The 144,179-nt window shown below is 41.7% G+C and overlaps 2 protein-coding genes across 2 annotated transcripts; one reads left to right on the forward strand and one right to left on the reverse strand.

Moving 5' to 3' along the window:
* The first annotated feature begins 20,199 nt into the window (after positions 1-20,199).
* Positions 20,200-89,659, forward strand: LOC145342646 (actin-binding protein WASF3-like). Its single transcript, XM_080188192.1, has 11 exons — positions 20,200-20,284; positions 24,634-24,708; positions 55,724-55,852; positions 56,195-56,353; positions 57,810-57,944; positions 64,468-64,621; positions 69,252-69,369; positions 79,337-79,512; positions 83,616-83,879; positions 87,754-88,136; positions 89,495-89,659. Exons 4-11 carry the CDS (start codon positions 56,221-56,223, stop codon positions 89,650-89,652), a joined length of 1,521 nt encoding a protein of 506 aa, XP_080044318.1. The 5' UTR covers positions 20,200-20,284; positions 24,634-24,708; positions 55,724-55,852; positions 56,195-56,220; the 3' UTR covers positions 89,653-89,659.
* A 40,588-nt stretch (positions 89,660-130,247) lies between these two features.
* Positions 130,248-133,576, reverse strand: LOC145342647 (G-protein coupled receptor 12-like). The gene is made up of 2 exons (XM_080188194.1): positions 133,484-133,576; positions 130,248-132,720 (listed from the first exon to the last, which is right to left on the reverse strand). Exon 2 carries the CDS (start codon positions 132,715-132,717, stop codon positions 131,722-131,724), a length of 996 nt encoding a protein of 331 aa, XP_080044320.1. The 5' UTR covers positions 132,718-132,720; positions 133,484-133,576; the 3' UTR covers positions 130,248-131,721.
* Between the last annotated feature and the right edge of the window lie 10,603 nt (positions 133,577-144,179).

Raw genomic sequence — 144,179 nt, forward strand, 5'->3', positions numbered from 1 at the left:
CCTGCATTGCGTAAAGCTCAATTCTCTCTATTTCAATAAAACATGTTTCCATTTCTCACATCAGCTATCCTGTGGCTTTGAGCAAGACTGCCAATTTATTGCTATGGCTGGGGCCAAACTCATCTCACATAGTACTCTATCAGACTGGCTGATGTTCCAAAGGCAAATGTTCATTGTCCAATCTCTACATCACCTTATCCTCTATTTTTAAGGCACAGCACTAATGTTTCCATTTGATCTCATGTTATTGTTAAGCACTTACCAACATTAAATTTATTAGAACCAAACACTAAATTAGATAAAATGTGACAGATTCTATTTGTAACAATACAAAAACAGTTTTAACTTTTTTGTTTCCCATAACTTAATAGCTGTCTCATTTGCAATACAGGGTGGAATTCCCCCGTCGCCAGGCTAAATGCCAGTGGGAAAACAAGGGTATTCATCGCTGATGCTGGTAGACTCTGTCACGTGGGATTCACCCACTTGAAAGATGCTAATCACATTTTGGGGAGTCCTCCAGCCAGACCTGCTGTTCAGAGATCAAGGCCCAGTTTTTAAAGGGTCCCCCAATTTCAGTTCTTGGGGACATGCTCCATCCCCATACATGAAATGCTGACCCCCAACTGACCAGGGGAGCATTACCAACACTCACCAAAGAGGAACGGCCTCTTTCCCAACCATAAATAGCAGGTAAACAACACCCCCCACAAACCATAGGTATGAGGGTGACCCCACTCCTCCGCCCCGATCCACAACTCAGGTCTCCCTTCCCTCTCAGTTCCCCCACTCAGGCTCCCTTCCCCTTCCAACTTCCCATTGAGCCCCCCCCCCGCGACCCTCAGATCTCTCCCTTCAGGCACATATGTTTTCAGTGCCAGTGGTGCACTGCTCCCAGCATTCTGGCTCTGGCACCCTAGCCTGGCATCCTGAGCTTGAGGGGGGTGGGGATCAAGAAGGTAAATTGAGTATCAACTTCCCCTCTGGTGCTACCAGGATGTAGAACAAGTACCCATTAAGGGTATTGAATGAGCTCAGGCTTGGGATAAGGGTTTGACCTCATCTCTTTCCACTAGGATGGTGGTCTTGTGGCTGAACTGCCCCTTCTAGCCCTGGCAGTCTGGAAGATCACCCCTGGCATTGTGATTTCAGGCAGCCCTGTGATCAACATCGGCATACCTCCCTGTCAGCTATGAAAATTCTTAAGTGGCCAAGTCACTTTAATCTTCATGCCCCCTGGTTATCTGGCAGGCTTTTAAATCATTGCAGTACTCCATTTTTCAGCAGAGATTTTCCTTTCTCCTTATCAGAAGCTCAGGTGTGAGCAGACCCCGTTGAAGTCCTCTGACAGAGAAGAGATGTCAATTTCATGTGGGGGTGGGGGGCGGTGCAGAGCAGGTGGGGAGTTCCTTTCTGGACACATCTGGAGAATAAATAATGTGTGGTTATTGGAGACACAGCTAAAATCTATTTGTAATTATTCAGATTGTTCAATGCAAATTGCCAAAGATCATAATTTTACCACTAAAATGCAACAAGAAAAATCATGGTTTTATTTCACTTGCATTTCTCTATATGAATCGTAAATATGAAACTATATGAAACTGTTTAATTATGAAGCTAAACAGATTTCAATTTTTATTTTGTTTTCCCTACAATTTCTTGACAACCCATTGGTAATATTACAGAATAAAAATATTAAAATCTGGAGAACTAGAACGACCTGCAACTGAAGCATAACCTTTCAAAGTACAATAGAGGAGGTCTTGGTGTGCAGTGGTAGTATTCCTATTTGTGTGCCAGGAGCTCTGGGTTCAAGTCCCATCCCAGGACTTGATAGCCAATGAGGGTGCATTCATAACATGATCAAGCAGGCTTAACAGGAGTGTTTAACCTGCAAATCCTCCCAACACGCCAATGGTTGGTGGTAAGAATGGGAGATACTTCTGGTCAGCCACACTTAATGTGGGGTGGCGCCTCTCAAGTTATAGGGTGGCATGGTGGCACAGTGGTTAGCACTGTTGCCTCACGGCGCCAGGGACATGGGTTTGGTTCCCAACTTGGACCACCGTCTGTGCGGAGTCTGCACGTTTTCCCCATGTCTGTGTGGGTTTGCCCCCGCCATCCGAAAGATCTGCTGGTTAGGTGCATTGGCCATGCTGAATTCAGCCTCAGTGTACCCGAACAGGCACTGGAGTGTGATGACTCGGGGATTTTCACAGTAACTTCATTGCAGTGTTAATGTGAGCCTACTTGTGACAATAATAAATGAACTTAAACATTAATTTTTAAACTTAAAGCCCCTGGTGACAGACTAGTGACCTGTTCCGTGAATTACTAGCTGTGGAAACAGATGAAAGTCTACCTGATTTCACCTCTAGATGTAGGAAGAGAATTGGAATTGGAACAACAATGCCTAAAGATTGACTTAGACACATCTCTTCAGGAATTAAATTATTAATAGAAAAATGTGAAGAAGAAATAACAGTCTAAATTTGTTTGTTGATACATCAGGATTCAACAGAAATATTGCCTCTGATGTGATTGATTTTACTAAAGAGAAAATGGAATTCAGTTTGTTAATTAAAGGTGAATAAAATCTTGAAAAATAAAAACAACCTTAACTGCTTCAATAAATCAACAAACAATTTCAGGGATATTTTGGAAATTACAATAAATAGAAAATTCTGACAAATGAATAAATTACATTAACCTGCGGGCACTTATAATACGTTAATTCACTTTGTATTCTGCAACAGAAGCAAATTAGTTTAAAATGCTCCAGAGACTCAACCGAAGCTACTTGGCTGATTTAAAGTTTTAAAGTTTAATTATTAGTGTCACAAGTAGGCTTAAATTAATACTGTAATGAAGTTACTTTGAAAATCCCCTAGTCACCACATTCTGGCAGCTGTTTGGGTACACTGAGGCAGAATTTACCATGGCCAATGAACCTAACCAGCGCGTCTTTCAGACTGTGGGACAAAACCAGAGCACCCGGAGGAAACCCATGCAGATGCGGGGAGAACATGTAGCCTTCGCACAAATAGTGACCCAAGCTGGGAATCAAACCTGGGTCCCTGGCGCTGTGAGGCAGCAGGGCTAACCACAATGCCACCGTGCCATCCCAGCACATGTGATTTGAAAGACAAGAACGTGAGAACATAAGAAATGGAACAGGAGTAAGCCTTTCTGCCTTTAGAGCCTACTCTGCGATTCAATACAATCACAGTTGACCTTCCATTTCAATTCCAACTTCACATACTGTCCCCATACTGTTTTACTTCCTCAGCACAATGTCCAAAAAATCTTTTTTGTGTTGGATATGTTCAAGAAAAATTCAGGGAAAGGAAATAATAAACACCTTGTGAGACAAATCAAACTCATAGGATGAACTTAGGAATGTAATTAAATACTCTATAGTGAAGGATTGCTGTCTATGGAGTTTGTATTTTGATTAAAACCTTCCGCTGTCTCATTTATTGCTTCTACTTAAACGCAAAGAGCCTAACAGCAGAATTCATCTGCTAAGTTAGTTAATCTGAAATAATGAAGGCATCTATTGTGCTTGCTAAGGCAGTCTCATAGCCAACAGATCAGAGCAGAGCCTCTAACCCTACTTTATCCAGTCATGAAAGATACAGAAGAGATGGCTGCAAGAATCTTTCATCCTTAACTCTGATGGAATTCAGTTCTTCTTGTTGTTACTGGCAGCAGAAGGATTAATTTAAACACCCCTGAATTTCAGCAAGATGTTTTGATTTCTGATTTCCCCCTTTATGAGTGATGGCATATTTTCCCCAACCTTCAGTTTGGAGTGTACCATACCATGATGAATTACTCCCAAAGCAAACTCAAGATAAGATAAAATAAAAAAAGTTGATTTACTTCACTTACAAACAAACTGCAGGAAAGAGATTTCACAACCTCTGTCCCTTCTGTGCACACGCAATGTATGGGGGATAAGGGAAAGAAGAGATACAAGACAAGGCCACAATAAAAATATGAGATCAAATTGAGGTATATAAGATGATAATAGGTATGGATTACGTAGATGTGGAGTGGAAGCTTCTTCTTATTATCTCAGCATTCTGGGATGAAAATAAGTAGCAAATTTCAAGCAGAGTTGAGGAGAAACTATGTCTCCCAAAGGATTGTGAATTTGTGGAATTTGCTACCCCAGAGTGTGGTAGATACTGGGACAGTGAGTAAATTTAAGGAGGAGCTAGACAGATTTTTAACTGTAATGGGTTGAAGGGCAATGGGAAGAAGGCAGGAAAATGGGAATGAGGAGCATATCAGCCATGATCGAATGATGGAGCAGACTTGATGGGCCAAATGACCTAATGCTGCTCCTATATGTAATGAACTTAGGAATTTATGAGTTGTGGTTTTACATGAGTCCAGAGCCCAGAATAAAATATCTAGTGGTGTATTCCTTCAGAGAGTAGTTGGCTGACTGTAGAGGATGAATCATCATTCCAGTAGTGAGAACCTCCACGATGAGAGATAGCACATAGAGTTAATTTTGTCTTGAAGGCACAAGTTCCACTGTTCTAGTAGATCACAGTTAGGTTAGTGTCAGACAAATGCAAACCTGAGCATGGGTTCATTCTGTTGCTGCCTGGAGTTCTGTTTCTCCTCAGAGGTCAAACAGTGACTGAAGATAAGATCCAACAACTTATTAATTAAAGGAATTCTGACAGCTCAAGCCTCAATCACACAATAAGGTGGTTTCAGGTTGATTAACAAGGCTGAAACACATTGGTCAGAATTCTCTGACCTTGCTGGCAGCTAAGATTCTTCGATCCCACTGCTGTGAATGGAGATTTGGCTGAGTACCAAATTCTCCGGTCTCACTGGTAGCAGTGGTGGGTCATACAAGACTGGAGGATTCTACTCATTTCCTTTTGAAGCAAGTAATGGTGGGGGTCATTAACACCACATTGAAGATTTGGAGTCAGAACTAGATGCTTTTTGATTTGATTTATTATTGTCACATGTATTAAAATAAGAACATAAAAACTAGGAACAGGAGTAGGCCATCTAACCCCTCGAGCCTGTTCTGCCATTTAATAAGATCATGGCTGATCTTTTTACGGACTCAGCTCCACTTACCCGCCTGCTCACCATAACCCCTAATTCCTTTACTGTTCACAAATTTATTTATCCTTGCCTTAAAAACACTCGATGAGGTAGCCTCCACTGCTTCACTGGACAAGGAATTCCACAGATTCACAACCCTTTGTGTGAAGAAGTTCCTCCTCAACTCAGTCCTAAATCTGCTTCCCCTTATTTTGAGGCAAGTTCTAATTTTACCTGCCAGTGGAAACAACTCCCCTGCTTCTACTTTACCTATTCTCTTATCATACAGTGAAAAGTATTATCTTTTGTGTGCTACACATAGCATACCATCCATGGAAAAGGAAACGAGAGAGTGCAGAATGTAATGTTAAGAACATAAGAACATAAGAAATAGGAGCAGGAGTAGGCCATCTAGCCCTTCGAGCCTGCCCCGCCATTCAATAAGATCATGGCTGATCTGTTGTGGCTCAGTTCCACATTCCCGCCCTCTCCCCATAACCCTTAATCCCCTCTCTTATCAAGAACCCATCAACCCGCTTCTTAAAAATATTTAGCGAGGCAGCCTCCACCACTTCAACGGGCAGAGAATTCCAGAGATTCACCACCCTTTGAGTGAAGAAGTTCCTCCTCAACTCCGTTCTAAACCGCCCCCCCTTTATCTTGAGGCTGTGCCCCCTAGTCCTACTGTCTTTTTTGAGCGGGAAGAGTCTCTCCACCTCTATCCTATCCATCCCATTCATCATCTTATACGTCTCAATGAGATCTCCCCTCATTCTTCTAAACTCTAACGAGTACAAGCCTAGTTTATTCATCCTCTCCTCGTAGCTCAATCCCCTCAACTCCGGTATCAGCCTAGTAAACCTCCTCTGCACTCCCTCCAGGGCCAAAATATCCTTGCGCAGGTGCGGCGCCCAAAACTGCACACAGTACTCCAGCTGCGGCCTCACCAATGCCCTATACAGCTGCAGCAAGACCTCCCTACTTTTATATGTTAAAGTCATTGCGAGAGAAAGTTCAACTTAATGCAAAGCAGGTCCATTTAAAAGTCTGACAGCAGCAGGGAAGAAGCTGTTCCTTGAGTCGGTTGGTATGTGACCTCAAACTTTTGTATGTTTTTCCGATGGAAGAAGGTGGAAGAGAAAATGTCTGAGATGAGTGGGGTCCTTAATTATGCTGACTGCTTTGCTGAGGCAGCGGGAGTCAACAGATGGGAGGCTGGTTTTCATGATGAATTGGGCTACATTCATGACCTTTTGAAGTTTCAAAGGCCAAAGAACAATACAGCATAGGAAGAGGCCCTTTGGTCCTCCAAGCCTGCACCGATCATGTGTTCCTAACTAGACCATCTGTTTGTATCCCTCTATTCCCAGTCTGTTCATGTGGCTATCTAGGTAAGTCTTAAATGATCTTAGTGTGTCTGCCTCAACCACCTTGCTTGGTAGTGCATTCCAGGCCCCCACCACCTTCTATGTAAAAAACGTCCCCCGCATATCTGTATTGAACCTTGCCCCCCTTACCTTGAATTGTGACCTCTTGTGTTTGTCATTTCTGCCCTGGGAAAAAGCTTCCAACTGTTCACCCTATCTATGCCCTTCATAATTTTATAAACTTCTATTAGGTCGCCCCTCAACCTCCATCTTTCCAGGGAGAACAACCCTAGTTACTCAATCTCATCTCATAGCTAATACCCTCCATACCAGGCAACATCTTGGTAAACCTTTTCTGCACTCTCTCCAAAGTCTCCATGTCCTTCTGGTAATGTGGCGACCAGAATATTCTACATAATTGCAACGCCATATGCCAACTTTTATACTCTGTGCCCCATCCAATAAAGGCAAGCATGCCACATGCCTTCTTCACCACCTTTTCCGCCTGTGCGGCCATCTTTAAGGATCTGTGGACTTGCACGCCCAGATCCCTCTGTATGTCTATACGCAAGTGGGGAGTTGTTGTAAACCTCGCTGGAGTGAAACACTCCCAGCAGGGAGGGGAGACCCCAGCAGGCCCGGAGACTTCAGGGCTGCTAATTACATGGTAATGCTCATTTCCATAAATTATCCAGCTCCGGCCCAGAGCACTGAGCTCTGGCACAGAGCTGATGGCACCAGAAATTCGCCGGGTAGTGGCTGGCAGAGGCCATGGCACCCAATGGGGAGCCGGCTAAATGGCCTCTGCTTGAGTCTCCCGATCCATTGCACTGCTTTAGCAATGGGCTGGGAGATCGCACTCCCCCCCCACCCCCCGCACCGCTGCCCCCCCTGCCCCTGACCCCCGACCCCCACCTTCCATTTGTTCAATTTTAAAAAATAGAGAAAAAGAATTGATTGCAGCCAAGCTGATGGGAATATATATGTATTTTTCCTACCTGTCTCAACTGGAACATGCTTTTTAGACAATTCCTTATGACCAAGGGTGACTTATTTTCATTCTGGTTCGATGGGTTCTGATATGACTGGCAAGACCAATATACGATGCACTTAACTCCAGTTAAGACCAGTACTGGCCTATCCATGGGTGACAGTTAACATAACTCAAGAATTTGAAGGCAAGCACTGAACCAAGTATTTGTATATATTCTGTAAATTCCCTGACATATTTTATGGAATAACCATCTGTCTTTCTAAATTTATCAAAACCTTACTATGCCTTATGTGTACTTAATAGATTACCTTTCTTTCCAATTTTATCTGTAAAGCTTAATAGATTATCCAAACCTTCTTCAGTGTCCAACTGAAGAGCTTCTAGCTACATAAATACTTGGACTTGTTCTTGCCTGTTACAAAGTTATTATTCCAAGGGCATATTTTGATTTCACTTTGGTAAGAATGTAACCAGTGCCCATAAATCTACTTCATTCTTCCATTGGTTGTAAGGTTCAGATTCAGAGAGCATTGGTGGAAAATCATACCCTAACACTTTACACTTGGTTTCAGCCATTCTTCTCAAAAATAATCCAATTACAATCTTCTGACAAGAATCATAGCGTTACAGAATCCATACAGTGCAGAAGGAGGCCATTAAGTCCATCAAGTCTGCACCGGCCATAAATCCCACCCAGACACTATTCCTGTAACCCCACATATTTACCCTGCTAATCCCCCTGACATTAGAGTCAATTTAGCATGGCCAATCAACCTAACATGCGCATCTTTGGATTGTGGGACGAAACCGGAGTGCCCAAAGGAAATTCACGCAGACATGGGGAGAATGTGCAAACTCCACACAGACAATGACCAAGGCCGGAATTGAATCTGGGTCCCTGGCATTGTGAGGCAGCAGTACTAACCACTGTGCCACTAAAAAAAATTCCAATACTTGCCATTAAGCAACCATTTTCAGCTGTAATATTAAATGGATACAAGCCGGATGGTGAAGTATGAAACAGGACACAGATCTTTCCCTTCTTAGTAGATTTATTCACAGGATGTAGCTTTGTGGATCTGTGCCTCCAAATTACTAACTCAGAGGTCTGGTTGGCTCTTGTTAAACTCTCTTGAGAAAACAGATAAACAAGTTGAAAATGTAACCAATTGATAGCCTTTTAAAGGAGCTTGACTCTCATGTTTTTTTAAAAAAAATCAGTAAATTAAGTGCAAATCGGAGATGACAGCCCCCGATGGGGAGCTATAACTGAGAAAGTCGAGTATAGAGAAAGGTTAACTCAGAAAATATGGATTAAAGAGGATAGCGTGAATCATATAGAATGAAGGAATATGAAGAATGGAATGCTCTATGAAGAAAGCTAAAACCACATTATTGATTTAATTATGGGTGTAACTGTACTGTGGTAAAGACCTACTAGGTAAACAAAGTAGGAAATCCATTGTATTGAGGAATGTGATTAGATCCATACAGATTTGAATACGCTCATATGATTAGATCTATATAAAAGATGGCTGTAACAGAACAATGGGGAGCTGATCCTTCTGATCACTCCCAATGGCCATTTTAAGCACAAAATAAAGTAATATTGTACGGATTTGCTGCAGTGTAGGTCGTTGTTAAACTTTAACACAATGAAAACAAAACTTCAATTAAAACCCAAATAATTAAATTTAATTCTCTTTATATTGTGTTCCCATTCCTTAATCAACAATGCCCATCAGTTCTACATCTTTAACAAAATAATTATCCAATAATTAACATTAGTATTATGGCTAAGTCTATTTTGAATGGCAGGCTGAGTTTCAAAAGCTCCAGGACCACTTATATCAGCAGCAGGCTACATTCACATTTTGACTGATAACTTAAAGCTTTTGATGTAGTAAGTGGATAGGTGTTCATTTTCAAAACCAATGAGGGAATCTACATTTTCAGAATGGTTTTTACGAATGAGCATTCCTTTCAGTATGAAATGTCTTTGATAGCTGTGTTAAATGGTTAGAAAGATTTATTTTAATGCACAATTCAAAGACATTCTGTGGACTCCACACAATGGATACTGGATGAGTGGCTATAGAGGATACTTGTGAATTATTGGGGGGGGGGGGGGGGCGTGGCGCATGGCTGACATGAGGGATATGAGGCACATGAAGTGGACATGAAAACTCAAAGTGAACCTGGGTATAGAAGCCACAAAAGTGTCCAAACCACAACTTCCAAAACTGAGACAATAATCCCAGCCTTTGTGTCCATATCTGTACCAGGCCTGTAATGGAGCTAACATTTTCTGACAGGATCTGAATTCAGCGTGCATGGGCAGTTCCTAGTAATTGAGTGTGGCTTAGTGGCATCATTGAATTTTTCTTCCATCACATTAGGTTACTGGAAGAAAGGTATTTGAAAAATTTAATGGGACTAAAAAGTTGACAAGTCTCCTGGATCTGATGGCCAGCCTTCTGGAATCTTAAATTAAACCCCACTCACCTGATGAAGGAGCAGTACTCCGAAAGCTCAAGATACCAAATAAACCTGTTGGACTTTAACCTGGTATTGTGAGACTACTTACTGTGCCCACCCCAGTCCAACACTGGTATTTCCACATCATGGGACCTTAAAGGAAGTGACTGCAGATATAACAGATGCATTGGTTATAATCTTCCAAAATTCCCTTGAATCTGGAAAGGTCCCAATGGATTGGAAAACCACAAATGTAATACTGCTATTCAGGAAAGAAGGAAGACAGAACGCATAAAACTATAGGCCAGTTAGCCTCACATTGGTCATTTGAAAATATTAGAATCCATTATTAAGGAGATAATAACAGAATTAATAGAATATCATAATACAATGAGGCAGAATCAACAGTTTTGTGAAAGGAAAATCATTTTTGACAAATCTGTTAGAATTATTTGATGATATATCAAGGAAGGCTGATAAAGGGATTCCACTCCAACTCGATTTTCACGGTTGCTGATGACACCACCGTAGTGGGTTGGACCTCAATCAATGATGAGACAGAGTACAGGAAAGAGGTAGAGAATCAGGTGAAATAGTGCAATGACAATCCCTCAATGTCAATAAAACGAAGGAAATAGTCATTAACTTCAGGAAGCAATATGACCTTTTTTACATCAACAGGGATGAAGTGGAAATGGTTGAGAGCTTCAAGTTTCTCGATGTCCACATCACCAACAACCTGACCTGATCCCTCCATGCCGACATTATAGTTAAGAAAGCCCACCAATGCCTTTACTTTCTCAGAAGGCCAAGGAAATTTGGCATTTCCGCTATGTCTCTCACCAATCTTTCTCTACACCTTAGTTATGACTGTAATGTTATTTTCTGCACCTTCTCCTTTCCTTCTCCCATGTACTCTATGAATGACATACTTTGTCTGTATGACGCACAAGAAACAATACTTTTCACTGGATACCAATACATGTGACAATATTAAGTTAAGTCAAGTCTTCAAGTCAAATGAAATTGGTTCCACTGGTCGGCGCAACATCGAGGGCCGTAGGGCCTTTACTGCGCAGTAATGTTCTATGTTCTGTCATGTTCTATGTTCTAAATCAAATCAAATCAAATCAGTAGATGAGTGTATTTGGATTCCCAATTCCCTTAAGATGCTACATAAAAAATTTTTGAACAAAATAAGATCTCTTGGTGCTGAGTGATATATTAGCATAGACAGAGAATTGGCTAATTAACGGGAAACACAGAGCTGCATCATTTTCTGATTGGCAAACTATGACTAGTTCAATGTCATAAGGATCAGTGCTGAGGCATCATTCTGTGTTAATGATTTGGATGAAGGGACAGACTATTGTAGCCAAATTAGCTGCTGAAAGAAAGGAAGGCTGGAAAGCAAGTTGTGAGGAGGATATAGGGAGTCTGTAAAGACATATGGATAAGTTAAGTCAATTGGCGAAGAAAGGATAATGGAGTATAATGTGAGAAAATGTGAAGTTGTCCACTTTGGCAAGAAAAACAGAAAAGCAGAATATCATTTAAATGAAAAGAAATTGCAGAATGTTGTGGTACAAAAGGATCAGGGTGTCCGTGTGAGGAACAAAATATTACATGCAGGTACAGCAATGCAAATGAACTGTTTGTTTTATTGAGGGGATGGCATAACGAATAGGAAAGTCTTGGTACAGCTAAATAGGGGTGTGAGATGATACCTGGATTACTGCCTAGAGTTTTGTTCTCCTTCCCTAAGACAGATATATTTACATTAGAAGTAGTTCAGAGAAAGTTCACTAGGCTGATTCTTGGACTGAAGGGATTGTTTTATGAGGAATGATTAAGCAGATTGGTCTACACTCTTTGGAAAAATTTAGAAGAATGAGAGATCATTTTATTGAAACATATAAGATTCTGAGGGGACTTGTCAGTGTAGATTCTGGCAGGATATTTCCTCTCATTAGGGAGTCTAGAATTGAGGGAAAATTTATGAAGGAAATGATGAGTAATATCATTTTCAAAGGATTGTTAGTCTTTGGAATTTTGTTCCATAGTGAGCAGTAAAGGTTGGGTCATTGAATATGTTCAAGGCTGAGTTAGACAGATTTTTGGTCGACAAAGGATTTAAAGATTATAGGGGGACAAACAGGAAAGTGGAATTCAGGCCGAAATCAGGTCAATGGTAATTATATTGAATGCAGAGCAGATTTGATTGGCCCAGCAACCTACTTCTGCTCCTGTCACTTATGATTACAAATGATTTTGATGAGACTGAAAGGACCATAACTCGGCTGAATAGATGTATCCTTGTTTTGTATCTAGAGCATGTCTGGCCAATCCACCATATTTCTGGTAAATATAACTATCACAACTTCTAGGAGAATGGCTAGCACTAATGCAGATATTTTCAACACCTTGGCTGGGAAGTTGTTGGGGCCCAAACACTTTGAGTGCTTATTATTGCATTGAGCTGCTATTAATGTCATGTTGAGAGAATCAAATTGGCTGGATATTGGTGTCTATGATGGTGGAATCTTCAGGAGGAGACCAACTTTAATCTACAATTCAATACCTTTGACTGATGACATTAACAACCACTTCAGTTTTTCCCATTGTACTCACGTTTTGAGACACAAGTCTGAGGTTTACCAAGCAGCTGTAATCGCTGCAGTCTGATATGCTTTGGGACATGCACAACTGGCACCTCAAAGCATTAGAGAATTTCTATCAGTGGTGCCTTTATAGGAATCTCTATATCCAGTGGCAAGAAAGGTAGTCCATCAGCAGTGTCCTCTCCCAACTTACCCAGCAATGAGGTGCTTATCATTCAAAACCGGTTCAGTTGGGAAGGCATGTCATTCATATGCCTGTCACCAGATTCCTGAAGTAATTGCTGTACTCAAAACTCAGTCATGGCAGGGGACAACAGAAATGCTTTAAGGATGTCCTCAAAGTATGTCTGAAGACATCAAACATTTCATCATTGGAGGGTCTGGTTTGTAACCAACCAAAATGGAGAAATTTCATTTGGGAAAGCATCAAACACATTGAGAGACTTCATCAGGAAGGTGAAGTTGAGATAGTGAAGGAGCGCACAAATCTCCAAACAACACATCAATCCAATTCTTCAAGCAGTGTCCACTCTACATGTGGCAAAAACTGACAGAACCTAAAGAATTAGTAGAAGGTGATGAGCCATCCTTTACATCAGGTACTCATATATTTGACAACAGCTGAAAGCTGGTACTAGGGTAATGTAGATACCAGATTTGTCCAGTGAATTGAATGATGGGGTCATTGTAGGAAGAACAGAGAAAGCCACTGGCGAATTCAAACATTGGCTAAATGTCCAAGATGATGGACAAGAAGTTAAGGTCAATGGACTATCAAAGTGAGATAAAGCAGTGGAAATCTAGAACTCAGTATGAGTTCCCATAATTAATCTGGAAGTGGCCCAAGCCCCAGAAAAAGATCACACAGTGGCAATGAAACCTCTGATTATGATAGGGAAAGGTCATGTGGCATAGGAGGGCAAGTAAACCAGAACAGAAGTGTAGAACAAGCTAGAAACTGCAAGTGGTCGGGGAGTTTTGGTGGCTAGCAACAAATTGAAAGATAAAATGATTACCGAGGCAAAAAAACTCTTCATTACCAATGCACTGTGTCAGAAATATGTATTATTGATAAGATTTGATATGCACTATTGACATGTAAGGGCACCTCTCAACCATATGTACTCTACCAGTGACGACTGATAATTTTGTAGGAACACGATCACCTCCAAAACAAAATATTTTGATGTGGGCATGATCATTGTTCCTTGATTATTGTCCACCCCAATATCATAGATGTAAAGAACTGAAATTGTGCCAGTAAATAGAAGACAGCTGCCTTGGAAATCCAGGAGAACAGAGTTTCAGGAGATGAAATTGAAACTGTGGGAGGTGTGCAATTATTGAAGCAGCCTGAATTGGAGTGGTTTTAAGCAAATTCAGAGTCGATCTTCAGAAGTGGAACGTTTGGAGTCCTTGTGACAGAGACAGTTCCAATGAGATTGGCTGACTCATAGTATTTACTGGCATCTGTGTGGGTTGCTGAATAATCCATTGGATTTGTCTTGGTTGCATTTGTTATCATTATATAGTGTTGTGCTCAACCACAGTTGGCCCGTTAATTAAACATGTACCTCATATTAACCATGAATGTTAGAATATAAGATAGATATTGTAAATTGTTTTATCTTTTGACCTTGCATTGTAAAATTTATTTCTGTTTTTTAAAACCAATGGAATCTTGTGGCTTTATTCTCTTAACAAGTGTCTAAAATCTCAACCTGTGTCAAGTATAAACAAAATATTACCAGTTCCTAGGTGATCCACTATCACAAAATTATGGTTTTTAATTTGCTGCACAATGTTCCAATGTTGTTCCCATTCATAAAAATACATCCTGCCTTCACTAAGGTGTTATTTCAGCCAGAATTCTCTCAAAACAATTCTAAGTCCCCAATTCAGTGAAAACAGGAGCGACTCCTGCATTTTTTTTCGCGTGATTTTCAGAATGAATCTCCAATTTTCTGAACACTGCAGAGTGCCCTAGCGGGATTCCACCTGGAAATCTGGGGGCGAGGCCTATTCCCACCCGAGAGGCCGGCAGCATTGTGCTGAGCGGGCCACTGTGCATGTGCTGATCTATCAGAGTGGAGATCGGTGCATGTGTAGTATCCTTGCACTTCCCAACTCTAGATTGCTGACCAATCCGATCACTGCCCTACTGATCCCCCTACTCCCTGTTTGCGGGCCTCCTGGACCTCCGTGGGCAAGTCCTGATGTCTCCTCAGCCTTCAGATTGCTGACCAGTCCAATCACTGGCCAGTCCCTTGACCCCCATCACTGGCCTACTGTTCCCCTCACTCCCTAATTGAATGGCTGAAGGACAAGCCCTGATGGCTCCCCCCACCTTGGCCAGCTCTGAACTCCTGATCCCCCCCTCAATAGCTGCCCTGATTCCCTCTCCCCCTCTGCCCCCAGCAGCCCTGAACTCCCCGGCAGCACTGACTTCCTGACAGTCCTGACACCACCCTCCCCCCCCACCCCACTCAAATGGCCAGCCCTAACCTCTGACCACTCTCCCAATGCAGGGTGGCGGTGCAATCCCCCCACTGAGCCGCCCCTCCCAGCAGGCCCTGTTCCCTTGGGCATTGCCAGTTTGCCCCTTGGACAATGCTGGTACTGCCAGGCTGACACTGTATAGGGGCACCCCTCCCTCTTACCCCCAACCTCCTGGAGAGACTTCAATGACCTGTCTTTATGCCAGTGGGGTTGGACCCCTTGTTCTCCATTAGTGGGAAGCAGAAGTAAACCCCATTCGATTGAACCATTCCTGGTGCGGCAGGCACTAAAGCAGCGCAGTGGGCTGGGAGAATTGCCCCCATCTCCATGCTAGTTTCTCAGAATGAGATTGACAATTTAATTCTAATTCTAAACAATTCTGCATTATAAAGTCTGGCTCATTGGAAGTTTTACTGATGCTGCTGCATTTACTTTACTTAGAACCTTCACAAACATTAGAGAGCACTTTCATTTGTCACCACCAACCCACAATCATAAATCCAAATTTCTGTTCCATATTCTCAGAGGACATTACTGGCAAAGTTACTGTGGTAATCTCTGCAAAGATCCTCTGGATAAGTACAAATTTTCCATCACCGGTTAACATGTGCTATAGTGAAGATCTCCGAACGTGATTTTGTGTAAAAATTTATTATCGATCTACGAATTAGAAATAGGTAAGAAACAGTAAAATCTTAGACATAGGTACAAGTCATGAAAAGGACAAGGGTGACATGTTCTCACAATGTATGATCATAAGACTGTCCCCCCATCATATGCTCAGAAGTGGGGATACTTGCTGAGGGCTACTTGGAGATGGTTGTGTAGTGATAATGTCCCTGGACTAATAATCTAGAGGCCCAGGCCAATGTTCTGGGGCCAAAAGAGAAAATGCTGGAGAATCTCAGCAGGTCTGGCAGCATGTGTAAGGAGAGAAAAGAGCTGTGATTTCGAGTCCAGACAACCTTTTCAAAGCAATTTGTCTAATGTTCTGGGGACAAGGATTCAAGTCCCACCATGAAACTTAAATTAAATTAATGAAAAAAAATCTGGAACTAAAAACTAATCTCAGTAATAGTAGCCATGAAATTATTGTTAACTTTTGGAAAAACCCATCTCATTCACTAATGTCTTTTAGAGAAGGGAAACCTGCCATTCTTATCTAGGTTGGCCTACATGTGACTCCAGACTTACAGCAATGTGGTTGTCTCTAGCAAGCAGTTTTGATCAATTGCAGTTAGGGATGGACAACAAATTCTGGTCATTCCAATGATGCCTACACCTCATGAATGAATGCACTTCTTTAAATGATTGCAGCGGTCAATACCATTTGTGACTCCTCAAGTATTGAAGCAGTCTGTGTCTGTGCTCAACAAAATCTGGACAGCATTCAGGTTTAGACGGATAAGTAACAAGTAACATTCATGCCATACAGATGCCAAGCAATTAATCTAACCATCTCCCCCTGACATTCAATAGCATTACAATCGTTGAACCCTCACTATCAACATCCTGGTATTGTAACTGGGTCAACTATACAAATATATTGGCTACAAGAGCAGGTCAGAAGCTGGAAATTCTGCAGAATAATTCACCTCCTGATTCCCTAAAGTACATCCATCATTTACAAGGCACAAGTTAGGTGTATGATGGGATGCTCTCCATTTGTTTGGATGTGTACAACTTCAGCAACTTTCAAGAAGCTCCACTCAATTCAGCTGTTTGATTGACGCCCCATCCAGTATCTTAAGCATTCACTTCCATCATCATTGGTGCACGTTGACAGCAGTATGTAACGGCTACAAGATGTAGCATAGTAACTCGCCAAGCTTCCTTCATCAGTATCTTCCAAACCCATGACCCCCACCACTTAGAAGGACTGGGGCAACAGATGCAGGGGAACACCACTAGGTACAATTTCCTCTCTATGTCACACACCATCCTGACTTGGAACTATATCATTCTTTATTCACTGTCTGTGATACAAGCATTGAACTCCCTTCCTAACAGCATTATGGACGTACCAACAAAATATGAACTGCAGTGGTTGAATAAGCAGCTGACCAACATTTTCTCAGAGGCAATTGGAATGGGCAACAAATGCTGGCTTCACCAGTGATGTTCACATCTTGTGAATGAATAAGAACACTTGGTTTCCATGTATGTAACATATTTTCTTCTGGTTAAAGGAAATGATATCAAATTCTGTGTTATAAATGCATGTTGAAAAATTATGGTAAGGAAAGAATAAAGGCAAATGGTGCATGTATTCAAAAATGCAATGAAGGAAACACGAGGGGTGTTGGGGTAGCATTAATCCTATTGAGAATTTTAGTGAAAACATTAATGTTAGTACAATGTGAACTTTTTTTTGCACTCATTAACACTGTAGGAGAATTAACAACAAAATAATATTTTGTTGCAATTGTTTATTGAATACTGCAATACATAATTAGCCTGCAGAATATGTTTCTTTGTTTTACCTACAGAATGGAATTTTTTATTCATTCATGGATTGTGAGCTTCATTGGCTAGGGCAGCATTTATTGCCCATCTCTAATTGCCCTCGAGAAAATGGTGGTGAGCTGCCTTTCTGAATTGCTGCAGGCCATATTATGTAGGTGAACCCTGTTAGAGAAAGATTTCCGGGATTTTGATCCTCTGACAATGGAAGTACAGTGATATATTTTCAAATTAGGATGGTTTGTGACAGGTGGTGATGATCCCATGTACAGGCAGTCCTTGGACATATAGCACAATTGATTCCCGGGAACTGTGTCTTAGATCAAAACATTGTAAGCCAGAACCTATTTCCCTGCAGGAACAATGTTAAGAATGGGGGATTGGTTCAGTCAGCAAGACATGTCATCAATTTTATGGGCAGACTGCAACCTTATTTCCTGCAGGTTTTAGATATTAGTTCTGATGCATTCAGATATCTGCTGGTGGACCACAGTGACCACTCTCCATGGTCGAGCAAAAGCCTTTGGACTGCAGGTGTGAAAGCTCCCATTATAATCAATGGGGAAACAGCCACTGGGGCAAGGCAAGATTTTTACTGGCAAATTACAACTTTGTTTCCTGGTTTTCAAAATCAGTTTCCCAGGTGTGCTGCTGGCTGACCACAGAATCCATTCTCTGTAACGACCTTCCAGTCTGGAGTTACAGTCTGGTGAATGAAGGGGGCAGGGGGGCCTAATGTTTCTGTGGAAGGTCTTACAACTTCCCAGGGCTCATTCAAAATAACAAATAACAAATCACATGTATACAAATATAAAAAGTGGGCTGGTGTGGCATTATTAATTTGAAACAAAGGGCGGGATATTACAGCCTCGCCCGTCCCAAAACTGTAAGATCCTGCCCATCGTCAATGGACATTTCCATTGTCCGCCCCTCGCCCACTCCAATTCTGGGGCAGTAAAATTCTGGCCAGGGTGTCAATTTTTAGATGTTGTAAGTGCTGATTGTCATAAATCCAACATTGCAAAGTCCAAGGCTGCTTGTACATGTGGCCCTTGCCCTTCTAGGTAACAGTGGTTATGAGTTTGAAAGATGCTGTCAAAGGAGCTGTGGTAGATTCTAGCAGCATATCTTGTAAGTGGCACACATTGCTGCTGCTGTGCATCACTAGTGGAGGGACTGAATGTTTAAGGTGAGTGGTGGGGTACCAATCTAGCAGGCAGCCTTATCCTGGATAGTATTGAACTTGTTTTATCTAACTCTTTTAAAAAGTATCTGGATTTGCATCCTAAGTGATGTAAGCTACAGGTCTATGGGCCGGGTGCGGGAAGGTGGGTTTAGAAAGGGCACCTGGATATCTTTGGGCTGGCATGGACAAGAGGGGCTAAATGGCCTTCTTCTGTGCTGTAACTTTGCTGTGGTGCTACTTTTCTTGAGTGTTGTTGGAGTTGCACTGATCCCGGGAAGTGGAGAGCATTCTATCACATGCCTGACATGTGCCTTGTAGATTGTGGACAGCTCTGGGGGATCAAGAAGCGAGTTATTTGTGGCAGCATTTTCAGCGTCTCACCTGCTCTTGTAGCCACAGTATTTATATGGCAAGTTTCAGTTCTAGTCTGTTCAGTTCAGTTTCTGATCAATGGTGAAGTGTTGAAAGGGCCACAAACAAGTGTTGTCAAATAAAATAGTTAAGATGAAAATTCAAAGATTACACCATAGTTCAAAACATCGATGGAGTAAACTAAACATTGCAATACTGTTATATTTTAATCTGAATGTGAAACTGTCACTTGAATCTTTGAAATATGAATACTTGGCTAGCAGCTGATAAATTACTGATGTGGCATAGTGGTTAGTGCTGCTGCCTCACAGTGCCGCAGACTTGAGTTTGATTCCTGGTTTGGGTCACTGAGCAGAGTCTCATGTTGTCTGTATGGGTTTTCTCCGGGGGCTCTGGTTTCCACAGTCCAAAAGATGTGCTGGTTAGGTGCGTTGGCCATGCTAAATTCTCCCTCAGTGTACCTGAACAGGTACTGGAATGTGGTAGCTAGGGGATTTTCACAGTAACTCTATTGCGGTGTTAATGTAAGCTACTTATGACACTAATGAAAAAAAGTTCATTTATTAGTGTCACAAGTAGGCTTACGTTAACACTGCAATGAAGTTACTATGAAAATCCCCGAGTCGCCACATTCCGGTCCCTGTTCGGGTAAACTGAGAGAGAATTTAGCATGGCCAATGCACCTAACCAGCACGTTTCGGACTGTGGAAAGAAACTGGAGTACCCGGAGGAAACCCATTCAGACACGGGGAGATTGTGCAGACTCCGCCCCTGGGTAGCACAGTAAGATAATATATGGTGACATGTAACTGAACAACATGGCAGGGTGAAAGGGCAAAGTATCTGTTGAGCTGAACGTGATTGCAGGCATGCATCCAAATAATTACGTCTGTGCTCGAATCACTGGTGGAACTAATCGTTATTGATCCTATTTCATTTATCCTTCCACCTCCAACGAACAACAACCCTGCAAATTGAAGATGCGATTGTTTGCCACCGCCAAGGTTTTGCTGGAGGGGAGTTGCATTGCCCTTTTAAGCTGGTGTGTGGGTGTGTGGGTGGTGGTCTCCAGGCTGTGAGCCGCATGCGCGCTGCCCATTGCGGGCAGCGAGCTGGTTCTCGCCGGGAGCCAGATGCGGCAGCGGCAAGTTCGCTTCCCGGGCCGGCTCCTTCAGAAAGGATGAAGCTGCCAGGAGGAAAAAACATCCTCGTCGGCCAGGTACTGGTGACTTTAACCCATCCCCCCACATATCTCCCATCAGGTCAATGGGGCAGTGAGCGCATCAGGTAAAAGAGAGAGAAAAAAACCCCCGATGTTGGCTGTTTAAACACTGATCACAATGGCTGCAACCATCTGCGCCAAGGCTGGGAGAATTAATATAAAAAAAATCAAACCCCACCATTGCGACTCTTTCCGAATTAAGGCATTGGAAAGGTAGCAATTAGAGAGCAAGGGAGAAGCGGTTTGATGCAGAGAAGCTGAGCAGAGCTTCATCCCTCAGGCAACTGATGATCAAAACTGGCTTCAGAGGTTGGTACTTCATATTTATTTGATTCCAGCATGAGTGGTGTCCGAATTTGCACTGCACAGCTCAAGGTGCAGGTTAGCATCAGAACACCTCAGCTACAGATGTAATTTCGGTGATTTTTGTTTAAGCTTCTGCACTTTACCAACTTTGAAGCATTTTTTTTAACCATTGGTTTGCAATACTGGCCAAAGCTGTGACAGCTCATATGAGGTTGTTCAGCAATTTTTTTTGTTTGTCACAATTTAAGGCGTGCCTAATTTCTAAATTTAACTTTAAGGTTGGAGTAGGAATGAGGGTGTAGAATAGATTTATGATTAAAAGTCGATATTCTCAAAACCCTATGATCTGTTCATATTTTCCTGATGGTAATTAGGGACCTGGTGAATGCTGTAAGGTTGTGTTAAGCTTCATTGTTAGACTAAACCAATTTAGGGAATGTCAGGGGTGACTCAATATGATGTACTACAAGGATTGCCATGGGTTTGTGGTTTTCACCCAGCCTTGTCTTCTTTTATGTGCTACTTCTGGGGATTACTAAGATGAACACTGAACACCAAAAATCTTAAAATTTTGCATTGACAAGTTAATTCTTGTTTACTATTGTATCTCCTGCTGTAGAAGCATGAGTTATTAAGATTTTCATTTGTCTTCTGTTGGCAGAAAACAAAAATGTCAGCTGGAGTTGTGATCCCATTCTTTGCACATACTCTATTTTATTCCATTGCTCATTTTGGACTTGGCAAAGCCTTGTGCTATTTAGCACCTGTGATACACAGAGGAACAGAACATATCAAACATCCCCCTGGTCCTGAATGAAAGTAACAGTACAAACTTTTTCAGTTTGATTACTGAAATGCAGGAGTGCACTGAATGATTATCCAACATTTATAATGTAAAATAGTGCAGTTTATTAAACACAATTAAATATTTTCACCAGAAGATTCGCTGCACTATAAATTACATTGGTTTCAATCACGTTTATTTTTAGTGTTCCAAAGGCATACTTTACGGAAGCTATTATTCTAAAGTTTCCTTAATTTTTGCGTTACATACATCTTCACATTAATATCACTGTCTTTCAGCATCACACTGGAAGAGGTGCAGTGGCTAACGGTAGTGGGATTGTTGGTGCAATCTCTGTACATGTTGTCAAATTGCAAAGCAATAATCTAGTAAAATGGCTCAGAAGTTACAAGTTGAAGAGTGTAGCAACTCAAGTGGTTTTGGTTCATCAGCAGAAATCACCCCGTTGCTCAGCATTTCTGCAGTTGAATTCTGTTCCTTAGTTCATTGGCACTTTCATTTAATAATATTAAGTAACTAATTCGTTTTTGCCAGTTTAAATGGATGCTGTCGACAGTAGTCAGCTTTACTTTTGCAAATGGAATGCCTGGTGTCACAAGATGTGACTTTGATACTGTGGAAACTCACCACTCATTCATGTCTTGGTTATTTCCAGCTTAACTATTCTATTGTACTCCTGGCTAGTCTTCTGCATTCTATCCATTGTAAATTTTATAACATCCAAAACTCTGCAGCAAGCCCCTATCACCTCCATATTTGCTTACCTGCATTAGCTCCCAGTGAAGCAACACCTTGATTTAAAAATTTTAATCCTTGTTTTCAAATTCCTCAATGGCCTTGACCCTCCCTACCTCTGTAATCTCCAGATATCTGCACCCCTCTACTTTTGACCTTGTGCATTCTCAATTTTAATTGCTCCGCCATTGGAGGCTGTGCCCGGAATTCTCTGACCTCGCCTGCAGCTGGGATTCTCCAGTCCCGCAGCAGTGAATGGAAATTTGACTGAGCGTGAAATTCTGTGTAGTTGTTGGTAGTGGCATTGATGCAGGCAAGACTGAAAAATTTCAGCCTGTGTCTTTGGTTGCCTAACCTGAAGCTCTGGAATATCTACCTGCACAATTCAACATCTCTACCTTCTTAGAACACTCCATAAAATCTATCTCAATGACTAAGTTTTTGATCATTTGACCTTATGTATCCTTATGTGTTTAGGTGTTGTACTTTGTTTATTACGCTTCTGTGAAGTTCGTTGGGACATTTCATTATATTAAAGGTGCAATATAAAAGAATTGTTGTTGATAGGTACAGAGTCATGCCTAGTGGAAAACAGGAAGAAATTAATTATCTCTGAATTGTACTACCCCTCTGTCCTCATGAAGAAAAGTATATGATATCTGTAAACAGTATCTATATTTAATGTCCTTTCTGTAGTTTAATTGTGTAAGTAGTGTTTCCTTGTGGGGGAAAGGTAGTCAGTAGTACTTTATATGATGATTTGCTTTTTCTCATCTTTGACTTTTCCTTTGTCAAGCATAGTATGTTAAAATGCAATTCTATGGTTCTGTAGGCTATTTGGAACCAAATCATTCAGTATAATTTACTAGGTCTATTGACAGTTGTTGCATTAGTTATTTTACTGATTAGTGAGATAGAGAATGAAATATTTGAATACATTCAATCAACATAAAGTACAAAACTGTCTAACAAAAGTTGCATATGCTATTTTTAATGCATCTAAGCTTTATCATATTATTTTTCTGCTGATATGCATGCCAGTTACTCTGTTACTAAATATTGAAACACATTACCACATACTTCCAACAGCACTTTTCATGTACAGATCTCAGAGCAGGTTATAGAATGAAGAAAAAAATAGGACATTGAGCAGGAGAGAAAGAAGGGGATGATGGAAAGATATTTTGAGTGTCAGTGGTACAGAAGCAGAGAAGGGATTTGTGAAACGTTAGAACACTTCATCAATGCTTTATCACAACCTGTAATGTATCTTAGCAACAAGATCAGATTGACTAACTGAAGCATGTTTCAGTGGCAAGCCATTTAATTTCTGTTGATCTGATAGTTTTTGATTATTGATTTGAACCCTGATCAATTAACCTGGTTGATTAATTATTTCAGCACATCAGTGAATATTGTACAAGGTAGAGCCTCCAGCTGAGGGCAATAGTCACATTCCTTTCAGTATATAAATTTTATTGAATCTTTGGCCTTGTCTATAACATAAAAGTTCACAGCACAGAAGGAGGTCTTTCAGCCTATTGTGTGCAACTTCTTTGGCATATAAATATAAAACTAATCCCACTGCCCTGCTGGTTTCTCATTAACTTGCATCTGTCTCTCCTGCACCTAATCTTGGAGCGTTTGATAGTAAGACTGGGCGTCAAAAATGGTCCATTATTTTATCTTGATGGCAAACATAACGAGCTGGTTAATGTCGCTGAAAGAAATATTATTGAAGCCTTTACCTTGTATAGTACAATTTATGTTCTGTATGAAAATTGTCAGTTGGTAGTACAGAATTTGAATATTGCCAAGACATGTTGTTGAAGGTTTTCATCTTGCACTCATCAGGATAGATTTGTAAGAATACTAAATCTTAAAAGGAATCAGCATTTTATACTACATGAAATGAGGGTGGTGATTAGTTGGCAAGTGGATTCTAATTGGTAGAGGCATTGCCTTGGAGAACACCCCAGGGAAGAATTAATTGTCAAGCATTTGTTTAAATTCAAATCAGGCAGGTCAACTTTGGTCAAGGCATGGCCATGGGGAATGAAACAGGGAATGGCTATGCGGAAGCTTTTGTATAGTTGAAAAAGGTGCAATGAGTGGAGATTTTTCCTTTTTTTAAAGGAGAGAGCCTTGAGTGTGACTATATGCAGCATTCAGCACATGTAAGTGAACCACACTACAAGTCTGATGATAATCTTATATTATTGTCAGTGTAATTCTTAGCACAATCTAATGTTGATCACTAAGTTTTGAGTTTAATAAGCATAGGCTGGTTAAGTATGGTCAGAAGGAACATGCTGTTTGATGCAATCCATCAATCATTGCGGTATATGGCCTATACGTACCTGACATCATATTGGTATTAAAATTCAAATACTACATTACTCATTTGAGTAAGAAATTAGTTAATTACTTGTTCCGTTGAAAATTAGCACGAATCTTGTTTTCTAAAAGATTAATTGAAGTTTTGAATGTTTTGATACAGTAAGAAGCAAAGTTTCAAGCTGCAGAAGAACGTGGAGAAACAAATGTATAATCCTTGAATAATACAATTTCGGAGGTGGGTAAGTCATGTTGGGCAAATACTAATTAATTATAAATCAAATGTTTTAGTCTGAGTGTACAAACTTGCCTTCATAGGTATGCTTAGTGGAACTTTTGGGGGCCACTCAATAAACTTCAGATCCATGTTCTCAGTCTACTGTATCTGAAATTGTCTATATTATTTATGTATTGCAATTTCTATGTAATTCTATGTTGTTGATCTTGGTGTTCTGATATAGGACTTATCCACCAAAGAACCTTTTCTGATGTCTCAACTCTCAAAATTCAAATAACATTAAAAGGAAAAATATGAATGCATTTAGGATTAAACAAGTCCTGTCTTTGAGAAATTGATTGTTACAGTTTGGATAGCCTTCTTTTAGTGCACAGGGTAAATTGCTAATCTTAGGGTGAAGTATCACAAAATTCTGAACTGACAAAGAGTTGACTATCAGTCTTGACTGTATTATGTAATATTGACTCTCGACTGTGTATAGCGTTGCAAGTTGTTTACTAACATGTAGAGCCTTGTTTTTTTTCTTTTGAATTCTTTGAGGCACTTTAATATGGAGTTGGCTAATGTTGTCATGTCTTTATTTGGAAGCAGAAGGAATACAAAGAACTTACTGGTGAAAAGTAGCATTTCTACTCTGTCATCTTTTCCTGTTAATAAGCAACAAGTTTCATGAGGAATTGGTTATTATTCTTGCAATCCTATGTAAATAAAAATATTATAACTTTGTTGAGTTATGTTTGGCAGTTATATTTCTTTCAACAAATATCCTCTGTGTTGTAACTCCAATCAAGTACAGCTTGCGGTTTATACAACACATTAATTATATTTGAGTGTAATAACATGAAGACCTGTAACATATTAAGAGGTAAGCTTGTTCTGACCTTGTCAGCTGCGGCTCATTTGGTAGCATTCTTACTTTTGAGTTGTAGGCTCAAATCCCTCTCCAAGGCCTTGATGCCAGACTTTAGGCTGACACAGCAGTGCAGCACCATCTGAAATGTTGGCCAAGAACGTCTGTCCCCCTTCATGGCTGAGATATTCCGGTGCTGCTGAAAGTAAATGGAGCTTTGGCTGGAATGTTAAAATTTCCATTCTTACTTGCAATGGGTCCTGCCATGAACCGCACCGGAGATTTCTGCCTGTTCTGTTTCAGGTGAGACGTTAAGAATCGACAGAATCGGTAGAGTGCAGAAGGAGGCCATTCTGGCTAGCTCTTCAAAAGATCCCTAGCACTAATTTGAAGAAGAGCAGGGGCGTTCTCCTAGTGTCATGGCCAATATTTATCCCTTACCCAAGACCATTGAAAACAGATTATTTGGTTGTTGTCACATTTTTTGTGGGACCTTGCTGCTGGAAGATTGGCTGCTGTATTTTGCGTAAGCCGCTATCATTCCCATTCCCAGCTGGGATTGTGGGACTGGTGTTTTTAGCATTTTAATTTTGATCAAGAGTGACAGGGAAAGGGCAGGAAAGTGGATGTGAGAAATGTTGGATCAGCCATGATCCTGTTGAATGGTGGAACAGGCTTGTGGGCCGAACGGCCTAATCCTGTTCTTATTTTTATGGTCTTCTAATCTTAAGTAATTGGAACTGTGATTAATTGAATGTTTCCTTTAAGTTGTTTGGGCTTAGCCATTTAATACATTGCTTACAGTCCCAAAGATAAAAATCTTCCCATTATAACTTAATAGGTAGGCAATATCTTACAAAACTGAGAAACTTTGTTCCACGTAAACTTATATAAAGACTGAATGGAAATATACATCAAAACCTGAAATTTAAGAAGAATAAAGAAAAATTTCAAGAGTTTTATATTAAAAGGAAGTATGATTTTTGCAGAATATTTTGTGATGCAAAACCTAGGTTAAAGTCAAGGGCTATTGTGTATGAAACCACTGAAGTGAAAATGATAGATGAAAACAAATTAAGTCACAGTGGTTTGATGTCGCAAAAAAAAGGTAATGCCCTTAAAAATGTTAGCATACAGAGGAGCCTAGATGTGCAGATCCACAGTTTCCTAAAGGTGGCAACTCTGGTGGATTCGGTGGTCAAACAAATAGCATGTTGGCCTTCATCGGTCGGGGCACTGAATATAGGAATTAGAAAACCATGTTGCAGCTGTACAAGATTTTGGTTAGGCCACATTTGGAATATTGTGTACAATTCTGGTCGCCACACTGTTGGCAAAATGTTGATGCATTGGAAAGGGTGGAGAAGAGATTTACCAGGATGTTGCCTGGTTTGGAGGATATGGACTATGAAGAAAGCTTGAACAAACTAAGATTTTTTTCATTGGAGCATCAGAGGATGGGGGGGAACTGATGAAGATTTACAATATTATGACAGGCTTGGATAGAGTGCATCATCAGAGTCTTTTTCCCAGGATCTAAGGGTCAATTATTGTCAAGGCCTTTGACAAAGTACTGCATAGTGATTGTTACATAAGGTTAATTCTCACAGAATCCAGGATGAGGTAGCTAAGTGGATACAAATTGGCTTGATGACAGAACCAGAGGGTGGTTGTACAAGTTGTTTTTCAAACTGGAGGCCTGTGACCAGTGGTGTGCCTCAGGGATTGGTGCTGGGTCACTGTTATTTGTCATTTATATTAATGATTTGGATGAGAATATTGGAGGCATGGTTTGTAAGTTTGCAGATGACATCAAGATTGGTGGCAAAGTGGACAGTGAAGAAGATTATCTAGGATTGCAAAGAGATCATGATCAATTGGGCCAGTGGGCTGACGAATGGCAGATGGAGTTTAATTCAAATAAATGCGAGGTGATGCATTTTGGTAGATTGAACCAGGACAGGACTTACTCAGTTAATAGTAGGGCACTGGGGAGAGTTACAGAACAAAGAAATCTAGGGGTACAGGTCCTTGAAAGTGGAGTCACAGGTGGACAGAAGAAGGCATTCAGCATGCTTGGTTTCATTAGCCAGAAGACTGAATACAGGAGTTGGGACGTTTTGTTGAAGTTGTACAAGACATTGGTAAGGCCATATTTGGAATACTGTGTGCAGTTCTGTCACCCTATTATAGAAAGAATATTATTAAACTAGGAAGAATGCAGAAGATATTTACTAGGATGCTACCAGGACTTGATGGTTTGAGTTATAAGGAGAGGCTGGATAGACTGGGACTTTTTTCTCTGGAGCGTAGAAGGCTGAGGGGTGATCTTATAGAGGTCTATAAAATAATGAGGGGCATAGATCAGCTAGATAATCAATATCTTTTCCCAAAGGTAGGGTCTAAAACTAGAGGGCATAGGTTTAAGATGAGAAGGGAGAGATACAAAAGGGTCCAGAGGGGCAATTTTTTCACACAGAGAGTGGTGAGAGTCTGGACAATTTTGTCTTTTAAAAAGCATTTAGATAGTTACATGGTAAGATGGGTATAGAGGGATATGGGCCAAATGCAGGCAATTGGGATTAGGGATTTAACAAAAGGGCGGCATGGACAAGTTGGCCAAAGGGTCTGTTTCCATGCTGTAAACCTCTATGACACTTATGACTCTATTCATGGACATAGGTTAAAAGTGAGAGGAAGAAAGATTAAAAGAGATTAAAAGGGCAATTGTTTCACATAGAGGTGGCGAATGCCTGGAATGCACTGTCAGAGGGGTTGGTGGAAGCACATTCTATAACAATATTCAAAGGCATCTGGATAGATACAAGAATAGGCAGGGAATAGAGAGATATGGACCATGTGGAGGAAAGAAAATATTAGATTAGAGAGGCATCTGTGTCGGCACAGACTTGGTGGGCCGAAGGGCCTGTTCCTGTGCTCTACTGTTCTTTGTTTTTTGACCCTAAGCTTGGGTTCTAAAACATGTATATTGTATGGTATGGTAAAACTAATAAAGTATGGAGTTCTATATATCGAGGTTCTGGGTGAAATTCGTAAGGTAGGATAAAATATATGAAGTGTTTTAATTTCAATACAGTTTGTTTTCACTTTAACACAGCAAAATATGTAAAATTATGCATAGTATTTAGGATGGATGAAGAATTGGAGTTGAATGCTCAGATGAGCAATATCTACCACTAAAGAGAAATTGGAAGCCAGAAGTAAGAAGAATTGTCTAACAGATTCGTAGTATCTTCTCATATCCTGTTTAGGAGCAAAAAGCAAGTCTACAACAGTTCATTCTTTGAATTTGCAACTATAGAGAATTAAGAATTGTTATTGGAAAATAAGCGGTTTGCTATCTCAGAAACCTGAGGCAATGCACTGACTAGATAAGGGAATCATTAATACAAATTGATATGTAAGCAAGACTTTCTTCTGCACTTGTGTAAATTTTCCCTCTGATATCAGTGTCTGAGCACTGTGAGAAAGCTGACAGTTGTTTCAGTGGGATTTATAAATGATTGTCTTTAAGGCAAGTCCATTTCCTTTTTTTAAACTTTTTATTTAGCAAGCTTTTTAAGTTCAGGACACCTTATAGAGTTATTGGTTGTCTGTCTACATGTTCATTAACAATTGTTCTTAACATAATGATGTTTAGATGGATAGATATAATGACTCGGGCATTTCATGAGTGACTATTGTTGATCTACTTGCACTCTTTTTAATAGATAGTAATTTAGGTTGTGATCTTGGGCTCTGCAGCACCATTGGTGCCTGTCTTATGGAAACCCCAAAGTCATAAAAGGCAGGGTGCTAGTGCAGGCCTACCTTGCATGTGTCAGTAGTATGAGGAGAGGCCCAATTGTGATATCAGTAGGACATTAAATCTGATCAGACTGCATCTTTCAAACTTGGTGTGTGTGAATGGCTACTCCTGCTGGTCACTCAGCTGAGCATGCACTGAATCCCCAACCAATATATTTAAAGGGTCAAGCATTCAACTCACAGACTTGTGTCCGCTGTGACAAAGCTAGTGGAAGTTCTATAGCTTCACGTGTGGTGAGCTGCTGCTGAAATTCATGAAGGCCAGAAGATTTGATGACTCAGCTGTGTATGAGGTATCAGGTGATGTGGTAGCAGCATCTTTGTGGCCTGCAACATGACTAAGAAATGGATTAATGTCTGCAGAAATGGAATCTCTGCAAAGAGGTTGGAGAAGGAGGAGGGCACTGCATAGGAAGCCCTGCCCCTACTTAACCCAGAAACAGTGTTTGAGCTGACTCTGGTTCAACAGGGAAGTGATCACTGAACCGTATCTTTCATACAGTCTGAAGTCTTGCACATTGCTAATGGCCATAAAGGACATAGTAGGCAGTGAACTTCTTTTCAACTGGTCTTTCCAAGTGTAAGGGGATGACATATCCTTTATCTGCCAGTATGTCATGCTGTGCATTAATGCATCCGGGAGGTTTCAGGCCATCCATGCTGGGAGAGGTAAATAGATTGTCTTCTCCCTCAACCAGGAAAAACAGGATGAAATGACATGTAGCTTTCGTGAGAATAGCAGGATAGTGGCATCTCAGGCCCCCATTGTCAGAGGTGAGAGCAAGAGTGACCGCTGTGGTTTTCATTCAATTAATTTGCTGTTGGTGTGTGAACATGCCTGCTATCCAGTCAACTGAAAAGTGCCTTCATCCTGCTGTGTACAACTTCTTTGGGCCTTCATTGTGAAACAGGGGTGGCTGTGTTGGGAGCAAAGGCTATATCCCATACCTGTGGCTGATGGATAGCTGACTACATGAGGACAACACACACACAATGGAATCAATGAAGCCATCATCGAGAAATCAGCTTCTGCAGCCTAAGCTACTTGAGGCTTACCCCCCTGTCCATGCTGGTGTGGGTGTCTAAATTCATGGTGGACTACTATGTATTCCATAACATGACCACCTTGATGCACAGCTATTGTCACTAAAAACCTGCAGGTTGAGGGAAGGAGGAGGAGGAGGGAGGAGGGAGGATGCATCCTGGACTGCAACACTGTTGATGGGTTAACAGATATCACTTGCTCGTAAACTAGTTCCCATAGGACAACTTCCCTATGCCATTATCTGTTCACAATTCCTCAGTGTAACATTGCTCTGAGGCACTTTGTCACAGCATCTCCTTGACCAATATCCTGAAATGAAAGGCACTAACCAAAAGCTTTTCACTTACATCCATAACCAACAATGCATCCAGTTAAACAAGCAAAACTGAATGCTCATCCCTTTATGTTCCCTTAGTTCCTGTCCTGCAGGTGCCTGTTTTTTTTTGGTGCTTCTGCACAGTGCTACCCCTGTGGCTGCAGCATGGCTGTGAATGACTGTTGACTGTCAGTGGGGGAGCATCGCTAAGCAGGATCCTCTTGAGCAGCTCTGGGCCTTGAGGGCACCACCTTGGCATGAGTGGCAGCAGTCCGGGTTTATGGCAAGGCCACTAGCAGATTGGCAACGGTGGATGCACAAACACATTCACTATGAGAAAAGAAAGCAGGTCTCTGCTCCTGGGATGGGGTATTCCATGCCTGGACTTTTCCATGTTGCCCTGATCATGATCTACGAACTGCTGCCAAGGGCTGATAAGTGCAATCTCTTTCAGCCAGCGGACATCTAATAGGCTGATTGGTTGCCTCCTCTATTTTCTATAAATTGAGAGCCAACCTCCTTGCAGCATGAAATGATATTCTCAGAAGGACCATTCATATAAGTCCAATAATTCATCAAGGTAATTTTACTCGTGACACATAAGATGAGGATATAGAATGTTGTTCATTTGAACATTGACTCATTTGGTGATTCATGGTTCTTAGAAGTTTCAAAAGTCTTGCTTCAGTTGTTGCTACCTGGGATTTGAAATTGCCCTATGGGATACTTTTGAACTTGTATAATGATTGAAATGCTACTTGAAATTTGTACATCTGATGTAATTTTGCAAGGTGTAAATTTTAAATTTAAACTTTATTTGAACTTTAAATTATGACAATGCCGCACGTAACAAACATGCCAGAGCCTACATGAGAAAACTTAATTCATGCACCGGGTTTTTTCCACATGGTATTCCTTTCTCTTCATCAATGTTTGCCTTCTTAAGAACAGTGATTAATATTTCAATGTAATTCACTGGCAGTTAAGGGCATCATGAGGGCATGATAAGGTGCTATGCAAGAATGCAAGCCTTTTTTTCCTGTGTTTCTCATATTCACCACCAACTAGTGCAGTGGTGGGCAGCTGGTCACTGGGATTTATGCAAAGGCTGCTATTGGGGTAACTTTCTCCCTGTGTGGGGAGTATTTGCCTTCCAATAATTAGCTGAGATTGGTAACTCGTGAGGCTTTATATGTGCTATTTTATATCTACCTGCTTTATTGTATACAAACTTAAAATCCTACTGCACTGTGCCACATGGCTGCTCCAGTACTAGGTATAATTTTAGAACTGCACCCCATCTATTGTCATAGGTGATGTTTAAAATTTAGGACCATTGAAATGCAATTATCATGGGGCCAACTACAGGTTTGTTTCAGTAATATCACATTTTTAAATGTACATTGTGTGTTATATCTACTTAGTCTGATAATGAAGTACAATTTTGAGAAGGAAATGAGCTACAGGTGTCAGTAAGGTTTTCTGAGATATTGCTGCAGTTGAGGCTGTTAGATGTGAGTTTGGTCTGGCGTGGTTGAAGCAGGGGCACTTTTTCCAATTTTAAAGTTGTTGAATTCTATCTCATTCCCGCTGCCAGCACCAGTGCGAATGCGCTGATTTTCCTACTGGTGACAGCATTTTGATTTCATTCAGAAGAATCGTGGTCAAGGTATGGTGTATTGAGCAGTGTGAGAGATTGGCTGTCTACTGGGTAGGAGATGTCATGCAAAAGTACATTCACTGACCTTAACTACTCCTGTGAGATCAATAAATATCTTGCAGCACTGTTGCCAGGTCTTCAGGGCCAGACTCCTTGCATTGACCTCCTTGCACACCCATTCTTGTTGCCTTCAGCGGGCATTCCTTAAGGGCTGCAAATTCTGTGTAGGAGTGGTACATCTCGTCTGCAAATCTCCATGAATGCTGGATCAGCAAATATCTGAACCAAATCTCTGCTTTGGTGTTATTAGTTGCCTGGCCAACAAATGCTGCAGTCATCGATCCTTTGATTCATTGCAGCTTCCCTTTTAAGAGGGACAGATTGTCTTTAAGAGCTGGAGGCTATCTCTGTCTGATTCACATGCTGTTTTTTGCCATTGTCGAGTATGCAGCCAGCTAGCTGCATGAGTTGAGCTGGTCTGTGTGCAGAAATTGAGGAAATGATATTGCAACATGAATTTTGCTTGCTGCCAACTCCAAGACTGTGGGCTTGGGTGGATGGCAGCAAATTGTGATCCCCGTGCTGTAAACAGCTGCATATCAATCTGTGGCCCTTAATCCTTTTCATAAACGGCCCTTGCTGCAGATGTCAAAAAGAAAATGCTACAGCATAATTCTTGTGTGGCAAAGAAGGAATTGGATCAAGTTTACATGCTCAGTGCCTGGTAAGAATTGGAATAATTTAAAGTTGTGAGGAAGGGTAGTAAGAGTTTATTACAGTCCCTAAGAAACACTGAACCACTTCGGTAAGGCCACAAACAGGTTGGTTTTTCAAGTTTCAGTTTCTGTGTTTCCCGCTGCCAACAACACCACAAAGCACTCCCCTCCCCCCACCCCCCACCCTCATCCCAGCTCCAGCACACTGTAATGCTGTCTCCTATAGGCATGCTTTCTTGTTCAGTTGGAAGACTAGAATAATGTAGATCTGTAGGGAAAAAGAGAAGAGAGCTTGTGAAGGAATCAGAGAAAAAACACACAGGAAAACTTAAGGACATAATCAATAGAGCCCTGATGAAAAACCTGTATATTTATTACATTTTCTGGGCCTCTGGCTTTGAAGTCAGTATCAGCTTTTCCTACACAGGCTGAATTGGGATCAGTCATGCAGAAGAATAAATTTTGGCCCAGACAACTGCAGAAAGCAAAATTAATGACAGGTTTTACATTGGTGAATGAATGAAAGTAATGATTAAACATTGCAATAAATCAGAAATGGTAACAGAGAACAAGAGGATCTTTAGTTAGATGTGAATAAAGAGTTGAATTTACAGAGGGGAAATGTATGAAGTTTCTAAGCAGCAGTATGATGGAGCATCGCTTCGTTATCAGTGCAGCTGGGTGAGCTTCTTTGTATTCTATTGGATTTACTGGTGTGATTTGCAGTGGGCTGCCCATCAGAGATGAAACAGAAACCATGGTCAGGATTTTTAATTGCTGATTGGGCATGCGTTGGACATGAACATTTGTGAAACCGGATGCGATGATTTCAGGAGGGCACCCTGACATCTCGCAATATCAGCGGACACAGCAGAAGTTAGAAGTGTGTCTGCTAACAATGAAAGATCTAATTTAATCCATTGAAAGTCTTATTGACAGCAATTTTGAGTGGACTGTGCACTTTTATGTTTGATGCACACTTCAGTCAGCCAGGCGGCCTTCATGTTTTTCACTCATTCTACTTCCAAGGCAGGACAAAAGGCTCAAAAGATGGAATTGGTAAGGTGAGGCATTAGGTGTTTTACTGTGAGTTGTTTTTTGTTGGATTACTGAATGTTTCTGGCATTTTATGATTGTTTTGGAAAATTCTTGGATTGTGGAACATTTGCAGAGGTTTTCTGCAGAAAGGCCCCATCAGTGAAAAAAGCCGCAGAGCCATCAGGACAAGCATGGAGATTGTGTACTCGGCTGCAAGGACCTCCTCAGAAGAGGAGGAGAGGGCCAGGAGGGATAGGAGGTCAGTTTCCCACGGGCACCATCCAGAGTCTGCCCTCTGGACTGAGAGTGCAGCCAGAGGGTTGGAGGGCCAGCAGGACTTGCAAGATGGAAGGGTTTGGAGAAGGTGCCAAACCCATCAGGTAGAGTATATTGGCAGTGGTCGTGCTACCCTTGGTATGACAGAGGAGCAGAAGGCTCTGCACAGTCATAAGTGTTAACTCTTAATGCTTCTTTCTTGCTGGCAGCTGGATTCGAGGCACGTTGCTGTTTCTGATGTCCCATTGACCTTGATGACTTTGGCCGTCTACTGATCACCAGGGTCTGTGTAGACCCTGTCTGGATGGGAGAATTCAGTGCCATAGCTGGGCGCTCCCCAGATGTGATGATCATTGACAGACGGATGGAGGAGATATTGCCATTATCAGGAGCCCTCTGAGAGGTGCTGCCCCCCGCCCCCTCAATGCATGGATCTACAGTTCAATTGCCACATAAGGATTGTTGGGACCTCCCTGCTCACTATAGATGGGTGTTGGCAGAGTCACTACATGCCTTATCCAGTTCTCTGACTGGCTGAAGTCTCTGCTCTTGTAGGGGCTGGAAGATCTGACCACAGCACCAAAAATCCCTGATGAAAATCTTGGAGCTGCCTCCCCATGGGATTCACATTCTGTTTGAAGGTTCTGAACTCTGGGCCACAGAGTGTTCAGGCTCCACATGGACCCTTCCAAGTGAAAAATCATGTCCAATAGCCCCCCAGGGATCTCTGTCAGCTCTTCATGTGTCTCCTGTGGACATCCAGCACCTGCCTGCTGAAAGATGACTTCAAAGGTTGATCGTCTGACGTGGGCCCAGCATTAAACTGGCCTCTAACAATCTTCTGACTGCCGACCCTAGTGACGCTCTGCCTCCAAAAACTCCTCAGGCAAGTGTGATGTGCCTTTACCACTCTGCCCTACCTTTTTGCTCTGATACACATGTGCTTGTAATTGCATTGGTATATGGTGCAGAGGGAGGATTTGCATCTGGCTGCAGGTCATCCTTAGGTTTCAGTTGGTCCTCAGGGTACTTCTGGAGTCTAGAGATGTTCTACCTGAGAGAGGAATGAAAATGTTTGTCTCGAACAGTGTTATGAACTCAGTGCATTTCGGCTGTTTGTTTCTCAGAATGGATGTCTGGCTGTGCAAAGATTGCTGAATGGACGAGCAGTGGAGATTAGTAGATTTCATATGTCAGTCTTAAACCCACCACCCTCCATCTCTCATATCCACCCCCAATCTCTTCCCTGTCCAGTGGAATTTTTTGTTGCTTTCAGACCCTTGTCTCCCTGTGACCAGTGGATCTGCTTTCACATTCATGCACTATATCTGATAGTTGTGCCTCTGCCTGACTGAAGAGCTGATTTGGGACACCATCACCCATTGGTCCTCGTTCCTGTGCATTGTGACTCCTCTCCTTCATTAACAGCGCAGTGACTGAAATAATTAGTCAAACTCTTCGAAATTCAAAGCAGCTCCCTGTAGCTGTGGAGCAATGATTGGCAGCCTTCAGGAATCTCCATTTAAAAGCACCACCAATACCCTTATTCGTTTCGATGCCCACTCTCTTCCTCCCCCTATCAGCAGCACTGAACCTCTGTCAGTGCATATTTTATGCTGGGCGGCAGTTAATTGGTCAGTCTGCATGTAATTGATGTTGGAAGTGGATCGCAGGCAGGGAGAGATTTCACCCACTTCCACCACTCTCACTGATCGTGCTCCTCTCCCAGGCCAAAAATTTCGGCCCCAGTATCACTGAAAGAAAAAGTACAAAATCCTTATGCAATCCTGGTCTGTATTTCTTGGTTTGTTCTCCTTTGGAATTAAGCTTATTTAGAATGGTAGTAAAATAGTGAGGTAAACTATAATGTACAATGGATCTGAAATCTTTAGTATAATGCAATACTACAATAAATTGATGATGTTCAAAATACTATACACTTAATTAAAGCTAGGCTTCAACTTATGTGAAATAATGGGAGTGGCAGAAAATAAAATCTAATTAAAGACATCTCAGATGCCACAGTGAAGCTAAACAGGAGAGACACAGAGGTGGAATTTTCTGAGATTCCTCCAATCAGCTGTCATAATATTGGCAGTATGTTTCTGGAAACCCAAGAGAAATGGCACAAATCACTACAAAAGTATTACAGAAATCTGTGAACATTTACAATGTAAAGGATTTTCATCAACTATACCCCTGGCCTAGTGGGTACATCCATTAAGTTTGTATTACATAGGAAAGCTAGCGAGTGCACAACAGGTCAGGACATCATCATCAGAAAAATCTTTCCCGGTTGAATAATCCAGCAGCCTTCAGCATCAAACTTCACAAATGAACAAGTAATTTGAATGAGGTGGCTGGAACCATGAAACTTTTGTTTTTTTAAAATTTGAATTGATTTATTATTGTCACATATATTGGTATGCAGTGAAAAGTATTGGGGGCAAAATCCCGCTGCATTACTTTTGTAGCACAGTGGGCTGGAAGACTCAAGCGGAGGTTGCTGGGTGCCACGGCCCTCACCAGCCAGATTTCCGGTGCTGTCAGTTCTGTGCCAGCAATCAGTGTGGAGCTGCGTAAATTATGGTAATATTCATTGTAATATATTTTACATTCCATTCGCGGACCCGGGACTGAAATCTCCAGGCCTGCTAGCATCTCCCCCCACCGCTAGGAGTGGTTCACGCTGGAGGTGTTTAGTATAGCTCCACTGTATACTAATACATGTGACAATAATAAATCAATCCAAATGCATTTACTCAAAAGGATTAAGGATTGTGATGTTGTTGCCAATTTGCCAAGAAATAATTTTCAGCTGATTACTTTAAAAATGTAATGCAGTGCATCACCTGATACTGTCAAAAATAATGCTATGCTATCCAAAAAGGTGGGTGATCTTAACCATCGCTGCAGGGAAGTTAGATTGAGATGAAAGCTCATGTCAAAGCTTCAGTTTAATGGGATGTAAGATACAGTGTTTTGAATGCCATAAAAATGGTAGAATTATTACCATGAATATAATAAATGTACAATACCTAATTTAGTCAATACAGTACTACAGTATCACATTTCTTTACCCTGGGTTAATCATGGCATTGCTGATGAAATCCCGTAACACTAGATTAATCCAACAATAACATTGGCCTAAACATGCTGAAAAAAAATCCATGATGCAGATTTAATTTTCAAAGCTGCTTTGTAATGTAAGGTTTCTATGCCTGTATTTCAGAAATATTGGATGCAAAAATGAAAACCTTTAAAATTAATTGCAGACATTTTCTTGTCCACATGATTTGGAATGTGTATACAGAGGAGACAAGGAGGTTAGGAGCATTTAACAATGTAATTGTTTGTCTATGTTAAATATGTACATGCATAATATAAATTTAATGAAACAGTAATTGTGATTTGCTGCACAAAATGGTTTTTGGTGTATTTCTTTGAAAAAAATAATGAGCCAACACTTAAGTGGGTTTTGAGGATGTAATAAGCTGAACTGTTGGCCATAGATGGTAGATACAAATATAATAGCAGGCTGTGGCCATTACAATACACTCCGTCGTTTCTAACGCATTCAGGTCAGTAGTTCATGCTTTACATCTTAACTGCAGTTGCCATTTGTATTATTTATGTGCATGTGTTAGCATGTTATGTGCATAGTAATAACTTGCAAGAAAAATAATTCAATTAAGGGACACTTGTGGGGGTAAAACATTTTTGTACTTTCTGTACTACAACACATTAACTAAACTTGTGACAAAAGTGAAAGGATCATTAAGTGGTTTGTGGATTCCAGACTTTGGTCTGAGATATTTTTCACATTTCGAAAGCATTCTGTTTATATCTTTGACTCATGATTGGTTGATGGAGGTCTTTGTGAAACCATGATCAAGCTGTGACGAGGCTATCTCATTGCACTTGGGTTGTGCTGACGCCTGTGATCTTGGTTTGCCCAGGCTAGGGTTGAATACAAGATCGTGGTAGCTGGTGAGCTTAAGCTGAGGCTTTACCTGATCCAATTTTTTCCCTATAAACTTAACTCTGCCCATTAACATATGAGGGCATGTGTCAATAAACCTAATTAAACCCTACTCTGAAACACCAGGGGAAAATCAAAAATAAGTAAAAATATATGAGCTCAGAGTAAAACGAACAGTCCATTATCTGGGATGAATTATTTTCTTGCATTCTCAGCATGGAGCTACCTGGATTGCAGACAGATCAGCACCAAGTAAACCAGAGATGAACATTAAATGTACCTCTCATAAGAAACATGATATAAGTACATTTTTAAAGTCACAGTACCATCACACATAGCGTGAAATGACACGGTGGAAGCTCTGTAAGTGAACAGTTATTTATTATTTCTAACTATATACAATAGTGACCTCTCTACTCTACTTTCACCCATGTCAGCTAGCTGCCTATAACTTCTTAATCTTTCTCACCCTCTCATTACATCTAGGTGCTTCCCAAGGATCTGCAACTGAGGTTGAGGAGGTCTGCTGACTTCCATGCGCGGTTGCCTGAGGTGACCTTGGTGGGTGTCCACTGGGTGCCTGGACCTTGAGGACCCTGGCTTGCTTTTGGGCAGTATAGGTAAAGCAGTGCTGTCCTCATCAGTGTGTAGGGCTGGAGCTGTATTGCTCACAGGAAGATGGGGGACTCAGGCTGGACACACCCAGGGTCTTCTGTGTTGTGCACCAGACGATCCTTATCCTTTGTGTGCCCATTGGGCTGAATGATCCCCCTTAGGATAGAGGGCAGTTAGAATGAGGTCCAGAAGCCCCCCCTGTCCTCTGACACTGGCAATTGTGAATTTCCACCAGTGCATACACATGCAGTTGAAATCCTCAGATATGGAGGTCATGAGCTGAACCATGGTGTGGACATATCTTGCCATGGAGTACACTTCCTGTGCCAATGCCTCCACTGTGGATGCCAACCTTGCAGTGTTGTTTTGGTGCGCTGAAGTGACAGCACCATCTTCTGGGACATTGGTTGTGGGGACTGCTCCAGTTGCCCTTGCTGTCCAAGGAAGGATGATGTCATCTCCTCCTTGATGTTCACAACTCTGCCTTGGCAACTCCAACAGGTCTGGGATGACTGGACTCAGGGACACACCATCGAGCAGGGGCCCAGCATATCTTGAGGATTCTCTTGTTTGCCTGCTGCCCCCACTTCATCGTTAGTACAGGCAGGCTGTTCCTCCTCCTCAGCCAGTTTGAGGGCTGTCTTCTCAAATGGTGTGAGGGTACTGAAATCCGTCATTACTCCGGCTGGACGTTGTGGTTGAAATAGGGAGAGTGTAGTTGGGAGCGTTGACATTTAAGATGGTGATGAGGTGTGCAGGCATAGATCTTGAGTTGAAGCTGGAGTGTGAGGAGCATGGCAGCAAGTAGATGGCAACATGGTAATTGGGGGTGGGGGGGGTGCTCCTTATAATTGTTGGCAAAGGCTGGAACTGGTTGGGTGACAGATGAAGGTGGAGGTGGGAGGGATGTGAGTGGGTGTCCAAAAAAAGGCTCATTTATCCTGGCTGAGCAAGAAGATTGTTCATCTTCTTGTGGCACTGCTGCCCCATTCTCTTCTGCAGTGAGCTTGCACACACCAGAACTGCCACTGCACTCCAGGCATCCCAAGAGGTGGTGACTTTGGTGGAAGGCCTTCTCCTGTAGTGGAGGTAGAGTGCCTCCCACCAGTGTTGCACTCCCTCTGTGAATTGTAGGGCAGGTTTCCCCTGCAGTCACTGTGGAACAAGTGCTGGGGAGCTGTTTGTATGGGCTCCCCACTGATTGGCGCAATTAAGTTCAACCATGGTGGGAGAATCAGGGAGATTTTTCTCATGGCCATAAAAACTTTTGTCAATGAGGCTCAAGACATGGTCAGAAATTACGTCGGAGCATCTGCGCGATCCAGTTAGTTTTTCTCATTGGAACTCACGCTCTGCCAGATTCTGGTAATATTGCCCCTCTTATCTTTGATCCTTGCTGCAAACTGTGTCCCTAACCATTAAGTCCATCTCCCTCACTAGCAATTGTCTAAGATTGAACCGGATTGTTCACACCTTTGGTCTCTTATTTGACTTCATGCTGAGCTTCCAGCTGCATGTATGTGTTATCACTAAGACTGCTTTTTTTGTAATTCTAACGTTGCCTGACTCTTGTCCCTCTCTCAACTCATCTGCTGCTTAATCCCTCATTCTTGCCTTCATTACTTCTGTTCTTGACTATTCAGTTGTAGTGCTGACCCACCTCCCACAATTTACCCTGCATAGACCTGAGGTCATCCAAAGCTCTTTTTCTCATGTCTTTATTCACACCAAGTCCCCTATACTCACTGACCTAAATTAGCTACTGGTTAAGCAGTTGCCTCCATTTTCAAATTCTGATCCCTGTTTTCAAATCCCTCTTGTGGCCTCATCCTCCCATTTCAGTATTCTTCTCTAGCTCCACAACCTTCTGAGATATTTGCCTTCCTCTAACCCTGGCTTCCTGAGCATCACCAGTTTTAACTTGCTCCACCATTGATGGTTGTGTCTTCAGCTGCTAAGGCCCTTACACCTGCCTATCTTTCTTTCTTCCTTTGAGACTCCCTCTTAAACCTACCTGGTTGAATGAACTTTAGGCCATATGCCCTAATATTTGCTTAGGTGGCTCAGTGTCAGGTTTTATTTTATACTATTCTTGTGAAGTGCTTTGGGATGGTTTATTGTAAAAACGCATTGTGTAATTGTAATGTGGGTCGGTCTCTCTTTTCTGTGAAGTGTTGCCCAGCTTCTGCTTAGTGCCTTCAACAGCTGGTGTGACTGAAATGCAATATATGTTACACAATACAGACATTAGAGGGGTGATTTTAACCTAACCGGTCAGACAGCCTGCCTAATTTTACACTCCATTGATTTCAATAGAGAGTGAAATGGGATGGTGACAGAATGCTACATGACATTTTGCTGTCAGTTTCCAGCTGAGTGACTTGGGTTAGGAATTATTCCCTAGGTGTGCAACAACAAATGTTGAGGAAAAGTCTTCTCATAAATGCATCATTCATCTTTCACAATTAATTTACACTGAATAAGAAAACATAAAAACCATGATGAACTCTGGCCAGTAAACTGCCAGTCAGAGGGCAGTTTGATATCTGGCAAAGTAGAATGAATGTTGACATCTGCAATACCACAGCTTGGCTATGGGTGCTTTAATTGTCCCACATGGGCAGTTGATTACACCATGTGCCAGTGAGAAACCAGCCGAACATATAAATCCAAGCTCCTGCTCATTCTGACTGGCATTATTGCAGGCAAAGTTCACATATTTGCGAACCCTGCTAACATGCCAATAGGGTGACCTGGCATATATCTCTGTCAAAGCCCTAGAAGGATCAGGTAGCCATAAGATTGAGCCTCTGCCTGCTTTCCAGTGTGGTGCCTCTTCTAAGCTGCACTCCTCTGCTCCTCTCCCTTCTACTGCTCAGCTTCAGGCTGCTGCTGCTGGTCATGTTGCTCTTCTTCTGGTGTCTGGTTTAAGGCTAGTCAAGGTGCCATGCGTGGTGACGTAATTCAGAAGATGTAGAAAGTAGGCTCTCAGCAGAAGTGCTGTGACAAAACACTTTTTCACTTTTGGCTCTGTAGCTGTGAGTATTGGGTGCAAGATTTTCATGAGTGATAATCATCTGTCTCAATCTCTATTGTGTTCTAGAAAAATCCTGAAAACCTTTGACTGTGATGTTAAACTTAAAACCGTGTTGAAATATGACTCCAGTTGAGCGAACACAGGGGATTGTGCACCTCAAGTTGTATGATACACTTGTGATAAATGGTGGCTGGAGCCGGCTTCTCATTGTACTGGTACTTTTGCTGCTTTTAATTCCTCACGTCCATCCAAACCCATACAATCCTATATGTTAAAATTTCCCCAGAAGTGTTTTGAAGCAAGTTTCTTTACTTTGTCCACAGTAGAATGCTTGTTAGTAGTTCTACCATTCTTTGTCATTTGATGGCGGCACGGTAGCACAGTGATTAGCCCTGCTGCTTCACAGCTCCAGGGACCTGGGTTCGATTCCTGGTTTAGGTCACTGTCTGTGTGGAGTTTGTACATTCTCCTCATGTCTGCGTGGAATCCTCTGGCTGCTCTGGTTTCCTCCCACAGTCCAAAAATGCATGGGTTAGGTTGATTGGCCATGCTAAAGTTGTCCCTTAGTGTCCTGAGATTCATAGGTTAAAGGGATTAGTGGGTAAATATGTAGGGATAAAGGGGTAGGGCCTGGGTGGGATTGTGGTCTGTGCAGACTCGATGGGCCAAATGGCTTCTTTCTGCACTGTAGGGTTTCTATGATTCTATGAATGACATTGAAAGCTTTTTCAGATTGAGGTTCAATCTGTAGGTTGTTAATATTAATTTCACTGGCAGCATCATAGGACTTATATTAAACTCTTAGACCGCACAGCCAGGCACTGTTCCTGCATTGTTATTTCTTGAAATGAGAAAAATTCAGCAGAACTGGTCCTCTCATTGCTCAGCTAGAAAAGGCAGTGTGCACCTTGCCTATACAGGAGATTCATTCCCTAATGGGCACTGATCTCAGCCAGGCTGGACATGGATAGGTCTGTGCAATTCTTTGTAAGATACAAATGCATCTCTTCTCCTGCCACCCTTGAATTAACCATCAGAAAGTGCATGAGTAGCATTTAAGGGACAGTGGGATGTGGATAAAATAGCACTAAAGATGTTATAATAACAGATCAGAGGTGATTTTTCTGGCAGTGCATAGCAGGGACATATGTCACATTACAAAAGATAGTCTAGAATATCTGATGCATTGTATTTCCTGCCACCCACTGGAAAGGCGTAAGGAACAGTTGTGCATACACATATGGCCCGTACTGCGGTTGCCAGTGCACACACATTTCCTGCCGCCATTCCCACCAGCGGAGATTTTGACAGATGCATGGGCAATTGATTTTGAACCAATTGAATCAGGAAATGAAAATGAATTGACACTTTGTGCTTCACCCCCATTCCACTGTGGGCCGAAATAGGCACCCAGGTGCTTTGAAAGAGAAACAGCTGCATCGACAAGGGGGTTAAATCCCCTTACAAAACATCAATTAACTTGCTACAAATCATAATAAATAACGCCATGAAAATAAATAAAATAAATGGGATAATTTAAAATTCATCCATGCTATTTTCCCCCAAGTGTATTAGGAATTTGTGCAGGGTTCTCTGATACAGCATAGCTCAGTTGGTAGATAATGGGACTCTTAACCCTAGGTTCATAGTTTTTGAATTCTACTTGAGATAATAGATTTTATGCTTAAGTATTAGATTCAAATTACATTTTTATTGATTCTTATTAAAAATACACAATCAATTCTCCAGTCTCTGAGCCTTTTCACTTCTCTGATCCTTTCATTTCCCCAATCATCTCACTTCCCAAACTCCACCCCCCACCACCCCAGCCACCTCACCCACTTGCTGCCGCCTTCCCCAAGCCTCTCATTTACTGACCCTCTCAAATGCCACTTCCTTCTGTCGCTCCCTCTCACTCACCAAGAAAATGGCGACAGGATGCAAGACAAACAGCAAATGGGAGGATCAGCAGGCAGGAAGGTCAGGGAAGGAAGCGTGCGCAGGCAGTTCAGGGAAGTGGGCCATGGGATAGCTAGGGGAGTGAAGGGGTTGGGGAAGGATGCAGTGAGCAAGGGGGCTGGGACGGTGGGGGGTGGAGTTTGGGAAGTGAGATGATTGGGGAAATGAAAGGATCAGAGAAGTGAAAAGGCTCAGAGACTGGAGAATTGATTGTGTCTTTTTAATAAGAATCAATAAAAATGTAATTTGAATCTAATACTTAAACATAAAATCTATTATCTCAAGTAGAATTCAAAAACTATGAACCTAGGGTTAAGAGTCCCATTATCTACCAACTGAGCTATGCTGTATCAGAGAACCCTGCACAAATTCCTAATACACTTGGGGGAAAATAGCATGGATGAATTTTAAATTATCCCATTTATTTTATTTATTTTCATGGCGTTATTTATTATGATTTGTAGCAAGTTAATTGATGTTTTGTAAGGGGATTTAACCCCCTTGTCGATGCAGCTGTTTCTCTTTCAAAGCACCTGGGTGCCTATTTCGGCCCACAGTGGAATGGGGGTGAAGCACAAAGTGTCAATTCATTTTCATTTCCTGATTCAATTGGTTCAAAATCAATTGCCCATGCATCTGGCAAAATCTCCGCTGGTGGGAATGGCGGCAGGAAATGTGTGTGCACTGGCAACCGCAGTACGGGCCATATGTGTATGCACAACTGTTCCTTACGCCTTTCCAGTGGGTGGCAGGAAATACAATGCATCAGATATTCTAGACTATCTTTTGTAATGTGACATATGTCCCTGCTATGCACTGCCAGAAAAATCGCCTCTGATCTGTTATTATAACATCTTTAGTGCTGTTTTATCCACATCCCACTGTCCCTTTAAATGCTACTCATACACTTTCTGATGGTTAATTCAAGGGTGGCAGGAGAAGAGATGCATTTGTATCTTACAAAGAATTGCACAGACCTATCCATGTCCAGCCTGGCTGAGATCAGTGCCCATTAGGGAATGAATCTCCTGTATAGGCGAGGTGCACATTGCCCTTTCTAGCTGAGCAATGAGAGGACCAGTTCTGCTGAATTTTTCTCATTTCAAGAAATAACAATGCAGGAACAGTAGGGAGGGAAATGGGGACTGAGAGAGTCGGGGGAGTTGGTGGGTGGGGTAATTTGAAAAAGTTAGTTGTGAAAGTTATTTAGAGGATTTTTAGGCCAATTGGGTACAAGACAACCAATAGGTTTTTGATGCAAAATTATCGGTCAGGTACATAACCTCCGCTTATTATACATTTCCTTATAGGAAAGTGATTCCCGTTTAGATAGTTTTTGTTTAGCAAACTCTTTTTAGGAATACATTATGGATGCTGTGTGAGGGATAGGTGTAATTTTATCTTTAAAATGATGGGTGAAATTCTCCAGCCCCCCATGCTGGGTTTTCCCAAGGCACTTCCCATTGCCACAGGCAGGATTTTCTGGTGCTGTGAATTTGATGGTGATTTACAGTACTAACCCATGCCCTGCAGCAAGGGTTGACTTTGGTGGGACCAAAAGATCCTACCAGTGGGAAGAGCTGAGGATTCCGCCCTAGATCTTTGATCTTTGCCTTGCCAGTTTTTTCCCCCAGTCCTCCTCCTGAAGTTATTGACTTCTTTTTGACTTAAGAGGCCTTTGGGGCCTTTCCCAAATAGCCATGATCAAGTTTTATGATTGGTGGATGATGATGGCAGTGGATAATGTTCAATTTTGTCCTTATCCAATACCTGAATGGGTGCATATCCAGTAGAGGGCAATTGAAACTGATCAAGAATAAGAATCTAAGCCAATTGCCTGCTCTCTATTTGTCTTCAATAACCAATGCATTTATTTGTTTCTAAAAGTCATCAGGTAAATTGTTTTATAATCCATTCCATTTTCTTGCAGCTTTGTTTGTCTCTTCAATGAGCAGGTAGGGGCAAGTTGTCCAACTTCCAAATGCTTTTACTGAATCAGAAGTGCTTTGAATTCATGACACATTTTCAGACAGGTCTTTGGTCCACTATGGATAATTGTCGTGTTTAACCGTCTTCTTGACTCAAATCTTAATGGCCTAGCTGCTTCATAGGATCTGCAGTGCTGAAGGAGGCCATTCAGCCCTTCGTATCTGCACTGACCACAATCCCACCCAGGCCCTATCCTCATAACCCCATGCATTTACCCTAGTTAGTTTCTCTGAAAATAAGGGGCAATTTAGTATGCCCAATCCACCTAACCTGCACATCTTCGGACTGCGGAAGGAAATCAGACCACCCAGAGAAAACCCATACAGACATGGGAAGAATGTGCAGACTCCACACAGATGGTATTCCAAGCTGCGAATTGAACCTAGGTCCATGGCATTGTGAGGCAGCAGTGCTAAGTGCTTGATATATTTATGACTTTTTGCATGAAGAAGAACTCAGTAATATCTGACCTGAAATTATGATTTATTTGTTTGAACTAATGTCCTACAGTTTAATATGCGGTATTATTAGGTGTTACATTGTGAAATAAGAGTTCATCTTTTGATTGCTTTCTGAGTTGAAAAGCCCAAGTTTATCCAGTATTTCCGAATAGCAGAGATCCCTGATCTTAGTAATCAATTTCAAGGCTCCAGTGCATGAGTGTGTCTCTTAATTATTGGCAACTCAAAATGAGACTCATAGGGGGCGATCTCACCAAAAAAATTCTAAGGGCCAAACGAGTGTGAAAATGGGAGAGAATTATGCTTTTGTTTTGGGTGTGATACCCCCTGCTACTGCGGGGTTTGTAAAAGGGCTTTGGAGGCAGAAGTCCCTTCATCAAAATCCTTTTATTTACAATTCCAACAGCAGTACAAAGTGCTTTCAGATAGCAGTCTACCTTCGGAAGTCCCAGAGGAACTGACGTTCCTGTTCAAATACAAGGAAAAGATTCCCTAATTGGCCCATAAATTGACTCCTTAATCAGGGAGTTCATAATCCAACAGGACAACCTCAATGCCTTGATTACAGGGCTCTGCAGCTGAAACCCCTATTGTCCATGGACTGGTCAACCATTGTTGCAGGATGCCAGCGTTTGGACAAACTATATTAAACCTTGTTTATACCCTCTCTGATTTATAATCTACGGTTTTGGCCCTGTAGTTCAATGTCACTATTAGCTTTGTTGATTGTTACTTTGCATTTCTTGAACATATTTGGCATTGAGTTTACACAGGCTCTTAGGTCTGTTGGCTTCATCTTTGGGTATTGTGACACTATTCAGTAAGTACATGTATCATCTATTTTTCCTTTCTATGTGTGGCACTTTATATTTCATTTAAATTTTCACCTGATGTTACCCTGCCCATGAATATAGTTTATTCAACTCATCTTTTAATTTCTAACTTGGTATCATCCGCAAACTTGATCACTTTGCATTGACTTTCTGAATCCATATTACGTTTGAAACAGTAGTGGCCCCACCAGTGAATACTGAAGTCAGGCACTCACTAATTTCCCACACCTACTGAGATAAATTCTAACAAGTCCTCATTTCCAGCCCAATAGTCAGTTTGTTATCCATTTCATCGGCACAGTTTTGACTTGAACTTGCCATTTAGTCTTGGGTCACTTGAAAGCAATAATTTGAGCTCAGTGTTCAGTTGATGCTTACAAATTGCTTTCACAATTCAGAGCACCACAAATTGGATTACTGCAGGCAGCCATTAATCTGTATCTCTTTCACCAAAGTGAGTGTTGATGCCACTGTGTCAATCACTGAGTTGGAGGAGGGTAGGACTTCTGGCAGCATTTAAAGCAAACCTCTTGCTTTACAGCAAGTCTGTTTATTTAGTAAACAACAGCGTTTATTTAAACAGCACATTACACCAAATGGCCATTTTGCTGAATAGTGTCTATTTAAATAGAGTCTCTCTGAACTATAGCAGCCTGAACCCATAACTGAAGCTATAGCAAAGTCTCCCAGTAAAAGAAAAATATTTCTCAAACAAGATGAAATGAGGGAAGATAGTTGCATATAACAAATGACGTGCATAAGTTCACTCACAGCTACAAACAGTGATTGATGGGGGTGGGCTGTGGTTTACTCGGTCATCTCCATTCCTGTTGGGGCTAATGGGTCCTGATATTTACGGAGTCATGACATGGAGATGCCAGCGTTGGACTCGGGTAAATACAGTAAGAAGTCTCACAACACCAGGTTAAAATCCAACAGGTTTATTTGGTAGCAAAACCACCTGGCTTTCAGGGCTCTGCCTCTTTGTCCGGTAAGTCTAGGAGGAGCAGTGCTCTGGAAGCCAGTTGGTTTTGCAACCAGATAAATCTGTTGGACTTTAACCTGGTGTTGTGAGACTTCTTACTATATTTACGGAATGGTAGGGAGGGAATAATGACACTTTTTTGCAAGGTAAAGGGGAACACAGGAAATTGAGTACTGCTATATTTAATGGCAGCATTTCAGATTGATTTTTTAAAAATTCTACTTCCCACCGGGCAGCTCGGAAGGTTGACTGGATGGGAAATCCAGCTTGGGAAATCTGGGGAAGGGATGGTTCCCTGAGGATGGTCATTGAGCATAGTGAGGTGGGCTAAAGGGGCTGGCAGTTCATGGGGGTGGGGGGGGGGACAGTCAGTATGTGGGGGGAGGTAAAGGTTGTGGCTAATAGGGAGTTTTGGACTGGCGGTTAGGAGCGAGGCTTGGGATCTCAGGTCTGGAGAGGGTGAAGTTGTCAGTTGGTGAGTCAGATGATTGTGGCAGCAGATTTGCTTGAGGATTCGGAGAAAGCATTTCTGCACCTCCTGGCATGTACCCAATCCTGCCATGATTAAAATGGATGCAGGTGCATTTTATACATTTTCCGAATTATCACTTGCCCACCATCCCCTGAAATGACTTCAGTGAGGCCATTGAAGTTGGCCTCTTGGAATATGAACTCCCTGATTGAGCTTATTATTGCCTGCCCAATCGGGGAATCTTTCCTGTATATATAACCAGGAGTGTCAGGCATTCTGGATGCTGACACAGAACCTGTAGCACTCTATGAATTACAATGGAGTTTGTAAAAAACACCAACTGTTCTGCAGCCATTGGCCATTCATAGGCTGGATATGGGAATTCCACTCTTCTGGATCAGCAAATCTCGCTTTAGGGAACTGCTGGCCAATCACACGTGGCAGCTCTCCAGCACTTTGGGACAGTGGTATACAGGGTTGGACCAGGATTTGGCAAATGTCTGAGGGTCTTGCAGGATGCCAAGTATTAGCAGACTCCATCTGGGATTTCACAGGTCAATGGGAGCAGTGGAAAACCTGGGAGCATATAATGCCTTTGGTGAGGGAGGAGGGGGAAACATGGTGTGGTGGTCCCTCCAATGGTCATAGGGATCCGTTAGAACACCATTGCCACCAGCAGCCCATGAGGGAAACTTGTTGGTTTGGTGTGGGCTATTCCCATCGATGCTTAAATCCTGACTTAAGGGATACAATTGGCCTACTGGTGGGTGGGCTACCCAGAACCAACCTGCCAGTGGTATAATTGTGACAGGTGCAGGTAAAATCTGGTCAATTGCTCTTTCAATTAAGGAACAAGACTGTAGCCAATGTTTGTGGTAGAATTGCTGTTAATAATGTTACAAATAATTTAAATTTTCAGGTTGTATTCACTCTTAAATTTGGGATAAAGAAAGAAGCAATTGCTTGCAAATGAATTTTGTTTGGGTCTGTCATAAAAGCTGAATGCCTGCTCTGAAAAAAATTTTGGGTTTGATAAGAAAATTAATTTCAGAAAGACAAATAAAATATCTTTAATGAATGAGTGCTTCCACAATGTGCCACATCTCATTAGCTGTATTGTCAGTGTGTCTTCCCCATGGAATCTTGCTCAGTTTCCTGTATGTGACTCAGGAATCTCAAAAGTGCACTGTGTACTGATACTGTCCGCTGGTACAGGGGGAAGATTAAACACTGCCTGTGATGAACTGCTTAGTCTGATTATGTCGTCTTCTGACTTCATGTCCCTTTAAAGCAAGGCTGCTTGCTTGTGATTAGAAGAAGAAACCAATGATGATTTTCTCCTCCTTAACTCGGTGACAGTAAGGTGAGTTGCGATGACTCCCATCATTGGTCCAGCAAACTCCCTACAGATTGGTAAATCGAAGCCAATGATTTCCTGATCTGAATGCTGCAGCTGCTGACTAAATGGAGACACTCAAACATCAAGGTGTGCGTTTCTGTTTGTCTTAGTGCTCTAACCCAATTTGGCGGAATTCCTACATTTTTATGTATATGTGACATGAAGCCCTCAAAGTCATAAAATGTTGATTTCTTCTGATGCTAATGGTGCACTCCGACTGACAGAGATGCTATATTGTGTTTGTTGGGGAGAGTTGGTGACTGGGGCAGATGTTGCGCTGTAGAAGCAGCTGTTCACCGCCCTAATTGTTAATGCTCCGTTGAAGATGCAGAGTTCTGCAGCTCCTGTAGATGTGGAATTGTGTATAACCACTGAAGTGTGTGATATCTGTGTGCAGCCTGTACACATGGTGAATTGTTGTCCTCCCTCTGCAGATCATTAGGAGCATGTGCAGGGCTCTGAGAAAAGACAAACATTTTAAAATTAAACTTCTGATTGCAGAGGGTCAGATCACCAAACTCATTTAAACAAGAAGGGCAGTTATTAGATTTATGAGTGACAAGCATTCAAAGAAACTATATTTTAAGTCCAAATAATTTTGTTACCTCTATTGAGTGGCATTTTTAACAAGTTTGAAATGTTAAAAATTATGACGACATACAACAGTTGTTCCTTTTGTTTGATGCATTGGAACAACCCTTGGGATAAGAGGAGGATTTTCTATCAAATTTCAAAACCTATCGAAACATCTGTGGTAGCTGATGGCTTTGTAAATACTGGACTTCACTTATTGAGCAACTCCCTTTTCTTTCTGATCTAAAAAAAATGCACGAAGACCTGGAAGGAACAGAACATTTCCACTGCTCAAGCCTTGCGCAGAGAAAGGATTTTGATCTGTATGATGCACAAGGTTTAAGCGGTGTTTATCTGCACACAAATTTCAAGATCCGTACAACTCCTTTAAATGTTTCTTTGTGACACAAAGGAATCAATGTGGATATACTTACAAAAAGATGTAAAATTTGTATTAATGCATTGTGGACATACATCAGAAAGGCATTGTTTCATGTGCAAATGGTCTTTTCATATTGTGCTCAGGATTAAATCGACCGCATTTGAAATGCAGTCCAAACAACATATATCCTATAACATCCTATGAAATGCCTGGGACTGGCTGACGTTCACACTGATGAGAGCAGAAGTCTGACCCACAACTAGTTCAGGTTACCTGCAGCATAATATCACTGAGGCAGCCTTCTGTTCAAGTTGGTCACTTTCCGACCAACCTTTCTTCCACTGAGTGAGGTTGGGGCTCTGGAGAAGAGTGTTTAGTGGGATATCTGTAACCACAAAATGCTGTTTGCACTTTTTAATGTAATGGTATTATCATTGTTGGAGGTTCAATAGAAAGAAACTTGTTCCCTATACCTCTGAACTCTGTTCCTGCAACCCTCGAAAATCTAGGGCCGCTATGGGAATTGGATCAGCCGAGGGGCAGACCATGGAAAGGCCCATTGACGTTGGGTGGGATTTTATGGTTTCGGAATAAGCAAGGCCATAAAATCCCGCCCTGGGTCTTTGGCACTACCAGAAGAAGCCTCAGATACATAGACATTAGATATAAGGGTCTCATCAAAGACCCCATAAAAATTTCTCTTGTTGCTGGATGTAGTGCAGGTCATGATCACTTTGGTGAAGGTTTCTACTTTTTAGTATTTATAATAAAATTTAAACAGTTTGTTTTAAAGAGTTTCCAAAAATTCAGGATTTTTTTTTCAGGTTCTGCACTAAATATTCTGACTATCTCTCTTAGGTTATTAACTCATCTGTTGACCCACAGTGTCATAAAATCATAGAATCATAGGGTTATACAGTAGAAAAAGAGACCCCTTGGCCCATCGTGTGTGTGCTGACCATCAAGCACCTATCTATTCTAATCCTTTTGATTGAGAAATAGGGATGCAGGATATAGGAGCAGGGATAGGCTATTCAGACTGACAAGCCTGCTCTGCTATTCAGACAGATCACGGCTAAGCATTTATTGCCATTTACGCCCACTATTCCCTTACGCCTTGATATTTTTAGTATCCAGATGTCTTTTAATTTCTGCATTGAACATGCTTAATGATTGAACTTCCAAAGCCCTCTGGTGTAGAGAATTCCAAAGATTCAGCACCCCTTTGAATAATGAAATTCCTTCTCACCTCAGTCTTAAACTGCCTGCCGCTCCTCCTGAGACTGTGGCTGTAGATTCTCCAACCAGACATCCTGTTCCCAACTACCCTGTTACACCCTGTAATAGTTTCTAAGTTTCAACGAAACCACCTGTCATTCTTTGGAGGTCTGGAGGATACAGGCCAAATTTCCTCAATCTCCCCTTATAAAACCCTGACATCCCAGGGGTTAGTCTGATGAATCTACATTACATTTTCTCTGTGGCAAACATATCTTTTCTTAGATAAGAAGACAAAAACTGTACTCTAGTTGCTGTCTCACCCAATACAATTACAGCAAGAGATCTTGACTCCTGTACTCAAATCCCCTTGTTATGAAGGCCAACATATTATTTGCCTGCCTAATTGCTTGCTGCACTTGCAAACTTAGTGACACATGAACAAGGACACCGAGGTCCCTTTGAGCATCAATGCTTCCCAACCTCTCAATATTTAAGAAATATTCTGCCTTTCTGTTTTTGTTGCCAAAGTAGTTGACGTCACACTTGTTCACTTTTATATTCCATCTGCCATATTCTTGCCCATTCTCTGGCCTGTCCAAATCCCTTTGCATACTCCACACAATTCACCTTCCCACCTAGTTTTGTGCTGTCAGCAAATTTGGAACTATTACATTTTGTCCCCACATCCAAGTCATTTATATATAGATTGTGAGCAGCTGTGGACCTAGCACTGATCATAGTGGTACCCCACTAGTAACAGCTTGCCATCCCAAGAATGACACATTTATTCGTACTCTGTTTTCTGTCTGTTATCTAATTCCCAAAGCATTGCAGTATTTCACACCCTCATTCAATGTACATTAACTCTGTTTACGAACCTGTGTGGGACCTTATTGAAGGTCTTCTGAAAATACGAATGCACCACATCCACTGGTACTCCTTTATGCTACAAGTAATCTTCAAATAACACCAACAGGTTTTCCAAATATGATTTCTCTTTCATAAATTCATATTGACTCTTCCTAATCATATCATTATTTTCTAAGTGTCCAGTTATCACATCTTTTATAATAGATTCTAACATTTTTCCAACTACTGGCATCATATTAGCAGGTCTATAGTTCTAGGTTTCTTTTCTCTCTCCATTCTTAAATAATGGGGTTACTTTTGCTACTTTGCAGGCTGCAACAATCAATAGAATTTTGAAAGATAACCACCAATGCATTCACTATCTCTATAGCCATCTCCTTTAGCACTTGGGGATGTGGCTCATCTGAAGCTTTACCAACCTTCAATGCAATTAACAAAGTGGTAGTACTCAAAAATTAATACTATTTTCTTTCACTTTCTCATTTTTGTAAGTCCCTTGGTTCCTTAATATTTCTGGGTGATTTTCTATATCTTCCTCCATAAAGACAGACATAACTTTAGTTTTTCTGCCATTTCCCTATTTTCTATTATTGCTTGTTAATTTTCCTGTTTGTGCGTGTAATGGACCCGTATTTGCTCTTGGAAATCTTTTCCTTTTCACATACGGTAGGTACGGTAGTACAGTGGTTAGCACTGCTGCTCCACAGCTCCAGGGACCTGGGTTTGATTCCTGGCTCGGGTCACTGTCTGTGTGGACTTTGCACATTCTCCTTGTGTCTGTGGGGGTTTCCTCCCACAGTCCAAAGACGTGCGGGTTAGGTTGATTGGCCATGCTAAGAAATTGCCCCTTAGTGCCCTGGGATGCGTAGGTTAGAGGGATTAGTGGGTATGAAATGTAGGGATATGGGGGTAGGGCTTGGGTGGGATTGTGTTTGGTGCAGACTCGATGGGCCGAAGGGCCTGTTTCTGCACTGTAGGGTTCTATGATTCTATACCAAAAGAAGTTTTTAACATTCTGCCTTTGTTGTCCAATAGCTTACATTCATGTTCTCTTTACCCTTCTTCTTATTAGTTTCTCAGTCATTCTTTACTGGATTTCGAATTGTTTCCAATCCTCAGGCTTGCCACTTTTTCCTGGCAGGGGTTATGTCACTGGACTAGTAATTGAAAGGCTTAACTAACTAACTTAACAAAACTAACACACAATCCCATTATCGCAGTTTGAGATTTTGGCCTGATTGTTCACCCGGATGGTGAGATTCCCAATGGCAGAAACTGGATTCCAGAAATCCTCGCCCCAGACTTTGTCCCCAACATTTTCACAGAAAGGAAAATGGGTCAGGTTGTAGTTGCATGTCTGTGGTTCAGGGAGGCAACTACACACCCAAAAGTGCAACTGCCTTCAATCAGAATCAATTTTTGTTATGCCCAGAACATTACTTGAACATTTTAGGCCTATCAGGACAAGATCTTTAGTGGGGTTCTTTCCAGATGTAGGGTACACTACTGGAAATGTAGGGTACCTATTTAGATACACTCCTGGGACAGCATTAGGAGAAGTGAGTTGTTCTTTGGGATTGTTCAAAATATTCATGAATGTACATAAAAAGTGGATAAACTCTTTGGAACTGTCAAGTTCATTGGAATTTTCTAGGAGCAGTCAAGGTATTTAATTCTCCAATCCTTTTAAACATTTTAAAGAACTATTTGCAGCTTTAAAAAAAAAGTGCTTGCTATTTGATTCTGTCTAGAAGTTAACATTATAGCATTAGTGCTGAATAACTGGCTTTACAAACTCTGCTTACTACAGTGGGCTGCCTGTCAGTTCACAGTTTGGTTGACAATTCCAAGTGCCGAAAAGTATTTGAAGTGGGACTATGACTACAAATATTTGTTGTTATAATGGATTAAGTGAATGAAAAATTTTAAATGGAGTGAATGGGTTTTTTTTAATCAACAAAAGATTTTTTAAAAATTGTGAATTCACCAATAGACACTTAGGACTTGACTTTATTTCCTCTCAGCTAAGATCTGCCTATGGTGAATACTCTGTGAGTTGTCATGCAGCGTGTAAGGACAGCGGGTAGTGGGTAGGAGGCATAGATTTACAAGAGTTCACTCTGTCATCACTGAGGCTATAAATGGCCATGTGAGGTGAGTCAGGGCATAGATTAACATGGAAGGTATGAGGAAACATGGGGGGAATTAGTTGGCAGATAGAACAAAGTGCTGGGTCATTGAGATGGCCTTTTGCCTAGCCCACCTCCCCACCTCGCAGGCAGTGGGCCTGTCTCTCATTACACCCCACGTACTTGCCCCAAAATGAACATCTGACTATCTGGTGCAATTCTTCCCGTGTCGTGTTTATGAAGCAGGGAATTCTCCTGACCTGGAAGTGAAAATTCGGACCTTTGAATTCGGTTTTAAAAACCTAGAAAAATTGTGGTCATAGTTGTCATAAAAACACAATTCATTCACTGATATTAATTGAAGCTTTTATTTATTCAGTTGCAGAATGTGGACAACGCCAGCAAGGTCAACATTTACTGCCCATCTCTAGTTTCTTAGCAGAGTGACTTACTGACCCATTTTAGCGAGCACACTGCAGTGAGTCTGGAGTCACATATAAGCCGACAGGTAAGGGCAGCAGATTTCCTTTTTGAATAGACATTAATGAACTAGATAGGGCTTCACAACAATGTGGTAATTACATAGCCAGCATTACAAATAATATTTTATTCTGGATTTATTTATCAATTGAATTTTTAATTTCCTGTGTGTGAGTTGGAATTTGAACTCAGTCTCTGGATCATTAGTCTCAGATTCTGGATTATTCACCTGCTATCATGTTTACTTTGTTACTATTCACTATTTGCAAATAGAGGAACATCAGAGAGTAATATTGTTAGTTTAAAAAGTGATTGCTTTTACAAAATCCTTGCCATGCCTAGGTTTCTTATGTAACATGCTCTGTTTCAGGGATTTGATGTTGATCTGAATTAAAGATGCCACTCATCAAGCGGATCATTGAACCACGGCATTTGTGTCATGGGGCTTTACCAGAGGGTGTCACCAGTGAGTTGGAATGTGTGACAAACAGCACATTAGCTGCCATTATAAAGCAGCTTGGCAGTCTCAGTACGTACCTTCATATTTAATCTGCTTTCTGTTATTATTCCTGCCAAGATTTACCGTTTGTGCTGAAAAAATGTATTTCTGATCATGGAAGCCATTTGTTCCCTTGTGGTTGCAAAGGGCTTGGATCCCATGGGATTTTGATAACCTCAACTCATTTCCAAGTAAGCATGGGATCATGTGACACTGTATAGAAGCTGGAAATACCATAATGATGCAGTAGCATATCCTCTTCTAGGGCTGAAGTTAAATCAGCTGGCTGGAAGTTGGAAATTTCACCATATAAATATAATGGGCAGAATTTTCCCATCTCAGACTAAGTCCCATTTGGGGATGGGGTGGGGTGGGGGGGAGGTTGGGGAAGGGAGTGTTTGCCACTTCAGAAGTCAATGGGAAACCATGCCTTATATTCCAGCACCAATCTCATTAATCATGCATCCAGGGGTTTAGTGCTGTGTTCCATGGCAGGGTGGGCTTGATGGCATGTGTCATCATATCTGGGTGCCATTTTGAAAAGGTGCCCAACGTCATGGACCTACCATTGAAAAAAGATGAAAGTCCCAAAGAAAGAATCTCCAGGAACACTTGAAATATCCACCTGATAGATGCTCTTCCCATCCACTGCTGTGGTGTTCCGAGTTCCACGGTTGCTGGTGGCCTCCATCCCAAACACCAGAGGCAGTCCCAGGCATTCTTCAACTAAGTTGCGATTTCTGCACACCATGTTCCAAACATATTCTGGACTAGCGAGTTTTTCTGCTGGCACGGCAGAGAATTGAAAGTGGGAGGGGGAAGATTCCAGTCAGGTCTTCATCTGCATTCCATTAGCAGGATGTAAATCAGCTTCACACTGGCCACTAGCGGGTTTCCTGATCCACCATGGCGGGCACCAGCTGAAGATCCTGTGGGAAATTCATGCCAGCATAAAACCTATTTCTTGAATTTCTACTGAATCCCCCCACCCTGCTGGAGACAGCGATGGACAATGTCACAATGGTGCTCATGTAACTCATGCAAGCATGAAAGGAAATGAGAAAGGAGAAGGCCAGAAACCTCTCTGCTCTGGATTTCAAGGTGGAATTTTACCGACATGCCTGCCCCAATTCCGGGGGTGGACGAGGCTTAGAAAACGGCATTCTTTGTCAGCCTCGGCTGTGATTGTATGAACCTCAGGCAGACATGCTGGTAAGATTCTGCATAAAATGTGCTTTGTTATTCTGTCACATCCGATGAATTTAAACAATTGTCCACAGCAACTTGGCACACAAAATCTTGCCACGTAAACTGCACTGGTATCTTACAGGCATTAACAAGGACAACTGATATTTATATTTTTTGTCACCTTCAATTTCTCCTCTGCATGCAGCTTGCAATTAAAAATTGTCTGTTTCTTCATTATATTGAGAATGCTTAGAATAGACTGTGGTTCCAACTGATACACTTGTCTCCTTCCTCACAGGTAGACATGCTGAAGATATATTTGGAGAGCTTTTTAATGAAGCTAACAATTTCTGTATGCGAGTTAATTCTCTGCAGGAGAGAATTGATTGCCTGGCGATTAAAGTCACCCAACTGGATTCTACTGTGGAGGAAGGTCAGTGAAGTGGACAAGAGGATTGCAGACCAGGATAAACTGATGAGCAGTTGCATTGTATTGTGCTGGGAGGGTTTTCTGCAATTTGTATGTATTGGTGAAGAGAAATTAGCCAGTTAGAGGACACACAACCAAAAAGCATGATGTGTAACAAAAGGAGTCCTGAAAATATAATCGCACAAACACGAATATAATGAAAGGAGGCCTATGTGCATCCTAGGCCTCAAATATTCTCACTGCAAATTAGTACAATTCCCAGCCCTTTCAGAACAAATCACTTAGAGGGATTTTACGGCCTCGAGCGAGATTGGAAAATCCTGCCCAAGGTCAACAGACGTTTTTGTTGTCTGCCCTCGCCTGCTCCTATTCTGTGGCGGGTGAGGTGGTAGAATCCTAATAACAGAGTTTGTTTATAAACTTTTATTGTTGCTTTTTCAGAGATGGGTTTGGATGAAGAAGCTTCTTTTCCCATTTGATTTCAGTTTTACAAAATACTCTAACCCTCTTGTCATCTTACTGAATAGTTTTAGTTAAACAGAGTGACTAAAGAACTTCAAGAACACGTATAAAGAACTAGTCACAACAAATTGGCAGGTAGAACCTATGTAGACATCTGCACTGATTATGCCTATGGCTAACTTGCAAGTTCATAGACAGGTCATGCTTGGTTTCTTAAAATGACAGTTGTTGCTACATTCTTAGGAGATGTGATCGAATCATTTTTTTAACTCAATCACAGCTTGTTACTTACTCCTGCTGTACTGGCTTTGGGGATCAGTTATTGGAGCAATTATTACTATGGCAGATTTGTGAATGTGCTCTTTACACACGTGTGTACATCTCTGCTATATATAATGAATGGCAAAAACTCTCCCCAGAATTTCATATACCTGTCACTTCTTTGTCAGTAGATAAAATGTTGGGTGAGATTTTCTGGCCTCCCCCCAGCGTTTCTCTTGGTGGTGGGAGGCAATGTGGCATTTGCTGGTGGCGGGATTTGCTGGATCACAACACTACCACTGGGACTTTCCATTGAAGCCCCTCTCATGCTGCCTGGAAACCTGTTTGCAGGAGGTGTGCCGCCAGCGGGACCAGGAAATCCAGCCAGAGAGTTTTAGCCATTATCTGCAGAAGTGTAATAGTTTTATTATGGGACTAAAGATTCAAATCTCTCTCTGGCAAGCTATGAACTGGCATTTCTATGAAGGCTTTTGTGCGCCAACATCAAAATAAATGAAACCTGTGTGTGTCTCGCCTATATATGGTTTTAAAACCTGGGAAAGCCACTTGGGTGGCACGATGGCATAATGGTTAGCACTGCTGCCTCACAGCACGAGGGACCTGGGTTCATTTCCTGTCTGGGGTTGCTGTCTGTGCAGTCTGCATGTTCTCCCCATGTCTAAGTAGGTTTTCTCCAGATGCTGTGGTTTCCTCCCACAGTCCGAAAGACATGCAAATTAGATGCATTGGCCATGCTAACTTCTCCCTCAATGTACCAAACAGGTGCCGGAGTGTGGCAACTTGGGGATTTTCACGGTAAATTCATTGCAGTGTTAATGTAAGCCTACTTGTGATACTAATAAATAAAAAACTTTAAAAGGATGTACAAACGATGGAAATCTTAGTGGTTCAAGGAGACATACTTCCGCCATCTTCCATATCCATTAAGACAAGGTTCAGAAATTCTGCAAGTTGTTTGCCATATTGATGATTATGAAGTTAACTTTTAGGACTGTGAACTGTGGAAACCAAAAGGAATGAAACTTGCTAAAATGCATTGAGTTTGTTTATTTCTAGTAGTATTTAACAACATTGATGAGGTTTCTAAATGAAAATGATATTGTCTCATTTGTTAATTTTGAAAATGTCTCTCAGGTGAAAAGTCAAAGGCTCTTTTGCTCTTTTCAAATCTTACTGTGGTTTATTTCTGTTTTTGTTGTCTCCTGTTCTGCAATCCCCCAAGGCTGAGCTTCAAATCCCCATACTTTGTGATGAAATCTATATAAGCTTTTGATAATTCATCCAGGAAGATGAATGACAGCCTGAATTTACGTAGGACCTTTAGTGCAGCAAAGTGCAATGCAGAGGTAAAATCAGATAAAAACTGAGTTCAAAGCTATTTTGAGGTTTCCTCCTTCCTAAGAAGGAGCAATGTGCATGTTTATGGCATCTTTAATGAAAAAGAAAATTCAAAGGCACTTAACAGAAATTGAATCAAAAATTTGTACCAAGTCAACGAAAAGAAAATGAGTCAAAGCCTTTTGGGAGGGTTTTTAGGAGAGCGGAATAAAAAGAAGGAACAGTTTAGGATCTATGCAGCTGACAATAAGGTAATTAAAAGGAAAGGTGATCCATTGAGGCCAGATTCTGAAGAAAACAGAATTCTAAAGACGTTTTAAGGCTTGAGGAGGTAACAGGTTATAGGGTGAAGCCATGAGGGATTCAAACATGTGGATGAGAATTATAAATTGAAGACATTGGGCTTCTGGGATCCAAAGAAGCACAGCACAGGGTGATGGGCCAAAGAGACTTAGTGCAGGGTAGGATATATGTAGCAATTTTGGACAATTGAAATTTATGATGCATAATGTATGTGCGACAGGCTTGGAGGATATTGGAATAATTGGGTTTAGATTTGATATTGACCTGGATGACTGTTCCAGCAGCATATGGGCTGATGCTGGAGTGGAGGTAGATGTTATGATGCAGTGAATATGGGGTAAAATATCTACCAATACGTTGAAAAAGATGCTGAGGTTCACCTGAGTAGCTGGGGAAAAGGGATAGAATCAGTGTCGAGAGCATGGGGTTTTGTGCTAGGGGTCGTTCAGTCTCCTCACAGTTTTAACTGGAGGAGATTGTTACCCAAGAATGACTATCACAAAGCTGTCTGACGGCACAAACATGTTGCAGGAGTCAAGAGAAGTGGTGAAGAGGTAGAGGTTAGTTTCATCAGCATTCATACAGAAACTATTGCAAGAGTAAAATTTGGCTGAGCTTCATGCAGAAATTAGGGTGTGCTTCTTGCAAAAAGTAGTAGAAATATTAACCCCTCTCCCAGAAAGTCTGAGGATCTGGAATAATTGAACCTTTCAAGATTGAAATTGAAGCTTTTAGTTTGGTATGGTATTAAAGGATATGGATGAAAGATGGGTTCAGGTACAGATCAGCCATGATCTAACTGAATCAGTGCAGAAGGTGGCCACTTGGCCCATTGAGCCACCATCAACAACAATCCCACACGGGCTGTATTCCTGTAACCCCATGTATTTAGCCTGCTAATCCTCCTGACACTAAGGGTCAATTTAGCATGGACAATCAACCTAACCCACTCATCTTTGGATTGTGGAAGGAAACTGGAGTACCTGGAGGAAACCCACACAGAACAGGGCGAATGTGCGAACTCCACACAAAAAGTCATACGCAGAAGGGTGAACTAGGCTTGAGGGGCCCAATGCCTTCCTCTTGTTCCTACTCTGTGTTCCTACTTTACATTGCTATGTTGTTGGGAACTGATAATATTGGCTGCACAGTGTCACTGACTGTGTTAAATGTTGATAGTTGCAGCAGGTGTTTTACAGTCACTTTGTCGTAGGCCACATATGAACGTAATACCCTGCCTGAAAACCACTCTGGATTGCTGTAACATGTTGCACCAGAGAGGGGTGAGCCACAGATGTCCTGCACTGCAGGGCTTGGCTTTTCATCCTGGTTTGTCATCTTGGTTTGTCGGTTCAAAAGCAGTTCTCTACAGCCAGCCAGGCCTCCTCCAGTGACTGTGAAAGTGAATTTGCCCTCAGCAATGCTTGCTCCCCCGCCCCCACCAAGTGATGTGTTGTACTAATGAGTAATACCCTGTAGGTCTCTCTACCCTCATACTTGAGCTTGCAAAATCATTGATGCCTACACACACTCCCCCACAGATTTCTAACTTAAGGATATTAATTCTGCTGGAACGGATTTGCTCTTCAGCTAAAAGAAACAGTATTTAAAATTAACCCTGTGTGAGGTGGATTGTTTTACCATAAACCTAAAGTTTAATTGTATCTTTGTGGGGTTTACTAATGAGCTCACTATTTTACCCTGCACTTTAACCCTGTTGACTTTGCTATGTTAGTATAGACTTGGTTTGCTTGGGTGTTACTTACATGTTTGTATGTATGATATTTAAATAAGACCCTACTGCCCAGTCTTGTTGGCTTTGTTACTCAATACAGGGCCTCCCTGCATCATCCCTGTGCCCCTGTTAACATCATAGCCCAGGGGAGGGTGGGAGTGGAGGGGTGGGGGGTGTGATTCTCCCAAAAGTGCTGAATTGGCAAGAAAATTGGGCTAATTCCCGACTGCTTCTTCAATTCAACTTCAGACCCGAATCTCCCACACTCAGTGCAATGCAGAGATCACAATCGTGATTCACACTAAAAGCTCGGGGGCAGGGTGGGGGGTGCCTGTTCACGCTCGAGGCTGACAGCTCTGGAACTGTGCGCATGTGCAGCGGCCCCGATCTGCCTGTCTCCTGTTTGCTGGCCAGCTCAATCGCTGGCCAGCCCGGGACCCTCACAGAGACCCCCACATCCCCCTCCCTCTATGGACTGATCGTGGCCCTGCAAGCATTCCCGGGCCAGTCCCAACCACTCCCTCTGCCCTGCTGGTGGGCAGTGCCAAGGTGCCCCCTGGGCATGGACACTTTGCCCCTTGGGCAGTACTACAGATGACAGGCTGGCACTGCCAGGATGCTCATGCCTGTGGGGCACCACGTTCCCCCCCCACTGTCTGACCCCTTTCACTCCGGCAGGGTCTCCCGCAAGTCTTTGAATGTGGGGAGCTACTCTAAACTCTGCCGAAGTGAAATACTCCTGGCGGGGTGGGAGAAGCAATCGGGCCTGGAGAATTCTGTGCCAGGCTCAATAATCATATTTAAAATAGATTTAAAATAAATTTTAAAAAGATTTAAATTACTTATCTCTTTTCCTGCTGTTTCCAGCGCGGTCCTGGCTACGTCTGTTCTCCGGCTGAGGGAGATGCACATGAGTTGGGAATGCATGCGCAAATCCCACGAAATGACCGACATACAATTTTCCCATCCTGATGTGCCAAAAAATGTGCCTGTCGGGATGGGAGAATCACCCCCATGGTTTCTGGACAATTGCAAGGGGTGGGATGGAAGAAGTTGGGAGGATGTTGGTGAGGGGGGGGGGGGGGGGGGTGGTTCCTTTTGTCTCATGGTCTCTATCTTGGACCAGGTCCTCATACTTGTTGGAGGTGAGGGTCATTGGAGATTTAGTGTTACACCTAAAATTCCTCCAAAAATGCACATTTTCTTTAGTAATGAGAATTACAAGTAATGTGAAGTGGGGTGTGTTGGTAATTTGTGTTTTTAAAAATGAAAATAGAAAAAGATGAAGCATTCACAGCTATTCCAGCCTTGGTATAGAGAAAAGACACATATAGGCTTCCAAGCTAAAACTCTTCCTTAAAACTGAAAGAGAAGCCCCTTTTGAGTGAAAGAAAATGAAAAGGATTGGGAAGGAAAGAGAGAATGGCTAGACTGCCTGCCAACTGGAAGTTAATGGAATGAGTAATTTACAAGAAGTTGTTAAACTCGTTCCAGTGAGTTCATGAAAGTGTATTGGGAGAACAAACGAATAAGTAAAGCTAAGATAGTGTAAAATACAGGAAGATTTCAAAGGAAAAAGACAAGAAAATGGAGGAAAAGGAAGATGTGTAGGGATGGAAGGGAGGGGAGAAAGTGACAGAAACTAAATAGATGAGAAGAAATTACAATGAGTCTAATCAAAGATGCGGATAGTTTGTGTGTGTCATTCCACAAAGGAAATAATAAGCATTACCACTATTGGGCCATCACAAAATTTGATTACATTGAAATTGAGAACTAACAATGTACACAGTTGGTGGGAGATGGTGGCCTTGTGGTAATGTGGCTGGGCTAGTACCTTAGAGGTCCAGGATGATATCCTGGGGACATGGGTTCAAATCCCACCAAGGCAGCTAATGAAATTTGAATTCAATTAATAACCTAGAATTGAAAAACTAGTCTCATTGTTGATTGCTGTACAAACACATCTGGTTCACCAGTGGCCTTCAGGGAAGGAAATCTACCATTCTTAACTGGTTTGGCCTCTATGTAGGTTCAGACCTATAGCACTGTGGCTTAGTCTTAATTGCCTTCTGAAATGGTGTAGCAAGCCATTCAATTCAAAGCTAGGAATGGGCAACAAATTTTGGCCTTGCAACACACAACATCCCAAAATAGAACAAATTTTAAAAAGTCAAATTGGTATATAGATTTCAGAGAATGGGCCATTTTAGGGGCTTTTCATAACAACTTCATTGCAATGTTAATGTAAGCCTACTTGTGACACTAATAAATAATCTTAAACTTGTGCAAGAAGGATTTGAGGTTAAAAGTTAAGTTTCCCTTTCTTGTTGATCATGAGTTGTTGCTATGCAAATAAAAGTGGATATAATATTTCATTAGCCGTCTGTTTGTTTTGGTTTACAGTCTCACTTCAGGACATCAACATGAGGAAAGCATTTAAGAGTTCAACAATACAAGATCAGCAGGTGGTTTCACGGAACACTATTCCAAATCCCGTGTTGGAAATGTTCCAACAATGTGATAAACCACCACCTCTCAACATCTTGACACCATACAGGTCAGTTTACTTGGCACTTAAAAATGCACACTAATCCGGCCTATAACGGAGGAAAAATTGGTTTCCTCAACAACTCACCAGATTTATAAGCAAATCTATTTGTTTCCTTGGGAAGTTTTGATTTTTTTTTATATCTTGATCAAGTTGACATTAACAGCACATAGAGTGGTCAAGTCAGATTCAGTTTAGAGTAGTTTAAAGCAAAAGACTTGATCACACAATGGTCCCATTACTTATGGAAAGATGGCTGACTCTTAGCAGCCAGATAATCTGGAGGTGTGGCGATCATGGAGTGCAGTTGAGACTTTCTCTGTTTGCCACCCAAAAGCTGGCCAGGTTGGGAATTTGGCTAGCTCTTTCACAGGAAAACCATTGGTAGAAGACTGAAGCTCGGAGCTGGAGTAGGGAGAGGGTGAGGGAATGTAAAGATAACAAGAGTTAGGTATTAGATTATAATTGGTCTGATTGCGGGGGAGGTGATATTGAATTAATGATGGGTACTCCAGGGAAAGTATTGCACAGGGGGTCAGAATGCAGGGTGCCATTGGTGTCAGATTGCGGTGTGTTGGATCATGGGGGTTCAAGAGATTGGATCATGGGAGGGAGAGTTTAGATCCTGATATGGTACGTTGGATCACATCAGATTGTTGGAGATAGGATCTGTTAGTAGGGATTGGATCATAGTATGTTGGCATAGGACAACAGAGGATGGAATCATGGGGAAGATGGCAAACTGTAACAGGTCAGTTTTGGGGATTGGAATGAAAAAGTGCTTCTATCCCTCCTGGTCCACAAACAGTATTGGAATAGCATTTAACTGCTGGATGTGTTAGTTATCACTTTAACAGGATAATATTCTGAATCCTGGGAAACCTGGACTGCAGCCATTACATACAAATATTCATTAAGATCTGAGATACAGAGCCATGTTAACACATTGGATGAGATCCTCCCAAAAAAAAATTCTAAGTGTCGAATTCACGTAAAACTGAAGTAAATCCTGTTGACTTTTTCAGTGGGATTTTCAAAATTAATCTCCTAGACTTTGTGCATTGCAGAGTGCACGAATGTGAATCTGATTAAAAAAATGTTTTGGTAGGACCTATTCCTGCTAGAAAGGCTGGCAGCATAGAGCTGAGTGGGCCACTGTGCATATACTGACCTGTCATAGCGGACATCGGCACATGAGCAGTAGTCCCACACCACAGGCCTCTCGATCGCTGGCCAGCCTTGCAACCCTGCAATGCTGCTCCACCAATCCTTCCATGGAGCAATTGCTGGCCTCCCAAACTTGAATCTTCCCACCACCTGACAGTCCTGGTCTCCTGACATCCACACCCCACCCCGGCCCCCCAACAACTCCGGTGGCCAGCTCCAATCGCTGGCCTTCCTCGCTCTGTCACCAAGCCCAATTGCTTGGACCGCAAAATCTGATAACATTGAAATTAAGAGCTAACAGTATACACAGTTGGTGGGAGATGGTGGCCTAGTGACCCAGGATGATGTCCTGGGGGCATATGTTCAAATCCCACCAAGACAGCTAGTGGAGTTTGAATTCAATTAATAATCTAGAATTGAAAAGCTAGTTGCATTGTTGATTGTTGTACAAACACATCTGGTTCAACAATGGCCTAGAGTGGCAGCAGGACCTCCTCCACCAATCTCCTCCTGAAGTCCTGCCCCCTTGGCACTGCCCAATGCCTGGTGGGCAGTGCCAAATTGGCAATGCCCAGGGGGCAGCTCCCCTTACCTCTCAATCTCCTGGGGGCTTCCATGGCTCCAGTTCACTCCAGTGGGGTTGGGCCGCCAGTTTCCTGATAGTGGGGAGCTATTGTAAACTCCGCTGGAATGAAACACTTTTGGCAGTGAGGATAGTGGTCCCAGCGATTTCAGTCCCGGGTGTGCTAATAAGATGCTAATTTTCGATTTATTAATTTATACAGATCCGTGCTGATTTCTGATGCTGGAAATCCAGTGGCTAGAGATGTATCAAAGCCATGGCACCCAGCGGGGAGCCCACTTAAGTCTCCTGGTCTGCTGCGAAAGCTGCCCCCCTTTGTGTATCAGCTGTGACCCAATTGATAGCACTCTTACTGCTCAGTCAAAAGTTTATGGGTTCAAGCCTCACTCTAAGACTTGAAAGCACAATATGGGCTGGTGTTCTAGAGCAGTGATAAGAGAGTGTTGCATTGTCAGAACTGCCATCTTTCAGATAAACTGAGGGCTGTCTGCCTTTTTAGGTGGACGTCTCATGGCACTGTTTCACAGAAGAGCAGAGTGGTTATCCCTGGGATTTGGCCAATATTTGAAGCCTGTGTGGAGTTTGTATGTTCTCCCTGTGTCTGAATGGGTTTCCTCTGGGTGCTCAGGCTTCTTCCCACAGTCCAAAGATGTGTGGGTTAGGTGCATTGGCCCTACTAAATTGCCCCTTGGTGTCCTGGGATGTGTTGCTTAGAGGGATTAGCAGGATAAGTATGTAGAGTTGCGGGGATAAGGCCTAGATGGGATTGTTGTCGGTGCAGAATTGATGGGCCAAATGGCCTCTTTCTGCACTGTAGGGATTCTATGATTTATCCCTTACTCTATCTCAAAAAAGACAGTAGGACTAGGGGGCACAGCCTCAAGATAAGGGGGAGGCGGTTTAGAACGGAGTTGAGGAGGAACTTCTTCACTCAAAGGGTGGTGAATCTCTGGAATTCTCTGCCCGTTGAAGTGGTGGAGGCTGCCTCGCTAAATATTTTTAAGAAGCGGGTTGATGGGTTCTTGATAAGAGAGGGGATTAAGGGTTATGGGGAGAGGGCGGGAAAGTGGAACTGAGCCACGACAGATCAGCCATGATCTTATTGAATGGCGGGGCAGGCTCGAAGGGCTAGATGGCCTACTCCTGCTCCTATTTCTTATGTTCTTATGTTCTTATGTTCAAAACAGATGATCTGATTATTTTCACATTCCTGTGGGGTGCTTGCCCCTGAAGGTGCTGGTGAGCCACCTTCATAAACCCTGCAGTCCATGTGGTGTAGTTACATCCATATTGCTGCATCCCCAGCCTAAGAAGCATCTTGGAGCCATTAGATACTCTCTTCACACCTCTGGTCCAACATCCTACTGTGGATGAGACAATTCATCCAAGGTAACATTCCCATTTACTTGGGTGGCACCTTGGCACAGTGGTTACTATTGCTGCCTCACAGTGCCAGAGACTTGGGTTCAATTCTGGCCTTGGGTGACTGTTTGTGTGGAGTTTGTATGTTCTCCCCATGTCTGTGTGGGTTTTCTCCAGCAGCTCTGGTTTCCTCCCACAATCCAAGGATGTGTGGGTTATGTTGATTGGCTAAGTGAAATTGCCCCTTAGTGTCGGGGAGATTAGCAGGGTAAATATGTGGGGTTACAGGAAGAGTCTGGGTGGGACTGTTGTCGGTGCAGGCTTGAGGAGCTGAATGGCCTCTTTTTGCATTGTAAGGATTCTATTCTATGATTCTATGCTCTATTCGTTATTTACTGTACTTGTAATCTGCAATTAAATGAATGTGTAAATCTGAAAATTATCTGAGAGTTTTCTGCTCAGCATTTCCAGCATTTTTAGTTTGTAATATTTGCAGATTATTTTCTGTGCTGTTCTTTATGTGCAAGTGTTGTACTACTTGCACTATTAGACAGCAGGGGATGGATGATGAAGCACTAAATAAGGGATAATTTATTCATTGATTAAATGGAAGAAACCCACAGTTTAAAGATAAAGCAAAGGAGTTAAGTGAGGTGCTAAATTAACTTTTTACATTGCTAAACAACCTCCAGTAAAATGGAATAAGTCAGTGGTGTTAGATGAGAGGGTGTGATTTGCACTTGATCAGACACTTCTAGAGTTTCTTTTACTGCTACAGTGTAGACCAACACAATGCAGGCAAACAGAAAGAGGCCTACAAGCAAGTATACTGCGACAGAAACAAAAACAGAAAATGCTGAAAAATCTCAGCAGGTCAGACAGCATCTGTGGAGAGAGAATAGGGCCAAAGTCTGGAGTCAGCTCTGACAAAGGGTCATCTAGACTCGAAATATTGGCTGTATTCTCTCTCCACAGATACTGGCAGACCTGCTGAGATTATTGAGCATTTTGTTTCGGATCCCAGCATCCTCACTACTTTTATTGCGACAGAAATTGGGAACATTAAGAGCAGGCCCATGGAGCAGCCCAAGTACAATTTTTCAAAATGGCCCAGGTAGTGTTTTTCAAAGCTGACAGCATTTCACAAATTCGACTCTGTTACGAGAATCACAGGCAATTAGTTACAAGATTGAATAAAAGTGTCATAGGGGAATTAGAGAGAGGAATGAAGTTGTCGGTTTCTGCCAATGAACAGAGGTAGAAAGATTAATAACCTGGCAGGAAGTGCAAGGTTACTTGTGCTGACTTTTGATTTGAAGGGTAATTGCCATCATGTGAGAAGATCTGCAATGTAATAATTTGTTTTCTTTAGCATATTCTCGCGTGATATTTTATATTCTGAACAAGTTCATGCTCCGTGAAGGGCTGGGTGAACAAATGTCAGGGGAAATGTATTACTTGGTGCATTGTCATTCTGCTTTGTAGAAGGATTTTCCACTTGGCTTTTTTTTGCAATTTCTGTTGCAGGGATGACAGAAAAGATGGTTTGAAATTTTACACAGATTCCTCCTACTTCTTCAATTTATGGAAGGAAAAGATGCTGCAGGCCACAGAAGATAAAAGGAAGGAAAAACGAAGACAGAAGGTATTAGAAAGAGATTTTGTTCTGCATGTTTAATATCTCATATACAGCCCTGTTCACTCACTCCAGATCAGAATCAGATATCGTGGGCAATCACGTATAATAGACAAAACCTTGAATTCCAAACTAAATCTGTGGAGTTTGACAGTAAACATACTACTTACAAAAGGCAGCTAGCACGGGGAGGCATGGTGGCACACAACGCCAGGGGCCTGGGTTCAATTCCCGCTTTGGGTGACTATGCATTTGCATGATCTCACTGTGATTGCATTGGTTTCCTCCAGGTGTTCCAGTTTCCTCATAGAGTCCAAAGATGTGCAGTTTAGGTGGACTGGCCATGCCAAGTTGCCATTTAATGTCCAAAGATATGTAGGTTAATTAGCCATTAATGTGTGGGGTTATGGGGATAGGGCAGGGAAGAGGACCTGGATGAGTTACTCTGCCAGAGAGTCTATGCAAACACAATGGGCCCTCTACGGATTCTATGGATACTCATTGCAACCAGTTTTTTTAATTGGGTATTCAAAATTGAGGAACTCGGGATCAACTGTTGATGCTTCAGGTTGGATTTTGGACATGGGAATGGCGGTGCAGGGACTGGTGAAGGGGGCCAGGAAAATAGATGGGTGGTGTGTTGGGATGGCTTCCCATCAGATTTCTGCCATCTGGGAACTTTCCCAGGAGGCAGCAGGAAACCAGATTGGCTGGTAGGCCTCCATGACAGGCAGTTTTAAGATGATGATGGTATTTTACACCGGCAGATTACCCCCGCTCCCCACTTCTATGAATGCTGTCACCTCAATGGAGGTGCTCTCGCTGCAGTAGGCCAGAAGTTTCATGCCTCAATAACGGAGGTGAGGGCACAAAAGGCAGCACCAACTGGCCAAGCAAATCCTCCAGGAAGATTTCCTCTCCAATCCAATGATCCTTACTAGTTTCGCTGTATGGGACCACCAACGTTATTACCCTCCCTCCAGCTCAGCAGCATGTTTAGAATAGCAATTCACCATTTTCCTTCCTGGAGTAATTCACACTTTTTTTTTCTGTGGGAATTCAGAGAAGAATCTCCCACGCTCTGTGCACTGCAGAGGTCACTGGCATGTATGTCATTAAAATTCAATGGGCACAGCACAAATTCTTCCTGCCTGAGAGGCCAGCAGAATAGTCCTGAGCGAGCCACAGCGCGTACATAGTTGCTGATCAATCAGTCAGAGATGAGCTGATCTGGGGGCAATACAGGTGGTGTTGGAAGAAGCCATAGGACGTCTGGGCAGGTGGCAGATCCTCTGAATCCTTTGGGAACTGGGGCTGTCCCGGTTGGGACACCTAAAGTGGACAAGAGACCCGAATGGATGCTGCGGGGTTCTGGCGATCCTGAATTCAGGATGGCACCAGAGTGTGGTGACTTCTTGTGAGCTGTTCCTAGCATAGCCTTTAGTTCTATTTTTTATTCTTGTTCACTGTATTTTGCACATTCTCCTTTCCTTCACTCCCATGTACTCTATGAACTGTATGCTTTTTCTGTATAGCGTGCAAGAAACAATACTTTTCACAGTACACCAATACATGTGACAATAATGAACCAAATCAAATCGAATGATAGTGAAGCTCTTCCCTGAGCTGATGACCCATGCTCCAACACTTAAATTAGAAGCATGAGAAAAGGCAACTTGTAACTTAAAAATCAGGATCAAATAAAGTATTAGTTGTTGTTTTAAGATGATATGTGGCTTTAATTACCAAGATCTCTTCTTGCCAGGAAACTACAGCAGGTCCCAGTTCTTATTAACTGTGTCCTGAGGGATAAATCAAGTGACTGCTTACAACAGACAAAACTTCAAGGCACAAACAAGTTCATTAAAAGAAGCTCACACTAGATTCAAAAAGGTGGAGTTTCTGTTATCCAAATTCTGTAATTGGAATAAACACATTAATAAATTTACACCAGATAATGTAATTCGTCCATTGTGTTAAATTGGATTCCCTGCACAGAAAATTCAAAATGTAGCCATTCAACTTTGGACCCAAATATAATTTGTTTCAGGATTTTGCCCTCGGGTAGAGAAGTCCCACCTCTAGAATTGCCAATCGGTCAGTATTTGTTTAACTTCTCTGCCATTTCCTGGTCCCTCATTATTATTGTCCCAGTCTCATTCCCTAAGGGAATCCTTTACTTTGGCCTTTTTCTTCCTATTTATATATTTAGTCTGTTTTTATATTGATTGATAGTTTACTCTAATAGTTTATCTTCTCCCTCTTTATTTTATGGTCATCTATTCTCGGTTATTAAAAACATTTCCAATCCTCTGTCTAACCACTAAGCTTTACCACACTGTTTCTTTTCTTAACTTAATATTTTCCTTGATTTCCTTGCTTAATCATAGTTGATTTACCCCCTTCCTAAAATTCTTCTTTCTCACTGGGATATATTTTTGTGATGAGTAATGAACTATTTTCATAAAAGTCTGCCACTGCTGATCAAATTCTCTGGAATTTAGTAAAATGAGGGGGGATCAAATTGAGATATACAAGATGATAAAAGATGGAGTGGATGCTCTCTTGCAGGGCATTCTAGGACGAGTGGTCGTAGTCTTAGGATAAGGGGTGTCAAATTTAAAACAGAGTTGAGGAGAAACTGTTTCTCCCGAAGGTTTGTGAATCTGTGGAATTGTTACCCCAAAATATGATGGATGCTGGGAAAATGAATAAACTTAAGGAAGAGTTAGATTTTTAATTGGTAATGGGTTGAAGGGTTATGGGAAGAAGGCAGGAAAATGGGGATGAGGAGCATATCAGCCATGATCGAATGGCAGAGTGGACTCGATGGGCTGAATGGCCGAATTCTGCTCCTCTATCTTGTGAACTTATGAATTGTCTTTTCTGCTAAACTTCTTTCACAGTCCACTCCAGCCAACTCTGCCCTCATTCCTTGATAATTACCCTTACTTAAATTGAGCACTGTTGTTTCTGACTCACATTTCTCCCAAACTGAATGCTAAATTCTCTCATGGTTACTGTTTTCTGGGGTTCATTTACTCTGCAGATTATCAGATCCAAAATAGCCTGATCTCTGGCTGGATTCACAACATATTTTTCTTGGAAGCGGTCCTGAATATACTTCATGAATTCTTCCTCATGGCTACCTCTGATGATTTGATTTTCCCAATCAACATGAAGATTAAAGTCACTCATGATTAAAATACTGCCTATTTTACATGTCCTCATTATCCCTTGAATTGTTCTTTGTCCCGCAATCTAGCTACTGTTAGGGGACTCATAGACGACTTCCCATCAGTCTGGCTTCAACTCGCCACCAAACCAGCAGCATTAACATTGCAGGTTAGTGGAAAAGGAGTAGGAGATGGATCTGTTTCACTTTAACTCCTCACCTGCTTCTGTCCTAATCATGGGAGAATGTTAAAATTATTCTTTCAGTTCAAACTTAAGAATAAGTCTTGGGCAAGATAATTGAGGCTACTGGAATAGGAGGAGTTATCAATGGGAAGGAGGGATTAACTCAGTAAAACAAATGGTAATAGACAAATGCTATTCAATTAGACAATGGCCAGAATTGTCCCACTCTGCCGTGACAAGCTCCCCCAAGACTGGTGAGATGACACATTTGAGTTTCTATCGACTTTAGCAGGACCCACTGGTGGAAGGGCCTGCAGAATCCCACCCAAATGATGTCATTACATCTTTGGGAAGATTATTAAGCTAGGTACTGTTTATGAAGCTGCCTTGCAAGCCCTTTTGGAAGTAGCAGTGTTCCTTTGAAAGGAAATGTCTGCATGTTCCTGAGCTTATGTACAGTGGAAGGGTCTCCTGAGGCATTGAATTGAATTTCTTTTAATAGGTTTCACAGTTTGGGCATTATCTTCTTCTGCCACTGGTTAATTTTCATTACAGCTGACAGATGCAGTCAGAAGTTGTGCAGTGAACCATAACAGGAGTATGTGCAATTAACGGAGCAAATGGGAATAGATTGAGAAATATGAGATGTGCTTTAAATAGAAAAAAGCACAGAGGGACATGAGGATGAATCAGAATTTTACACAGCATGGTGCTTTTTACAAAATGATAATGATGACTGCCCATTCCTAATATTTATATACTGAGACATAACACTTATAGAGAGTAGTATTTCTCAATAGAGACAAAAGGAATGAAAGGCCATTATCATTTGCTCTTTATATATTTTCTTTTGGGTACATTAAGCCTGTATTGCATCAGTCATTTTCTTTTTGAATAGATCCCTGTTCTTCCAAATAGTTAGGGTGCGATCATACCTGCCGTTCACGCCATGTTTCTGCAGCTGTGAAGTTGGAGAATTTGGCAACCAGTCAAATCTCCATTCACTGTGAAGGGATGGGAAAATCCTGCCAGGATAAACAGAAGTGAGATTCCGCCCAGAGTCTTTACTTTTTGACACTCTAATTTTATTGCACAAAATTTTAATTCTAGCAAAATGTTCTGACAGTCTCATCATCATTGCTTACTGATGCTAGTATATCACTAACAGGTGTCAGCTACAGCTAGGTTGGGGCACTCTCACCTCCAAGTCTGAAGATTGTCGGTTCATGTTCCATTCTAGAGACCTGATCTCACAAATCTATGCTGATACTCCTTGCAGTTCTGATTGAGGGAATGTTGCACTGTTGGAGGAGCTGGCTTTCAGGTCAGCATTAAACTGCTTGCTCAGATGTAAACGATCTAACGGCACTATTTTGAAGAAGAGCAGGGAGTTAACTCTGCTGTCCAAGCCAATATTTATCCTTAAATCATTTATTCATTTATTGGAGGGACAGCGCGTTGTTGGTTGGCCAGCATTTATTTCCTGAGGGCAGTTGAGAGTCAACCATATTTCTTAGCTCTGAAGTCACATGTAGGCCAGACCAGATAAGGACGGCAGATTTCCTTCCTAAAGGATATTAGTGAATCAGATGGGTTTTTCGACAATCAACAATGGTTTCATGCTTATCAGTAGATTCTTAATTTTAGGTATTTTAAATTTTTTTGAATTCAAGTTCCGCCATCTGCCATGGCAGGATTCGAAACTGATCCCCAGAATATTAGTTTCTGAATGCATTATCTAGTGATAATACCACTCAGCTATCGCCACCCCCTCCTCCCCGCATCACCAAAAACAGGCTATCTGGTTGTTACATTATTATTTGCCAGAGCTTGCTGTGTGAAAATTGGCTTCCATCACTTTACATAACTAATGTGAACACATTTAAGACGTACATCATTGGCTGGAAGGTGCTCAGGGATGTCTGGTGTAAAATTAATGCGATTAATGAAAGGCACTAAATTAATGTAAATGTTATTTTTGAACAAGAACACATGTAACATTTTTAAAGTCATTAAATAATCACAAACTTAATAATAAACTTGGGTGGAATTCTCCCATTTTGGACTAGTAGGAAAACAGGAAGGTTTCCCAGTGGCACTGGCTGCATCTGTCAGTTGGGATTCACCCAATTTATGTATCCCATGAAACATGCCAGCCACCTTGGCTTTACATAGATTGGAACTCTGCGGTCAGAATCAGGTTTCTCCTCCCCCAAAATGATGTCCATCCCTGTTGACCAGGGCAGCACCTCCAACACCTCAGCAAAGAGGAGACTCCTACCCCACCCCTCAAATAGCATCTCAGCACCCCCCACATCATACAGGCGTGAGGGTAACCTGATATGCTCCCTTTCAGGCCCTGCATCTTGACAGTGACAATGGTGCACTATCCCTAGCACCCTGTCACTGACATCCTGGCCTGGCGCCTTGGAACCCAAGGCAGTCAAGGAGGTAGGTTCAGTGACCGTTTGCCATCCAGCACTGCCAGGCTGTAGAGGGTGGGTCCACCCAGGGTCTTGGGTTTCTTCAAAGGGAATAAGTGGTCTGCAGAAGAGGAAGTAAAAGTAAATAACCCCTTTGAAGAAACCACAGCTGTCATCAGACTCAGAATGTTTATAAGCATTATGGTTACAAACAATGTGGGGTCAGGGCGGGGTGGGGGGGGGGTAGTGGGGTACTTAAGATGTAGTCAACCATGATGGGAAAGATAAATAAACACAGCTGACTGCAGGCTGAGTAGAAAACCATTAAGCTGTCAGTCAAAACCTATTACAAAGGACTGCACTGTGAAATGTAATGAGATCTAAGTTTTTTAACGGGGAAAAGTGAACAACTATGGAGAAACAGACCACCCTGCCCCCTACCTCCCCCAGTGAAAGTGACATCTCCTGTCTGTCAGAGGGCTTCAGCGGGGTCTGCTCACACTTGCAGCTTCTGAGAGAGAAAGGGAAATTCCTGATTCAGAATGGAGTGCTGTTGAAACTCAAAAGCCTCAGAGATGACCAGGGGCATGACGATTAATGTGACCAGACCATTCAAAGGATTCACAGATGACTGACAGAAATGATGATGTTAAAGCTGTCTGAAATCACCATACTAGGGGTGATCATCAGGTCTGCCAGGACTGGAAGGGGCAGTCCAATCATGGGGTCCCAATCCCGGGAGACAGTACTAAGATCAAGCCCTTTCCCCTAGACTAAGCCCACCCAACCCACAGGACACTTGGGGGGGATATTTTCACCAAGGTGGCACAGTGGCACATTGCTTGGCATTGTTGCCTCACAGCACCAGGGACCTGGGTTCAATTCCTGGCTCGGTCACTGTCTGTGTGGAGTTTGCACATTCTCCCCGTGTTTGTGTGGGTTTCCTGCAGGTACTCCGATTATCTCCCATACTCCAAAGATGTGCACGTTAGGTGGATTGGTCACGCTAAATTGCCCCTTAGTGTCGGGGGACCAGCTAGGATAAATGCATGGGATTATGTTGTTAGGGCCTGGGTGGGTTTGTGATCAATGCAGTCTTGATAGGCTGAATGGCCTTGTTCTTCACAGTAGGATTCTGTGATCCTCTTCAGCCTGGCCGTGATAGAGGGGCAGATGGCCAGTGGACTTACCTATGACCCTCCCCTTGGGGTCCACCTTGCCAAATCCATGTTGGTCATTACCAGCGCGAAAACCCATCCAGATATTTCCTGCTGTGGAGACAGATGCATGGCGGGAGGTCACTGTATGGGCCATCCAGTCCATTAATTGTATTACATTTAGGAGCTTTGCATAATTTTTGGGTTTAACCAGATCGAGGGCAGTGGGGCACGGCGGGGCATGCTGGGTGAATCCCAATTGCCTTCACGGGATTCCTGATTCAGTGGGATATTAGGATTCCTGCAGAGTATCTAACAGGACTGCAGAATCCTTTCCCTTGACTTTACCAACTTTAGATTCCCATTTTACACCCTCACCAAACCCCACCTCCCACAAGTAACCATGTTGCCCCTGAATATCCTAAATTCCTAGTAAATTCCATGCTGTATTTTGCAATCACTTTTGGAGGTCTCATTACACTGAACCTGAAGTCCAATTTATGGAGACTCATGATGAGCATTGCATGACAAAATCCCCTGAGCCACCATGTGGTCAGTGCATGTGGGCCACAGCTCTTTTAGTAACCTGCTCCCTTGTATTATTTACTGGGGCTGATCTCCTTCAGTGGATTCCACTTCTTCCAACTTTCTTGAGTCTAGTACCAGCTGCTTTCTGGCTAGTCACAATTGTTCTTTGATCCCTTTTAGTATCATTTATTGGAAGAGGTTTTAGTGAAAATAATATTACAGAAAGTTTTTAATGTTAGATTTTTAAAATTGTTTTGAAAAATTTGCTTATGTTGAGGACATTATGATCTCCACATTTCTAAATTAGTTCTTACCATAGAATTGTAGAATGGTTACAGCACAAATGGAGGCCATTTGGCCTTTTGAATCTATGCTAACTCTCTCCAAGAACGACTCACCTAGTTCCACTTACTTGCCTGTGCCTGATATGGTCACATCAGGACACTTACCTGATGAAGGGGCAGTGTTCCGAAAGCTCATGCTACCAAATAAATCTGTTGGACTTAACTGTGCCTACCCCAGTCCAACGTCGGCAACTCCACATCATGTGCCCCATATGACTGCGATTTTTTTTTCACTTTTTCAGATAATTATCTAATTCTCAGTTGAATTGATTTTTCTAAACAGATTTAAGTGGGCAAAATTTCAGAGAAATTAAAATTAAATTTTTTAAGTTTTGTCCAAATGAAGAAAAAAATTTTGTGGGCTGGCGGGGTTTGGGTTTATTCATGTTCTGATCAGGTGGGCTTTGCCAGCGAGCTGAGGCCCCCCCACCCCCCTGCCACGTGCATGATGGCGTGTAACACATCTCTTTGTTTTTTTTGGTAGATTGCGGTAACATCTAGAGAGAAAACCAATATGTTTCTCTCCAGAGAAGCACACCCGTCTTTTTTTCCAGAAACAACAGTCTGCCATTCTTTGGTAAGATTCCCCACCATATAGGCCGGTTGTGAGGGTGCTACAGTCACAACCTGGTTAAAACCAGCTTACTCAGCACAGATTGAGCTTGAGAACTCTTAGGAAGATTTACTTTTCAAAAATAATATTCTTCCCTGAAGGTTTTTGTTCCACGTGTTTGGTTCTAAGTTCTGTCTGATTCACTCTGATGTGAAATTGACTTGCTTATCCAGGCAGCAAAGTAAGTACATTTATCAGCAGAAGAGACTGAATGGGGTAGAACAGCTGCAACTCTGAACTGCATATTCAATTACTGGAGGGTCTGCTCGGGTTGCTGTGGGATACTCAGCGTGGAGAAAGCTGTGATCTGAGCAGATGCAGAGAGTTGTCGGTGCCGCATTTGCCAAGCTGCTGACATGTGCTCAGAGCTGATAATTTGACACTATTAGTCAGAAATCAGGAACTGTAAGGCTGGTGATCATACCTTACTCTGTGGGAAAGTCAATTATTGCAAATGACTAGACAGTTTTCTTGTGTATGGGGAATAGTCAACAATGTTTATGCACTTTGCAGAGAAAGCTAGATATGCCAAATGATGATGTAAAAATTCCTTAATTTTTTTTGGAACAGCAATTTTATTATTAGTACTATAATTCTGTTAAATTAGAGGTCTTGGGCTTTGGTATTTTAGACATTTTACAGTTGTATTTGAAATATGAAGGCTGCTGTGTTTTTGTCTGCCACCTGCTGAATAACTGGAGTACTGCACGCACGCTATGAAAGTATACCTACAGCATATAATGCACCATATAACATACATTCATTTTTGAATAAATCACGTTTTTATTCCAAACACAATGTTCCCACGCAAATGGAAGTTGCCAAGAACCTACAGCAGCACCCAACTTCCCAATAAATTTAGATACATCTCATGCATCCTCACTTGGCTAAGTTTTCATAGAATCATAGTGCAGAAGGAGGGCATTCGGCCCATTGAGTCCGCACTGACCACAGTCCCACCCAGGCCCTATTCCTGTAATCCCACATATTTACCTTGCTAATCCCCCGACACTAGGATCAATTTACCATAGCCACTCAACCTAACCTGCATATCATTGGGTTGTGGGAGGAAACTAGAATACTCGGAGGAAAGCCACTTTAGATTAGGAATGTTGGTGCCTATTTCCTTCCCACTCCCTCCCTGCTCTTCATTCAAATCCAGCATGTCGAGGTGAGATGCTTACCTGGTAACCAGTAGGTCTGACATGGTGGCACAGTGATTAGCACTGCTGCCTCACAGTGCTAAGGACCCGGCTCCGGTTCCTGTCACTGTCTGTGCACGTGGATTCCCTCTGGATGCACCTGTCTCCTTCCATAATCTGAAAGACGTGCTGGTTAGATGCATTGGCCATTCCAAATTTTTCTTCAGTGTACCAAAACAGGCACCGGAGTGTGGCGACTGGGGGATTTTCACAGTACCTTCATTGCAGTGTTAATGTCAGCCTACTTGAGACACTAATAAATCAAACTTAAACAGTACTGAGACTGAGCTCTGTAACATAGTCTGAGCTTAATGTCTCATGTGTACATCCAAATGTTCTTGTCTCATAGGAACAGAAACTGGTGGAAGATGCCACTCGCGAAGTGAAGAAGGTTCGTAAAGCTCGAACTCGACGACCAGAGTGGGATATGATGGGACGTGACAAAGAGTTTAGAGCTGATCACAGGTTTTCTCCATCACCCTACCATGCAGCATCTTCTGAAGGATCGGTGTCACCAGATACCAGGTACCACATTCCATAGAAGCATAGAAACTAGAAGCGCAAATAAGCCACTTGACCCCTTCAAGCCTGCTCTACCATTCATTTTGATCATGGCTGATCATCGAATTCAATGTCCTGATGCCCCGATCACCCATATCCCTTGATCCCTTTAGCCCCTAGAGCTATATCTACTTGAAATCAGACAATGTTTTGGCCTCAAATACATTGTGTGGTGGTGAATTCTGCACGTTCACCACCCCCTGGATGAAGAAATTTCTTCTAACCTCATTTCTAAAAGATTTACCCCTTATCTTCAAACTATGACCTCTAGTCCTGGACTCCCCCACTATCGGGAACATTCTTTCTGAATCTACGCTGTTTGACCCTGTTAGAATTTTATAAGTTTCTATGAGATCCCCTCTCATTCTTCTATACTTCAAGAAATATAATCCCAACTGACTTAATCTGTCCTCCATATGACAGACCTTCCATCCCAGGAATCAGCCTGGTCAATCTTCTCTTTACTCCCTCAATATTCCAGCTTAAACATTGCAGAAAATGAACTCCCTGATGTGCCAGGATAATGAATTCTATACAGTGGGTGGTATCAACTGCAGAGATATGTTTGTAAACATGTGTATGTAAACTTCAGTGTATTATAGTTTTTCACCTAGAAAGCCAAGGAAATCCTTGTGCCAAATTTGCTCCTAGTTTGGTGTCATCAGCAAGTTTGGTCATTTTGGTTTTTGAAGTTATATAAATCAGAAATAGTAGAGATCCCCGGATAGTGGTCTGGCACCCATTCAACCCTCACCACTCTCCCCAACTGAGAACTTGATATTTTCTACTCATCAGCCAGGCTCTTATTCTTTCCCAGATTTATCCTAAATTCCCACAACTTTAACGGATGGTGTTTTATGTGGCTTATCAAAAAAGATTTGAAATTGTGGTACATGATGTCATGGAAATTATTACAGTTTCTCTTAATTGTCAGTTAGAATCATAGAATGCTACTGTGCAGAAGGAGATCATTTGGCCCATCAAGTCTGCACCAAGCACTCCCACCCAGGTCCTATCCCCATAACCCCATGCATTTACCTTAGTTAGTCCCTCTGACACTAAGGGGCAATTTAGCATGGCCAATCCACCCAACCCGCACATCTTTGGAATGTGGAAGGAAACCAGAGCATCCAGAGGAAATGCACGCAGATACAGGGAGACTGTACAAACTCCACAAAGACAGTGACCCAAGCCGGGAATTGAACCTAGTGCTGTGAGGCAGCATTGCTAACCACTGTACCACCATGCTACCGTTGCTTGATGTTGAGGAGGTATGTCTGATCCACAATGTCACTGGCAAACTGATAGCATTTAGAAGAAATGAAATGATGAGTTCACCAATACCTGCTAGGTATTCGTTGGAAAAAATGTTTGCATCGATACCAAAGAATGGGCTACATGCTGATTATAACTTTGTAGCACTAACACCACTTGGCAGTATCATGCTGGTAGCAATTATCAGAAATAGAATTGTGCTTGAGGTAAAGTGATAGGTGTGAAAACTGGTTTCATCCGACTGATATATTTTCTTCCTTGACTTATTCTAGATGGACATTCCTAAAAAAGACTTAAAGAAATGTTGGAAGTCAGAATTAGAGAGTTTAATAACTTGAAGCATGCAGATATAGTACCCATAGCTGAAAATGAGAGGAAACTAGAGAAAGCAGTGGACAGATAGGTGCTTACAACAGCCTATGTGGATTGAAGACGAAATCTAAGGAAATAAAATCAAGATTAAGTAATAATCAGCCAATAGATATAAATTTAGAGGATCAAGCAAGTCGATGTACTTTCCTTTTAGGGATACAATATTCTGAAGTGATGAACATTACGCTAGCAAGAGTTGTAAATAAAATTTGGAAGAATAAAACTATAACTTGAGCAGACTTCTGAAAATTATTGTTGAGGGCAACTGCAAGATATTTCCTAATCCCATACTGACAGTGAGCACCTGCTAGCAGTTACGTAGGTCATTGAAAAAAAATTGGGTGAGGGATTGCTTCACATAGCGCAGCTTTTAGCATTGTTAAGGTGGTCATGTTCTGTATGATCCAGGTGTTGGTTTGTTGCCATTCTGCGTATGTGCATAGGAGACTGTGTCCTTTGTGTGCACTGAGAGGCTGTGAATGGTTGCTGTGCTGATTTCATGCAGTCCTGATATGATGCTAGGATTTCTGATTTGGAGAATGAATATGTCGGCGATGTATTCTTCTATCACTTTGCAAACAGGAAGTGTTAAGTTGCAAAATACGCCCTGCACTAGCAAATGATCCAGCACCAAAATTAGAGAGTCATTGTCTTTGGAACATGTTCTATTGTGAAGAGTCTGTGAGTACTTTGGATTATTACAGGAGGTATTTTGGTAAATTCTTCGATTGGCAGAGGTGTTGGTGCATTTTCAGGGTGGGGTGGGGTGGAGTGGAGGGTTGTGGTTGAAGGGAAGTGCAGTGAAGTTGGTGCCCTGTCCACACAAAGGCAGCAACATACAAGGGGCACTTCCTCTGATATGCAGCGTGACAGGGAGTTAGAATAGAGACAATGAAGAGGGCATGCTCTGTATCAAACTCTGTGCCATATTGAAGCTGGTGCAAGTCAGCCAATGCACATGGCATCTGTGTTCCACATCCATCAGTGTTCTCCTGTATGCTGTCCCATCAAGGTCCCCACCCATGTCCTTTGGAGCAATACTCATCTCTCATTTTGTCCTTCAGTAAGCTGGCAACTGAACCTCTCTTGCCTTTGCTCAGATAAATCACCATGTGCTGGTCCCAACCCTTTGTCAGACTTTAATGTTTGTGAAATGCCAGTGTCTGAGATGGTGACAGTGAATGCCAGGAACAGTGACAGGGTCTCTTCATCAGTGCTGTGCTGTTACTGTCTCTTCCGCTGTCTGGGGTTACCAAGTTTGGGCAGGCAGCAATTTTCAGGTTTCGGAAAGCATAAATTTGGAAGGCAAAGGTTGATGTGAAGGAAGAGGTTTGGGGTGGGATGTAAGAGATCTGTGTTCACATCATGAACTTCATGCTCATCATGCCTGATAGCTTGATGGGGCTGAGCTGGGATTGTGAAAGGATGCAAAAATGTTCTGAATGATATCAAGGGTCCTGTCATTACCAGCCCCATGAGTGGGCAGCCATGCCCTCTGTAAGCACTCTGGAGATGCAGACATCCTTGTCCCTTCAACTCGACACTGTTCCTTTCATGTCCTGCAAGAGAGGGAACAGAATGTTAGTGATGGTGCAGCACTAAGTTTGGATGATGAGTCTGCTAGAGCAGAAGAGCTGAAGGCATGTGGAGATGAGACTGGCAGCATTAGCAGGTGTGTGAGCTGGAGTATCTGATTGTTAGGCAGTAGTTTTGAGTTCCAGGGAGTGCTGCCGGGTGTGTGAATGGGGTATGATGCAGGGTGCAAGGTTGCTGGTGTAGTGTAGTAGTTTGGTTCATTCACAGGTTGTGGCCATTGCTGGCTAATTAGCATTTATTGCCCATTTTTAATTGCCTTTGAGATATCATGTGAAAATGTGTTGATGCAAGAGGTCATTAGTTTGTATGGCACTGCTTCCAGGTCCTCAGAGCGAGACTGGGAGTTAACTCACTGGTTACCAATTTCAACTTCATTCTGCGTATGGTGTTTCAGGGTGTCCTGGACCCCTGTGGAGCCATGGGGTCTCTGTTCCTGCCCACCTGAATCACTATAACCTGCAATGCTACATCTATCAATCTGGAACTCTGTCTTTATGCTACAGTCTGCCTTCAGTGTGAATGGGCTGGAGGATTCATGTGATTGACAAATAACACTGTTGGTCCATTCTGCAATGCGCAAAGGCCATGGGCAGCTTGGAGGAGAAACAGTAGTGCAGAAGCAACTCGAGCCAAAGCTACAGTCGTGCAGATGAATTGGCTGTAGGAAAGTGACATGGTTCTCACGTCGACCTGATTTAGTGCAGGCAAATTGTGAGGAGGGAGCCCTGTTCTCAAAAACCAGAGCAACCCAACTTCTAGCCCGTTATTTCATTCTGCAACAATTCTCATGATAAATCACATTTTTCTTATATTTTTCTTTACAGGTCCTATGCATCTGATGTGGGGGAGCTTTCATATCCTGCTAGTCCCAACCATCCAGCTCAACAGTCGGCAGTTTCCATTCCCTATGTAGTACCCGATAACAAAGAGCTCTTATCAGCTGTAACCCAAGCACAGGATCGGGCATACAGACTGCCTGCTACAAACGTTAGGCAAACCTCACTGACTAGAGCACAGCAGCCCCACCTGACGCAACCTACTGAGGCTACCCTCAATGGGCCACGACCCCAACTAGTTAAAGACTACAGGTAAGCAAGACTGTGTTATTGTTGGATTAATACTAGAGAAATGTGAATAGCTAAGAGCTAGTTGAAAGTTGGATTACTTTACGCTTTAGACTTTGCTGTTTGCTCATTACTGTTTCTCTTCTAATGAAAATTATCACTTCTGGACAGCCTGACAGCCTTATACTATTTAGCAAGCCACGAAGAGATGCTGAGAAGATGATGCTTAGATTAAAGTGCGTTTTCCAAACTACATTAAACATGGGCATATTGCAGGGAAAATATATTTAGATCAGTTAGAGAGACGCTTTATATTTGTGAAAAGATTCCTGCTGCTGGTGCCCTTTACACTGTGCCAAAATGTAGAACATGGTGATGTAAAAACTCAAATAGGCAGTACCTGCTTTTTGGGCAATAAATTATTTTCTAACTCTGCAATATGACAGGCAGAAATGCATGCTCATTATGAGTTAAAAGGCCAAAAGACATTTTTTTAAAAGCTCAGTTGATTGGTGCTCGCTGTTCCCCTTATGCATTTTATGACCCCACTTTCAGAACACAGTGTTGACCCTCCTGCATCTTCCAATGGACAGAGATTTTCTCCTGCTGACACTAACTCCATTTCTGACCCCCAAATGGATTTTAATGACCATCATGAACATTTATTTCCACAAACACCCCCACCCCCAGTTACCACCAAGTTCTTTATTTTCCTCCCTTTCACGGGACATGGGCCAACATTTTTATTGTTCATCCCATCTGATCATGAGTGATTTTCTTCCTCTCAATCGCAGTTCTCTGGCCACCTGAGTTGATGACAGCCTCCTTTCCTGGTCAACCTCTTCCTCACTTAACTGAAACCCGCTGAGAAGACAAGAGTGATTTGATTGACATTGAGCAACCTGTTATTCTCTACAGTTTGCCAGCTCCATGAAAATGAGACACAAGACCCAAAATCATGGTGTCGTGGTCCTTGCTTTCTAGAAGAGGAATTGACCTTTGCATGCCCCCATGCTCAAAAATGGGTGCACTTGAATTTCTAGACCCAAATTTCTTAGGCTCAAATAGACCTGACACGGCTTTTACATCGCTTAATCCCATGAACTGCTTTCTTATCATGTCCCTCAATACCTCAATACCTTCTCTCTCCAGAATTGTTCCTTGAATTCACTTATGCCTTTTGCTTCGGTGGCCTTCCCTGGTAATGCATTCCATTTTTAAGGCTAGACCTGATGTTACTTAGGCAGCAACATTTTATTCTCAAGAACAGTTGATCTTAAAAATCTGAAGCCTTTTTTTATCATTAATCTATTGTCGTTGAGGCACCAGACATAGCCTGAAGCAAGTGAAAATAATCACAAAATCCAAATGGATGCAGGATCAAATTTAATGGTGAAAGAGCACAATTCCAGGGCACAATTCCATTCTCCCTCATACTTCCATTTTACAGTATGCTTTGAATTGACCTAAATATGAATCTACGACCATGGTGCTGAAGATCAAGCACGAAGGTCTTTCTTTAAGGTTTATGCTCAAAATAGACCAGTTTCAGGGAGCTCAGCATCAGGATCAACAATTCCTAAGTCAGGTTAGCTGTGGTTAGATGCAAAGTTAAGTTCCTTTGGTTCTGCTGCATAACAGACGGGTTCACTATGTTGTACCAATCTTCACTATTACCCATTAGCAATTCAGAGTTTAATTACTAGTTGTCATTGAGTTAGGGGAAGCTTTATGCTGCTTATAAAATGCTGGTTTGAAACTTCCCAGACGTGTTTAAACTTGAAATCTTTATAATTATCAGCCTGACAAACCATATGGTTGTCACAGCAGCTAGGAATTGGCAATAAATTGCACACAACCCCAAATATAGAGGAACACTGTTACTGTTTAAGTTTGTGAGTGCAGGTAGAAAAGGCTTAGAAAAAACAGAGCTGAGTCATTGTCAGGAGATTGCCAATCTAAATTTATCATTGAGAGTCATTAGAAAGGCGAGGAAACATTTATTCTCAGAGTTGTTGGCCTCAGTCGTGCTATGTCACTAAAAGTGAGTAAGATGGAGATCATTACATCTTTCAAGAGAAAATTGGCACTGGAATTTTCCTGTCCTGCTTGTCACAGGAATTATAGTGCTGGGGGGAGGGGGGGGGGGGGGGGTGCGGGGTGGTGCAGGGGGGAGGGGGTGGAGGGGTTGCAGACCATTCATTGACCTCAGGCGCGAGTTTCATGTTCTGAGGCGAGCATGGCCGGAAAATCCTGTCCAAGATAAATATTTGAAGCAAAGAAAAATGCAAGGTTATAGGGAGAGAATAGAGCAATGAGAATATTTTTGGACTGCTTTAACAAAGACCCAGCACAAACACATTGAGCACAATGATCTTGTCCTTTGTTGGAAACATCTGTTCCGTGGATTGTCTTGGAGGCTGTCTTCCAAGTAAGGAAAGAGAGGGGGTTTCTTGATGACCTTTGACCCAGAAACAGTGCCGTTAGGAATATTTGTAATTTCTTTAAAATGTCTGTCGTAGCTGCGATTGTTTGCATTAATTGTAAAGGGATCAATTATAATGTTTTTGAACAATTAGAAATACTGGTCCCTGTGACCTGGTAACCCTTAACCTAGAAGAAAGTTAAAGTAAGAAAGCCATGTGACAAGACACAAAGTTGCGGCATAAGGGAAAACATAAAAGGCACATTTATAAGGAGTATATGTCTGTTGTGCAGTTAAACAGGGCAAAAAAAACTGAAGGGAAACAAAAAATGAAGAATGAATACTGAAGACTGGGTTAGAGCAGAGATTGTGAATTAAACAATTTTACCACTGCTGCTTTGCCAGAGCCAACCAGGTTAAGTTAAGGAATATTATAAAGGAGCCTCTTGAAGATTAATTGCTAAAAGATTTATTTGAGCCTAAGAAATTTGGGTCTAGAAATTCAGGTGCACCCATTTTTGAGCATGGGGAAGTGCAAAGGTTGATCCCTATACTATATAATGAGGGCCAGGACACCATGATTTTGGGTCTTGGGTCTCAATGTCATGGAGCGGGTGGCACGGAGTAACAGGCTGCTCAATGTTAATCATGTCATGCAGGTTATTATAACTTCTTTAGAGACCAATACTCTTTAAAGAGAAATTCAACTTCCAGTTAACAGCTGAAAGAATGACATGTCAAGCTTTCACATTTTAAAACTTTCATTATAACGAATGAGTACAAAATACTATTGAATAAGCACTATTTACTTTTTGTAGATAATTTATACTACAGATTAGAGGTTCCCTGTCAAGGGTCAATATTGTGCACTTTCTTCTCAGTAAAATAGTCCAAGCCTTCTTTTGATCCCTGACAATCAAATGAACCAGGATTGTTATCAATTAGACTGCAGACCAAGTCACAAACCCTTTCATTTACCCTAAATTTAAAGCAAGCTAGTCACAAAGTATAATAATAAACCTCAAAGAAGGTACTTGTAGTTGTATAAGACATTTTTATTGTATCAACTGGTTAAAATAAAATTTACCTTTTTAGTTGAAGTATCATTTCCCTGTTAATTCATACTGAATTTGCATTGGTTCTGATTTGTGTCAAAGGAAAAGATACAAAAAGTGTAACCTTGATAATTTCTTCACTTGGATGTTATTTGGACAAATTTTAGTTATTTGGGTTTAAGGTTCCCCCATAGGATCATTTAGTTTGTAATAGTATTCCTGTTTCAAAATAAAGAAAACTTAAATTGAACTTCATTTAAAGGACAATATTTTTGCAAAAAGTGAAATAACCTTTTTATTTCATTTGTGTCTTTCTTGTAATTACTTTTGTCTGGTTATTCCACTGTAGCCCACTGTGTTTATGATGTTTGACTAGCAAGTAAGCGTTGACTAATATTTCCAATGTTTCTTTTTACAGTGCACAGCCAGTACAGTTGGCAGAATACTATACCCCACCTGCCCCTGCCCCTCCTCCTCCACCCCCTCCCCTCATTCCATCAGCCCAAACTGCATTTGACAGTCCTATTTCTGCACCTCCCATTCTTGCACTCAGTTCAGTGGCAGCTGTAGGCCGCACATATACGCCCTCACCTCCCCCACCTGCACCCCCATTATCTTATACCCCTCCCCCTCCTGGCCCTCCTGCTGCACCCCCTCCTCCTCCACCTGGCCCACCCCTTTTGGCCCCATCTCCACTGCACTCTGCCTCACCACCCTCTGCAGCTGAAATAAAGAAAGCCCAAGCAACTCTAATGCCAATTAGTGATGCTCGAAGTGACCTACTTGCTGCTATTCGGAGAGGTGAGTTGTATTTCATTTTATCTAAGTTATAAAGTTCAGGTGGCTCAGATAGTAGTTTGTCAAGAGTCTGATCAGTCCCCTCTTTTCCAGGACATAGCTGAAGTGTGGGGCAGTGCACTATTTGGTGCCTTTACTCAATTTTTTAATTTTCCTTTTTCAAAATCACAGCTCAATATAATAGTTAACATTGACATTCTTTGCTTTTTTTTGCTTGGATTTTAATATTTTAATTTAAGCAGTGAGTTGGGACTGTATTGTCAAAGAAAACATGTTGGAGTTACTGAATCTGATAACTCCATTCTTCTAGGCTAACACTGACGGTTGCCCTCCTTAACCAAAGGACCTGTGAGCAATTCTTTTCTCTGTATCCCAATATATGCAACAATAATAAATCAAATCAATTAATTTCAATTGAGCTGTTGTGTATTTCTCCCTAGCCAGTTCTACTAGTCAGGCCAGTTGTTTTACAAGCCATTTGCCCATGTAGGAACGATGTGGAGATGCCCGTGTTAGATTTGGGTGGGCACCAGGTCACATGACACCAAGTTATTGTTGACTAGGTTTATTTGAAATTGCAAGCTTGCGGAGCAGCATCATCGAACCCATATAGGAAGTATCTTCCTGCCTCTGATGGATCTTCAACAAGAGGAAAAAGTATCAATTTCCATTCTTATAGAGTAGATACTCACCGATCAAAGCCTTAGTCTGTTTCAGCTGAGTTTGACACATGTTGTCATCTGAATTGAAAGGTCATGAATTAATTATGCAGTAGTGTAATCTTGAATTTATTTCAGCAGATTGTGACTTTCTAAGAGCAGGTTTGCCTCATTTTGATTCATCTTAACACCATCTGTCTGCTTTCTTCCATATGCCTCACTTGAGAATTACATGTAATTGCCTTTTGAATTTATTTATATGATCTATAAAGTGGCCTTCCCTAGCAATTCATTCTGCAATGCTATTATAATTTTTATATAAGACCTCCTCAACTTGTCATCTTACTCCTAAATTCTTTGTTTTAAAATATTTTTTCTTGTATTTGGACTTTTCACCAGAGTGAATAATTTACTAAACTAAATTTGTAAATATTTTCATAGCCTTGAAAACTTCAGATGAGCAACCTGAATTTTGTTTTCCAAATGTAACAAACTAATTTTTCTTAACATTTGCTCATTATTTAAATCCTTGTAATTTAAATCCAGAATCATCTTCACTCCAGCCATATTATCATTATCCATCATTTTCCAGTTGATACCATACTGCTTTATTTAAAAACATGTTTCCTGCAAAATGTCCCCTGATTTGAAATGATGAAAGTATGAAGAAACCTTGTAATCAGAACCCATTGCCCGTTGCAGGAATTCAACTTAGAAAAGTACAAGAACAAAGAGAGCAAGAAGCAAAAAAGGAACCCGTTGGGAATGATGTTGCAACCATTCTGTCCCGTCGGATTGCAGTGGAGTACAGCGAGTCTGACGATGATTCGGAACTGGATGAGAATGAGTGGTCTGATTAATAAGTTCATTCAGTAACGTTCTATGGAATGACCCAGCCCGCAAGATTACTTGTTTGTTTTTAATGGAGTGGTTGGTAACTGCAGTTACATTTACATGTTTTTAGTTGATGCATCAGTTCAATGACACCCAAGCAAAGCACACGTAAAAGTATGTAAAGTACATCATGTTGTTCACCTGGTGTAAGTTGCCACACGTTTCTATGAGCATGGCTTTGGTTCTTCTCCATGATTTAGACTATGCTTCTGTGAACAGGCCATAGAGTTATGTATTTTAAATGACCTTACTCATTTAATGACATTTAGTATATTTGACAGAAACGCCTACATCTAATCACTGGCTGATGTCAGTGTTTAACATTCCTTAAGGTTGACCTAAAATCTATGTGTCACCAAAAAAGTAAGATCCACCATGTATTCCAAATGTTGATTATCAATGTCTTGCCTCCTTCTCAAAGAGTACATTTATAATATAAACTTGAAAGGCATTTTTCTGTAGTTGATTATAAAGAATAATTGGTAAATATTAGAGATTTGAGTCCAAAAATCAGTATTCCTTGGTGCTGATGGTATTAATTGATTTTCTACATTCCAAAATTACTATTTTCTGAAGATATTGGTCAACAACATTATCGGCACTGACAATCTAAAGCTAACTTCACTTTGCATTTCATTGTATGAATATAGTAATAACCGATGTTCAATTAATTTTGAGAGTAATCCGTCGATGGGGTCAGATAATCAATGTGAATCACTTGCGTTTTGCTCTAGTTTACTGCCTTGTAGTTACAGAGATATTTATATGTGTAATTGTTGGTATATTTGACAAAGTACCAGTTGAAAGTAGATGTTTGAAGAGCACCAAAGTGTCTGTGTTTAAAGACCAAGATCCCAGATAATTATCTCTTGAGGGGCAGCCCCTCAATTTGACACATCAATACTGATTGTATAAGAGGACAGCACACGCAAGCCAGTAAAAATAGTATTGCCTGCATAGTGTGATGTTTGGGATTTGTTTCCTGTTATACAGAAGCCAGGTTTGCCAATGGTGGTGGAGTAGCATATGTCTGCAGGGATAAATATAAAACTTGATCTAGATTTGTATTTTTATTCTTCCCAAATTCACAGGATGACAACATTATCCAAAGAGGAGTGCCAGTTTACCTAGCTTAGCTTTACCCACTAGAAAACTTACAGTTCTCTGTTAAAGCATTGGATCGCCTCTCACTGACTGCAAAGTATTTGCCACTGCCATACCTGTTCAATTGTTCACCACTCTTTCTGTAAATAATTTTCTAACATCATTTCTAAATTTGCCCCTTACCCATGTGCACTATACCGCCTTTTCATTTACTTTCAGGGCCAAAGACCCCAGATTTCTTCATTGCTTCCATTTAAATCAGTAACCTAACCCATAAAACCAGTATGATATCTCGTCACCTCACGTTTTTCTTTTGTTTTAATGCTCGAAATAGGTTGTTGGAGTCAAGCTGGTAAACTTTTGCATGACATCATTTATTTATATTCTGTTGATTTAGCAGCCTTCTGTTTGCTTTGTTGATTGCTGCTGCTCATTGACTGAGCATGTTAAATGCCAAGATAAAGAAATGGCATAAGCAAATGGTTGGCAAAATGCTGCAATGATAATGATGCTACCTTCATATGTAACTGGGACTGGTTCCAGAATGAGAAAATAGGTCAGGAAGAGTGATTTGCATTCTAATAAAATGGGAACCATGGGTCCAGTAAGGAATAGAGAAGAATTTAAATGAGAGTAGAGGAGGGTAGGGTTAGATCTCATTTTAAACTGATAAGACTTGATGCTAATATACAGGCAAGCTAAAAATGAACAACCCAAAAATAATGCTGGTTGCAACTTCCAGCAACAGGCAGCTCAATAAGAAGAAATGTGAAAGCAAATCTGTGCTAAGGGCACATAAAGGCTGAAAGCATTCATAACACTGAACCAGGGAATGTTGTATCAGTGGGAGATAATGATATGACAGAAGCATGACTAGCCTCAGGAGATGTAGCTGAAAGGGTATAGAATGTGTTACACAAATGGATGGTCAATTTAGAGTAGCCCTGATTTCTCCACCTATTGCCATCCATAAACAGAAAGTTTCTGATTTCTTTTGTGATTTTTCCCCCTTTTTAAGTGGTGGCGTGTTTTTTCCCAACTCTTCAGTTTTGGAATGATCCAATCCTCAATTAATAACCCTACAGCAAATTCAGAGAGTGAGTTTATTTTACACATGTTTCCAAAATGCAGGAAGTGGGTTCACAACGTCCCCTACTTTTGCATTCATACAGCAAAAGAAGGATGAAAGAAAGAAAGGGGATCAGGGCCAAAACCACAGATATAAAAATAAGAATTATGGTTTTATGTGAGTCCAGAGTCAAAAAGTTCAATCGTATAATCTTTCAGAAGCCAGCAGTCTGAAACTGTTACAGGGTGATCTGCTTTTCCAGAGTGTCAACTTTCACATTGGGAAAAGGAACATAGAGATGAATTAGTCTTGAAGGCACAGATACAGAATTTCAGATGTTCAAGTGGAATACAGTGTGGATGAGGGCCAGGCAACTTAAGCCTGGGCAGCGATCTTGGTTGCTACCTTGTAGGTTCCCATATTTGGGAGGAGGAGAACATGCTTAGGAGATCTCAGATGCAGTGATCATGACCATCTTCAAGAAAGGTGATGAGTCCAACTGCAGTAACTACAAAGGAATTTCCCTGTTGTCAGCCACAGGGAAGGTTATTGCAAGAACCCTTCTTAATTCCTGCAGCCTTTTCCCTGTGTTTGAAGAACTCTTGCCAGATGCACAATGTGGATTCTGCCCAGTAAGGGCACAACAAAACATGATTTCACTGTGTGACAACTACAAGAGAAATGCAGGAAGCACCACCAACCCTTGTAAATGGCCTGCTTTGACTTCACAAAGACCTTTAACACTGTCATCTGTGGAGGTTTATGGAGCATCCTCCTCTAATTCGGCTGTCTCATAAGTTTGTCACCATTCTCTGCCTGTTCCACGATGACATGCAAGCCATGATCCTGACAGATGAATACACCAAAAATCAAATTCCATTTGGTCTTGGATAGCAAAAGAAACTAAAATAAAGCTTAATTTTAAACATAAGTTTTTAAAAATATGTGAACTTGTTGATCGTAATGGACAAATTTGACACACCACGAATTTAAAATACCAAGGCCAGTGAGAGTGTTTGACAGGAATAATGAAGCTAATATTTAAAAAACCCAGTTATACCTCAGTGAATAAGATGCAACTTTTCCAAGGGCTTTTACATGAGATTAACAGCCAAGGAATGAAAGTCAAATTAATGTCAATAAAAAGACGACCCATTGCATGCATTCGTTGGGTGCGTCAGCATTCCATGCTCTAGAGAACAACAAGATCACTGACGGCAATTGTTAGATTTCCATGTTATTTGGTATATATGTAGATCCTCAAACCTGCCCCCTTTTATGTGTGAGTGAAAATAGTTGGCGCTGGAATGGAGGTATGACTTCTGGATTTGGGATGCAGCCATCATTTTCTCTTGCCTCTGTCTCCATATCAGTCTTGATTGGCACCAGGAGAAGCCAGTCCCAAGACTTGGGTATGCAAAGGACTTACAGGAGACCGATTTGGGAAAGTTTGCCTATTTATACCTCATTTTAAGACAAATCGAATGTATTCAAACATTTTACTGAGAACATGTAGGATGAATAAATACCTAAGATCAGCAAAGAAACTACAAGTGTTCAGAACATTTTAATAGGTTCACAAGACAATACAAATTGAAAAAGGGGAGCAAATGAACCAACAGATCTATGGTGAGGAAGGCAAGTGGGAGATGTGTTCTTTTTGGAAGAATGCAGGAACCTCCAAAGTATATCAAAAGAGGGCCAAAGGGCAAAGAGTTCAATGAAATTAATGTAACTGCTGACACTAAACACAATAACGAGAAGGTAGTTTTTTATTCCTTCGTGGAATACAGGCATTGTCAGCAAGGCCAGCATTTATTTCCCATACCCCTTTGTCTCTGAGAAGGTGATAGTGAACTGCGTTCTTAAACATCTACAGTCCATGTGGTGTAGGTACACCCACTGTGTTGTTAGGGAGAGAGTTCCAGAATTCTAACCTAGCAACAGTGGAGAGACAGTGATATCTGGGCTAGCATAATGTGTGGCTTGGAGATAAATTTAGCGTTGTTCCCATGCATCTGCTGCCCTTGTCCTTCACAGTGGTAGAGGTTGTGGGTTTGAAAAGCACCGTTGAAGAAGCCTTGATGAATTGTTGCACTGCATCTTGCAGATGGTACACACTGCTGCCACAGTGTGTTGGTGGTGGAGGGAATGTTTAATGAGTAGGTCTGGCGCCAAACTGCTTTGTCATTGATGGTGTTGAGTTTTTTGAGTGTTGTTGGAGCTGCGCTTAAACAGTGAGTGGAGCATATTTCATCAAATTCCTGACTTGTGCCCCGTTGATGTGTACAGCTGCCCCTTGCACTTACATGTCAGGTACCCCCATCATTGAGGATGGAGATATTTGTGAAGCCATTTCCTCTAGATCGTTGTTTAATTGTCCACCACTGATTATGAATGGATGTGGCAGAGCTTCAGATTGTTGATCTTATTTGTTGGTTGTTCAATTGCTTAGCTCTGTCTACCACCTGCTACTTCAGCAGTTTGACATACAAGCACTCCTGTGTTGCAGCTTCAGAAGACTAACACCTGATTATTAGGTTTGTCGGGTGCAGATCCTGGCATACTCTTCTGCCTTCATTATTAAACCAGGGGTTAATTCCTTGGCTTTAAGGTGATGGTGAATTGAGGGATATGCCAAGCTATGAGTTTACAGATTGTACTTTGAATATGATTTTGCTAATGATGATGAACGATTGCACGTCATGGATGCACAGTTTTGAGTTGCTAGAATCTGTTCTGAATCTAGTCCATCTATCACAGTAATAATATCACATGACATGATAGAGGGCGTCCCCAGTGCAAAGCTGGGACTTCATTTCCACAAGGACTGTGTGTTTGTCATTCCTACCATCACTGACATAGACAGATGCACCTGTGACAGATAGATTGGTGTGAATAAAGTCAAGCTTTTTTTCCCCTCTTGTTTGTTTCCTCATCACCTGCTACTGGCACTGACTGGCAGATATGCACTTCAGGACTCTGCCAGCTTGCCTAGTAGCATTATTACTGGGCCACTCTTGGTAATGGATATTGAAGTCTTCCATCTAGAGAGTATTCTGTACCACCCTCGGCTCTTTTTCCAAATGGTGCTTAATATGAAGGCGTACTGATTCATCAGCTGAGGGAGGGCGGTAGGTACTAATCAACAGGAGATTTCTTTACCCATGATCTGACGGCATAAGATTACACAAATTCCATAGCCAATGTTGAGTGCCAGGGCAACCTCTGCCAGACTGTATACCACTGAGCCGCTGTCACCTCTGCTGATTCTGTCTTTTGGGTGGGACATACACAGAGATGATGACAGTGGTGCCTGGGATATTTGGTGTCTGTAAAATATGATTCAGTAAGCGTGATTATGTCAAGCTGTTCTTAACTAATCTGTGGGTGAGTTAAAAGCCCCCAGTTTTAGTAGGAAAGACTTTTCGTGAAAAACAGAGCTGGCTTTGCGGGTGTTGACGTGATGTGATTTCAGCCCAGTGCTCTGAATGTTGATGTTTCTGATGCCTAAGTCGGTGTTAAATGGTCCATCTAGTTTTATTTATCTTTGACTTTTCTGGAACAGTTTGACACAACTGAGTGGATGTGAGGCCATTTCTTTTACAATACTAGCAAGTCAAATACTTAGGAAAGAGGCGAATCTTAAAGAATGACAATACGAGGTGAAAATAAGAATAAACATAGTTAATGCACTCAAAATTATTCCAATCAAGAATTCACTTGGGGAAACAAATTCAAATTTATTCAGCTTCAGATCAACAAAATAAGAATAGTAGATATACTGAAATAAAGAGTAGCCAAAACACAAACATCTGACAAGAACGATTAGGATTTCAAATCACTTTAAGGTACAAATTGAGATTTATAGAGTGACACTGAGAAGCTATATTCTGCTTCCAGTTGCAGGAAGGCCAGGGAGCGCTGTCAACAACAAGAGAACAGCACAGATGGTGTTTAAATTAGAAAAATGTGAGGTGATGCATTTTGGTAGATTGAACCAGGGCAGGACTTACTCAGTTAATGGTAGGGCGTTGGGGAGAGTTACAGAACAAAGAGATCTAGGGGTACATGTTCATAGTTCCTTGAAAGTGGAGTCACAGGTGGACAGAATGGTGAAGAAGGCATTTGGCATGCTTGGTTTCATCGATCTGAGCATTGAATACAGGAGTTGGGATGTTTTGTTGAAGTTGTACAAAACATTGGTAAGGCCACACTTGGAATACTGTGTGCAATTCTGGTCGCCCTATTATGGAAAGGATATTATTAAACTATAAAGAGTGCAGAGAAGATTTACTAGGATGCTACCAGGACTTGATGGATTAAGCTATAAGGAGAGACTGAATAGACTGGGCCTTTTTTCTGGAGCATAGGAGGCTGAGGGGGGACCTTATAGAGGTCAATAACATAATAAGGGGCATGGACAAGGTAGATAGTCAATATCTTTTCCCAAAGGTAGGGGAGTCTAAAACTAGAGGGCATAGGTTTAAGGTAAGGGGGAGAGATACAAAGGTGTCCAAAGGGGCAATTTTTTTCACATGGAGGGTGGTGAGTGAGTGGAACAAGCTGCCAGAGGTAGCAGTAGAGGCAGGTGCAATTTTATCTTTTAAAAAGCATTTAGATAGTTACATGGGTATGATGGGTATAGAGGGATATGGGCCAAATGCGGGCAATTAGGATAAGTTCAGGGGTTTAAAAAAAAAGGCGGCATAGAAAAGTTGGTCGAAGGGCCAGTTTCCTTGCTGTAAACCTCTATGACTCTATAGCACAGCCCCTGTGTGTTATGGTAATAGATGTCAAATTAAAATATACTTAGATTCATGATTAGCAAAGGGGGTGAAAGTTATCGGAGGTATGCAGGAATGTGAAGTTCAGGGTAAAATTAGATCAGCTATGATCTTATTGAATAGTGGAGTACGTTCCAGCACCCAGTGACCTAGTTTGTATGTTCTTATGTACTGTTATGTGTCTATATTGACACTTAGTGTGTTTACCTTTAAAATGCTCATATTCTTATATTTAAAAAAAGGTTCTACAGCAAGATGCACTTCAATCCCTAAGAAGGATCCAATTAAATTGTACACCTCAGAATTTCAGCGTTATTAAGATTTAAATCTCTAAAACATCAGCAGCAGCAAGTCAGACTTTCAAAACCAGAATCACCTAGACCTTAGTCCATGGTAAAGTTGTCGGGTTTCATTCACCTTGGTCTGCCCCTGCCCGCTGCAATTCCAGTGGCGGGTGGGACAGGGAAATTCTGCCGTCCATGGTGTCACCATCATGTTGAAAAAGTAATAGAAGTGTTATATTTTGGCAACCACTTTGGCTAAGCAAAGCACCCCCTTTTCCTGATAGAATCAATCCAAAGCACTGAGACTAGAGATAAGAATTAATGCAGTTATCACAAGAGAATTCTTCAGTAATGCTCATATTTTAAAAAGGAGATAAGCCTAACCTGTGCAGACTCCAGCAGCCTTATCAATAGTTATTTGTCATGCTTTTGGAATTTTTTTCTACTGCTTTTAGCTCCAGTTTTTCTCGTCCTAAGTTTTAGATCTTACTTATAGATGAGTCTAAATTTCCTCTGCTTTTGAAATAATCTAGGTGAAAGTTGATTTAGGTAGCATTTCAATAATGTGCTCCAGGAGGATAAACTGTGCAACATTTCTGTTACAAAAATAGAAAATGCTGGGAAATTCTAGCAGGTCTTATAGCATCTGTGGAGAGAGACTAGAATCAGTGTTTCGAATCTGATTGACCCTTCATCAGAACTACTCATATTAACATTTCTGTTGAGTGTTTTTAGCAACTAAAATAATCCTATGCTTTCATAGAATTGTCCTCTTATCATTTAATAAGTAGTGGAATTCAACTCTCAGCTCAACTGTTTTGGATTTGTATTATTAAACCACTTTATTGTACAAAAAAAAATAATTTTTCTTCTTTTATAGACATAGCTGGTAAGGCCAGCGTTTGTTGCCTATTCCTAAAAAATTAAAAGTAACCTAATACATGCATATTTATAGTAAAGGTCTTCCTATATTGTTTCTTTAAAAGAAAAAGATATAAATTTGTAAGTTATTGCTAAGCTATATTTTTTCTAGTATACATTATTATATGCAGTGTTTCTTGATACTTCTTACTATTGTAGGAAATAATGTAGCTTGGACTTTTTTCTGGAGAATTTCAAACTGAGCCAAAAACATAAACAGCTACAACTCTTGCGAGATGCCCAGAATAAATAGTAGCACCTCCTGTATCTGAGGAACTATTGACCACGTCTAAAACTAACACATCCTGACCAGTCCATCTTTTTTGAAAATAGCCTTATATACAACATATCGAAGAAAAAGCTCAGCAGGCCTAGCAGCGTCTATGCAGAGAGAAATAGAGTTAATGGTTTTGAGCTCATATGACTTCTTCAGAGATAAAGAGAGGGAGAAAAGTGATGGGTTTTCTATTTTTGAAGAGAGGAGTGCAGAGCAGGTGGTGCAAAGTGGAAAGTCAGAGGTAGATGGAAGCTCAGGAGCGATTTGACAAAGAAGTCACGCACGCACAACAAAATGAATGGTGACAGTGATGTTAAAGACTAAGGAAGATGCTAATTGTGGCTTAAAGATCAGAATGACAATTTGTAAATAGCAGAACAAGGGTCAGTGCAAAACATAAGAACAAGTTATAGACTGGCCTTATGAGCAAATGGAAGGCAGAGTTCATCGTCTGAAGTTGTCGAACTCAGTGTTAAGTCCATAAAGCTGTAAAGTGCCTCCTTGGAGAATGAGGCACTATTCCTCCAGTTTGTGATTGATTTAATTGGAACATTGCAGCAGGCCAAGGAGAGAAATTATGGGCATGAGAGCAAGATTGTGAATTGAAATGGCAAGCAACAGGAAGGTCAGGGTGATGCTTGCAGCTTGAGTGATGGCAGTCACCCAGTCTGCATAGTCTCTGAATTTAGAAATTGCAATGTGAGCAGTGAATACATTAGACTGGATTGAAAGAGATGGAAGTGAATCCTTTCTCATTTTACTTTTATTTTGCTTTTTTTGTTTCTTTGCTTTACAGACAGCTGATTGAGCTTGAAGTGTTTGGATTAAGGTAAGCATGAGGGAAGATTCTGCCTATAGCTGGCTTTTTAATTGCTTATATATTGCGACTGAATTTAAAGAGACCGTGCCAAAATTAAATCAACCAAATGCTTAAATTTTAATCCCATTGATAATCAGAAACAAGATTAAATTTATGATATCCTAGAAAATAGCTGCCAATTCTGCTTCAGAAGAGAAAGAGATTTTGCCTGACTAATCTCTAATTTTTTTTTGAAGAACCACACTCCTGAATAAACTGATAGACCATATGGCGTGATTTTCATCAAACTTTTCCAAGAGGATTTTTTATGAAAGGCTGTTACACAAATTGGAAGCAGTGGAAATACAAGGATGCAAAAAAACAAGGATGCCATCCTGCCCACCATGGGAATTGTAGTGGCTGGGACTGGGGAGTGGGGAGGGCGGTGGGATGGGGGGCAGAGGGTGACAGTGCAGATGTCTGTTGACCCTGGGTGCGATTTTTCAGTTTTGGGGCAATCATGTCCAGAAAATCCCATCCCAAAAGTTGGATAAATCTTTTAAGTGAGTGGAACAATTGCTGATTGAACAATAATTGCAAGATCCTAAACTTTTGAAATGACATAGTGCTTGTAAGTATGTAATGGATGGTTCAGAATAGGTAAAAGTGGAGTCGACAGTGGTGACATTAGAGATGATAGTGATTTTCGTAGCTAACTACCAAAATAACTAGAGCTGCACTAAACAACGCAAATAAAGTGCTGATAAGTACATAAGACATAGGAGCAGTTGACTTTATGCCCTGTTGAGCCTGCTCCACCAAGCAATATAATCATGGCTGACCATGGGCTTCAACTCCATTTTGTTGCTCCCTCCTTATAGTCCTTGATTCCCTGAGAGACCAAAGATCTATCTATTCCAATGTTAAATGTATTCAACAATGGAATATTCAAAATTCCTTGGGATTGAGATCCTTTAGCACGTGGCAAAGATTCACCACCCTTTCAGTGAAATAATTTCTCCTCTTTTTAATCCTAAATGATTGAATCGTTATCCTGAGACTGTGCTCCATTGTTTTAGATTCCCCCAATCAGTGGAAACAATCCTTCAATGCCCACCTTATCAAACCCTTTTGAAACTTTATAGGTTTAATTCTTCTAAACACCAGCAAGTATAAGCCCACTTTACTTGACCTGTCATCACTGGACAACAGCCTCATCCCAGGAACAAATCTATTGAACCTTTGCTGTACCACCTCCAATGCATTTATATCCTTCCTTAAATGTGGAGCCTAAAACTGCACACAGTGCTCAAGACGCAGTCACACCAAAACCTTTACAACTGTAGCAAAACATCTTTATTCTTGTTCCTGAATCCCTCTGTAATAAAGCCTGACATGACATTCATCTTCCTAAATGCTTGCTGCGCTTGCTTGCTAACTTTCTGCATTCTTTGCACAAGCGCACCTAAGCCTCTCTGACCAAAAGAGAACATGCTGGAAAATCTTAGCAGATCTGGCTGCTTTAAGGAGAGAAAAGAGCTGATTTTTCGAGTCCAGATGACCCTTCGTCAAAGCTGACCCTTTCTCAAAGTCTCTTTGACCATTGATTTGTAATGTTAGTCAGTAGATTATGACCCAGAAGATATTTAGTGTGATTTTCTCATCAGTCTGCACATGTGCTTCACTTTTAAATGTGTAGGAAATATTCAGAATGTAGAGGAGATTATTTGTTGCATCAGAGATGATTTAATAAGTAAGATTAGGGAATCTGAGGCTTTTTAGGTCTGAAAAGTGATGTCGTAGAAGATTCATGGAACTACACAGACATTGAATGGTGTGGGAAATAGTAAATGTGGCATATTACTTCACATAAGACAGGATGTTAAAGTAAGAGACCATATGGTAAATCTAGCATAAAGCCAATTTAAGAATAATGCCAGGAAAATCTTCAAGCAAAGAGCCATGACCTAGAGTAGTTTGGTTTGGTGAGGCGAAAATCTTAGATTTACTCTGCAGTTGGATGGTGTGATGGGATGCCATAAGTTTTCTTCCCTAAGAATGGGTGATTGGCCTCCCTCGCCTGTGTATATTTTACTTGTTGATGCATTCTTGGGATGTGAGTGTTCCTGGCAAGGCCAGCATACATTACCTGTCGCAAGTTGTTCTTGAGAAGGTGGTAGTAGACTGCCTACTTGAACCGCTGCAGTCTGTATTGTGAAGGATCTCCAATGGTGCTAAGATGTGAAATGGTCTAGGATTTTGAACCAGCTACAATAAGGAGACAACTCTTGAGACAGGAATCTTAGCATCATCCCTTGATTTCCTACCAAATTAACCCATGGCTAGTTCAACATCATTCACGAACTATGTTTATGAACCTTAAATCTTCCTATTTTGAAGTATTTATCCCCTAGATGATTGATGCACATGGTCTTTGAAGAAGGCTGCCATAAAATTAGTAAAATGAATGGAAAAAAGTTTCCTCACACCCTGTGTTGGGCATTGTCGATAGCCAATGTGTGTTTTTGTTAACAAATAGGAGAAGACTGCATGTCACTCCTGTTTCTATGTGAAAATAATAAAAACACTAATGTGAGTGCGCACTTTATCTTTTACAAAACTGAATCTCTGAATCCTATGTACAGTATAGTTATCAATTAGCAATTAATGGCAAATCATGGTCATTTTCACATTATTGTTCACCTATTTTCCTTTCCATGCAGCAGGAATAAAAAGCAGTTGAATTGGAAATCATTAAAATAGATATGGTATATGATTCAGGGATGATTACCACCCTATCTCTGGAAGTTCTTATTTAATACAGCTTTAAGATAATCATTTTTAATCGAGGTATTTTTAAAGTAGGCCAGATACAAAATGACCTAATGTTGTCTTCTCCCTCTTTAACTCTAACAAATTCATGCAAATTCATTGTGTCATTGAATCACAGAATACTACATTGCAGAAGAGACTCTGTGGCCCATCAAGTCTGCATTGATGCATGAAATGCCCTGACCAGCCTACCTAATCCCACTTGCAGCACTTGGCCTATAGCCTTGAATGTTATGGTATGCCAAGCACTCAGGATAGTACTGGTAGTCGTGAAAAGAGTACATTTCAGTAGGCTTTTATGTCATTTAATTTCTGATTTGAATTAATTCCAGGAAAAGTAGTAGGTGATAAAAATAATTTCTGCTTACGGCAAGTTTAAGAGTATTTAAAGGAACGTTTGTTTTGCTTTTCTTTCAATTTTCCCTGTTACTTTGCAGAAAGTGCTATATGAGACACAGATACTCATCAAACAATAGCTCTGTGGAAACCTTCCACAAGTTTTATTTTTCATTGGTGAGGCTACATAATGAGCGTTTATAAGGCCACCGACATGACCACAAAGCATGTTTGAAGTCAAGTCCAATCCTCATCAAGCCCAGACATGCACTTTTCTGTGAAAATGATAAGATATTGGGTGATTTTTTCCATTCATAGCCTAGGGTGCTGAAGCCAGTTATATCACAATTGAAGCTTTCAGCAAATGGCTTGTTGTTAAGTCATTCAGATGATATTTCTAATATCACTTATCTTGGGAGTTTTATTTCTCTCAAGTTGATATTTTCAATCAAAACATAGATATGTTTGTCAGTATTCAAGATTACTAGAAAGCTTTTTTTCATTCATTCGTAGGGTGTGGACATCACTGGCTAAACCAGCAATTATTGCACATCCCTAATTGCCCTTGAGAATTGGTGGTGGTGAGCTTCCTTCTTGAACCGTTGCAGTACATATGTTGTAGGTACACCCACAATGGTGTTAGAAAGAGAGTTCCAGGATTTTAACCCAGTGACAGCGAACGAGTATAGTTCCAAGTCAAGACAGTTTGGAGCTTGAAGGGGAACTTGCAGATGGTGGTGTTTCCATGAATCTGCTGCCTTTGTTCTTCATGGTGATGGAGGTCATGGTATTTGGAAAATGCTGTTGAAGAAGCCTTGATGATTAGCTGCAGTGTACATTGTGGATGGTACACACTGCTGCCATTGTGTATTGGTGATGGAGGGAGTGAATGTGATGAATGGGGTGTCAATCAAGTAGGCTTCTTTGCGCTAGATAGTATTGAACTTCTGCCAGGAGTGGGGGGGGGGGCGGCGTGTATCTGCTATGGTTGGAGGAGTGGGGGGGGCATCGCCACTGCTGGGTGGGGGTGGGCTGGACATCAGGGTGCCCCTGGACGGGAGAGTGGTGTGGGCTGGCCCGGGAAATTTGTTGTGGGGGCATGTGGGGTGCTAGAGGGGCAGCACTGTGGGGGTTTTGGGCTGGCCAAAAAGTGGAGTCTGACAGTTCGAGGCCACTGTGCGTGTGCAGAGAGCCTCTGGCGCAAATTGGTCCCGTCCCCTGAGTTTTTAATGATGTTCATGATTGTGACCTCTGCATTGCACAGAATGGGGAGATTCAGGTATGAAATTGCACTGAAAAAGCAGTCGAGTTCCAGACCAGTTTTCTCATCCTCGTGCCCCCCCGACTCATTTCTGTTGGAAAGAAGGCCGTTATGTCAGCAATTAGGTTGTTTGCTTTTAAAGTTTATGTATTAGCCACAAGCAAGGCTTATATGAACACTGCAATGATGTTACTGTGAAATTCACCTAGTCACCACATTCTGGCATCTGTTCAGGTCAATGCAGCTAACCAGCATGTCTTTCAGTCTGTGGGAGGAAACTGGAGCACCCGGAAGAAACACACTTAGACACGGGGAGAATGTGCACACTCTGCACAGACAGTGACCCAAGCTGGGAATCAAATGCAGGTCCCTGTGAGGCAGCTATGCTAACCACTGTGCTACTGTGCCACCATAGTTTATTTTCCTAATAGCGAGGCACCTGGAAAGGAATGGGTTGATAGAGCAGACGCAGCACGGATTCGTTAAGGGGAAGTCGTGTTTGACAAATTTATTGGATTTCTATGAGGATGTGACTAGTGCGGTAGACAGAGGGGAACCGGTGGATGTGGTTTTTCTTGATTTTCAAAAGGCGTTTGATAAGGTGCCGCACAAAAGGTTGCTTCAGAAGGTTAGGGTGCATGGAGTTGGGGGTAAGGTGTTAGCGTGGATAGAGGATTGGTTGTCTAATAGGAAGCAGAGAGTTGGTATCAGTGGGTGCTATTCTGATTGGCAGTTGGTGACAAGTGGAGTGCCGCAGGGATCGGTGCTGGGGCCTCAGCTATTTACCATTTATATAGATGATCTGGAGGAGGGGGCTGAGTGTAGGGTGACGAAATTTGCTGTTGACACAAAGATGAGTGGAAAAGCAAATTGTGTGGAGGGTGTGGAAAGTCTGCAGAGGGATCTGGATAGGCTGAGCGAGTGGGCAAGGACCTGGCAGATGGAGTACAATGTTAGCAAGTATGAGGTTATCCACTTTGGCAGAAATAATAGTAGGAGGGATTACTATTTAAAGGGCGAAAAGCTGCAGCATGCTACGGTGCAGAGGGACCTGGGGGTCCTTGTGCATGAGTCGCAAAAACCCAGTCTGCAGGTGCAGCAGGTGATCAAGAAGGCAAATGGGATGCTGGCCTTTATAGCGGGGGGGATAGAATATAAAAGCAGAGAGGTCTTGCTGCAACTGTACAGGGCACTGGTGAGGCCGCAGCTGGAGTACTGTGTGCAGTTTTGGTCGCCGCACTTGTGCAAGGATATTTTGGCCTTGGAGGGAGTGCAGAGGAGGTTCACTAGGCTGACACCGGAGATGAGGGGGTTAGACTATGAAGAGAGACTGGGTCTGTACTCGTTGGAGTTTAGAAGGATGAGGGGGGATCTTATAGAGGGGTATAAGATAATGAAAGGGATGGATAGGGTAGAGATAGAGAGATTCTTCCTGCTCAGAAAGGACAGCAGGACTAGAGGGCACAGCCTCAAGATAAGGGGGGGACAGTTTAGAATGGAGTTGAGGAGGAACTTCTTCACTCAAAGGGTGGTGAATCTCTGGAATTCTCTGCCCGTTGAAGTGGTGGAGGCTACCTCGCTAAATATATTTAAGCCACGGGTAGATAGGTTTTTGATAGACAAGGGAATTAAGGGTTATGGGGAGAAAGCGGGAAAGTGGAACGAAGCCACTTCAGATCAGCCATGATCTTATTGAATGGCGGGGCAGGCTTGAAGGGTTAGATGGCCTACTCCTGCTCCTATTTCTTATGTTCTTAATCTGTGTTTTTTTATCTTTAGTGACTTATGCTATAAATATTTCAATGTAAGTAATTCTGAATAAGTATCTGCTCACTTCAAATTTTGCCTTTTTTTAAGTAAACCGATCAGTAATGATGGAGCAGAATTCATTTCAGTTTATAAATGATTTCTACCATGGCTGTCAGTCAATGTTCAACGATTTGTTTCTTTTATCGGCTCTAAATTGATGCAGAATCAACTCGAGCATATAATGAATATGGAATGGGGTTCAGTTGAGTAACAGAAATTTATTTTAATGGCTGAAAACCATGGTCCAAGAATTTCTCTGTTTGCAATATTTACTAATTTGCTAAAAACATAATTTCAGTCCCTGTTTAGGTATAATATCACTTGACCTTGAAAATATTTTATCTTTTAGTTTAATCTTTTAGAATGTATTTGCTTGCCTTAATCAGTAGGATTCATCTCTACGCTAAAAGTAAAGGTAGGTAGGTTGATCTGTAAAGTCAGATGTCTCAGATGAGACCAGCAAGTGAGCAATTAGTATCCATTTAAGGGTCTCATCTTGCTATCACTCGTATTTAACAAGCAGTGAGAGAAGGCTGTTCCCAACCATTTCCAGGTTCCAAGTTTCATTTGGAGGCCTCCACTGCATTTTCCCTCTCCATATCCACCCGTCCTACCCTCACTACCCCCCTCCCCCAACTCCCACCTAGTCCACCAAGCTCTCTGCCCCACTCCCCTTGCCAGCAGCTGCCAGCCTTATCTGGAAGATTGGTTACTGAACACCTCCTCAACATCCTTGGTGCAGTACTCACAGCAGCCACCACTCTTGGTGGCACTACAGAACTGCCTGTCTTCGGCCTGTAGCTTTATGAGATAGGACTCCCTTCTGGAGAGTGGCAGAAGTTTCACCCCATGGTAATTAAAGGCCAAGCTAAGCAAATTAAAACAAGGCTAACCAGCTAAGTGCATGTGGTGTCACCAGAGACATTTACCTTGGCGTACAGGGAGCCTGTCCTCAGTGTATAACAGTGTATAATCCAGCCCATGGGTTCAAGCCTCAAATTAGTAAATTTAGAAAGTTGGCACTTATTCTACGGCTGTAAAAGTTAGGACTAATGTAAATAGTTAGAATGAAATAGTAAGCTATACTCTGTGCCTTAGTGTACCTGTCCTGGGAATATTTGATTCAGATATTTGTTTTCTTGGTTGATGAGCACAAAAAATATGAATTAACCTGAATTTTGTATATACACATCAGAAGTTGAGAAAGCATCCTTTAACTCCATAATATAAAACAATAAACAAATTTTCTGTCCAGAGGAAAAAAGGTAAGCAAAAGTAGGAGTAGTTGTTTAAAATGTTTGAATTGAATTTTAAGGAATTTATTACCAAACATACGTAGTACCAATACACTCCGAAATGATGAGACTAGTTCTGGCAGTATTCTCTCTCACTGCTATATTCTCACTCAAAAACTCAGTCTTTATGAGCACTGTCTCCACAGGAGGAAGAGAGGGAAAATCATGGAGCAAAGTTGCCTTTTGAATGTCTAGAATAAGAGGGCTTATCTAGGATGTAACTTACAATTTAATATACACACACATCAATTGATCTCACTATTGGCTTTCACTGTTCCCTGACCTTGTGCTGCTCAGACTGGGCATCAGACTGTGCTATTTCTGTTGCTTCCTATCATCAGAACTAGCATGAAAACAAAATAGTAATACTGTAATTCCACTATTGTTTTCCTTACCCAGATCATTGAGATAAATTTCCATGTACATCATTGTATCATAATGAATTATGTGTGCTGTAGTTCCAAGTGAAAGAAATAGCTGAAAGTAACGTGAAAGAGAAAGCACAAGAAAAATAGAAAACGAGGCCAGACTGAATTACAATGCCCTATTGCAATAAATAAATTAATCCAGTTAAATCACATTGTCACTCCCACTATTGTTTCCCTTTGTAGAATATAATGCAACACAATGAGCCCTATTTTACCACTGCGTTGCGCCTGCTTTCAGGCGCGAAAACATGGTAAAGCCAAGTGTGACGTTGATCCTTGCCCGTGTCCGCGCAGATGGCCACTTTACCGAGGCCCGGGAATGGCCATGATCCAATTTGCGCTCAAAACAGGCGCAATGGCGATTTTAATGCATTTGCATGCATTTCAATTGAATTAATGAATTGCCTGCCCAACTTTATCAGCATTTCCCCCTTTACCATTGCATTTGATTTGGCGCAAAACAGATATGCTCAGCAAAAAGTCTGTTTCGGGGGCTCCATCTGCTGAAGAGGTAAATTCAGCAATTCTAATGGCTCTCTGATTCAGATCAATGGGGCGGGGGGCAGGTGGCAGGAAGGCGGGCCAGATCATTCTCTGGTGAGTGGGGGGGGAGGGAGGCCTGATTGTTGTCTGTGGGGGAGAGGGGGGAAGCCCGGTCATTTTCTGGGGGAAGGAGGAGGTAGGCCTAATATACCTTGGAGGGGAGGAGGTCAGATCATTCTCTGGTTTGGGGGGGTGGAGGAGGGAGGCTAGTAAGATGTATCTCTGGTGAGGGGGGGGAGGCCCGTTCACTCACTGGTGGGGGGTGGGGGGGAAGGCCAGATGGATCTCTGGTGAGGCGGCAGGAGGGTCTAATGCCACTCTGCAGGCAATCAACTGGGGGGAAGAGGGCAGGGGGTTGCAATCAATCTTGGTAGCGGAGATGGTGAATGGATAAGGGAGACAGTTATGGATTAGGGGTGGGGGTGATGTCTGTGGGGGCCATTGCACCTGTTTTTTGCTCCTGGGCCGCTTTATCTGCTGTCTGTGGCCCTGGAGTGATGTGACACGGGTGCGCTTTTTCAAATAGTTTTCTGACTGCGCATGCGCAGTTCAGAGCTCCAGTTGTTTCAGGCGTGATAAGCCCCGCCCACAGCATGATTCAGACCCGCGATTTTTCTTTCCGCTAAGTGCATATGGGGCAGGTTTCCAAGTCGGATCTGAATTGTGCCCAGATTCAGCACTTAGAGTGAAGATGGTAAAATCGGGCCTAATGAGGCCCTTCAAGTTCAGCACATTCAAGCTCTGAATTCCCACTTTTAGCTAATTTAGCTATCTACTTAGTTTTAGACTAGACTCATGAACAATCAATGTATTCTCCCACACACTTGTATTTCTCGTAACATGGAGCACATTTGCCATTGAGGACATTTACGTTTCCAACGAGCTTTATCATCCACAGAACTAGCCTCAGAACCATCGTACCTCTCCCAGCCTCACCTTCATCTGCCTTTGGAAGGCAGGAAACCTGATATTCAGTTTTTTGATTCACGATTTAAAAAAAATCTATTTTGGAAACTGCAAAATGTATGCATATATAGTTTGATATATCTTTTAATTTCCCTTGGTGCATTTTGTATTACTGATATGCAAATACATCTCTTCATATAGTAAGTCTAAATATGATCACTGAATGGTCATGATTTTGAAGTATCTTCAAAGTATTTGTTCAGAAAAATATTTTCATCTTTTTAAAGATCTGAAATTTGTTTGGGAAAGTAATTTGCCTTTTATAAATGTAACATTTTTAAATTAGAATCTTTCTTACTACCAGATGAATAATCACATCTCAAAGCCTCTTATATTCAAAAGAAAATGGCAGAATTATCCATAAGTCTTACTGAAACAAAAGCACAGCTGAGCAATAGTGTATAGTGCTGCTTCCTATTCCAGGAATCAGTGTTCACATTGCTGCCATGAATAGCAATTACAGAATCATTAACAATTAGTATATCACCTCTAGCTCCTTGTCATTTCAGAGATATCAAATTGCATTTAAAATATATGAATACTTTATTTACAAGATCACTGTTTGCTGATTCATGCACGTCTGTTGGCTAGTCCTATATTCATAAATGTAGCTGCAGATTCTTGGTTCAGTATATACATTTGATTTCTGTGTACTTGGAATCATACAGACATATGAATTAGGAACAGGAGTAGGTCATTCGGCCCCTTGAGCCTGCACCGCCATTCAGTAAGATCAAATGATTTGATTGTTACTTCAGCCCCACATTCCTGCCTACCCCCTTTAATCTTTTATCCCCTTCTCATTAAGAATCTATCTAGCCTTGCTTTTAAAATATTCATAAGCTCTTCCATTTTGAGGAAGAGACTTCCAGAGATTTACAGCCCTCTTGAGAGAATTTTTTTTCCCTCATCTCTGTCTTAAATGAGCAATCCCTTATTTTTTAAACAGTGACCCACTAGTTCTATGTTCTGCAACAAAGAAAAAATCCTCTCCACATCCACCCTATAATTACTCCTTCGGACATGAAAGATTTTGATCAAGTTACTTCATGTTCTTAATTCTAGTGGATACAAACCAAACCTCTCCAACCTTGCCTCATAAGACAACCTGCCCATTCCTGGTATCAGTCTAATAAACCTCTGAACAGCCTCTAATGCATTTAGATCTTTCCTTAAATAAGAAGATCAATATTGTACACAGTGTCCTAGTTGTGGCCTCGTCAATACATTGTACAACTGAGGTAGTCAATTTAGCTCAGTTGGCTGGATAGTTGGTTAGTGATGCCAACAGCATGAGTTCAATTCCCAGCTGAGGTGATCCATCAAGGCTCATCTTCTCAACTAGCCTCTTTCCTAAGGTGTGATGATCCTCTGGTCAAATCACCACCAGTCATTGTCTGTGATCATTTGGGGCAATATCGACTGTACCTTTTTACAACTGAAGCATAACCTGCCTACTTTTGTAATCAGTTTTCTTCAGAATAAATTATAATATCCTATCAGCTTTCTTAATGACTTGCTGTAACTGTTGTGATTCATACACTAGGACACCCAAATCCATCTGCACCTCAGAACTCTCACCATTTAAATAATATGCTTCTCTCTTATTCTTCCCGTCAAAATGGACAATTTCACGTTTGTCTACATTATACTCCCATTTGCCAGATTTTTGCCCATTATGTCCCTTTGTAACCTCTCTGTGTCCCTTTCACAAGTTACTTTCCTATCCATTTTTGTATCGTCAGCAAATTTAGCAACCATACCTTTGGCCCCTTCATCCAAGTCATTTATATAAATTGTAAAAAGCCCCGACACAAATCCCACCATTCGTCACATCCCATCAACCAGAAAAAGATCCAGTTTGAAGTGGAACATGGACTAGGTAGTTCTTTGGCGTGTTACATCTACATCTGAAATTTAGAATTGATACCTTATGGAGTTTTTCATTTGATGCACTTCTCTGTTTTTGGTATGGTTGGTTATCTTGGCGTAGAAAGGGTATGCATGTCTTGGGAGCAGCAAAGAAGAAAAGTAAGGAAGTCAGTTTTCAGTGCTTGTAGTGAGTGCTGACAGGCTAAAGCACAATTGTTGTTTCAGCTAGCTCTCCCCATTTTCCCTGTGTTTGAAGATAATTACAGGAAGTCAAAGCATCGCCAATGTTACACCGAGAGATAATGAGAGTGGATTTGTGACTGGTATTTACGTTTAACTTTCAGTATATTATCTTGCTGTAATTCTGTATACACGATTACACCAACATGATGTGGTGCTGAAGTGGTCATTTGTCACTTTGAATCACACATCATTTACTATGTGAAAGCAAGGCATTTTTGAGATGTTGAAATTATTTATAAAACTCTATTTTTATAGCCTGTAATTTGTATAATGTCTTGCTGTAAATAATGGATCTCTGTGGCAAATAATTAAACTTTTGCCAGAGACCGAAAGCAATTGGGCAATGGGCATTAACTGATGTGTTGCAAGTAATTTCCATGTGACTGTGTTATTCAAACAATCGATCAAAGTATTAGATAGCAGGTCAAGTTTGTTCTGTTTCTTCGCTTATCCACACTCCAATACAGCATGCTCGCTAGCATGATATTGTTGTTACTCGTACTTCTACAACATTGTTTCTTGATCCAATCCGGCAATTTTTATTTCAGTCATATCGTGGTACCTGGGTTTCTGCTGAGAACAGCATAGACGACTGCGACAGACTGAGCTTGGCAGGGCCTTATCAGCTGAACTGCACCAATGAAATGTAAAAAGAAAAACAAATCTGCATTTAGGTGGCATCTTTCTTGACCTCAGGACAACCCAAAAGTGCTTTACAGCCAGTTGTTATTTTGAAGTGTAGTCACTGTAGTGTAGCAAACATGGCAATTATTTTGATCACAGCAATATCCTAACAACAGCAATTAAATAAATGACCAGATCGACTGTTTTCAAAGGTATTTAGGGAACAAATGTCAGCCAGTTCACCAGGAGAATCCCCTGGCCTGCTCATTTATTGATTGGTATTGTGAAATCTTTATTGTCCAGCTGAGAGGGCAGATGTGCCTCTGTCCAATTCTCATTTGAAAGACAGCATCGCCAACAATGCAAAACTCACTCAGCCTAAATGTTGTCTTTGGAGTAAAACCTGATCCCAGCACCTTCTAACTCAGAGGTGGTCTTGTGGCTGAGTGAGTCAAGGCTGACATCTAGCAGCAAGAGCTAGTCAGAATTTGTTCACCGTTGCGATTTGTGGAATCCATTGTGGGATGCAGTGGTATTTTAGTGGCATTTTTCTTGCGTTAGTTAAGGGCCATTACTGAGTGCATTATTTGAACATGCATAAACCAGTGTCAAAGATTGTGGAGTTTTAAGTGCAATCCATTCATGTGCAAGTTAAGCTTTTGCTATTTCTCTTACTGATTTTAAAAACATTGGGCAGGATTCTCTGGTGTTGCCCATAGAGGGACCCCATTGCTAGTGAGAATGGAAAATTTTGCATTCCAGCCAACACTCCATTCACTTTCAGTGGCACCAGAAAATGCCAGCAGCAAACAAGGGCAGAGAATTTCGGCCATTGTGTTAGAATCTGGCACTGCCCTTGTAATTCATAATTGGTCCATTCCCAAATTCAAATCATTAGCATGACTATTTTATGCTAAGTGCATCCATTTGTGAATATTCAAGGAGGCTCTTCAAATTAAGCTGGCTTTTATGGGAACAGTAACTAGGAGGTACCTTTAAAATATTTACCTCACTAAGAAACTAATGTACACAAATAAAACTAGTAAATGGTTTGGTATAGTTTTTCAATGTTATTTTCATTTATTTAAATCCAATTTTTCATAGGTGGTGAATTTTCAACTTTATTAATCAAACAGCATCAGGCTGCCACTCTTAAATGTATTAAGGAGTATTTTTAATTCAGGGAAAACAAAATTAAAAGTCAGAACAGCGTGGTTTATGTAGGATTTTAAGTTTGTGATTCTGCAAATGAGTTTGTGCAAAATGCGAACCATGACTTCCCTTTGGGAAAATAAGTGCAACTTGTGACCAGATTACCATTGGTGCCCAAAGTGCCACTTGGTGGGAATTTCTGCTCTCCCCCTTCCCCAGCGTGTATTGTGGCAGCAGCTCGCTATTGCCCAATGGCCGAATCTTCCAGTCCCACCGCTGTCAATGAGGCTTCCCATTGTTTACACCTCTGCTGCCAGGGCACCGTGTTAGGGTTCACCGTCGGTGGGACTGAAAGATCCTGCCGGTGGGAATGGCCAGAAAATCCTGCTTTATTTAATATTTTAAATATTAAAATATTTAAAAATTTATTAAATAAACTTTAACTCTGACATGGAACAGTTTCATCATTAGTATATCTGGCCAGTCCAAAATAAACTTTTAAGCTTCATGTTTTGGGAGTGTGGGTAAAGAGCCAACTGTCTATCATGTATATGTTACATAAAGAATGTAACTGGCATTAGCAGATCTTTGTCCTTGCAGGTAAAGAGCTCCACTTTACCTGACCAGAGATTCAGGTCTGGCAAAGTGACTCCATATTACCTCCTCTTAATGCTGTAAAATAGGTACAAGTATCAAATCACCACTTGCAGTATAGCACGGTAATTAGTCTTTGAACTTTTTCATAAGTAACATAGTGATCAATCAAACAAATACTTAAAAGGTTTGCTGTCGTTCAGCATTTAAATGCAAGTTGAAAGAAAGAAATTCTCAATTATTTTGCAAATAATTTGACATTTTCATTATCATATGCTGAAATATATTGAGGGTAATGCAAATGTAATGATGACAATATATAGGTTTAAAAACCTTATTTTAAAAATTAATAATCAGCACTTTATGAGTACTGTTACAATCATTCCTATTTATACACAATTTTCATGCGCTATCTGACTTGTGAAAATTTTAAATTTTAGTCTCTGTTTGTTTCTCATCATAAAATAGTAGGCTTGTTTCAAATCTGTTCACACATTTCTTCCAGCCAAATATTTACAATGTGGATTTCTACGAGACACCACTTGGAAAGCTGTTACGGGCAGCAATCGTTAGACCATTAGATCTTGTTATCTAGATCCAATTTGTCATGTGCCAGACTGATTTCCCTTTTTTAAGTCCAAACTTTTTTTCAGAACTGCTTAGTTTCCTTACATAATTATCCAGAGAAATGGCTTGTGGACTTCTCCATAACTTTCAAATTTAAACAAATGGCTAACCATGCTATGTGAGCCAGAAAGCTGATGCTTTGGGTTCCATAGGGAGAGAAGAGGAACAGGCGGAGTGAAATGATTCTTCAAGTAAAGTGGGCAGAGTGAAGCGCAGATGTTAACATGCATTCATGGAAAGGAGAGCATGGACATTGATCAAGGAGAAGGAGCAAAGGTAACCAAGCAGAATCCCAGAATGTTCATTAAGCCATAAATTAGTCCTGATTTGCTGCAACCTACAATCAGCATTCTCCTCAGTATCTGTCCATCCGTAACTTCAACAGCCGAGGACTGGTCTACAGAGTATTTGACTCCCTTGATCAATACTTACTCTTGCAATCTCAATTTGCACATCCAGCCAGATAGTTACCCTGCTTCCTTTTGACAGAGATGAGCGACTCCACCTCAACTATTGTTGCTGGATGGCTTGTGGCCAAATTTGAGTTATATTTACAAATGGATTTTCTTAATTAAGATAACTCTGGCAATTTATATTTTAATGTTTATTAGTCACTAAATTTGAGTTGAGAGGTGCAAAATTTGCATTTTTGAACAAATTTGAGCCTTTTTAGTTTGCATACTAATGTCACTGAGTATTTCAAAGTGGGATTTTGCAGAATTCTACTTCCAAAAAAGTCATTTTCATATTTTTATTTTCCCATCTGATTATAAGTTAGAAACTACATAAATGGCTGTTCTGTAATAATCTTACAAATTCAGTTTAAGCAAGGGAGGATATCTAAAATCGCCTTTAAGCTCCCTGCGTGGAAGTTTGGACCTTGGTAAATTTTCTAATGTCAGAGTGTTGAAGCAGAATCTACATTTGCCATGATAAAGTTCACTGCCACTTCAATTACTCCAACATGAAGTAATGTATGACAAAAAGACTCAATAGATTTGCCCATTGTGTTGTATATATTTGGACAGGATGCATCATTGCTTCAGTTTACATCATCACATAAATAGCTTATCATTGGAGTTCTGACAGTATTGTGTATTATTATATTTCATGAGATGGTTAATGATGATGTAAACCCTAGTGATTTTTATCTGTACATTGTCTTTAAAATGGAAATAAAGATATGCTCTGTATTAATCTGTGTTGTACTGGAATGATTTTCTTTGCTATTAAGTTTGTGTTTTCCTTCCCAAGCATTTAGGCACAGGTCAACTATTGCACCATAACCTCATTCATTTCATTGGTTGGTTGCTTCAAACATAAATGGCAAAGAATTTAGCTGTGTAGCACCTATATTTTTGACACTAATGGTGCTATTTCAAATCTAGAATGATGTCTGCACCATGTACCTGCACAGTTGGTGTGGGCTTCACTGGATGACGTTTTGGGTAGATTGGTAATAACAGCATGAGGAGTGTTTACAGGAAGTTTCCAAAGGAGTTAGATTGTAATGTCAGTCGGTGAGTAATGTTGATTTTATTCTATCAGTGCCATGACCATCCTCGATGTTTCATCTAGCACATTGCCTTAATCTTACACAGCTGGACATGCATTGAGCAGCAGAAAGGTCTGCATCCACCATGAGCACTGTTAAAGGTATCGTCAACCACTCAAGTTAGTTGTTCACTTGTATTGGCTGATGAAAGGTAAAGAGGGCCAAAAAAAGAAACTTGGGAACAACATAGCTAACAGTATGGAAGGAGGAAGAGAAGAAGAACAGTTTTAGCAGTAAGCATTATATACAAGATGCACTGCAGTAACTCAACAAAGGTTCTTTGATAGCACATTCCAACCCGCTGCCTCAGCCACCTAGAAAGACAAGGGTAGCAGGTGCATGGGAACACCTCCGCCTGAAAGTTCAGCTCCAAATCACATACCATCTTAACTTGGAACTGTACCACCATTCCTTCAGTGTCACTGGGTCAAATCTTGGAACCACCTTTGCAACAGCACTGTGGGTGTACCTACACCAGATGGGCTGCGGTGGTTCAAGATGGCAGTTCCCACTATTCTTATGAAGGGCAATTAGGGATGGACACCAAGTCCTTGCTTGCAACGCTCACATCCCATGAAAGAACGAAAAATACCAGATGATCCTTTTGCTATGCCTAGATAGGTAAGAATGAAACCACTTGAGTTCAATCCCATCCAGTTGCTGGAGAAGAGTCAGAGATGGTGTGCTCATCTATGTTAACAACAGAGAAACTGAGAAAAGACAAGGAGGATCGGATATGGTTTCACAGTCACATAGGCTTGATTTTTTGACTTTGGTCGTATCCCATTGGCAGAAACAGAAACATGATTGGAGGGACTTGCTTCAAAGGATGCAAACTCTACATTACACAAATGGAATTTTGTGAAACTATTGAACAAAAATTAGAAATATCCACAATATTGAACAGTACATGTTTGGAATAATTTACCAAAAGCTAACGGCAAAAGCACTGGGACAACAGAGGGACCTAGAAGTACATCATTGAAAGCAATGTCACGTGTAGACAGAGTGGTGAAAAGGGTGTTTGGCACACTAGCCTTCATCAGTCAAGGCACTGAGTATCGAAGTTGAGACATCATATTACAACCGTATAAGCGGTTGGTGAGGCTGCACTTGGAGTAGTGCGTACAGTTTTGGTCATCCTATTATAGGAAAGACATTGATAAACTAAAGAGCGTGCAAAGAAGGTTTCCAAGGATGTTGCCAGGAGTAGTGGGCCTGAGTTATAGCGAGCATTTGACCAGGCTGGGGCTTTATTTCAGAAAGCAGGAGAATAAGAGATGACCTTATTGAACTGCATAAAATCATGAGAGGCATAGATAGGACGAACACACAGTCTAGAGGGCATAGATTCAAGGTGAGGGGGAAAGATTTAAGAAGGATCTGAGGGGCAACTTCTTCACGCAGAGGGTGGTGCGTATATGGAATGAACTGCCAGAGAAAGTGGTTGAGGCCGGTTCAATAGCAACATTTAAAAAGCCTTTGGATATGTATATGGATGGGAAAAGATTAGAGGGATATGGACCAAATGCAGGCAATTGGGACTAGCTAAGAGACATCATGGTCAGCGTAGGCCAGTTGTGCCAAAGGGCCTGTTCCCATGCTCTATTACTCTATAGGCCCTATTTTACCATCATGTTGCACCTGTTTTCAGGCATAAAAGCTTGGTAAAGTCAGGCATGAGGCAAGTAGCACGATCCTCGCCTGCCTCTGCAACTGTTCCCCTTTTATCAAGGCCTGAAAATGGCCACAATCAGGACCACACCCAAAATGGGCACGACAGCCATTTACATGCATTTGCATGCATTTAAATTGACTTAATGGGCCGTACGCCCAACCTTGTTGGCACTTTTCCTTTTAACACAGCGTTCACCCAACCGGAACAGACATGCTCCACATAAGTCCGATTCAGGTGCTCCATCAGTGAGGGTTAGTGAGGAATAAAGTACCGAGCATCCGATGCCTGTCTGCTTGAGATCGACGGGGAGGGGAAGTTGTGTCTGCTGCCACTCTGCTTGTTATCAGTGGAGGGAAAAGAGTGTCAGCTGCCATTCTGGCTGTGATTGGGGTGAGGAGCCCGCAATCGGTCTGGGTGGCTGGGGGTGGTGGGTGGATAAGGGGGTCAGTATTGTTATGGAGTGGGGCAATGTATGTGGGGGCCAGGGGAAGGCGTTATCCAGCTTGGGAAGGATGTGGCGGGGGAACTACACTTTATCTTTTTTTTCTGTGCATGCGCAGTTGGAAGCACCAATCGGAGCTGCAGAAGTTTGGGTGGGTAAAGCCCCGCCCACAGGCATGTGCAGCACAATTTGCTCTCGCTGATATTTTTACAGGTAGAGTACATATAAGGGCACCTCAGAATGGGTGTAAAAGTCAGATCTGAAACACTGCCAGTATCAAGTCTGTCCAACATTTAGAATCAACATGATAAAATAGGGCCCTATATCTCTAACTTCAATCAATGCCATGATGGGAGAACTAATGTACTGGAGCAAAGTTAAAACTGCAAATGCCTGCAATTGGAGATAAAGCCAAAAATAGCTGGATGTACACAGCAGGTCAATTATTCTATGACTACCTTTACTTAGTTTCTAGGGTCTGTGGGCCTGACTCCAGTTAGCATCCATCCCCTCAGAATGGAAATCTGTAGGTGGGTCAGTTTCTCCCAAGTAGGCCTTGCAGAGTTGGGAAATTTCCCAACTCTGTGTTACCTAACTCGAGAGCAAAAACTAGGGCCTAAATTTCTGAGCATCAAATATTGGGAAATAAATTGAATGCAACATTATGATCGGTAGTGTTTAGTGACATAGGAACAGGAGCAGGCCATTAACCCTCTTGAGAAGGGAAGGAATTGGTTCATTTTTTAGATATGATGTATGCACACCCAAAGTATGACAGCAATTATTCTATTTGCAGAACTTACTGTCCTGGTGTGTCCTTCCTGCATTGTTGAATTTTTATTTTCAAAATGTTAAAAGGAAGAGTTTTAATGAGCTGAGTTGCCACCTTGTATGCTTGACCATTGCTATGTTCCAACAGCAAAGCAGAAATCTCACTGGATGCTAAAAAATATTCCTGAGTTCAGCACTTCATGAAGTATTTGGTCCCCAATATTTGGGTCTCAATGACAAACTTTAGCAATCATAAGTACGTTAAGTGGAAGAATATGGGATGAAGCTATTTGTCACAGTAGTATCTTTTACTAAGTTCAGTGAACTAGTATCTCCAGGTGCAGCGCAGTTTTGTGTGTGTGGAAGGAGAGGTAAGAATAACTGTCTACTTCAGGGAAATAAAAGGAAGAAATACAATATTCTTTCTAGATTATAGTATAGTTATCCAAGACTTAGAAGTGATTTCAATCATTCTAAATTTTCCTAGATAACTAATCTACTAAAATGTCCTATTTAAATCGTAGTAGTGGATGGTTCCAGGTGCAGGATAATTGTCCATCATAAGTTAAACTTCTCAGGCAATTCCCAGGTATGGTGTGAGGAGTGGTGTCTTCTGGCTTTTCTTTGGGGAATAATCCCCACTCTCTCCCCTCCCCTCCTGGGAATGGGAGTTCTGGAGCTGTGGGCAACAGTGAATAGGGGAAGACTATTTTCTCTTGTTGGAGAATCAGTGACAAGAAGGCCATTAATTTAAAATTATTGCCAAGAGAATGAGAGGCAAGGTTAGGACAAAGCCAAGTGGAATGAATGCTTGAGGCAAAGACCAGAACATTATTTGAGGAAGAATTGAACAAATGTAGATACTTGAAAGGGGAAGATATAGGGTTATAGGGTGACTAATAAAAGCTATTAACTAATTGCATTACCTTACGATTTGGAGAGCTTTTTAATTATTGTAAAATACACATGAACACTCAAGCATGGTAATATTTCTTGTTTTAAATGTCGACACTCAAATGCTAGGATTTCACACAAAATCACCCTCACAACAAAAGAACCACAATTTCCCACATCCTATTGAGAACTGATTGGTAGAAAGCAACAATGAGTTTAATTGGTCATTCATGAATTCCTGGTTAGTTTTTGCATGTGTTTCTTCATGAGGAGAGGGAATTACTAATTTCCCTAATGTCATTCGATGTACTTCAAAATTGCCTGATGGTTTAGGAGGAAGGTATTAGGAATGGTGGGCTACGAGGAAGAACAGAGGGACCTTTGGGTGTATGTCCACAGATTTCTGAGGGCAGCAGGACAAGTAGATCGACATGCTAAATTGCCCCTTAGGGTCTAAAGATGTGCAAGTTAGGTGCATTAACCATGATAAATACATGGAGTTTTAGGGATTGGGCGGATTGGAGGGTGGGATGCTCTTTCGGAGAATTAGTGCAAGCTTTATGGGTCATTCGATCTCTATCAGTACTGTAGGGATTCTAATGCTCTATCAATCTAACCTGTATACCTTTGGACCGAGGAAACCTATGCAGACACAGGTAACCTCCGTGTAGACAGTCACTAAAGCCGGAATCGAATCCCAGTCCCTGGCACTGTGAGGCAGCAGTGCTAACCACCTGTGCCACCATGCTGCCCAATGCCTGCAGTTCTGGTTGCTACAATATAGGAAGGATGTGATTGCATTAGAGGGGATCTCTATTTTCTCAGAAGACTAGGGAAATTTGGCATGACAGCTACGACTTCACCAACTTTTACAGATGCATCACAGAAAGCATTCTTTCTGGTTGTATCACAGCTCGGTATGGCTCCTGCTTTGCCCAAGATGCAAGGAACTACAAAAGGTCATGAATGTAGCCCAGTCTATCATGCAAACCAGCCTCCCATACATTGACTCTGTCTATACTTCCCACTGCCTCGGCAAAGCAACCAATATAATTAAGGACCCCATGCACCCTGGACATTCTCTCTTTCACCTTCTGTCAGGAAAAAGATACAAAAGTCTGAGGTCACATACCAACTGACTCAAGGACAGCTTCTTCCCTGCTGCTGTCAGACTTTTGAAAGGACTTACATTGCATTAAGTTGATCTTTTTCTACATGGTAGCTATGACTGTAACACTACATTCTGCACTCTCATTTCCTTCTCTATGAATGATATGTTTTGCCTGTATAGTGAGCAAGAAACAATACTTTTCACTGTATGTTAATACATGTGACAATGATAAATTGAATCAAAATCAAATCAAATATTACCTGGGCTAGAGTGTTTTAACTATGAAGAGAAGCTGGTTAGGCCGGGGTTGTTTGCCTTAGATCAGAAGAGACTGAAGGAAAACATCATGTGTACAAAATTATGAGTGACATTGACAGGTAGGTAGGAAGGAGCTTTTCACTTAGCAGCAGGGTTAATAACCAGGGGCATAGATACAATGGGCTGAAGGGCCTCTTTAGGGCTGTAAATCTGTTTACTCTCTGAAGTTATTTCTATTAGTCATGGAAAATCGGATACCTGAATTTGGCTGCTAGATATTTTAGGGCTGCAATTTGAAAATAAAAGCAGTACTTATCCCTACTTGTTAATATAAAAACAGCCTTGAGTGACATGTTAGATTTGACGCTTATTTTCAGTTGTGTTGCACAATTTGAACAGACATTTTGGTGCACAAGGCTATGACAGATTTTGACCACATGATGGCAATGTTTCACTTTTCCCCCTTTCAGTGATTTATGTTCATCCTGTAATTTAATGATATTTGGTCAAGGCAACACAACTTCCTCCTGGATTCTTTTCTATTAAAGGGACTTCTCAGGTTGAATATAAAAGCACGAACAGCAGGTAGCCAAATTGAGTCACTAACTGCCCGCTTGTGCATTGAGATCACCAGCATTTTCTCGGCAGTGAACGGGGTTCCCGCTGAGTACCAGGCCTCCCAGCTATGTGGGTGAAGGTGCTTGTCATTGGCTGACTGGGGAGGGGCTTGGGCTCCTGTTCTCGGCCCCCCGCCCCTCCCCCCCTCCACACATACACTGGAGCAGCATTGTTTGGAGTTGGAGTGGCCAACCATCCTGGAAGGGGTTTCCCCCAGTATTAATTTAATCAACCTAAATATCCCCTCAAAGGACACCTCCAGATGAAGGATGCCCTTGTGGAACCCCTCCTGCAGCGACAGTGTCCACCTCTGGCAGAGGTTCTTTGATTGGATTTGCAGCCGTAGGAAGTCTTAATTGGACTGCTGAGCCAGAGGTGACCTCTGAATTGGTGAAGTGGCGCGGTGTCACGGTGGTTGGCACTGCTGCCTAACAGCACAGGAGCTCAGGTTCAGTTCTCAGCTTGAGTCACTGTCCGTGTGGAGTTTGCACATCTCCCTGTGTTTACGTGGGCTTCCTCTGGGTACTCCGGCTTCCTCCCACAGTCCAAAAGATGTGCTGGTTAGGTGCATTGGCCATGCTAAATTCTCCCTCAGTGTACTTGAACAGGCACCAGAGTGTGGTGACTAGTGGATTTTCACAGTAACTTTATTGCAATATAAATGTAAGCCTACTTGTAACTAATAAATAAACTTTAAAAACTACCCTTTGGCAGGTGCTGTGGCAGCAAATGTGGGGTCAGGATTCAGAAATGGTCCGTCCACATGATTATTTTTAAAGGGAATGAGATTCTGCCTATTGTCCATGCCTAAGCTTATCTGCTCTGAAATCTTCATTTATGCCTTTGTTACTCAATTATTCCAATAGACTCCAGGCTGGTGTCTTACATTTTATTCCCTGTAAATTTGAGATAATCCCAAACTTTGCTGCCAGAATTCTTTCTCACATTAAATCCTATTTTCCTGTCACTTCTGTGCTCATTGCACTTCATTGATTCCTGGACGCATTACATTTTGATTTTAAAATACCCGCCCTCATTTTCAAATCCTTCCCTGCCCTCTGGAATTCCCAGCTACTCATCTCCCCATTTCTAACTCATTTTCCTCCTTTAAGTCACACCCCTAAAGACCCAACTCTTTCACGAAGCTTTTGGCATCTGACCAATTAACTCTATATGTGGCTTCATGTCATGTTTTGCTTTATATTGCTCTTGCAAAGCTCTTTAGGACAGTTAATTAGGATAACAATGCTATGTAAGTTGTTGTTGATAGTCCAGAGCAAAGCTCAAGTAGCAGATCACTCAGGTCATTGGTAAGGATATATTCATTAGCTTGCCTGCTTTTCATTATTTTCATTTTCTTTTGGCAGGATTCACTGGGCAGGATTCTCAAGCCTCCTAGTCCCGTGTTCCTTGGGGCAGGAGGTAGTGTGTCATTCGCTGGCGATGGGGTTCTCTGGACCCACCACTGTCAATGAGATTTCCCATTGAAGCTATCCCACGCTGCTGGGAAACCCATGGGTGGGATGCACTGCTGGCGGGATCAGAGAATCCTGCCGTCAGTGAATGACCAGAGAATCTCACCCATTATTTCTTTACGCTTTTGGGAATAGCGGGAGAAGTGGTAGAAAGGATCCCAAGCTGATTATCAGCCTGTTGAAGTGTGTTGAATGTTCCTTCCGTGGCCAATAGGTCCTGGCGTTGGACTCAAAATGTGGAGATGCCGGTGTTGGACTGGGGTAGACGCAGTAAGAGGTCTCACAACATCAGGTTAAAGTCCAACAGGTTTATTTGGTAGCAAAAGCTACTAGCTTTTGGAGCGCTGCTCCTTCGTCAGGTAAGTGGGAGTTCTGTTCACAAGGCATATAAAAACAAAACTCAATTTACAAAATAATAGTTGGAATGCGAGTCTTTACAAGTAATCAAGTCTTAAAGGTACCGACAATGTGAGTAGAGAGAGGCTTAAGCACAGGTTAAAGAGATGTGTATTGTCTCCAGCCAGGACAATTAGTGAGATTTTGCAAGTCCAGGCAAGTCATGGGGGTTACAGATAGTGTGACATGAACCCAAGATCCCAGTTGAGGCCATCCTTATGTATGCAGAACTTGGCTATTAGTCTCTGCTCAGCGACTCTGTGTTGTAGTGTGATGTGAAGGCCGCCTTGGAGAATGCTTACCCAAAGATCAGAAGCCGAATGTCTGTGACTGCTGTCTAGTGTATAGCATCAGTTGAAAGTCCTGTGCGGTGAAGAGGTCTTGTTTGAACCTGTGCATGAAGACATTGGCATATTGAGGTGCGAATTTGGCCCCCATGGCTGTTCCGTGTGTCTGGATGAAGAACTGGTTGTTGAAGGTGAAGACATTGTGGTCCAGGATGAAGCAGATGAGTTGTAGAATTGCATTTGGAGACTGGCAGTTGTCAGCGTTGAGTACTGAGGCAGTCGCAGCAATGTCATTGTTGTAGGGGATGTTGGTGTAGAGTGCCGAGACATCCATTGTGACGAGGAGTGCTCCTGGTTCAACTGCTCCATGTGTGCTGAGTTTCTGTAGGAAGCCCGTAGTGTCACGACAAAAGCTGGGGGTTCTTTGCACATTGGGTTTCAGGATGCCCTCAACGTAGCCGGAAAGGTTCTCACACCGGGTCCTATTGCCGATACAATGGGACGGCCGGATGTGTTCATCTTGTGTATCTTCAGGAGGCAGTAGAGATCTCCAGCTTGGGGAATACATGGAAGGGGGGGGTCACGGGCATTTGGCCTTTGATGTTCAGGTAAGCGTTCTCCATGGCGGCCTACATAACATACGACAACGCAAAGTCACTGAGCAGAGACTGATAGCCAAGTTTCGCACACATGAGGGCGGCCTCAACCGGGATCTTGGGTTCATGTCGCACTATCTGTAACCCCTAGGACTTGCCTGGGCTTGCAAAATATCACTAATTGTCCTGGCTGGTGACAATACACTTTAACCTGTGCTTAAGCCTCTCTCCACTCACATTGTCTGTACCTTTAAGACTTAATTAGCTGTAAAGACTCACATTCCAACTGTTACTTCGTAAATTTAGTTTGTATTTTTATATGCTCTGCTTGTGAACAGAACTCCCACTTACCTGACGAAGGGGCAGTGCTCTGAAAGCTAGTGGCTTTTGCTACCAAATAAACCTTTTGAACTTTAACCTGATGTTGTGAGACTTCTTACCGTGTTGGACTCAAACCCAGACCTTCTGATCCTGCAGTAGGGGCACTGCCACTGTGTCTGCCTCAAGACCTCATTTTATTTTCATTTATATGTATTAGTTTCATCAGAAATATGACATAAATGGTGTAATGCTAATTTATGCACAAACTATTCCTTCATTTTCATAACATTTCTGTATTTTCCAATATGTTCAAGAATGAATAAATAAATTTCTCCAGCTGTCATTTGATTGACTCTATGAGAATGATTGCATCAAATCATTTGTTGCTTGTTGGCCAGCCAGCAATGTCCATGAATAAATATTAATGTGGCACCGTTAAAGTAGTGAAACCTCCCAAGGTGCTTCACAAGAGGGTATCAAACAAAGTTTGACAATGAGCCACAATATTAGGACAAGTGACCAAAAGCTTGGTCAAAGGGACCAATGTTAAGGAGCATTTTAAAGGGGAAAAGAGAGGCGGAGAGTGAATTCCAATGTTTTCGGCCGTATAAGTGAAATGATGAAAATTGGGAGCCCAGCTGGTGAAGCTTAGATATATTGAATCATTGTGAGGCTGCAGGACATTGCAGAGATAGGGAGGTGGAAGTCATAGAGAAATTTTAAATAAGGGCAAGAATTTTAACCTTAAGGTGTTACTTAACTGGGAGCGAATGTAGGACAATGAACGCCAGTGTGGTAATTGAATGGAACTTGGTGCTAATTAGGTTATGGGCAATAGCTTTGGATGACCTTAAGTTTAAGGAGGGTGGAAAGCAGCCTCGAGTGTGTTAGACTTGTCAAGTCCAGAGATAATAATGACATGGATGTGGGTTTCAGCAATAGATGGGTTGAGGCAGAGGCAGAGGCAGAATCAGGCCTTGCTACAGAGCTGGAAAAGGCAATATTAGCAATGGCAGATATTTGGCAGAAAGCTCAATTCAGAGCCAAATGTAACATCAAGGCTATGAACAGTCTAGTCCAGTCATAAACAGTTGCCAGAGAGAGGAATGGAATTGGTGACTAGGGAATGAAATTTGTCAAGAGGACTGAAGGCAATGGCTTTAACCTTCCCAATTTTTGGTTAGACCAAATTTCTACTCATTCAGGAATGGATGTTGAACAAACATATGAGAATTGAATCAATGGAGGGGTTAATAGAGGCACTGGTGAGGTGTCGCTGAGTGCCATCAGTGTACGTATGAACTCAGAAGATATGTTTTTGGATGATGTCTCAGCAGGAAATAGGTAGATGAGAAATAGGAGGGAACCCACTTAAAGGAATACTCACAACTTAGGGTCATTGAGTCAGAGAGGTTTACAGAATGAAAACAGGCCTTTCGGCCCAACTTATTCATGCTGCTTTTCTATTTAAACTAGTCCCAACTGCCTGCATTTGGCCCATATCCCTCTATACCCATCTTATCCATGTAACTGTCGAAACACTTTTTAAAAGACAAAATTGTGCCTGCCCTTATTACTACCTCTGGCAGCTCATTCCAGATACTGACCACCCTCTGTGTGAAAAAATTGCTCCTCTGGACAATTTTTTATCTCTCCTCTCCCACCTTAAACCTATGGTGTCTAGTTTTAGACTCCCCTACCTTTGGGAAAAGATATTGACTTTCTAGCTGATCTATGTCCCTCATTATTTTATAGACCTCAAGAAGATCACCCCTCAGCCTTCTATGCTCCAGAGAAAAAAGCCCCTGTCTAACAAGCCTTTCCTTATAACTCAAACCATCAAATCCTGGTAGCATCCTAGGAAATATCTTCTGCAATCTTTCTAGTTTAATAATATCCCTTCTGCAATAGGGTGACCAGAACTGTACTCAGTGTTCCAAATGTGCCTTACCTGTGTCTTGTACAACTTCAATAATACTCCTGTATCCAATGTTCTGACCAATGCAACAAAGCATGCTAAATGCCTTTTTCACCACTCTGTCCACTTGTGACTCAATTTTCAAGGAGCTATGAACCTGTACCCCAAGATCTCTTTGTTCTGGAACTTACCCCAATGCCCTACCATTAACTGAGTAAGTCCTGCCCTGGTTCAATCTACCAAAATGCATCACCTCGCATTTATCTAAACTAAACTTCATCTGCCATTCATCAGCCCACTGGCCCAATTGATCAAGATCCCATTGCAATCCTAGATACCTTCTTCACTGTCCACTATGCCACCGACCTTGGTGTCATCTGCAAACTTGCTAACCAAGCCTCTTATATTCTCATCCAAATCATTAATTTAAATGACAAATAACAGTGGACTCGATCTCTGAAGCACACTGCTGGTCACAGGTCTCCAGTTTGAAAAACAACTCTCTACAACCACCCTCTGGCTTCTGTCATCAAGCCAGTTCTGTATCCATTTAGCTATCTCATCCTGGATCCCGTGAGATTTAACCTTATGCAACAACCAACCATGTGACGCCTTGCTAAAGTCTATGTATACAATATCAACTGCAGTGCCCTCATCTACCTTCTTCGTTACCCCTTCAAAAAACTTAAAGGGATGCTCACTATTTCATGAGCATTTGCTGCTGGAACTTTGACAATTAACTCTAAAACACATCAGGAGAGATTCTGAGATAGTTTGGTAAGATTTCAACAACACATGAACAAATTTAATTCCAGCAATGTTTTGAGGGTCACACCAAAACAGCTCAAGTGCTTAGTTATTCATTTGATTAAGCACCTCATAGAAGTCACTAGGAGAAAGGGAGTACTTGATCACAGACGTCTTGCAAGGGATTCCCTCAGTTTGAAGGAGAATATGAGACCTGGCAAAGTGGCACCAGCTAATACAGGTGAGAGGGTTAGATGGGCAAGGGAAGCAATATGGTATCCTTCTCCACAGCAGGTGCGGGACAGGGGAGGGGAGGCAGTGGGGTAGTGGTATTGTCATTGGACAAGTAATCCAGAGGCCCAGGAGAATGCTCTGGGGACCTGGGTTTGAATCCTACTTGGTGGATGGTGAAATTTGAATTCAATGAAAATTTGGAATTAAAAATCTATTGATGGCCATGAAACCATTGTCAATTGTTGTAAGTGCCCATCTGGTTCATTAATGTCCTTTAGGGAACAAAATCTGACATCCTTACCTGGTCTGGCCTACATATGACTCCAGATCCACAACAGTGTGGTTGACTCTCAAATGCCCTCTGAAATGGATAATAAATGCTGGCCCAGTCAGCAGTGCACATGTTCCATAAAAATGAATAAATAAAACATCCCTAAGCTCTGACCTTCAAACAAGTCAGTTTGGATAGCTCTGCACCCATTTAATGCTCATTTCTTTTGGCCAAAATAGCCCTCAGTGAGTCACCCTTTCTAAACTTGTGTCTAATTATTCTCTCTGCTGATATCAATTTAATCTTTTGACTCTTGCTGGTTCAATCATTCTTTTTACCCAATTTCCTCTCCTGACCATAATATCAGTCTTCATTGCTTAAACAAAACAAAATCAATAAATTGAAAATAGAAAAGGAAAATGTCAATTGTTATTCAGGTTTGATTTTTTTCAAAGGCAGAATTGTTGACTAAGCTTGTGCTAAATATTTTTGGCATGCAAAAGAGGGGTAAGAAAAGATCCAACAATACTCAACCTCATTGTGTAGAACCTCGCACAGCATTCTACCCAACTATTATTAAAGCTAACTCCTGGAAAGACAGAGATTCAAATTATGGTCAATTTTATGAAAAGCTCTCAGAAATTCCTTATCCATTATTTAAGATAATTTACTATCTCTAGGTGATCAAAAATATCTGTAAAACACCTTTATGCTTACTTAAGCCAACTCCTCAATCTAATATCTTCAATTTTTCTTATACAATTAGGACTGTACAGGACAAGGAACAACTAACTTTATGCAGCAGTCATGTGCAAAAGATCAAATACTTCTTATCTCAGTTTAACTCAGATAAGCCTTGGTATCCCCATTTACCAAAACGTGCATCCATCTTGGTCTTAAAATGATTGGTTTTGTTCAGATGGTTGGACAGCTGGTTGATGATGCCGAGCAATGCCAATAATGCAGATTCAATTCCTGAACTGATTGAGGTTATTCATGAAGGCCCCATATTCTCAACCTTGCCCCTTGCCTGACGTGTGGTAATCCTCAGGTTAAGTCCCCAGCAGTCAGCCCTCATCCTTAAAGGGGAGAGCAGCCTTTGGTCATCTGGTACTATGGCAGTTTTACCTTTTAAAATGCATAATGTCTTCTTCTTTCACTACCCCTCTGGTCGCTTGTTAAATACATTTACCATTGTTAGCCAGAAATTATATTTGTGAGTTCAGTTTAAATGGGGACATGCCACATCTCTTCCCTGCCTAAAGAAAAAAGGTTCAGTTTTGCAGGGGGGCAACTTTTTCACACAGAGGGTGGTGAGTGACTGGAACAAGCTGCCAAATGTAGTAGTAGAGGCGGGTACAATTTTGTCTTTTGAAAAGCATTTAGACAGTTACATGGGTATGATGGGTATAGAGGGATATGGGCCAAATGTGGGCAATTGGGGCTAGCTTAGGGGTTTAAAAAAAGGGTGGCGTGAACAACTTGGGCCGAAGGGCCTATTTTCATGCTGTAAATCTCTATGACTCTATGACACAGCAGCCTAATGGGATTTGATATTTTCCCGAAAGATGATGGGTAGAGATTGGCATGAAGGCTGCAGTTTTGTGTCCCTAATTTGTTATTGAAGAATCCAGATTTTATTTGTTTTTCAATGTAGGATAATGATTTAAAAAGCCCGAAGCACTGTCAGACCCATACAAAAGTATCAATTGGTGCTAATGTGGAAAAGTATTATTTTGTCAAATATTTTACTTTTATTTAAAATGTAGAAAATGGGCTAAGTAGTGTAAGCTTGGATCCCTCATGCATTCTACAATTTTCCTTCATGAAAATATTGATTTTTCATTTGGATTCAGTTCTGTACAAGTTAGCTAGCCTTATTTAATGTATCCATATTGTCTTGAGTACAGTTACACAATGAGTATTGACCAAGTGGTCAACCAGTACCTCTTTTCAATCATTCTCTCTCATTCCCCCCTACCTCCCCAGTCACACACACACAGAAGGATCAATGAATAACGACCAGGGGGAGTATATATTCTTCCTCTGTGACCTGGAATGGGAGGACAGTTCCCGCTATCTGCCATTAGCCCTGAGATTGGCTTTCAGTATAGCAATTACAATAAGAGTGCAGGGACATACAATTCACATTTATAATTGGTAATATGTTGATTTGGAGACAGTTTCTTTGCCATTAAATCACACGTATTAAAATTCTTCACGCGTTGCCAAATGACTTGTTTCTATGGAGAATGTCGCATTTCAGGAGGTGTTGGCTAACTGAAAATGGGTTGGCAAACACCCTGTTTGCGGAACAGAAGTTGGTTCCTTCGCCACTATAAATTGACATAAAGTTCGCTTGGCGTTCGTTAAGAGTAATGACATGAATGGCAAGCCGCAATATCCTTAACATAACCATTCCATGGTTCATCTTCCCTTTGCTGGGGTGTAAATCACAGCAGCCACAAGGAGAAATGTGAAACAGACCACACAGGCATCGAACTGGAAATGGACTTGAGGGCAGGAGGTTAGCGGTGGGCACTGAATCAATGAGGGAGGAGAGGAGGGCGGAGGGAGCACTGGGAGGAGTGGGTGGGGGTGGTGGTGGATCGTATTATGAGTGGTCCAGGAGCAGACACAGGGGATGTGGACCAGCACAACAGCGGTGCAGGTAGCCGGCTCACTGATGTAGCTTCACATCTGATCTGCAGTCTGCATACGTTTGCAAAGACGCCTGGTCCTCTGGTTTAATTGACGTCAGTGTATGGGGGGGGGGAACGTTACGGAATGGTAGAGTGTGTGTCTTCAAATAGGAGTATTTATCAATTCAGAACTGACTGCGCAAAATTCCCCATTCCTATATATATATCCCTGCTACGCTAAACAGATGTGCTTTCTCCTACCAGCCTGCTGCTATTTATTCACCGATCCGCCTTGCAAGGTCTGGGAAGGACGACATGGGAATGAGAAGAGGTGCGGGCTGATGTGAAGAACTATTTGAGGCTCTGGGGGGTTGAGTCGAGCTATATATCAGCATTGCAGGTCGTTAGCAGCGAGTCAACGCGCAGACTCCGACCATGCAGACAAGCCCAGCCATTGGAAAGGAGCGAAGAGAGCAAACAGAAACAAAAGGCTGATTCCCAAAATACTGTTTATTTTCATCCAATTTACCCTTTTGCAAAAAAAAGGTCGGTCTGTCATTTACAACGATAGGTAACCATATCAAAATAAATCAATCTCAGCAGATAAATAGGCTATCAGACATTTGACAAGTGCAGGAAATGGCAATTATTTTCACACCAGAAAAACACTCTCGTTTTGATAAAGTGCAATTTTAAGGATGGATGTGGGGAAGGTGGGGGGAGGGGGGTAGGAAACATAAATCTGTTCGCACCGTTTCTAACCCATCGGCAGCTTGAGCATCCAACACTTCATTAAGACTGGGACAGATATTAGTAAAGGTGCTGTTACTATTGTCTCAGACACGAGAGAGACAGCTTACCAAAGTGCACGGTAACTCCCGGGAAAGGATCGCCCTCAGGATATTTCCTGGGAGGGGGTGGGGGGATAGTAATCAAATGACATTAGATGTGATTGACTTTTTGCAGTATGTTATTCATTCTTAAATCTTCACTGGATTTTATTCCAGTCAGTCTTGCCCACCCTAGCTGTGAGTGTGGCCAGTTAGCATGGGGTTCGGCTAAAATACAGTGCGATATTATAACTCACAATCTGAAGTATTGGTACCTGTGTGGAAAAAAATAGAGATGTGCTCCAAATAAACACCACGTGAAATCAGCCACAGTAAAGGGCCAAAATGTGCTTTTAAATTAAAGCTTATGCTGGCGCAGAACAACACAAGTGTATCGTTCATCGCTGCTGTTCACATCACATCCAAGGATCAACTGGCAAATACAAACAAATCATTCTGACGCGCTAACAATATCCTGCCCAGTAATGCACAATATACGTATCGAAATCCGCAGTGTAGAATTAAACAAAAAAAAGATTCACTCACAGTTCAAATTTCGTCAGAACGTTCAACTAATAATAAAGGATAGATCTAGACAAATGTTTGATAGATTGTCAAATAGATGTTACATAAATAAAACATTTTATTATTACAGTAGATAACCTTTAAAGGCGTTTTAAAACACTGGACTCTACTCCGGCAGCTTAAAGTGCATCATATTTGAATAGTGCTTAAAACTGGAGGAAAGTTGCCGGAGAACTAGCGATGCCCAAATTGATCATTGCAACATCCCGACATCTGCCATGTCCGGGATTTCGCCCGTATCTTTTTAAGTTCCACATCTTTTGGAAAAAAATAACACTCTTCCCTCACTCGGGGAACTTTCTCTTGATACATCTTCACGCGTACAAAAATTCGCATTTATCCCATCCCCCTTCGATACACTGCAGCTTTGGCTGTGTCGGAATGGAGTTTATGACCTTGATTCTGGGGAGAACCGCTGGGGGCGCAGATAATGTGAATCTACCTGATGTGAGACAAAGCAGCTCTCAAAAAATACGCTTTCCCTTCAATGAAAATGCTTCAGATAGCGGGCAATTCAGTAAAAAAATAAAAATTACAAATAATATTTTTTTCTTTTAAATAAAATCCCACGAGACAGAATACACTATACGTCGCTGGACGACCTTGGTCTGAATGAGAAATTAGATGGGATACAGCCACAGCAAGCCACCCAGAGCGACTTCTGGATGTCAGGGTTCCGGTAGGCATAAATGATGGGATTAATGACTGAGTTGCAAGTTGCTGGCAGGACGGTGACATAGGTGTAGATCAGTGGGTAACTGGAGTCTGCGATCAGGCAGTAGAGTGCAAAAGGGACCCAGCAGGCAGCGAAGGTGCCCAGGATGACAGATAAAGTGGAGATGCCTTTTCTGGTGGAGGTGTTGGAGGTGGCCACAAAGTGGTACTGGATGGCAATCTGCTGAGCGTGCCTGAAGGCGATTTTGCAGATTTGAACGTAAAGCTGCAACATGAGGGCGAAGATCAGCAGGAAAGTGACGGAGAGGACGGCGGCATTGTTTTTGGTGATGGGTTTGACAACGCTGCAGGACATCTCGTCCTCCAGACAGTTCCAACCCACGATGGGCAGCGATCCCAGACTGATGCATGTGAGCCAGATAGCCAGCAGCGTCAGGTAGGTGAAAGTGGTCGTTCTCTCGGTGTGATATGTCAGGGCGTTGTACAGAGACAAGTACCGGTCCATGGTGATGGCCAACAAATTGCAGATCGACGCCGAGAAGGAGGCGATGAGGAGCGCAGCCGAGACCAGGCGAGCGGCCTCGAAGTTCAGCAAATAGAGGAAAATAAAATTGAGGATCAAGCCCAAGCCTCCCAGCAGGTCAGCCAAAGCCAAACTCCCGATCAGGATGAACATTGGAGTCCTGAGAGTCGGCGTGTAGAAAATGACAGCCACCACGATAGCATTCTCACAGGAGATAACTGTCCCCACCACACATAGGGCGATGTCCCAGGGGCTGACTGTCTCCGTGGGTAGGTCGGAGGTTGTGACCGAGGAGTTGCTGTTGTCCGGGGGAAGCCAGTTGAGGGAGTGCTTTGAGCTGTTGCGGGCCTGATGATTCATAACTGGAGGCATGGACAGCATTACCTGGCGGGTGGACAGGAAGAAAGCAGAGATTTCAAAAGGCGAAAAGGAACAAAACATTCCAGTTACACTCACTCCTTCGTAAACACTCGGTGCGGCGGGTTAGGGACCGAGTGGTAAACATTTGTTGACAGTTTTCCCACACCAAGAATTCACAATGACATAACAACTGGTTGGGACTTACTCAGAAATACTCACTGCAGCAGCAATGGGGTAGATCTCCTTTCATTATCAACCTGATTCACTGCATCGTGGAAAAGAGGGTTAAAATAACGAAATCATCCTGCTTTTAACTAAATGGTCGCATAGACAAATACAGGTTTAGTCAACAGATTGAAGAGCGAACACCATACCCTCAAACCCAGAGAACAAAAATTCAATTCAACCGACAAATGAATAGCCTCTTACCTAGTTTATCCAGATATTGCACTATTGTATGGATAGCATATCACTAAAGTATTGCTAGATGTGTGTACGGATCACCATAATTTTATAATAAATATAAATTTATTATAAATATAAGCACTTGATTCTGAAGGGAGAACTGGTAGGGTTTGCTAATATCTATACTGTAAAGGATTGAATCGTAAATCACAATATTAATAATGTCCTTGCCTTCATGTAACCTGAGGATGGACACTGAGTTGATGAAATCTAATGCTATGCCGTTTGAAATGCTACACCTCTCCCTCTCTTTAGCTTCCCGCGGGCAGCACAATATTAGCAGCAATGTAACAAGGGTAGTAACTGGACCAAAGAGTCTTACCGGATCTCGTAGCTCCTTCCTCGCTGCTGCTAGCCTGGGTTTTCACTCCGATCTGAGGATCTTTGCTCCGGGATTGTAGGTTTATTCTGTGGCTGGCATTGCTAATCAGACGTTGCCTTTTGGTGAATGGAATGCGGTTAATGCGATGTCCCCCTGGGGTAGTGATCAATCTCAGCTCTGACGTCAAAAATGTACACTTACTGTGATCAGCACCCTGACTGAATCACAGACTGTGTGAGGAGAATCACAAACAGATCTCTCTCTCTCTCTCACGTACACACACACATTAATGAAACACCCGCTTTCATTCACAAGATTTCTAACCAGACGCCCATCCTCTGAAGACACCTCCCAAGGTCATTGAAACCAGTCAGGTACCAAATACATCATCTCCAAGAATAGCTCCCGCACACAATACAGGAGATTCAACTCACACTCATCCAGTATCTGTGTGTGTGTGTGTGTGTGTGTGTGTCCGTCTGTCTGTCTGCCTGCTTCCCTTTCTTAAAGATAAATATGTGCAGCACATAGGATGCTGCATAAAATTCGACAGTCCGGATTAAAGGGACATTGTTTATCAAGCTCCTTCGCAGTCCATTACTGTGAATTGGTGTGTGTGTGTTTTTTTTAATGTAATAGAAGTTATCAAACTCGAATACAGGACCGGAGGGAGGAAATGCTATGATGGTTCACGGTGAAAGCCGGCTACTTTTCCCCTTTGCGGTTTAACCCGTGTTCACTCCCTTGCTCTTTGCTGGAATGTTTCCTGGAGCCTTTCGCCCAGCCTGGGAGCCATTCGGCGAGAGACACCGCTCTCCAAGCCCGGACCCTATATCCCTCGTAGTGTTAGAGAGCACAGACAAACCATGTATTAAATAAAGCCTGCATGTGGGGACAAACAATCTGGGCTGGTCTAAGTGGACAATCAATCTCAATAACACACACTCAATTACCACTATTAATGTCAATAAGGTTGTAGACTAGTTTTGCGGATAGCGATGTTCCCCACCTCCCCCCCGCTCCCTTTGCAGACGGAGACATAATTCCTCCAATGAAAATGTATTTTTCAAAGACGTGTCCCGCAGGCTTCTCTTTAAAGGAACGGGGGCAGAAATGTCCCTTTATCGAGCGTTATAAACAGTTAAAGCATCCAAGACAGATGGGATAATAGTCCGAGAACGTAGGCTAGCAAATAGGATCGTTATTTCATCCGTCTTTTTGTGTAGACTAGAAGCGGATCTCCTATTCGGGAGAAGACTCCAGAGTACCGGTTGTGGATGCTCTCAAACCCCGTTCGCTCACCATATGTAGATTGGGAGAGGAGTAGATGAGAGTTTCCCGCAACCATGGTGATGCAAAATAATTGACTTCATTTTTTTGAAAAGCAGATTTTTCTTAAGAAGAGAAAGAAGTGGGAGAAGTTATTTCAAGGATCTGCCTTCTCATACAGTGACAACCTGTATGATAGAGAACTGTACACTGTTTGAATTACTTTAATTATACCAATAATGTGGCAGGTTATTATAAATGCTGCTTGCAATTTCCTCCGTTGACTAAGAATTGCCAAATCAACTGATTCAAATTACTAGCAGATATTAAAGCGTCTCTGATCAATTAAAATACTGCTGAAATGTTGCAATACTCCCAAATTATCGACAAGCCTGTCACATGCACCGTACCTTCACCTCGATTCCTTCATTGTCATTTTCGATCATTTCTGAAATCACTTAACTGATACCTCGTTCCCACTGAAGCAAAATTCTAACATCCAACAATTTGCTATTTCTCCTTAATAATTCCACAAACTGTTCGCTACTGTTGTTCTGCTATTTCTTTTCTTACCTTCCGCTTGCTTCACCGTTTCATTCCTACTTGCTTTATCTTCAACACCTCACTAACTTTTCCTCCGCCTGTTTTATTATCTCCCTCTTTTACTCCCGTTTTCCCACCGATTTCTATTCCCCTGTTCTTTGTTTTTGTTCTTCGTCCTTTGCTTCATTTCTCTTTATACTGTTACCATCGCTCTGCATTTGCATTCGAATTCAAGTTTTTCCTGACCACTCTTTTTCATTCCTCTTTCTTTCCCCATTATTTCTGCTTATTTTGTTCCTCCCCTTCATTGTTTCCCTCTGTCTTTCTCCTTTAGTGCCAACTGTCTTTTTCTTTGCTTTCCTATTATTCCGGACACATTCTTGATTTTATTCAGCCCCACTATCCATGTTCTACCATTTCCTTTCCTTCTTTCTCTCTTAATTCTTCTCCTGCTCTGCTTTGCTTCTCTTCCTTCATAACTTTGTCTTTGATGTCGGTCTTAATTCATAAGGGATCTTATAAGTGACCCTGAACTAACATTCAGTGTGCATTCTGTATCAAAACAAAATTGACATCATGTACGATACTGCATACTTTCTCTGTAAATGATAACAGCATTTTTCTTTCTAATTTGGTAGTTATCAGCAAGGCTGAGTCAGTGTTTGGCACAATATGAGGTTTTGTATAATGCTTTAAGTACTGTCTGCTATAAGATTCTTCAGTTTCTAAATCAATTCTGATTCAGTTTTAACATTATTTAGTATTTTTACTGTCTTCCTTTATTCCATTGACTTACATGGCCTTTATACACTGCAAATATTATTTTGCCAGATTCCAAAGTTCATGAGTGTTCCTGTGATTATTTGGGGCACTAACTCTGGTGGAAGCCCCAAGGTTTTGTCAGGAATGCATAATTCTTTAAGCTTTTTCTGTTAGGTGAGATAGAAGAGCTCAGGCTGGAGCACCATTTTAAGGCAACCTATGGCAGTAGGACTAGGCACAACCAAATACTGGAACTACATCTGTCTTTTCGCTTCTGGCCATAAAAATAAACAAGGGAAGTTAAGTCAGAAAAAATGAGCAAAGAGAGAGATGTAGAAAGGTATTGCAAAGCAGATCAACCAGTATTAGAAACACTTATACTTTTCCTATTTGTTTTTCTATTATGTCGTTCACCATATAAAGAGTGAAAAATCAAAAGAGTGAATTAGCAACAAAGTTAGAGCAAAAGCAGCAGAAACAAAGTATGTAAGATACCCCTGAGGTAAAATAAAAGAAAAAAATGAAACAAATTTAGGGTCTATGTAGGGTCACCCTTAATTGCAATATTGGATGTGTGGAAAATTGTACATATGCCATATTTGTAACTTAGGAACTGCTGTCAGAGGTGACAACCCAAAAGATGTCATTTAAGGCCAATGGTTGCCTTTGAATGATTATAGGTGTAAGACATCTCTTTCTCACAGGCAGAAAGGGAGTGAGAATCTAAACTTCTGCATACTGCTTGTTCAAATTGTAACTGACTTAAGTTTATGCTTTTTTAAAGTTTATTTATTAGTGTTACTAGTAGGCTTACATTAACACTGCAATGAAGTTACTGTGAAAATTCCCAAGTTGTCACACTTCAGCGCCAGGTACACTGTGGGAGAATTTAGCATGGCTAATACACATAATTAGCATGCCTTTCAGTCTTTGGGAGAAAACTGGAACACCCGGAGGAAATTCATGGAGACACAGAGAGTATGTGAAAAGTCCACACAGACAGTGACCCAAACTGGGAACTGAACCTAGGCCCCTGGTGCTGTGAGGCAGCAGTGCTAACCACTGTGCCACCATACTGCCTCTCGACTAAGGAATGGTTGAAGAAGAGTCATACTGACTCAAAACATAAGCTCTGTTTCTCTCTCCACAGATACTATCAGACCCGTGGAGTTTATCCAGCTTTAACTGCCTGAGCCCTAAATTTCTATCCTTCCCTGTATTTCTCTCTGACACTACCTTTCTTTCCTTCTTTAAGATACTCCTTATTTCTTTGATCAAGCTTTTGGTTATATGTTGTCATACCACTCTATGTGGTTCAGTACCCAATTTTGTTTCATTCTGCTTCTGAAAAAGTATTTTAGGGCATTTTGTTTTGCTAAAAGTGCTATATAAATACAAGTTGTTGCTGTTGATGACCAGGATTATTTCAGCATTCCAGCATCTGCAGTATTTTGATTTCATTTTAGGTGTAGTTGATGCTGATAAAGGGTGGCTAAATGTGAAAATGTCACAGAACTCGTAATCCTCACCTTATTAAATATTATAAAATAAGAATAAAAATACATCTATAAATCACAATTTTCAGTTGAATAGTTTGTGTGAGGATAGAATTAATCCTAGGTTAAATATACAACCAAAATATTCTCAGCTATACCTCAACAATAGTTTTAAAAGATAAACAAATGGAGATTTTTTTTCTCTGTAATTTGTGACTGATTAGCCAAATATAATGATTGGGCTTAGTGAGGATGCTGACGTGTGACAGCATGCTCACCTCAGGATCAAAATATAACAGCAAGGAACAATGTTATTCAACCTCAGATAGTCGGCAAAGAGAGGGATAGAGTCAATTGCAAGGAAACTCAGTTTGTGACAGGGATCAAAAATAATGGCTTCTGTCTTCCTAATGTTTAATTGCAGAATATTTCTGCTCAGAATGGATGTCAGACAAGCAGCCTATCAGCATTCATGCAGGTGATTTTGGATGATGTTGCAAGTAGATGAGAAAAAAGACAGGCCAAGGATAGATCTTTGGGGAATACCAAAAATAATGGCAAGAAGAGAAAGCATTGCTGATCTGGCTCTGAAGGAAAGAATGGAATCAGGCAAGATCAACCCCATCCAGCTGGGAAGTATTGTAGAAGAATTTTGTGAAATATGTCAAAAGTTGCATACATGTCAAAAAGCATGAGGTGGGATAGTTTATCTTTGTCTCAGTTAACTACAATGTTATTTGTGACTTTGGTAAGAGATACTTTACTCACTGAGTGGAAATGTGATTATAGGATTCCAAAGAAGTTCTGAGAAAGATGGGCAAGGATTTGTGAATTAATAACATGTTCATGGAAAGCAAGGGATGTTCAGGATAGGATGGTAATTTGTAAGGACAGAGATGTTAAGGATTGTTAATTTGAGGTGAGAGATGATGATGGCTGCTTGAAGCAGAAACAGTATTTGAGGAGAGAAATAGTGAAATAGTTAATGGTGAAACCAAAAGAGAAAATCTCAGCAGGCCTGGCAGCATTTGTAAGGAGAGAGAAGAGCTGACGTTTCGAGTCCAGATGACCCTTTGTTAAAGCTAAAAGACATAGAAAGTGAGAAATATTTATACTGTAGGGTGAAGGGATGAAAGACGAGTCATAGCCATAAAAACAAGGGGAAAGGCTAAGAGGTGCAGTCCATAGAGAGAATAGAAAGTGTAAATGGCCAAATGGCAGAGAAGCTGAGATGAGAGGGTAGACTGTGACAGATGAAGATGTGGGAGAGTGGGGGGGAGATGGGTGGGAGTGAGGTAAAATAGAGAAAAGGGGAGAAAAGGTAAGAAAAGAGAGGATAAAGGGGGGAAAGAGTGGAGGGGGAAGAAAAATAAGGAAAGACAATAATGAAATAAAAGGTAGAGAACAATTAATGGTTAAGCTGTTAATAGTGTCAGCTAATCCGGGAACTGGAAGGGAAGTTGAGTGGTCAGTAATTTAATAGTAATAGGGTCTCATCAGCAAGATGAACTTGGATAGGACATTAGGGGAGTTGGAGAGAAGCTAGAGGATGGAAGTTAGGTCCGGTGGACTAACGGAAGAAAGGGAAGCAGCAGATGCAGTAGAGCAGATTGTTTCAATTTTAGTAATGGAATTGTCCATGAGCTTTTCAAACTTATTGTTGGAGAGAAGGGTGGAGAAGGGAGAGGAGAATGGTTCAAGAAACAGGTTCATTGTGGGGTGGAAATGTTGGGTATTATCTTTGCCTTTCTGGATGACCTTTGAATAGTAGGAAATTTTTGTGATGGAGAGCATTGCCTGACACTTTGGGAAGGCACAGTGGATAGCACTGCTGCCTCACAGTGCAAGGGACCCAGGTTTGATTCCTGGCGTGGACCGCTGTCTGTGTGGGGTTTGGACATTCTCCCTGTGTCTGCATGGGTTTCCTCTGGGCGCTCCGGTTTCCTCCCACAGATATACAGGGTTAGATGGATTGGCCATGCTAAATTGCCCCTTAATGTCAGGGGGACTAGCTAGGGTAAATGCATGGGGTGAAGGGGATAGGACCTGGGTGGGATTGTGGGCAGTGCAGGCTGGATGGGCCAAATGGCCTGTTCTGCACTGTGGGATTCTACTTCTGTATGTAGTCTACCCAAATCCTGCGACAATAAATAATTAAATCTATTGTTCACCAAAGATTTTAATACCTGTGTCTATTGAACTAAAAGGAGCGGAGATGTGGGGTTTACTTGGGGTAATGATTAGACTGGGAAAGAATAATAGCCCTGGTGGGGCAAGGTCTTCAATGGTATGAGAGGATGTGATTTAGCAAAATAAAAACTGTTAAGATGGGCTGACGATTTATAGGCTAAAGACAAGATAGTTGGAAATTTAAAAGTGCATTGCTAAGTGACCCGTGGGACAATTTTTTTCTGGAGTTGGGCACAGAAGGAAATGGGTTTTGGGGGTGGGGGTGGTGGTAGTGGAATATGGATAGAGTATGATACGAGGAAATAATCAGATATTATCTCATCAGTGATAGTTGCAACTAGGGTAGCAAGGCTGCGTGAGAAGGTAAATGGGGTGGCCATGTATGTTGTTAGAAGAGTTTATATGAAAGAACAGACTTAAGGAGCAAATGATGGCAGTAAACTCAGAGGAGAAAGGAAAGGCAGAGTGGAAAGTTGAAATCATCAAGAATGAGAGAAGACTCTCAGTAGCAAAGCAATGGAAGGAAAGTAGAGAATATATCTCAGTGAGAAGTTTGGAGTGATATCTGGGTGGGTGGGAACAAGGATTTTAAATGAGAGGTGTTGAAGGTAGAGCAAGGTGAGATGCCCTAAGGAGGGGAAATTGCCAGAGATGTAGGGATATAGATGAAAGTCTGATTTAGATATAAGGTATTCAGACATAATCACCACTAAAATGGTTTCAGTAGGGCAAGTGGTGGGAGTTACAATGAGATGAAGAAATTTCACAGAATTGTTACAGTGAAGAAGGAAGCCATTCAGCCCAGTGTATCTTCACTGACTCTCTGACTAAGCAAATCAATTAGTGCCATTCCCCCAACCTCTTCCTGTAACCCTGCACTTTCTTCCTTTTTAGATTCCAATTTAATTCCTTTTGAATGGCTTGGTTGAACCTGCCTCCATCACGTTCCCATACAGTGCACTCCATACCCTATTCACTGTGTGGAAAAGCTTTTCTTCATGTTGCTTTTGCCTCTTTTGTCAGTTACTTTAAATCTGTACAAGTCTGTGTTTGCTCACTCTTGATCATTTCTCAAGTCGGAAAAACTGTTTTAATAGCGTAGAATGAGAGTAAAAAGTAGAATTAGAGGATATGCTCGGTACAGTTGGCAAGAAGTTGCCACACTCCAGTGCCATCTTGGATTTGTTCCTGCACTCCCTTCAGAGTTGTAACCTTTATTTTATATTGTCTCTCCATGTCCTTCCTATCAAAATGAATCACTTCACGGCTGCGATTCTCCCAAAAGTGCCGAAGTGGTGGGAAAGGTATTCTAAATCCTGACTGTTCTGACATTTTAGCTTCTCACCTGAATCTTCACACTCTGTGCACTGAAGAGGTCCCAGTCATGAATGTCATTAAAACCCAGTGGGGGCTGGGGAGGGGGGGGGTGGTGGTGCCAATTCGCATTGAAGTTTGACAGTTCTGTAACTCTGCACATGCACAATGGCCCCAAACTGTCAACTTCCTGTTTTCTGACCAGCTCAATCGCTGCAGTGCTGCCCCTCCAGCACCAACCCCCCATGGCCGATCACGGTCCCCCAGCCAGCCCCGCCCTGATGCCCGGGCTCCACCCCCCAGCAGTGGTGATCTCCTCCCCCCCCACCCCCGGAAGACCACCCCTTCTGGGGTCAGACCTCCGCTCTAAGGCAGGTCCCCCCGGCAGACCACCCTCCCTCCCTCAGCCTGCTCCAATTGCTGCCCTCCCTCCATCCCAGACTGATCCCAATGCAGTGGCAGCAGGATTACCCACCCCCACACACAATAGGCCCTGCCCCCTTGGCACTTCCCAATGCCTTTGCAATTCTATGTTTTTAGCAGTTAACATTGCTTAAATTCTGGGTGTGGTTTTGAGCGGAAGAGAGAGATCTGGAATTCTCTGCTACAATGAAATTGGTGACAAATGCAATAAGTTAGATTGCTATGCAACTAGGTGATGCAATAATGGCAAAGTTTGATTTAAAAGTTTTGTTGAAATACATGAAGCGACCAGAACGATGAATCATAAGCCACACAGTCACAACTGCGGAAGTGTGATGGGAAAACGGACTTTCACCACTCATTAATTGACGCTTCAGTAAAAGACAAAACTCATTATCAAACCAATCCCCTGTAATCGAAAATGTCTTTTGAAAGGTAGGTATTTTTTCGTACTATGGTATGGAAAATACAAATTATTCAGAATATCAATGATTGAAGGCTTTTCCGCTGCCTGAATGTAGGAGATCACTGTATTGAATATTGTATTATTATTTCACTTTGTTAAACTTTTACAATTAAATTGATTGCTTGGGTTAAAAAAAGTGACAAAATCTTCTCGAAACACAGGACAGGCGGATAAATGGAAAGCAAGATGTGAGTAAGGGATCTACATCCGTTAAATTACTGCTGTAATAGTGATTGATTTTATTTTTAGTATTATTCATATCACTTGTTAATCGTTATTAAGCAACAGTAGAACTGCTGTTAGGTCAGAGCATTAATCAGATATTATCTTGAGTTATGCACAGAAATAAGATCATATTATTAATTTAACACAAGGTCAATATTAAAATAAAGCAGGAGGTTCACAGGGAAGTTGCGTGCTCTCCATTTTGGCTCCTGCCCTTCACTGTGACCTGATAGGCTATGCTTTCTAATTTCTGCAATTAGTCCGCGCTAAGCATAGAAACTTGAGAAGTGATTCACAACGTTATTGAGCACCGTGCGGTAATCAGCAAATAAATCTATGCAAATATTCTGGATGAACACTAAACACCATTACCACTTCCAGAACGTGGATATAAGAATCATTTCCTCATTAATAAAAGTCTCAGATTGCTGTCCCTACATGTGTACCGAACATCAATCTATAACATCAAGGACAAGAATTACTGTGATTATACCAGGCAGACTGAGTCCAGCATTATTCTGTAGGGAACTAAGTACGGGCCACAATGAAGGAACTGTCAATTCTACAAATTTGTGCTTGACCTTTTAATAGAGGACAAAACTATGCTCATATCATCGAATGGTTGCAGCACAGAAAGAGACCATTTGGGCAAAGTGTCTGTATTGACTCTTTGCAAGAGCAACTCATCCAGTGTCACTACCTTACCTTTTCCTGCAGCCTTGTACATTTTTCTTTTGCTGACAATGATCCAATTTCCTTTTCATAGCCATAGCTGTTTTAGCAAGAGAAATGGCGGAGAGGTGTAAAAGGACTAGGATTTTGGCTGTGGCATTAATTACTCACACCATGATTTGCTGGGGCCTTTGCTCCTTAAGACAAGTTATATTGATGCACCATTACAATGGAGCAAGAGAGTGTGCTTGCTTCTTGAATCAAAAACAATGGGCATGGATGTGTTAATTATCCATTGGGATTCCTGTGCCTTTTTTCCAGGGTTATTTTGCCTCTATATCTTTTAACATTAAAGCTAATATCCCTCTAGCTATTTTGATTGCATAAGATTCCACAGGATATACTGGACTGAAACAGGCCATTCATCCCAACTATTTTCTGTCAGTGTCTATGTTCCACTCAGGCCTCCTCTCATCTTTTCTCACCTAAATCTACCACTGTAACCAACCTTCTCCCTCAAATACTTGTCCAACTTCCCCTTAAATGCATCAATATGATTCATTTCAGTCAGAGATAGTGAGTGCCATATTCTTACCCGTCTTCCTATTAGATTTCTTGGTGACCGTCTTATATTGATAGCCTCCACAAAGGGAAACATTCACCCACTGTGACCCTCTCCACTTGAGGTGCTGTTTTTAGTGTCTAGTGAAGATGACACTAGTGTCATCTAGTGAAGAAGGTCACAGATCTGACATGTTAATTCTGTTCTTCTGTCCGCAGATTCTGCCATCTTTTAGCATTTTTATATTTGATATTTGGTCCCATTGTGAATTATCTGAAATACAAGCAGCTGGTTAGTCTTAGCTGTGATGCATCTGGTACAGTAATCGCAAATAAAACACAGTGAAAACTGAAGTGACCCTTGCTTTAGATGTTGTAGTGCAATTATGGGTCATGTATTTCCTGCGTTTTAAAATCTCAGTAGGTGATGCTCTTCAAAAGCTCTCGTTATGGGCTTTGGACTTGCATTTCCTCTTTTAATGAGTTGTATGGTGTCAGTGTTTAACTGGTACAGCAACTACTTACTCACTCTCTGTTTCAGGATATTTTGGCTTCTGACTATGTTTGGACACTGCAGGTTGAGATTTATCTCCTGGGTCCAGCTGTTCCTCTCTTGCTTTTGCTGCTAAACTTCATTTCAAAGCCCCAGTGAATTTTATACCTGAAGATACAGTTAATGCTAGAGTAGGGAATAGTAAAGTGTTAGATGGGTGCAGAGTAAGGGAGAAAGTAACAAAGTCTAAATTAGGGTTAGTGTGAATGTGTGGATTGTGGT

This window comes from Carcharhinus amblyrhynchos, chromosome 4 (genome assembly GCF_965287045.1).
Source record: "Carcharhinus amblyrhynchos chromosome 4, sCarAmb.v2.hapA, whole genome shotgun sequence".
Lineage (NCBI taxonomy): Eukaryota > Metazoa > Chordata > Chondrichthyes > Carcharhiniformes > Carcharhinidae > Carcharhinus > Carcharhinus amblyrhynchos.

Coding starts and splice junctions, on each gene's coding strand:
- LOC145342647 (XM_080188194.1), bottom strand. CDS start 132,717: ATGCTGTCCATGCCTCCAGTTATGAATCATCAGGCCCGCAACAGCTCA.
- LOC145342646 (XM_080188192.1), top strand. CDS start 56,221: ATGCCACTCATCAAGCGGATCATTGAACCACGGCATTTGTGTCATGGG. Junction 56,354..57,809: donor AAAGCAGCTTGGCAGTCTCA/GTACGTACCTTC, acceptor CCTTCCTCACAG/GTAGACATGCTGAAGATATA. Junction 57,945..64,467: donor GGATTCTACTGTGGAGGAAG/GTCAGTGAAGTG, acceptor TTTGGTTTACAG/TCTCACTTCAGGACATCAAC.